This window comes from Micromys minutus (genome assembly GCF_963924665.1).
Source record: "Micromys minutus genome assembly, chromosome: 14".
Taxonomy (NCBI): domain Eukaryota; kingdom Metazoa; phylum Chordata; class Mammalia; order Rodentia; family Muridae; genus Micromys; species Micromys minutus.
Genome location: NC_137983.1, coordinates 24,199,003 through 24,343,181, shown reverse-complemented (window position 1 = coordinate 24,343,181; position 144,179 = coordinate 24,199,003). Strand labels below are relative to the sequence as shown.

The window sequence follows — 144,179 nt, the reverse complement described above, 5'->3', positions numbered from 1 at the left end:
GATCCTGGAATGTGAGCAGGCAGGTGTCCAAGTGGACTCCCAGTTTCACCTTAGAGCATAAGATTTGATACCTTCTTCTCTGTAGGACATGGTCTGACCTGGTGGAGGATGAGCACTTCTCTCTGTCCTGTGTAGTCTGTGGCTGTGATCTCCCACCCATTTTCCTGGGAATCACACAGTTGAGGCTGCACTTAAGTTGGGATTGGTTGCTGGTCATATGCACTAGTATTCAATACGTGCAAATGTTTCCCCTGGAGACAGCGAACAGAGCCACATCAAAGCAGAAAAACCAAAGCCACAGTCTCCATCTGAGCCGCAGAGCTCACCAGAGATGACAGCCTACTTCCTTCTAAACAAATCCTAGGATCTAAGAGAAGCTCCTTAACCTTGTCAGAACTAAACTTTCTCATTTGAACAATAAGAATCATAATCATTCCATGTGCATCTTGCAACTAGCAAGCCTGACAGAATTCATCCTTCGGATGAATGTCACACTATTTCAAGATACACGCCAGGACCTACCAAGAGCCCAAGCAGGGAATCCCACTCTCTCTATTCCCAGCCCCCTTCCCTTCTAGCACCACAACCAGCCTCCCTGGGAGAACATATACAGAACTTTTGGATTTGTTGATTTTTTTTTAAAGTAAACTTAGCTTTTGAAACCCAGAGAACAAAGACCGGATATGAGATGCCAGTTGAAGCACCTGACGTACACAGTTATGAGACAACCTACTTGCTTGGTTTTATATGCACTTGTGTGTGGTAAGGTAGGTACACGAATTCATGTAAGTGTGTATATGTGTGTACAAGAGGCCAGAGGTCAATATTCAGTGTTGTACTCATTACTTTTCTGTTGCTTGGGCCAAAAGAAAAATCATGGAAGAAATAGTTGATTTTGACTCAGACTTTCAGAGAGATAAGACCCCATCATGGCGGGTCACCATGACAGAAGCTGAAGGTATGAGGGCAGGAGCTCGAAGCCAAGGGATCACATCTCAGCCAAAGCATGGTGCAGAGGAGAATAAACTGGAATAAGGTTAGGCTATATAGACCCTGTAATGCAGCAAACTTTCTCCAGCGCGACTGTACCTCCCGAACTTCCCCACGTGGTGCCACCAATTAGGAATGACATATCCAAATACCCAATACAGGGGACATTTTTCATTCAGATAAAAGTGTCTTCTTCACTATCCCTGTCTTATTTTTTGAAATAGGGTCTCTCATCAAATCTGTAATCCATTAAATAGTCTGGCTAGGCTCGCTGGCCAGTGAGCTTCAGGGATCCTGCAGTCCCTGCCTCCCCGTTGCTGGGATTACAGGCACATGACATCATGCTGGGGCATTTTATGTGGGTGCTGGAGACCTGGGTTCAAGTCCTCATCCAAGTGCAGTGAGAACTTTACCAAATATATCAGAGCTCTAGCCCCTACTTTATTAGTTTTTATAGACAGAAAATTATGTCCTCTAATGTATGCAAACTAAAATATGTAAATTCCACATATAAGGAGGGAAGTCAGTTAAATAATTGATTCTGTATCCCACCCTGATGGGCAGCAGGAGCAGCAAATGAAGCCAGCCAGGCCTGCACTCACCCTCTGGGGGTGAGGGGACGGTACCCTGTTGATGTCTGTGGCCTGTGTTACCACAGAAGGCCATGTGGATGTTGTGGTCTGTGCTGTTCTGAGGCCATGTTGATGTCTATGGTCTAGGATACCTTCAAAGGCCTTGTCTGGGTCTGTGGTCTGCACCCAGAGGACATGTTTGTGGTCTGTGCTGAAACCAGAAAGCTGTGGAAGCTCATGATCCATACTTCTGCCAGCCATGAGGAACAAGGAGGCCACTTTCACTGTGCTACCGTGACTGCAGATGACAAGTCCTTTCCTCCCCACCCCCTCCTCAAAAAAGAGTAACAGCCTAGACAGGAAGTCACCATCGATAACTCTTAAAAATTGTGATAGGGATGCTGAACTCTAGCTCTCCACAACTGATGGCTTCTGGTGGGTTGTGGCAGGGGAAGTACCCGGTTCTATTTAAGGGATGGGGTGGGGGGTGAGGTCTCAAGGGTGAAGGGGCTGACATGGAAAGACTGGGAAGTCAGTGTGATCGGGGGCATGATGGGAAATTCTCAGATAATCAATAAAAATGTTATGTTGAAGAAAAAAAATTTATTCTGAACCCAGGCAATGGGGGCACACAAATTTAATTTCTGCACTCAGGAGGCAAAGGCAGACGTATCTCTGAGTTCGAGGCCAGCCTGGCCTAGAGAGTGAGTGAGTTCCAGTGCAGTCAGGGTTTCACATTAAAAGAGGAAGAAGAGGGAGAAGGAGAAGAAGAGGGAAGAGGAGAAGAGTAGCAACAAATGCTTGAAGTCACAGCACCTGGGAGAATGAGGCAGGAGGATTGTGAATTTGGCCAGCTGGTATACATAAGACTCAGAACAGACAAAATAGGCATATCCATAAAGAATCTCATTTTTTATACCAAAATATGCCTACAGCACAGTTTGCCAAACCAAAGGGGATTTCGCTTGGGGCTGGTTCTTATCCAGAACACAGTGTGTGTTCGTATAAATAAGGAACATGAGGTAGTTTGAATAAAAATGGCCCCGTAAGCTCATAGGGACTCCAAGTTTTGGGAGGTATGTCCTTGTTGGAGAAGGTGTGTGTCACTGGGGAATGGGCTTTGAGGTCTCAGAAACTCTAGCGGCTCACAGTCTCTTCCTGGTGCTTGCAGAGCTGGGTGTAGAACACACAGCTCCTGGCCAGCCCTATGTCTGCCTGTGCGCTGCCATGCTTCCCACCATGTTTTTATTGCACTAAATCTCTGAACTGTAAGCCAGCCCCAGTTAAACATTTTCCTTTCTAAGAGTTGCCATGGTCACGGTGTCTTCTCACAGCAATAGAAACCCTATTCAAGAAGACGTGCTCCTGTGAACATTCCATCCTGTAGAGCAGTACTGAATGGAAAGCAGGTTCCAGCGAGCATCTTAACCTTTGGTGGCAGTCTTACCCCCTTCTAAGCTGTTCTTGGGATGCATCTGGTTTCATGAGAGTTACTAGTAGTATGTCTTTGGGCAATAGTTACACAGTGGGATGTGCTCTGGGCAATGGATAGTTTTAAGTTGTGTCTCCTAATCCTTTGATTCTGACTGCCTGGGGTGTCATATTGAAAATTAGCCCCAATAAATACTAGCCTTATGGGAAGAAAGTTGTTTTTATTCTACATTCCTTTCTCTTGGATCTCTGGGGCCTTCTCCAATGGAAGCCTGTGGCCATCCATTGTTTTTTTATATGGGAACACTGTAATTATAGGTGAGGCAAAGGTACATAGTTTGTGTGCTGATAAAAAGGGCTTTCTATCTTACCATTTGTGGAAAATGTGGTATTTGCAGAATCCTCATAATGTAGGTGTAGTCATGGAGGTATAGATATATCCATCTTCAGCCCTCACTTAACACTTTAAAATGCTCACCCATTCTGAGGTTAAGATGCAGTAGTTCAGGGAGGTCATGGTAGAAGAGTCAGGACCAGAACCATATCTTCCATGGGTTAGACAACAGGGATCAAGCAAAGCTACGTGGATGGGACAAATATTTAGTGAAGACCCTTGGTGGGCTTTGACAAGGGAAAGACACCATCCAGAAAACAGAGGAAGGACTCCGACCATGGCTGTAGAAGGAAGTGGTAGCATTGGATATAGGAGGAAAGCCTGGGAATGTGTGATACTGAGGGCTCATACTAGCAGTCAGCATTTGGTACCTAGCCCTAGGTAGTAAGCCCTTTTATCAGCAGCACATCTCTTGTCCCTGGGAGAGTGATTCACACTACAAGGTAAGAAACTCCAAGTCACCAGGACCTATGTAGTTGGCAATGATAAACATGAGTGTTCAGGCTTAAGAGATGGAGTGGGAATGCAATGGCCCTTTTCAAGGTGGGCTCACTGTGTATATATGAGGGGTGCAGAATAGAACAAAGATCAGAAAGGATATCAGGATCATCTGGTTAGATCTGAAATGCTCCCAGAGGCCAGACTCTGTTGAGCCTGCAGATTTTGGGTACCGAAGAGGAGTGGAAGGGGAACAAAGGTGAAGGCTGCAGGCCAGGCAGGGTTCTGCACTGACTTTTAGCCCAGTGTTCTTTTCTATTAAATATTTATCTGGTGGGAGCTCTGCAAAGCTGGAGGCTTGTCACCCTTGTACCTTGTACGGAAGGGAGACTAAAGTGGTGTAAGGGTCCCATTTACTCTCGGTCTTTGGAAAGAGCAGATGTATTTACCCACATTAGGCAACAGTGCATCGGGGAACTGAAGCAAAGAAAAGCCAAAAAACTGGCTCTCAGAGACAGTTCTTCAATGGCTGAGCTTGACGCTTTCATAAGTCATGGAAAGTGAACATCTATAAAAAAATGTACTCAAAGAGTTGAGTAGGGACTGAGTGAAATGCACAATACAGTGAGGGTGACAGTTGCCTCCTCTTCTTAGTAGGCAGAAGAAGGAGGATAAGGGCCTGGCCCAGTGTGGAGTAAGGAGGGGCACCGTAATGGCAGAGTCAAGACGCTGGACTCAATACTGCCATTCCACTTAGATACACTGTTTTCCTATATACATTTTCCTCAATTACACATCACTATAAAGCTTCATTGTCAGCCTGACTGGGTGTCCCAGGAATGACCCAGGACACACACTATGTCTGCGGAGGTATTTCCAAAGAGCTCTAACTGAGGAGCAGCGTTTATTTCCCTTTTCCTCCTGACTGGAGATGCCAGGTTACCAGCTTCCCAACACTCCTGCCACCATGGTTTTCTTACCACAGTGGACTTCTCTCTTGATCAGTGAGCCCAGATTATACCTTTCTCGGCACAAGTCCTTACCAGGTATTCTATCAGAACACTAAGAAACCATAACTCTATAATCCCAGAGAAAGATAAGAATTCAGTGGAACCATGTGCTTGGCATGAACTCTGAAGAAACCGTAGAGAATCATTCTCATTCAATTTGAGTCTACCGTGTCTTCTTTTCTGCTCTGCTATTGAGACTTTCTTGGCTGAGCGTGTATGTCCTAGTTGATTTTCCACGTGTCTCTTCTGTCAATAATTCATTTTCATTGTTTAGCATTTAATGCTTTTCATAAGCTCATATATTAAAGGCTTATTACCCAAGATGATGTGGGGAAATCTTTTGGAGATGGGACATGGTGAGAGGCTTTAGGTTGTTGAAAGTATTGTGTAGTAGACCCTAGTCCTTCTCCCCTGCACCCTTCAACAGTCATGCCTCAAGAGCAATAAGGCCTGCAGACCACTGACCTCCAATACTATCAACCAAAATGAACCTTTGCTCTTTACAAGTTAGCTATCTTAGGTATTTTGTTACAGTAACTGAAAGCCAACTAACACATTCTTCTGACATCTAACACCACAGTTACTCACTTAGAACAGTAGCCAAACACAAAATTATTGGGACCAAGTCATGTCAAATGACATCCTTTTCTCCATAGAATGTAATGTATTTCAGAGCTGTTTGTGAAATCCTTGTAGAAGGAAACGAGCATGCTAACTAAGAATGATGTTGAAAATGTGGTACATTTCCACAATGGAGTATTGCTCCGCTGTTTTGGAAAAAAAAAAATGATATCATAAAGTTTGCAGGCAAATGGATGGAACTAGGAAAAAAATCATCCAGAGTGAGGAAACTCACACCGGGAAAGACAAATATAGTATGTGCTCAATTATAAGTGGATATTGACTGTAAAGCAAAGAATGATCACACTACAATCTACAGAGGCTAAGTAACAAGGAGGGCTTTAAGGGGGATTCATGGATCTCCCTAGGAAGGGGAAATATTTTTCAGATGGACTGGGGTAAGGGTTGGTGGAGATGGAAACAGGAGGGAGGGATCATGTATGAGGTGGGAGAAGAGAGATGACCAGAACTGAGGGATATTTGAGTGGTGATGTACAAACGTAATGAAGTAGGAACTCCCGGGGATCTATGAGGGTCATGGCAGTGAGGACTCCTAGTAATGGGTCACTTAGAGCCTGAACTAGCCATCTTCTATAACTAGAGTAGGAATGGGACCTCAACCCATCCACAAAACCTTCCACTTACAATTTGTCCTGACTGCAAAATGTGCTGGGGTAATGGTGGTGCAGAACTTATGGGCATGGCCAACAAATGCCTGGTCTAACTTGAGGCCTACATTATACCTGATACAGCCCAGATGATCAGGAACTGGAAACTAAATAACTCAGAGACCTAGGATAGAATCAAATACAACTGGAAAAAAGTCAATGAAATGATTCTGCTGTATTCCTACATCAGCCTAGCTCAGTTGTCATCAGAGAGGCATCCTCCTGCAGCTGATAGGAGCAGAGGCGGAGACCCACAGGCAATCCTTAGGTGGAGCTCTGGGAACCCTGCAGAAGAAGAGAGGAGGGACTATAGAAACAGGAGGGGTGGAGGACACTAGGAGAAAGTGGCTCACATAATCAGCTAAACATGGCTCACAGAGACTGAAGTAACTATCAGGGAGCCTACGTGGATCCATGCTAGGACCTCTGTATATGTGTTAGTGATTGTGTAGCTTGTTGTTCTTGTGGGACTCTTAACAGTGGGAGCTGGCATGTCTTTGATTCTTTTGCATACTCTTGGGACCCTTTTTCTCCTAATGAGCAGCCTCACCCAGCCTTGATGTGAGGGGTCATGACTAGTCTTATTATAACTTGTTATGTCAATTGATATCTCTGGGAGGCCTGGTCTTTTCTGAAGGGAAACAGGGGAGGGTTAGAGTGATGATAATAAAAGGTTTCAACATTTGTGTCCCAGATTTTGTGTAAGTGTTAAGATTTATTTCATTTGGCAAATAGCTATAAAGTTATAGATATAAGGTATGTGTGTGTTATAGATCAGTGGTTCTCTAGATGTGGGTTGTGACCTATTTGTTGGGAAGTGGGGTTTTTGACCATCAGAAAACACAGATATTTACATTATGATTCATTAACAGTAGCAAAATTACAGTTTTGAAGTAGCAACAAAAACAATTTTATAGTTGGGGTTCACCACAATATGAGGGACTGTATTAAAGGGTCACAGCATTAGGATGGGTAGAAACCCCTAAGTTAAACGGTCAGTACTGCACATTTTCTTTTGCTTTCTAAATAACACTTCACCAACATTTTATTTTTCTCCTTGAATAAAACAAGCACACATAGATGCAAGCACACACACACACACACACACACACTCAGTTGCTTGGAAGGTCAAAAGCATATGCTATTCAAGCAACAAGAATTTAAATAAGTATTGATCCCATGGTTAATAAGGCCATTAGAGCAAGATCAAGTCTTAAATGAGATTCACATGGGATCCCCAGAGCTTCTTTGTGACTCTCCCATAGGAACCCTTGGCCCTAATGAACCTTGGAATTACCAGTCATCCAACCCTTAGATCTTAAGCTTAACTGCTTTCTGAGCCCACAGGATAATGTCTTCAGGAATCAACCAAGGTCAATGAGCAAGAATCTCATGTTGGCACTAGTACAGTGCAGCACAGGAATCCCAGAATACCCTGGGAAGACAGTGTTTATTTTCGTCATGATAATTCAAGCCACAATGAACTTTGGAGCAAAGTGCTTACTACTGTTGGATAACTCAACTCACACCAGCCCCCCCCCCCGAGTTCAAATAATATATTGGCCTTAAGGGAACCCCATAGCTAATGAACTACAATCTAAATCGGTGTACAAGACATCCAGGCAGGTACAAAGAGTACCCTATGATATCTAAGTAAATAAGCCTCAGCCAGTCACAAGAGCTGACCCCCAGATAATCCCAGAATCAAGGTTACCAAATTGTGCTCAAATTAGACTAACACCAGACTGTACCTATCAGATAATACCTGTTTGTCCTTTCTTGTCTCTCCAGTTATTATAATAGATCATCACAGCACGTGTGTATGTGGCAAGAGAGGCTAGGTATGGTGAACCATACTTTTGTCTGAATACTACCTGCTTCTAGAATACACTTCTTGCTCAAATAAGCTTGTTTAATTGTACTGGGTTTATGGCACAATCCAGTCTTCTTCTCAGAAAGACACTAATAATTAACTGGACCCAAGAGGGTAGGGCTGAGAGCCAGACAAGAAAAAAAGGCCAACGGTCCATTAGATCAAAGTCAAGAGCTCAGCACTGACAGTTCCCACCTGGCCTTTCTTTTCTCTTCCCCTCCCCCTTCCTGCTCCTTTACCAGTCTAGGATAGATAAGACCCCAGAGGGCTGGAGGAGACTTGAACTAGGTCTGAAGACACACCCAGAGAACACATCTCTGTAGATGAAAGAAGGGAGCCAAAATCCCTCATTCACATCCAGTAGGAGTTATTATTGAATGGGAAGCAGGTGCACAGTACAAATGGCTTTCGCCTTCTCCAAGGAAGGGAATAGTCCAAACTGTTCAGCAATAGTCCCTGTTGCAGACAAGAGCACAACAGTAAAGCAGCAGATGCCTGGATGGAGCCCACAGTCAGAGGAGTGTCAGAGGAGGGGCTGAGAAAGGCATCCGAGAAGGCTCCCCTCAAACCTCTGCTTCTGCAGTGTCTGGCTCAGAGTCTGTGGAATGAAAACATGAAGCCAATGGCTGATCTGGGCTTCAGATTGGAAGAGGCAAAGTTGAGATAGCATTTCAGGGAAGAGGGACATGTCCGTGGAAAGCAAGAATCAGGAGAGAGTGGGAAGATGGAGGAAAAACACCACAGATTCTATTGGGAAATGGGAAGATAAGCCCGAGTGGCTGGGTAGCCCTGAGAAATACAAGAGTCTGGAGGCCTGGCACATACCACATGATATTTCCATGGAGCAGGGGACTCATGAGCCTTTCATCCTGTTCCACACTGAGAGCTTTGAATCCCAGTTTTCCATATCCTACTTGGTAATGATCTCTCTAGTTGCTCAGACTCAAAAAAAAATTTTAAATTAACCTTTATTTTTCCATAAACTATTATACCCAGTCTACTAGAAAGAATTACCTATAGATAACTGACAGGTATAGATTCTAGATTGAAAGCCCTTTCACCCACCCTACTTGTCTCCCTGGTTCAGGCCTTTATCACGTCCTACTTAGGTCGCCATTATGGTCCCTGAATGGCTGCCCTGTTCCTATTCTATGGCCATGCATGTATTTGAGTCAGATTGAATCATTCCCTGTTTTAAGACCTTCATTGGGGGGAGTCAGGTCTACCTAAGTGAAAAGGCAGCCTCCCTTCAACATCCTTCAATGCCAATGCTCTTGTGTATCTCTTCAAGGCCAGCATCCCTTCAGCATCCTTCAATGTCAGTGCTCTCATGTACCTCTTCAAAGCCAGCATCCTTCAATGCCAATGCTCTCGTGTATCTCTTCAAGGCCAGCATCCCTTCAGCATCCTTCAATGTTTTCATATACCAGTATCCCTTCAGCATTCTTCAGTATCCTTCAGCATCCTTCAACGCCAATGCTCTCACAGGCCTCTCCCACTGCCTGTTCTCAGCTTTATCTCCTCTAGACCTCGCCCCCTGCTTCTCCAAGTCTAGCATTATTCATCTCCTTGTTACTGTCAACCGCTCTGGCTGTGCTCTGACCATTTTATAGTACCACCACCCTTGAAATAGCTGCTCCTTCTGCCTGGAATGCATTTCCCCATTACTGTCTTAGTTTCCCTGCATCTAAATCTTTAATACCATCTATACAGCCTGAGTGTTGCTTTTCAAGTAACCAAAAATTCACCATTATTTCTCTTGGCATTTGCCTTTTCTTGCTTATTGATTTTAATCTAATGTGATTGCATATTTAATTTATATGTGTCTCCTGCAGCTACAATAAAGAACCCCATGAGTATATTTGTCCAGTGTCCATAGCTGTGATTGAATCATCGATACCATATGTCAGTTTAGTTTTTAGGTATGCACATTTAAGGACAGGTGTTGGCATCATTTGGCTCTGCTACAGAGCTCATGGGGTAATAGCACGATGGTGGAGCACACGTGAGAAGGAGCAATCACAAGATGAAAGCATGCTGCTGGAACAACCATGGGATGCTTCAAGGTACTTAGCAACCTATGTCCATGCCCCGCCTATCAAAGGTCTCGCCACATCCAAACCGATACCTCCACATTAGGCACTACACTTCTAACACATAGGCCTCCTGATGACACAATTAAATCATATGCAAACCAGAGCAGCAAAGATCAGAATTTGTGTGTTTTATTGATTACCTTTAGAACAGGGGCTACCATATTTAACAACAAATTTATGACAAATGATTAAATGAATGAACGAACGAACGAATGAATGAATGAGTAAATGACAAAACCTTGAACAAGGAGGATGTTGAGAACAGTAACAAGAGCAGCAGTAAGAATACATTTGGTTTTTATTTGTTTGTTTGTTTGTTTGTTTGTTTTTAAAGGGCCTCACTTTGTTGCTCTAGCTGGCCTAGAACTCACAGGAACATGTGTCTACCTTCTGCCTGCTTAGACTAAAGGTATGGGCTACAACACCTGGCTCAATAACACTTTAAGCTGTTTTTCTGCCTAAACACCATCGAGCTATGCAAAGACTCCCCTCAACCGTCTGTGAGCCTTTGTATGAATACCTTCGTTGTGGTGGTTTTGCACTTTAACTGATGAGGAACACACCTTTGATGGTGTCTTGGGTTGAGTTGTATACATCCCCAAAAGATAAGACGTCCTAGTCTCTAGTACTCCAGAATGTGGCCTTATTTGAATACAGAATATGTCTTCTCAGAGATAGTCAAGCTTAAGTTAGATCGCAAGGATAGCCCCCTGCTCCAAGGACCGATGCCCTTATTTAAAGGGAAAATTTAGAGACAGAGAGACACATTCAGAAGGAAGACAAGGCAAAGATACACAAAGATGGAGACAGAGATTGGAGTGATGATACCACAGCCAAAGAGTTCCTGGAGGTACTAGAAGCTGGAAGAGACAAAGAACACTTTCTCCCTCGTAGTTCGCAGAAAGCACCACCCCTTCCAGCAGAAGACCTATACGAGATAAGACACCTCCAGAACAGGGAGGCATTCTTTTGGCTGAGACCACAATTCACAGCTCTGTTTAGCAGCCCCAGAAGCCTGGCACAGATGGAAGAGTCCTCCTTACCAGGTGAGCACCCAGACTTGGGTAGAAAATACAAAGTTCAGACTTCATCTTGTCCAGGGGCAGACAGATTGGACGTGGAGACAAGTGGGCTGACTGTGGTAAGTTGTGAGCTTTGCAGGGAGGCACAGAACAGCAATGTGGTACCACAGTGATCAAACAGCAAGGTTTGGTCCTGGCCATTGTCTTGCCTTTGCCATAGGCAAGTCCTGCCTTACCATCACAGTGCTTACGTCACAGCCAACAAAATCGATTTTTTTCTTCTTCTGTTTTAAAACGTTGTGTGTCCGCCGAGGCCAGAAGAGTGTATCCGATCCCCTGGAGCTACAGTTACAAGCAGCCTCCAGAACAGGGAGACACGTGCTGCCTGACATGAGTGCTGGGAACTCAACCCTGGTCCTCTGCACGAGTGACAGATGCTCCTAATCACCGAGTCATTTCTCTAGCACCCCACATGAATTTCGAGAGCCTCTCTGGATCTGCAGCTGGCTCTCTGTGCTCCATGGTTCTTGGACATCTTCAGAGGTCTGCGCATGAGCCAAAGGCAGGAGGAAAACACGCTAATTATGAAGATGATCAGGAAAACATTTCTGAAATTGCTGTTCATCTGCTGAGCCCAATTCAACAATTAAAAAACTTAACATGTGCTCCTTCACTGTTGTTTTTTTTTCCCCTTGGCATTCATTCCTATCTTGGGTGACACTGTTGATAACCAGATGTGTTTGAGTGTGTGGCAGGTCCAAAGTGGTTACTGATAAATTCAGCCTTCTGAGATCTTTCAAATTCAATTCACAAGCAGACGTGGGGGTGGGGTGGGCTGTAGAATTTACAAAAAAGGGAGAGCCTAAATGAAGATTTTTTTTTTGTCTGCTAGAAAATAGGTTTGTAACAGAAAGACCCAAAAATAATGCATAATTGGCAAGCTTATTGTCAATTCCCCCACTTTCATCTCAGCAGAATTAATGTCAGTTAGATAAAGTGCTATAAATAATCATTGGCTGTGCAAAAATTAGATGCAGACAGAGAAGCGAGTGTCCTATGGGATCTGAAACTCGGGAACATGCAGACTTGGAAACCATTCGTTGTCTCCAAGTCTGCCCTCCAGTGAACCCAAGAGGTGCAGCCTCCCTGCCCCACAAAGTGATTGTGTGGTGGGGAGGGGCTAGGATAGTGCCAAAAGCTAAAGAAATCCAACCCTAGAAACAATGGTACCAAAGTCAGAAATAGGCCTTTGAGGTTATGCATGGAAAACCTGTTCCACACAAGAAGTTAGAATATAAACAAATAAAAGAGTTGTTTAAAAAAAAAATCCACTCAATATGAGAACCAACTATTTCACAGGAGACGCAGCAGCCTCAGCGACCCAAGAGCCCGTTGCTTTATTGGGCTTCTACAGTCAGCCCAAACCCTGAGAACTATGAAGGGAAAGAGAAAACCACAGGGACAGTTAACTCAGAGAGAAACCAGGGCTTAAGTAAAAGAACTCTTTGGAGCGGTGAAATTGAGGCCTGGGGCATGAGGTAGCAAGGCCAACCAAAGCAGCAGGAATAGCATACAGGAAAGTCCTTAGATGGTAAAGTTAAATGTCTGGAGGAAAACAGAGAGAAAAGGTCCATAAATAAGACAGAGCCAAGGATAAGAAGGACCACAGACAACATCTGTGAAACGCTCATTGCTTTCTCTAAGGTCTCACAGGCTCATAGACAATCAGTTCTGGGTGATCTTACATCACCAAGTTCTCTCTCTCTCTCTCTCTCTCTCTCTCTCTCTCTCTCTCTCTCTCTCTCTCTCTCCCCTCTCTCTCCTCTCTCCCCCCCTCTCTCTTCCCCCCCCTCTCTCTCTCCTCTCTCTCTCTCTCTCTCTCTCTCTCTCCTCTCTCTCCCCCTCTCTCTCTCTCTCCCCTCTCTCTCCTCTCTCTTCTCTCTCTCTCTCTCTCTCTCTCTCTCTCTCTCTCTCTCTCTCTCTCTCTCTCTTTCTCTCTCTCTCTCTTCTCTCTTAGCAAGAAGAATAACTCCTCTCCATCCCTCCTCCCCACTCCTCTTTTCCCCTTTCAGCAAGGTCTCAGGTAGCCCACGCTGGTCTTGGATTTACTATGAAGTCTGATGTGGTTCTGCACACCTGAGCCTCCTGTCTTAGCTTCTGAAGTTTGGGATCACAGATGTGAGTCACCAAAATACTTCTGTTTTCCTAAATATTATTTTTTAAAAGGGGTGTATCGTTAGTGCCAGCACTTGGGAGGCAGAGGCAGGTAAATCTTTATGAGTTTGAGGTTAGCCTGGTCTACAGATCAAGTTCCAAGACAGCCAAGGCCACACAGAGAAATCCTGTCTTGAAAAAATAAAACAAAAAGGTTGCATTTTTTAAAGTACTGCTAGATTTGTTTAAAATTATTTTATTGGATATTCTCTGTATTTACATTTCAAATGTTATCCCCTCCACCCCCAATTCCCATCCCTCCTTCTCCTCCACTTACTTCCATGAAGGTGCTTCCTCTCCCAATTATCCTCTCCACCTCAGTGCCTTGGCATTCCCGTACACTGAGAAAATGTACCTTCACTGGACGAAAGGCCTCTCCTCCCATTGATGACAGACACTGCTATCCTCTGCTACATATGCAACTGGAGTCATGAGTCTCTCCATGTGTGCTCATGGTTGGTATTTTAGTCCATGGAAATTCTAGAGAGTTTACTTGGCTGATAATGTTGTTCTTCCCATGAGGTTGCAAACCCATTTAGCTCCTTCAGTCCTTTCTCTAGCTCTTTCATTGGGGTCCCTGTGTTCAGTCTGATGGTTATCTGTAAGCATCCTCAACTGTATCTGTACAAGTCTGACAGAGCCTCTGAGGAGGCATCCATATCTGGTTTCTGCCAGTAAGCACTTCTTGGCAGGATCTTTTAAAGGGGGGACAAGAGGAGACGATTTTAGTACTTTACCTTTTTGTCCTTGACAACAGGACACACTGTTTGTAGAGATGGTCCCCATAATACCCACTATGCAAATGCCTTATGACACAGTCTGTTGTAAATGGCAAAGCAATTGGACTATTTCCAGTGTGGCCATGGGCACTGTGCCAATGCTGTTGCATGTGTAGAAGTTTGCCTATGGGAAAAGAGCAGACACTTAGAGGTAGAACTGCTGGGCCAAAAGACAGATGCTTTTGTGATTGGCACAGCCTTTGTCAAGTTTCTTTCCATGGAAGTTTCAACATGTGTAATTCTAAAATGAAATTTGAGGGATCCTGTTTTCCTATAGCTGTGTTCTTGAATGTCCCTCATACTACACGACTTCATCCAAAATTAGAAACTGTAACCCAGCAGGGAACATTCTTGACTTATCTGATTCCCAGAACCAGACCTGTTTCCCTAGCCTTGCCAGAGCAAGCTAGCATGGTTAACATTTATTTAATAGAGACACAACCCATCTGCTTAAGAAAAATTATACACATATATCAACAGTAAGAACTTCCTCCATTTTCTTGTTGGACTGATTAATCTTATGTCAACTTGACACATAACCTAGCATTATCAGAAAGGAGGGAACATTGAGGCAATGTCTCCATAAGACATGACTATAAAGTATTTTTCTTAATTAATGATCAGTGAGGGAGGGCACAGCCCACTGTGGGAGGTACCATTCCCCAGGCAGGCATGTAAGAAAGCAGGTTGAGCAAGCCATGAGGAGCAAGCCAGTAAGCAGCACCCCTCCATGACCTCTGAAACAGCTCTTGCCTCCAGGTTTCTTCCTTGCTTGAGTTCCTATCTTGACTTTTTTTTTTTTTTGGTGATGAACAGCAATATGGAAGTGTAAGCTGAATTCTCCCCTGGTTGTTTTTTGTTTGTTTGTTTGTTTGTTTGTTTTTGCTTTTGTTTTGTTTTGTTTTGTTTTTTGGTTATATTGTTTCTTTGCAGCAATAGAAACCCTGACTAAGATACCCATCTTTCTTTCCTCAGTGCTGACTAGTTCTTGATTGAATTTCCCAACACTCTAGTTTCTTTCCAGTAGGGATACTTTTTCTTTCATGTCATTATACTGGCGACTGCCTCTAGGACCTTATGCTTGAGGGGCAGACATTCTAGAACAGAGATGTTAATCCAGCTAGTAAGGTTTCAGTCGCCTGAGGTTTGCATAAGGCTGTTCACATATGAGACACCACTGTCAAAATGCACACTGGGATTGCAGTAAGTAGAGAGGAGGCACCTGGGAAGTGCGGTCTTAGCTGACATCACACTTTTCAAACCCTTCAGCATAATGAGTAGGATGAGTTGATTGTTCACATCCTAGAGTTCAAGTGGTCCTGCTGGAATAAAGGAAATGAGCCCAGTAGGATGCTAAAAGCTCTGCTTAGTGAATGAGTGAAGATTATCTCTAAATGGGGTGCTTGGCTACCCTGCATCTGAATGGTGGAAACAGGTGGATTCGTAGGATGCTCTTAATAACCGCTTACTTGATTTCTCCTCCAGTCTCTGTGTCACTGTTCTGACTATCAGCTTTGGCTCTATGAAAAAAAAAAGTGTCTTGGAGGTAGGATGGCCAAGCTGATGGACTGTCCTGGATGGTGTCATTCCTGTGAGGGTGGTACCTGTTAGCTTATTTTACCCTTTTACTGGGTTCTATTACCTGTGCCTCCCTTCCAACCCTCATTCCATCCTAATCCCTTCCAAGCCCCCAACACTAGATAGGAGAGAAAGGTTAAAGGGAAATGGGGACATGACCTCTTTAGGCTATGTCCTGCTGGTTAAGTGCAATGGCTTCCTTGGGGCAAGTCTAATCTTCATCACCAGAATATCCAGCAGTCCAGCAAAACAGCAATATCAAACACAACAGAAACGCAGCAGCAGGAACCAGCCGGGACAAGCAGCAGTCACTTTCCTCTTCAGACCCCTTCCTGCCCCTCTCAGTGCTCAGGCCTTTATTCCCTCTCTAAAGTCCCCAGAATTAAACTATCTGCAACTGGTAAAAATCACATCCCTCCCAGAACACAAGGCAACAAAGTTAATGGCTGTGGACAAACAGAAGAAGCCCATTATTCCATAACTGGGATTAAAACAAAAGCATATTCACACAACATAACGGTTGATTATTATTATTATTATTATTATTATTATTATTATTATTATTATTATTATTATTATTATTTACTTATTCACTTTGCATCCCGCTCACTGCCCCCTTCTCAGTCAACCCCTCCCACAATCCCGTCCCCATCCTCCATCCCCTTTTCTTCTCTTCTGAGAAAGTGGGGACCCCCGCCCCATATCCCCTCACCCTGGCACTTCAAGCTTTTGCGAGACTAGGCACATCCTCTCCCACTGAGGGCAGACAAGGCAGCCCAGTTAGAAGAACATATCTTGCATACAGGTAACTTCATTTGGGATAGCCCCCTGCCCCAGTTGTTTGAGAGGCATATGAAGACCAAGCTACATAACTGTTACATATGTGTGAGGAGGCCTAGGCCAACCAGTGTATGGTCTTTGGATACTGGTTCAATCTCTGAGAACCCCAATGTCCAGGTTAGTTAATTCTGTTGGTCTTCCTATGGAGTTTCTATCCCCTCAGGGGCTGAAGTTCTCTCTTCTATTCTTCCATAAGTCTCCCAGCTCCATCCTGTTTGGCTGTGGGTGTCAGCATCTTTCTGAGTCAGCAGAGGAGTGGAACCTCTTAGAGGCCAGCCATGCTAGATTTCATAAGTTAAACACCAACCACCCAAACAACCCAATTTAAAAAAATGGAGCACAGTGCTAAACAGAGTTCTCAACAGAATGGCCCAGAAGCACTTAAAGAAATGTTCAAAGTCCTTAGTCATCAGGGAAACACAAATCAAAATGACCCTGAGATTCCATTTTTACACCAGTCAAAATGTCTAAGATCAAAAAACTCAAGTGATAGCACATGCTGGTGAGGATGTGAAGCAAGGAAACACTCCTTCATTGCTGGTGGGAGGACAAACTTACACAGTTACTCTGGAAATCAATTTGGCAGTTTTTCAGAAAACTGGGAATAATTCTACCTCAAGATCCAGCTATACCACTTCTAAGCATATACCCAAAAGATGCTCTACCATGCTACAAAGACACATGCTCCACTATGTTCATAGTAGCCTTATTTATAATAGCCAGAAACTGGAAACAACCCAGATGTTTCTCAACTGAAGAATGGATAAAAAAAAATGTGGTACATCCATACAATGAAATACTATTCAGCTTTGAATAACAAAGACATCATGAATTTAAAGGCAAATGGATGGATCTTGAGAATAACATCCTGAGTAAGGTAACAACAGTTCCAAAAGGACATAACTGGGTTTTTTTAAGGAACCAAAATTCTCACTTACAGGTACCGTCTAAGGTCTTTGTGTGCTTAACTATAGAATCTGTCCTGTCTCTCTAAGGGGACATTCCTACTGAGTTGTGCAAAGGCCACACAGGAAGGTCCTTCACTGGGACCATGTACTGACTTTGGAAGAAGGTATCTTTAATGTGGACCACTTTGAGCAGATTTTTAGTACAAACAGATACTTTGTTACACCTTGGATATTGAACTGTATTTTTCTAGTCTTTCACAATTTGGCTTCTTAATGTCACCAGCCTTTTGTCCCAATTCCTCTGCCCTGTAGAACACATAAATTCCAAAGAACCCCATCCTTTGACAATCCTCATTGTCACCTCAATCCACCCGGAATTAGAAGATTATTTTTTTCTTCTTTTAAACTCACTTTTGTACAGTTTTAAATGCACTTTTGTGGTGTGTGTGGTGTGTGTGCATGTGGGTGTTGGTGTGTGTGTATGTATATATGTGTATGTATGGGGGTTGTAGGTGTGTGGATATTCATGTACACAGAGGAAGGAGTATGTGAGTATCTGTTGATGTGTGTGCTATGCAAGCTGCCAATGAGGAAAAGCAATGGAGACTCCTACTCGGCTGTGAAGCCTTCGAAACACAACATGGCCAGCAGGATAAGATTCCCCAAGGGTGCAATAGTGCCACTTGCATCTTGAGGGTAACAACTCTCTAAATGGATGTAGGGCCAACTCTCTAGGATGAAAACCACCCCTGGTACTGTAAACCTAGCCAACTACCCTTGCCTCATGAGATCATGGACCCTAGAGTAGGCCCTATTACTACAACTTTCCTAAAACCAGTGTGATTTCTATGTTCTAAACGTTTATACCCACAGATAAGGGAAGATCTCACCTCTGATCAAAGAAACATCTTTTTGCAATAGAAAAAGAGCCATTACAGAAAGCCATGACTGGTCAAAATGCAGGGGAAAATGCAGGTTGGACTATGGAATGTCCAGCCCTCGTATACTGACAACACAACCCCTACCTTAGGTGTAGACCTAAGATGCAGGAAATGTCTTGGAGTCAGGGGCATAAAGACTGTGAAAGCCAGAGTGTCAGGACATCTGCTGTGAGAAAATGTCTTCTGTATAAGACAAGGAAACTACATCCATGAAATCTCAAAATGATAGTTACCTAAGCAGGACCTGCTTGCACAGTTACAACCCAAGCTGACATTTCAATGTGATGCGGGAAACCTCCTAGGCTCCAACCCTAGATGAAGAGCTACAGACAACTAAAAACCATTAAAAGAGAGGGTCGGTCATCTCCAGACAAGAACTCCCTGATGGGTTAGTTAGTCCCTCCCAATGGTCAGCTCTAAGAACATACATATACAAAAAAATTATTAAGTGAACTCTGTGTGTTTATGTGTGTGTGTGTGTGTGTGTGTGTGTGTGTGTGTGAGAGAGAGAGAGAGAGAGAGAGAGAGAGAGAGAGAGAGAGAGACTAAAACATTAAAAAAATAGGTCATGAATTTGAGGGGGTATAGGATGCCAAGGGAAGGGTTGGGGGAAGAGAAGGGGAGGAAATTATGTCAATACAATACTTACATATAAAATTCTCAACATTTTAAAATAACTGTAAAAGAACTGTCCATATTCTTTATGACACCATCTCTCTCTGAACGCAGATCTCAGCGGTTTGTTTCCATTTCCCCTGGATTACAAGTCCACACCACTGTTCACAGAGCTGCTCTATGGTCCTCATTCAAACCCGGGTCCTCATGCTTGTGAGAGACCCACTCTAGGAGCCCCACCACCCACCTCCCTTTCTCTTACTTTTAAAAGACACAAATGGCTACATACAATGTAACAATATTGTTTTATGGAAAGAAACTTTATTGTTATAAAATGCTACATCATCATTTTAGAGCCCCCATTAAGTAGATATTTGGAATCTCTTAACATCCAAACATCATACACCCTGACTGCTATTGACCTATCAGAACACTGGGGCAAACCTGACAATACTGACAGCAACGCAGTTGCCTGAGTAGGTGCAAAGAGACCATGCAGAAACCTCCAGCCACAGAAGAAATCTATTAGGCATCACAGAGGGACACTGTTGTTCCAGATGAAGATTAAGCTCTTGAATGATCTTTGGCCCAGCAAGAGGGCCTCTTGGTGTTGGAACTGCTTTTCATGAAATTGGCAATTGCATAGCCCGATTTCTCCAGACTTGGTCTTTTGTCCAATATGTTTCTTTAGCAAAGCCTTTCATCACTAGATGAACTCTGCCTATAGGAGACTGATTTCCTCAGGCTTAAGACACAGTGCTGTCTTGTGAAAGATAGCAGTTTCAATGCAAGAAGGAAACTATTGGGCCACAGAGCTCCCATTTCTCAGCCTGGCCAGTGCCTTGCTTTCTATGCACTTGGGTCTCTGACACCCCTGCCGTGTTGGTTAGGTTTTTGTCAAGCTGACGAAAGCTAAGAGTTATGACTCTCAGTGAAGAAAAGGCCTCCATGACATTTGCCTGCAGGGAATCTTGAGTCACAACTCATATGGGTAGGTTCACCTTACTGTAGGTAATGAGCTTCAATCTCCATGGTTTCTACCTCAGCTCCTGCATCCTGCCTTGAGCTCTTGCCCTGAGCTCTCTCAGTGATGGAGTATTACCTAAAAGTTATTTGATGAGACAAATACTTTTTCTCTCCAAATTGCTTTTGGTCATAGTGTTTTATCACAGCAATAGAAACCCTACGACACCCACTGGAGAAAGTCAGACCTGGTACAAGTACAAAGTGCCACAGAAAACATAGACAAGGAGTTTATTTTATCTTATTCTGTTTGTTCGTTTCATATTTTTTGTGTGTGTTTGCAACAGGATCTTGTTACATACTGCAGGCTGACCTCAAACTTGAGAAGCTCCCGTCTAAGCCTTTCAACTGTCAGGATTACGGCTGTGCAGAGCCCTTCCCAGCTTCTTGCTAGCACATTTTTTAAAAGGTTTACAGATTGGATCTCAATACATACTAGAAAAATGCAAACAAAGAACTGGAACTTATAACAGTAACAAATTACTTTGCTACCTATACAGCTGATGGATCTTTCCTTTGGGAGGTTTTTCTTATTATTGTGACACACACACACACACACACACACACACACGGATGGCAAAAGCAACTTAAAGGAGGAAGTGTTTATTTCAGTCATAATTTGAGAATTTGGTTCATAATGGTGAGGCATCATAGTGGCAGGAGCTTCCGGTAACAGGTCATATTGCAACCACAGTCAGGATGCACAGAAGAATGAATGCTCTGGCATGCCAATTCACTGGCATCCACCTTTATTCATTTCAGGACGACAACAAGTGTGCTTTTTATTGTGGTTCAGGTAGGCGAGATCCTGTCTCATAACCTTCAATTGCTAACTCAACTCATTCTTTATCCCAATAAATTGATTAAAGTTATTCAACTATTTGGTTGATTCTGTACCACATAGGTAGAATGTGCCATCTAAATGTGACACATTGAGACCAAAAGTCAGACCAAAGTCAGAACAGCTGTAGTGGTTTGAATGCAATAGCCTCTGTAGGCTCCCAGATTTACATGCTTAATCCCCAGTGGAAGTGTTTGGGAAGGATTGGGAGGTGTGGCCTTGTTAGAGATGTGTCACTGGGGCTGGGTTTTGAGGTTTCAAAAGCCTACACCAGGCACAGTCTCCCTGTCTCTGTTTCTCTCTCTCTCTCTCTCTCTCTCTCTCTCTCTCTCTCTCTCTCGCTCTCTCTCTCTCTTTCTGCCTCTGTCTCTGTCTTTCTCCTTTGCTGTTTGAAAATCAGAATATAGCTCTCAGTTACTTTTCCTGCTTTATGTCTCCCTGTGTACTGCCATGCTTCCTATCATGGTGAAAATGGACTAAACCTCTGAAACTGTATGCAAGCTCACATTTAAATGATTTCTTTTGTAAGAGTTCCCTTGGTCCTGGTAATAGTGTCTCTTCACAGTAATAGAACAGTAATTAAGACAGCATCCAAACTATGGTCATTATTTTAACAGAAAGAATTGATGTAGAATACTAACCAGGTAACTGAAGTAAACTTCTATTACTGATGCAACAAATTATCACAGATTAATGACTTAGACAACACAAATTTATTGCTCATTTTAAAACTATATATGTAGCTGGGGGGTGGGGGGAGACTATATGCAGGTTGCAGAAACCAGAAGGTATCAGATCCTCTGGTGCTGTCCTTATAGACAGTTGTAAGATGCCTGACTTAGGTGTTGGGGACTAAACCCGGGTCCTCTGTAAGAGCAGTACCTGCATTTAACTTCTGAGCCATTCCTCCAGCTCCCAACACAAATTTGTTACCTTAAAGCTCTGAAGCCAGAAGTCCAAAATAGCTTCACTGGGTTAAATCAGTCCTGACAGAACTCTGTTCCTTTTGAAGCTAATCCCTAGGGACAAGCTGTTTCCTTGCCTTTCCAACTTCTAGAAGTCATCTATCTGTATGTCTTAGGTCAGCATCCCACCCCTCTGATTGCTCCAACCCATACTCTGTTCCTGCTTTTTTTTCTTGGACTCTGGACAACTTCCTTCCCCTCATGAGGACCTTGTGATTACTTGGGACCAGGCAGATGAACTAGGATAATCTTCCCATCTGGGATCAACTAATCATGTCTGCGAAACACCTTTTTCCATGTCAGGTAATGCAGTCACCAGTTTCGGAGATAAGAACATGGCATTCTTTGGGAAAAAGTTATCCTAGAGAAACCCACAAGGCAAAAATAAAGCATTAATGTCTTACACTTTATAAAGTGAATGAGCAACTTTGGGGAGCACCAAGCTCCCCTAGAGTAATCATTATTCTTAGAAGCTCTAGATGAAACCCATGGAACAAAAACTGCAACCCTCTGAGGATGGGGTACCAGTGGCAGTTGCCTCTGAAGATGTACAAAGAGACAGGTGCTTCAAATACTTCAAAGGGCAAAGAAGCTGCACTGGAATAATATCAGCTACAGAGGGACAAAGGGAGCTTTCTGATGCTGTCCAAAATAGACAGGAAGCCCTAGGGAAACCACACCAAAGGATAATTATCTTTCTCCTTCTCACCCAGCAGATCTCCTGTAGTGCTCCTCACGGGCACAACCTAAGAGGGAACCAGAAGGATCCTATGTTCTGCATCACCAGGCAAACGACAGAAGATCAGTTTCCACTGCATGGAATACATAATTTCAAGCTTTCTGTAGGGAAAACTCCGTATTCAGATCAATTTGCTGATAAATTTCACCAGGTGTTTAAGAATGAAATAATATTACTTACACCTAAACTTTCCCAAAGAATAGAAAAGGTGGGATTACCTCTCATCTCTTTTCTGAGTCCTCAATTTACATTCTCAGCAAAAGCTAACAAGACCATTACAGGAAAGGAAAGTTACAGGCCAGTATAGAATAGTGTTCGATTGCTTACTTTTATTATTGTAACAAAAATGCCTGGCAAAAATGGCCGAAGGGAATAAAGGGTTATTTTGGCTCACAGTTTGAAAGAGCATCATGCAGCTGCCCACAGAGGACCCAAACATGGTATCTCTTGGAGCTGGAGGTAAAGGCAGCCACCTGACATTGGTGTTAGGACACGAACATGGGGCTTCCAAAATGAGCTCTTAACATCTGAGACATCTCTCCAGCTTCTGTTCTTGCATTTTCTATTTAATAAAGCCACCATTTCAGAATTTAGCATGCTCCTTTCTATGGAGGTATATAATTACCTATGACACCACCAATCATTTCAAAAGTAAAATGTCAGAACTCATGTTTTGTTGTTTATTTTAATGAATCTTCCGATTGAAATTCCCATTCTCTCTCTCTCTCTCTCTCTCTCTCTCTCTCTCTCTCTCTCTTGCTCTCTTTTCCCTCTGTGTGTGTGTGTGTGTGTGTGTGTGTGTATTTATATGTGTGTTTAGTACAATAATAAAATACCATTAATGTTTTTAAACCAAAGAGTTTTTCCTTAATAATAAAACTAGTAAGCCTATATTTAAGTTTTGTTAAAATACAGCAATATGTAAACAATAAAAAAGAAAGAGCATTGTGTTAGTAAGGCATGACTGCAGACTTCTGTGGCAGGAGAGGGGGTGAGGGGTCACAGCGATATCTGATGGAGGCCTGTTCTCCAGCTAGGGACCAAGTATTCAAATACATGAGCCCATGGGGGCCATTCACAGTCTAAGTATGGCCATAGTTTACTTTGAAGTAGCAACACAAAGACCCTTAAATCCACTTTACTGCCAATGTCATTAATGAAACAAATACAGCAATAACTGCAGAAAGAGAATATGCTGCGTCAAAATGGACCTACTTTGATAAGCAAGAATGGTTTAAGATTTGAACAATCATAAAACCCTTCTCAGTAATACTATGTAGGGAGAAACATGCTACAACCTAGGTAAATGTTAAAAAGGTAATTTGGCAGTGTTCAACACATATTAGTGACTGGAATTTCTACAAACAACTAAAACAATTTGAGTTTTACAAATATATTTACAAGCCACATCCACCTTATGACTAAATGCAAAAATGTCCCTAGAAATTTCTTCTAGGGAAAAGGAACAAAAAGGAACAACGAGGAGGTAAGAAAGACAAAACTGAACACACATGGACTGGAAAGATGGCTCCGCTCATTGCTCTTGCGCAGGACCTAGGTTTAGTTTCCAGCACCCAAATGGCGGCTCACAGCTATCCTTAAGTCTGTTCCAGTAGATCCAAGGCCCTCTTCTGACCTCTGAGGACAGTAGGTGTTCACATCGTGAGCATACATACATGCAAGAAAATCACTCATACTTATAAGATAAAAAATAAATAAGAGACACATGTTGCATATTCTGTCACATAAATGTTGCATATCTCTCTGGATAGATAGATAGATAGATAGATAGATAGATAGATAGATAGATAGATAGATAGATAGATAGATAGATATTTAGATAGATGATAGATAAAAAGATAGAGATGGTAGGAAGAAAGATGATAGATACATGATAGATGATAAATATGTACGTACACATGTGATAGATATATGCATACATGATAGACAGACAGACAAACAGACACAGAGAGAGACAGAGGTTTTATAGGATCAGAAGTTTATAGATCCTTACGTATATAGTGAGTTTGAGAGCAGCCTGGGCTACCAGAGTCTTGTCTTTAAAAACAAAAGCAACAAAAACAGAACAATAAACCAACAGAAAAGCACCAGGGGCTGGAGAGATGGCTTGGTGTATAAGAATTCATGCTGTGGAGACAAGAGGACCTGAGCTTAGATCCCAAACCTATGCAAAAAGCTGGGTGCCACTGCATGTACCTGAAATCCTAGTGCATGGAGGGCAGAGATGTGACGATCACCGGTAGCCCCGATGCGTGCAGGGCAGAGACATGGCGATTTCTGGCAGCCCCAATGTGTCTACTGTGTCTGTCACGCTTTCAACATGAATTCTAAAATGTTTAAGAAGAAAATATTCTAACACAACAGCTCACTTAGCTCTGCTGGCCTATTTAAAAACAGTCTGAAAATGAGGGCTGGAGAGATGGCACAGTGGTTAAGAGAGGTTGCTGCTTTTGCAGAGGACCCAAGTTCAGTTCAGTTCAGTTCCCAGCATCCACATGGCAACCCACAACCATCCGCAACTCTAGTCTTCTGGTCTCCAACACCTTCTGGTCTCCATGGGCATCAGACATGCATGTGATGCTCATACACACATGCAGGCAAAACATACAAATAAAAACTTTAAAAATGCTATAAAAATGATGTGCCCCATGAAATGGCAGAAATCAGTATTAATTTCTGGGTACCTGACACTCATTAACAGCAGTTTTCATGTGTGGATGCAGTGGGGAGAGGTATGTAGCCAGATAGACTTGATTCATAGCTTAGTCGTTTGACTATTTGAGCTTTAATCTTCTTCTTTATGAAAAAGTAAGTAATTATATAGCCAAAGGAATTATATAGACCTATTAGAATTATATAACCAGTTATATTATAATTATATATATACTATATCTACTTTATAGCTATATAATTAGAATTATACAACCAGTCACAATTCCAGATGAGTTACAGCGAACCTGTAAATCCTAAAGACAAAGATTCTGTCTGTAATGAGGCAGCAGCAGAGGGAGGAGCTTATGCACTTTCCAAATGGGCTGTGGTTACTATCCCCAGCCTAACCTAATCATTCTTACAATGGGATGCTCCCCATTTCACAGTGAGTCCTCTCCTCCCCCTCCTCCCAGGTGCCTGTCACTCTACCTTCCCCACTGTAAGTTCCTCTTCTGTTAGAATCAGGCTGTGAAGACACCAGAGGATAAGTATGAGGGAAATGGGATAACCAACCTACTGCAAGTCAAACCAACAAGAGACCATTTTGCTCATCAATGGAACTAGCGAGTGTTTCACCTGGCTGGCTCTGTCCTAATATGTTGATAATTTATACAGATGGTCAATGATTAGGAACTCTCCCTTTGCAATGCCAGCACTGGGTTCCTTATAATTGCCTTGCAATAAGTCATGATTTCTGTAGGTCTCTGTGTGTCTCTGTGTATATTGTATGTGGTGTGTATATTATATGTCTATGTGTAGTATATGTATGTAATGTGTATATATGTGTTTGTGTCTGCGTATATGTTGTATGTGATGTGTCTGTGTATAGTATGTGTGTGTGCGATATGTGTATGTGTTTACGTGTCTGCGTTTATGTTGTATGTGTGTAATAACATGTGTGTGTATATATGTGATGTGTGTGCATATGTTGTGTCCTTGTATGTTTTAAGTGTGTGGTAACATGTTCATGTGTAGTGTGGGTATATATGTTATATGTGGATATGTATTTGAGAATGTAGGTGCATGTACACCGTGTAGCACATGCTGAGATCAGAGGACAACCTTCATATGTTGGTCCTTGCCTTTACCTTCTTGCTTCTGCTGTATATGCTTAGCTATCTGGGCTGGAAACTTCTGGAGATTGTCTTGTCTCTGCCTCCTGTCTCTCCATGGGAGTGCTGGGGTTCTAGCTGTACACACTGCATCCAGCTTTGGTGGGTTCTGGATCCTTGAACCCATGTCTTCATGCCTGCACAGCAAGTCTTTTACCCACCAGGCCGTCTTTCTAGCCACGCACTAAATGTTTGAAGACTTCCAAAATTTAACTAAAAATACCAGGCAGAGCTTAATGAAGACACCGGATTCTGCACCTTCATTCTAAGAAACTGCTAATGTTGGGATCCTCTTGCAACATAGGAAAACTGAAAATAATTTGAGGATTTTGTAATGTAGGAAGTCCCCAGAGGCTCAATTTCTACATACCCTCTCTAGCCCCAAATATTTGACACTATGGGTTTGTTCACTTGTGTCTGATCTTGCCTAAGATTGTGAGTGGTGGGTAGTCTGAGCTACTTGAACTAACAGTGCTTTCTCTCTGTCTGTCTCTGTCTGTTTCTGTCTCTGTCTGTCTCTGTCTCTCTCTCTTATTTATTATTGTCTGTCTGTCTGTTTGTTTGTTTTTTTTTTTTTTCAAACAGGCTTTCTCTGTCTAGCCCTGGCAGTTCTGGAAATCCTCCTGTAGACCAGCCTACCCTCAAATTCACAGAGATCTGTCTGCCTCTGTCTCCCAAGCTAAGACTTAATGCATGTGCCACTAACACTCAACTAACTCTTCTTTCTTGGTAACAGTGTTAAAGAGATCTCACAACATCTCTGTGCCAAGACACACACACACACACACACACACACACATGCAAAACCGGTTAAACACTGAAGTCCTGTCTGGTCTCTGTCAGTGTCGAATTTCCTGCCACAAAGCTTTGTGCACTGAGATCCCAGCATCTGGGGTTGAAAATCTCCTATGATTCCCCAGCCAATGGCTTGGGGTCTTCTTGAGGCTTCACTGTGAGAAGCCTCATTCATTATTGAACCAGATTCTGGAGGTGTAAGAACATCTGAAGTTTAGCCTGAGCTAAAATTAAACTAAACATGATAGCATGTTTAATTCAAACTTTCCAATGAATTTTTCATTGACTAGAGTATGATGAATGAGGAAAACCAGTTGGATGCCTTCGTTTTCATCACAGTCTCAAGACAAGTTTTCCTCTTTGAAATTCACCATAAAAATGGATGGTGTGTGTGTGTGTGTGTGTGTGTGTCCATTTCAGTTCATTTTAAGTGTCTTCTTTCCCAGGTTTCCACCTGTCAGCTCTTTCCTAAGCAGTTTCTATTTCTTTCTAATTTCTTTGTTCATGGCTTACTGTCTTCCCCTAAGGGACATCTGTGCACTTGGTGCTTTAAAAATGTCGCTGCAGAGCTTAGATTTCAGTTCCAGTTCTTGATGGCTGAAACTTCGCTGTGCTTCAATGGTACCATCTGTCAAATGGGCTCATAATTATTGGGGGGAAGAGGGACACGTTCATGGAGGTTCAACATCCGTGCTCACCAGTTCCTCTGCTACTCTGTCTGTCTCCTGTCTGTCTATCATTTATCTATTATCTATCTACCTACCCACCTACCTACATTTATCATCTATCTATCTATATTATCTATCTATCTATCTATCTATCTATCATCTATCATCTATCATCTATCTATTTCAATAACACTGGAGATAGAGCCTAGGCGCTTGCATTTTCCAGCCAAGTACTGTATCACTGACCTACACATTTGGCCCCCATTTTAAAGAGGCTGTAACTTCCTTTGTTCCTCCTTATACTTTGAAGGTATAGACAATTCAAGCTTAGACAACCAGTGACAAAGTTGTGCTGGGATTCTAGATGGTCAGAGGATAGTCTGGCATGTGTGGTAGCCACAGTGCTTTTATTTCTTCCAGTTAAGCCACTTCTCAGGACCTGATCAATACCTAACCATCACATGCCTGGAGAACAAGCCACTAGCCAAGTCCAGACCAAGGGCCTAGGGTCTAACCATGATGGCTTGGCTGGGGTCTTCACATCTGGGGATTTGGCAACCAAAGTGTCCCTAGCCTGTGAATATGAACCAACCTACAGTGTCAGCTCCTGGAATGGAAAGACAATCCTCTTGGACCCTGCTGCTGAACCTGTGAAGGCTGCCTGAACCCCTGTTCTCAGACCTTGCCAATTGGGTGCCAAGGTCCTTTCATTACCTGCTCATGAATCTCTAAGTCTTTGTAGGGGCCCCACAACCCCTCCTTTCTTTTTACCCCATCACCTCCCTTGTAGAAATTCATATTTTGTATCTCTGCAGTCTCTCTCTACAGTGTTTCAGCTGTGACACTGGGTAAATCTTTTCTGCAATCTGACTTAACATGGGCATTAAATTATATTATGTTGTCATGCTCTAACATAATGTGAAGTAGGGTCAAGGTGTCTTTTCTGAAACATGAGCATCCTGAGAGGTAAAAACAGAAATATTTGGCCATCATCATTTAGTGTTTAGGTTAAGTCTGACTGTTCTCAAGGTAACTATACTGAAAATTTTCTTCCCCATAGGTAAATGCCCTAGTCCTTATTTCTAACTCACATCCCTTGTGCTATTGAGAATCACCGTTCTACTTGCATAAGATAGAGGATATTAGTCATTTTCTCTTTTACTTTAAAATACACCCTTGCAGGAGAGATGGCTGAGTGGGGAAAGTGCTGGCCATATAAACATGTTATATAAATACACATATAAATATAAACCATGTTTGGATCCCCAGCACCCACTTAAATACCTACCAGGCAAGTTTGATGGCTCACCTATAATCCAGTACTTGTAAAGCAGGACTGGGCATCCCTGGGGCAAGCTGGCTATCTGAGCTAACTGAATCAGTGAGCTGTGGGTTCTATGAGAGCCTGCTTCAACACGGAAGGTGAAGCGGGAAGACCACACCCAAGGTCAACCTCTGGCCTTCAGCTGCTCGCTCACACACGTGCACGAACCACACGGAAACATGCACAAAGGCACTCACACCACATATCCATATGCAAAAAATAAGCACACAAACAAAATCAGCCAGGCATGGCAGTGCACACCTGTAGTCCCAGCAGGAGCATCTCTGTGAATCTGAGGACAGCCTGGTTCATGTAGTGAGTTTAAAGTCAGTTGGAATCACAAAATGAGAGCCTGTCTCTCACTAACTAAATGAATAATAAATTAATTCCACCTCTGTGAAGCCCCTCTTTGCCCTTGAATAGTATGTCACCAGCTTGAAAGGCGGGATGATTTTCTTCAGTATAAAATGACTTGGAGACCAGAAAATAAAAATAGTTTTAAAAGAGAAATGTCACCCTGCTGCTGTTATGGAACTTTGAAGTCAGTGAATTTCAACAGTGTCAAGGTTCTGTCTTCTTTGTTTTTCTGTAGATGCTGTGCTTGTCTAAGTGATTGGTTTCACAGCCCTTTCTCATGCTTGCTTCTTGCAGTTTAGAGGGAAAAAATGTTTCTTTGGCGGCAGAATTAGTTGCCACCGCTGACTATGATCTCTGACTCTGAGCACAAAGGAAAACCTCATAACCTCGGGGATACAGTCATCTATCCAGCAATGAACTCCTCTGTGCCTCATCTTTTCATACGCTTTCATGAAGTGGGGAGGGGAGAGAAGTAAAGGAAGGGAGAGAAATTATATTTGGAGGGTCTTCACAACATAAAACATCTATATGAAAATGAAGTAATTTCATATAGGTGGGCAAATCGGCCAGTAGAAAAATATGAGTCATTCCTGGGACATTTTTATCCAGCTGACTCATCGTACACTCTCCTTTTCCTGGAAACAGTCAAGTGAATTTTTCAGTCACTGCTGTCTCTGGCTGGGGCCGTATGACTCATTCTCAACAGTACAGTGCAGGGGAAATGAAACCTCCACTTGGGGGCTAAGGATGCCTTTGTCCCTCTGCCTCCTTCTGCTCTCTGGATGACAGAAATGATCTGCAAGCAGTGCCAGAAGTGCATTAAGGAGAGCTCCACCCAGTGTCATGCAGAAGGCCAGTACTCACACCTGTTCCAAGCCTCTAAGTAGAATCCTTGCATTGACTGATGGAGCGCTTAACAGGCCTTGGTGCTTTTCCTTTTTAATTGAGCAAATCCAAGACTATGGTACCTGCCAGGTCTTTACCTGGCTGGACTTTAACCAAGTCTTGCTGTGTGACTTGGTCAAACCTAATGCTTTAGAGATGACTCGCTAAGCTCTTACTTGGTGACCTTCCCTTATGAGTGATGTAATACAACCAGCATCTTCTCAGCTGGGTGAGAAAGGCAACAGCATTATCTTTTCAACTTATTTCTGCAGGCAACAACATTTCCTCCTTTCAATCTATTGTTCCTTATTCATGGTCATCAGATCTCTCTCTCTCTCTCTCTCTCTCTCTCTCTCTCTCTCTCTCTCTCTCTCTCTCTCTCCCTCTCCTTCTTTCTCTCTCTCTCTCTCTCTCTCTCTCTCTCTCTCTCTCTCTCTCTCTCTCTCTCTCTCTCTCTCTCCCCCTCCCTCCCTCCCTCCCTCCCTCCCTCTCTCTCCCCCCTCCCTTAAATAATTATATTTTTAAAAACAGGCTCTCTCATATGATTCTTTCTAATCATTTAACAATCATGTTTCTTTCTAAACAACATGGTTATCTAATTTCCTTTATTTGAAGTTTAGCAATGCTTTATGTAACCTAATTCCCACTGGGCTCCTGAACTCAAGGCTTCCTTCTTCCACTTCAGAGCACCCACAATTCCACCTTTTTTCTTGTAACCTGTGCCTCCTCTGTTTCAGCATGCTCCCTATTTCTTTTTTAATGTGGGTTTGTTCTTATAGATTTCCTTTACTTTCTGTATACGCATGTTTCTGCCTGCTCCTGTATCTGTGCTCCACATGCACATCTGATACCCACAGGCAGAAAGAGGGGTGTGAGATCCCTTGAGACTATGAACGGTTCTGTGTGTCCTGAGAACCAGACCCAGGTCCTCTGATTTGAGTCCACAGCTTCATTTTCACCAGCCCACAGTACCTTTGCATTCATTTGTATTTCTTACTGTGATCTGTCTCTTACACTGATGGTCCCTGAAAGAATTCTAAGGTACTATCTTCCAGTAAAGTGAGATAATAATATCTCAATAATACAGAGGTCTGTCTCTTCTTTCCCATAAGGAACTGATACCATCTCTTTTCCCGCTTTCCTCTCTTGATTCAGTTCTCTCCCTGGATAATTTTAACACACGTCAGCAATTGTCAGCCGAAGTAAAATGAATTAATTTTCAATTTGCTCCTTGTCTCTATCTCTCTAAGTTGGCCTAATATTTAATATCCCCAACAATGACTAAGCAGGTCACTCTTGGATCCTTTGTTGGGAGCTGTGAGGTTAAAACAGAAAGATAATAACAGGAAATGTAACTGAGTTTGTCACTTGGGGGACCTGTCTACCTGGAACCATCAAGAACAGACTATGTAATGTGACTTGTCTACTGTTTGTAAAAATGGACTCAGAATTGCAGAGGGGAATGAGCCAATATGCATTGCAATGTGGGAAGGGCTTTGATAGAAGAGGTGTTTTATACTTAAAAGCTGTTATACTGGAGAATTGCAGAATTCAAACATATCCTGTGTGGAAAACACTATGAACAACGACACAGAAGTGAGGCTATGAGAGTAATCCCTGTGGCTCCTGTTTGTCAGACATGCTTTATAGGCCCGCACTATGCCGCTCAAGTGCCCCTTGAAGCCTATGCTTCTCAGACTCACCGGATGCTGTGGGGCAGTTGAGAAGGTACCAGCCTGGAAAGCTGAGATGTAAGATAACAGACGTGAATCTAGAGGATGTTGACCTGGGCTATAACCGTGTGTCATAAATAGCATGACAAACTTGGCAGTTGGACAAGATCTGTCTTTGTGGTCTTGCTTCATTGTGTCTGTGTGAGTCTAGAAACTATACCTAAACTTGCTGGAATTTGGGTTTTTTTTCTTGGTAATACGTGCTTGGCAGTGGCACCAACCTGAAAGGTTTAAATGAGATACACAGTAATCTTCTACTGTAATGTGTGAGATTCTACTGTAACAGTACCAGCCTGAAGAAAATCTCTTTCTTGAAGAATGTTAATGAGATGTCTTGGGGCTCTTGGGCCAAGGAAAGAGGAATCATGATGGATCTATAGATAGGCAAAAAGGAAACTTCAAGACAAGGTGACTGATTTAAGAGTCAAAATAGGAAAAGTTCAGAGATTACACATTTGGGGGAATTTGAGAATAATAACATATAGTAGAAATCAAGAATGAGGAAGAGAGCTACCTTGGGGGGGGTGATGGAGTGAGTTAGGATATTTTGGGGTTTGATTGATAACAATATATAAAGAAGTATACATACTAGTATACATGACCATTTTCTATATTTGGACACTTTTTTCCACCAAAACTATTCCCAGTTCCTTAAAAGGAATGTGGCCTAGGTATCACCTCAACTATGACAGTGACTCACGGAGAGGAGGGACCAGCTGGTGTGAAGGAAAGAAATATACAGGAAACCTCTGCTATATAAAAGTTTAGGTTCTGAAAATTTCTAAGGAGGGGCTGGTTCATGAATTTCTTGGAGGAAGACAGGGAGTCACTGTGTAACTTTGGCTGGCCTGAAGCTCACTACATAAATTAAGCTTGCCTCAAACTCACTGAAATCCCCCTGCCTCTGCTTCCTGAGTGTGGGAATTAAAGGTGTGTGCCAGTGTGTTCATCCTCATGAGTTTTTAAAGGCAGATATTGATTGAGCAAAAAATATTAACCTGTAAATGTCTGAAAAATGCAAGAGGAAAGAAAATAGCATAACATTTAACAGGATGAGTCTTGGATTCAGATTTACACAAATTCTACAGCTAACGGCTGGCAACAGTACTTGACTGTAATCAAGTTGGAAATAAAAATGGCTACATAAAACTATCAAAAACTTGTGCATGTTTATTATTAATAATAATAATAATATTAAGAAGAAGAAGAAGAAGTTGAAGTGTGTTTCAGTTAAAAATGTGTTCTGAACAGAAAAGTGATTTACATAGCTTTAATGGTCAGTGGCGGGGAGCAGAGACAGGGGCATGTTTGCCTTCATTCAGTAGCTCAACAGCATCTCAAAGAATTTCTGGGCTACTTCCTCCTTCTTAGTCTAGGTCATGAGGTGGCTATTGTCACTTGGGTTAGTTTAAAAACTCAAGGCACAAGAGAGTGGCACCAGTCATGTTTGTTTCCTATGTAAGCACCCTCAGCAGACATTTCATTGTTAGAACTGTATCATATGGCCACTCGCGGTTGCATAGGGAGTCAGCATATGGGCTTTACTCTGCTCTCATTGGACACCAGCAAAAAATGGGTTAAGTTTAGTGTCATAGAATTTCCTCATCTCAAAACCCTGACGGGTAGGCATCTCTCATAGACACAGCTGTCAGAGTATGGAACAGAGAGTCTTTAGAAGATAAGTATATTTGAGAATAGCATTGTAATAAGAATATGTATGACATAATCAGGTGTGTGTATGGCTGAGAGGCTGAGGCAAAGTGATAAATATTACATAAATTGTCTTGAACCGTGTTTGATACAAGGATCAAGTTATAAGGGCCATGTTAGACCAAGGTTGACTACACAACCGATGAACACGTGTTTTATAGAAGTATCTTCTATGTTAGGTCTCAGTGATCATTGTGTGATATTATAACCCTGACAAAGCCTTTTAGGATAGTTTTGGACATCAGATATATCTGCATGAACTCACCATCCTTATTCATTATGACTCCATATTCACTCGGACTACTTCCATAGCTCCAGCACTTCTTTTATTTGATCTATATCCCTTAAAATAACCTGGCATTACACAGCCACTAACGACATAGTTGAGTTATACCTGTTTTCATTCTCATTCATTTAAATGGAATTGTGTGAGTTATTGTAGAGAGCTGCGAGGTGCCTGCCGTGCCCCAAAGATGGTGCTGGTTTCCGCCTTCCACCTCCTGGATGGTGAGTGCTCTCAGTAGTAAACAAGACCTTATTTGGCTGTGCCTGTTAAGCTTGCCTGCTTCCCAATTGAAGCAGCCTATCTGCAGGGCCTACGTGGCTTACAGGGGTTGGTAGGTGCAAGGGGATTTAAGCCTGTGCAGGCCTTCCCCCGGGGGCGGAGTCAGAAGCAGAAGCTGAAGAAGAAGCTTGTACAAGGTTCCTGAATAAACTGCTTGAAGAAGATTTTCCCCGGGTCGTGTCTTCATTGCTGGTCGAGGTTGGGCGCGACAAGTTATACAATGCACAGTCCCTTGGCTTGGCTTCTCATAGGATCCAGATTGGAAGTGTATGTTTAAGAATGAGATAGAGGTTTTTGTTATAAGAACTGAGTTAAAGGCCTAATCCAGATTGGGAGGTGACTTGCTGCCAAGACTTGAAATTATAGCTTCACACTCCCAGTCTCTTCTCGAGGGCTAAGATCGTCTCAGACCATGAACAATGAATGGCTCATTTTTAAAACCTCTAGGATTGTCTTCCTATAGAAAAGCATGTAGGCACAAACTAACAAAATCTGGCTTGTTCATTGCTCACACACTCTGTAAGGTGAGTCTTAGCATCCCATAGGGACTTCAGGACAACCAAGTACAAGACTCTGTCCTAAGAGTATAGATCAAAGTCACACCGTTCCAGTCATTGAAAGAGACACATCAACTATGCTACTCATCTCTTTTTCTTCTTCTTAGAATTAGTTTATGATGGGGAGGAGCAAGAGGACAGAGAGGAGAAAGAGAAGAAGAAACATATATAAAGAAGTAACCAATAATGTAAGCTATATTCCTATTATGGTTTAAATCTAGAAGATGTCCCTTGAAGGCTCATATATTAAAGTCTGGGTTGCCAGCTGAAGGGCGTTTGAGAGGAAATTGGATCATGAAGGCTCCAGATGAACCCACTGATTCCTCTGTTGATGACTTCACAACCAAATGAACTGGAGTCCGATCAAAGGGCCTAAGTGGGATTCTTCAGGTGTACAATGTCCGCAGACTCTCTGTAGCCCTCTCTCCCATTGCTTCTGAGAAGCAAGCAGATTCCTGGCTCTGCCTTTTCCCATGATGCTCTAAGTTACCGCAGTTCTGGATGCACAAAGTCAGGTGACCATAAATTGAAATGGTGAATTAAAATAAATCCTGCTGCTTTTAAGTTGGCATTCCCAGGTGTTTTGATGCAGTCATGGGAAAGTAACCAAAATAATTCCTTTTGAGGTCCTGTCTTCTTAGTAACCTTACCAGGTCCACACTCACTCATCACAAAGACCAGTTATTCTTTTCTTGTTTATACACACCTATAGGTGTTTTTGGACATAGAGTTGACCTAATTATTTTATGGGTTTCTATTTCCTCCAAGTTGGGCCAGAGTTGTTTTCCTAAAATTATGATCTACTCATAATCATTTGATGGTTCCTTGTTACCAACACTATAAAGTACATGCTCTATAATTTGGCAATGTTCTTCATCACAGAAACTTCTGAAATTCCTCCTCAGTGTTGTAACACAAAACATAAGAAAGAACTTATGCCATCAGACCCCGTGACTCCCACAGGACTCTGTAATTTCCTGTTGAGATGGCTCTCACAACCCTTTCTTTCAGATCTTACTGGATCTCCCTTTCCCCACAGCCTCTGACCTGAGCCTACTCCCTTCCGTCTGGGGCAGGGCGACCACAGTTCACGTAACCATGGCTCATGTAACCTTCTGGAACCACTCGAGGTCATTGCCTTTCCTTCACAAGCACCTCCAGCAAATCTCATTCAAAGTCTGTTCTCTAAATAGCTGTGGCAGAGAACCAAGAGGTCATACTAGAAATCAACGGGCAGCAGACAGAATGCTCTCTACCAAGGACAGAACCGTATCTGTGGGGTGACACTTATAATTGGAAGACTTTCCTTAAGAAAATAAAAGAGTGTATTGGAGCTAGAGAGAAGGCTCAGCAGTATTGACTGCTCTTCTAAAGGACTCGGGTTCAATTCCCAGCACCCACATGGCAGATCACAACTTTCCATAACTCCAGTTCTAGGGGATCTGACACCCTCATACATGCAGACAGAATACCAATGCATGTGAAATAAAATAATGAATAAATTTTAAAAAAGAATATACCCATGAATACATAATTAACAATCATTTACAAATGAGTTAAAAGCTAGCAATTTGACAAACATAATGCATAAAAATTAACAATGTTTGAAAATAAGCATCCATCTAAGACTCTTTAATTTTATTCTGACTACATGACAATTATTTTATGGCTTGTCAGGAGTGTGTAGAATGAGTCAGCCTTGTTTCTAGCAGGTTGTCTAGTCTTATTGATACCAACTTATTGATTATTAATAGTTGCTTATTTCAGGTTTACAATATCTTGTGGCTGCTTCTAGGGTATTGTTAGACTCCAGTAAGTGTCTCTCAAGTCTCCATAAGACTGAGGCTCCCTTTTTGTACTGATGAATCTTAAATATTCGGAGCTCAATTCCCTCATGAGCCAGCTTGTCATCAGCACCCTCATTGTGCTTAGTTTTCTGTTACATTTGTTGGAGCCTCTGTTCATGGCAAATCAAGAAAGCCCTGAGATTATTTTTCCAACATATTTTTAAGATTTTTTTTTTCTCTTTCACTAATGGGATCATGGACGAAGCCAAAGACTTTCTCGTTATTTTTACTTAATGTATAATGTAAAATGAATTTCTAATTTTTGTATAATCTCATTGTATGTGTGTGGTGTGTGTCCAGTGTGTATTTGAGGAGTATATGTATATATGTATGTATGTATGTATGTATGTATGTATGTATGTATGTGTATTTACATGTGTACAGGTGTGAATTCATGTGCAATGTGTGCATGTACATAAGATGTTAACAACAGCTGTCTTTCTCAATCACTTTCTACATGACTTTTTGAGATAAGGTCATTCACTGAACCTGGAGTTCGCCTATCCAGATAGACTGCTCACCAACAAGCCTGAGAATTCTTCTATCTCTCTCTCTGCCTTCTGAGTGCTGGAATTATAGGCATGTAATGATATCATATCAGGTTTTTTTTTTCTGTGAATGTTAAGAATCAAATCCATGTATGAGAAGCAAGATTTATCTACTGAGCTGACTCTCCAGCCTTTGACAATATTTTTTTCTTGTAATATCTGCTATCTGGAAACAATGAAAAGTATTTTTGTTGCAGACTTCACTTATAATTATGTGTGCTGTATAATTAACTATATTCCTAGCAAGAGACAAATTCTCCCTTGATTAGGTACTTTCCTATGCTCACAAAAACCATCACTTGGAAGTACTTTTGAACACACAGAAAAATTATAAGCATTATATAGCACATGAACATATACCCCTTGCCCCAAGTTGACAATTTAAGAAAATTTGCTTAATTTGCTTAATTTTGTTATGTTTTGTGTGGTGTGTGTGTGTGCTTGTATCATTTGAGAGTATATTGTGTGTGCCACTTTAGCTAAACATTAATTTGCATTTTTAAGAAGGGAGTCATAACAGCATAGCCAGAAAAAATTTATGCTGATATAATATTGTCTAATCTAGAGTTTGTAGTCCCTTTCACCAATTGCACCAGTAATGTCTGCCGTAGCATTTCTTTTTATTTACTCTCTGTATTATTTGTGAATCTGTGATCATCCTGCCTGATAAAAATAAATTAAGCAGGGGAATTTTTACTTTGGTTCATGGTTGCAGGGGTTTTTGGTTCATTGTGGTAAGGAAGACATGCAGGCCAACTCAGTTCTAAGTGGCCGATATATAGGACAAAAGCGTTTCTAGCACAGTGGGTGTCTTGGTTAGGGTTTTACTGCTGTGATGAGACACCATGACCAAGTCAACTCTTATAAAGGAAACATTTAATTGGGGCTGGCTTAAAGTTTCAGAGGTTTAGTCCATTATCATCATGGAGGGTAATATGGTAAGTAGTGTCCAGGCAGACATGGTACTGGAGGAGCCGAGAGTTTTACATCTTGATTCAGCAGGAGGAGACTGTATACCATATTGTGTGCAGTTTGAGCATATGAACCCCCAAAGCCTACCTACTCAATGACACACTTCTCCTATCAAGGCCACACTCCCAATAATGCCATTTCCCATAATCAAGCATTCAAACACACGAGTCAAAGGGACCATACCTATTTGAACCATCTAAGTGGGTCAGGTATCAGAGAGGTCAAAGAATAAGAGTCAAGAATAAGACCTTCAAAGGCCTGCCCTTAGAGTCTACTTCTTCCAGCTAGTCCAACGTGCTGATGACTCCACAGACTCCTAAGACCACACTGTCAGGTGGAAAACAAGAATCCAGAACTTGACCTGTGGGGAACAGTTCAGATCCAAACCAGAACAGAGCGAAGTGCAGAACCATGGGTGCCGTTTCACGTCTCTTTAGTCTCCTGTAATCCAGAGACACCCTTGACTTTGTGTTTTCTCCTGTGAGGCTATTTCTGTAGTGCACTGGCTCGTTACCATCCAGGATGACCTTCAGTATTGGTTTATGTGACATTTCCTTATGAATCTTTGGGTAATAAATTTGAACAGGAGTGCTATAGAAGTCATGCTGTGTGTTTGCGTGTGCATGAGAGTGTATGTGCACGGGTGTATGTGTGTATGAGTGTGTGCATGACTCTGTGTGTGTGTGTGTGTGTGTGTGTGCATGAGTGTATATGCATGCATGCACACACGTGGAAGGCAGATGCTAACTTTCACGAATTTGTTCTTTCCACTGGGGCCCAGGAGTCAAACTCACATTATCAGGTTTGGCATCAAGTTCATTTGATGCCTGCTGAACCATCTTACCACCTCTACCACATTTAGTTTTTACTTTTAATTTACTCAAAGTGAACTGTGCATTCCTGAGTCATCGTTCTTCAAGTCCCCCATCTTCCCAGGCCCAAGCCACCCCCATGGCCTTCCTGTCTCAACATTTGTCATTCATGCAGATGGAATTGTTAAATACTCTTTTGTGCCTGGCCTTTGTTTTTTAATCTTTTTTTTATTTTCTTCCTTCCTTTTTTTTTCCCCTCCTTCCTTCCTTCCTCCTTTATTTTTTGTTGTTGTTGCTGCTTGTCTTCAAGTTTCATGGATCTGGACCTGTGAATAACACCACTTTCTTTCCTTTTCACTCACAAATAACATTCCATTGCATAGCTGTGCCACATTTTCTTAGTCAGCACTATTCTGACATTTGAATTTCCCCTTATATTTTGTCTTAATGGACAATGCTGCCTTGAACATTTATGGACAGGTTTTGGCATGAACATGTGTTTTCATTTCCCTAGTGTAGACTAGCCATGGAATTGTTGAACTGAATGGTGCTTCGTGTAAAATCAAGAACCACCAGGCTGTTTTCCAGAGCTTCTCAGCATCTTCATCAGCAATATGGCAGTTGTTATGACCACCTAGGAGCATTTCATTGTGTCCTTAATTTGCATTTCTCTAAAGGCTAATGATTAAAGCATCTGTTCATATACCAGCTGGTCACACACACACACACACACACACACACACACACACACATATTGCTTTATGGAATTACCTGTTCAAGTTTGTCTAGTCTTGTTTTTAACTTAGAATGGTTTTGGTTGTGTCTTAATTACTTTTGTATTGCTGTAATAAAACACCATGACCAAGCTGACATACAGAAGGAAGGGTTTTGATGGGGGTCTTTCATTTCTGGGGTAATAAGAGTCCATCACCATCATGGTGAGAAAGGTTGGTGGTAGATTAGGCAGGCATGATGCCTGGGGGCAGCACCTGACACCTCACAACACAAAGCACAAACAGGAAGCAGAGAGTACAAACTGAAATGCCACACGTCTTTATGCTCCCAAAACTGGTCCCCAGTGAGCCTACTTCCTCCATAACCTCTAAGTTTATTTATTAAATGTCTGGAAATATGAAGGACAACTTAGTCAAACCACTATAGGCCATCCTTAGTCAGTTGAATTTACATATGAATTTTAGGATAGACTTGTTAATTCTGGCTGAGATTTTGGTAGCAAGTGAATGGATTCTTGTACATATGGAGTTATATGGAGAATAACTGTTATATTATCTAGTCCTTCTGGTCCATGAACATGGGATGTTAGGTTTTCCTTAAGTCTCTAGCCAAAACGGCCCATAGTCTTTGGGGTGTAACTTTTATATTCTGACAATCTATTCCCAAGTGTTTTGATTTTTTTTTATTATAAATTAAATTGAACTCTTACTTTAATTCTTGGCTAGTGTATTATTGTATAGACATAAAGCTGATTTTTTAAAAGGAATTGTTCCTTCAATTTTACTAACCCTCTTTCATTTTAACTTCTGTTTTTGAGTTGAATATGTGATAAATTCTGTTTTTTTTTTTTTTTTTTTAATGAAAAGCTAGCTGGGTGGTGGTGACACACACCTTTAATCCCAGCACTCAGGAAACAGAGGCTGTGGATCTCTGAGTTCAAGGTCAGCTTGGTCTGAAGAATGAGTTTCAGGACAGCCAGCGCTGTACAAAAAGAATCTGTCCTGGAAAACCATAAAAATTTCAAAAAATAAAAATTATATTTAAAAGTATTATTCTTATAATTTTGTTTACTGAGTAGTAAAATTCTGCAAACTAGCCTCTAGATATATACTTACTTTACTTTTCTACCTATCTTAGTCAGGGTTTCTACTGCTGTGATAAAACACTATGACCAAAAGCAAGTTGGGGAGGAAAGATTTATTTGGGTTTTATGTCCATATCATAATCCATCCTGGAAGAAAGTCAGGGCAGAAACAGAGAGGCGAGAGCTGATGCAGAGGCCATGGAGGAGTGCTGCTTACTGGCTTGCTCATCAGGATTTGCTCATCAGAACTGCTTTCTTATAGACCTCCAGGACCACCAGCCTAGGGCTGACACCACCCACAATGGGCTGGGCCCTCCCCATTGATCATTAATTAAGAAGATGTTCTACAGGTTTGGGTACATCTTATTGTGTATCTCATTGTGTATCACGGTAAAGTATTGTGTGCTGGTCTTGGCCACAGGAAGATTTGGGGAAATTACTTCTATTCTAAAAACTATACATCAAAGTTCTTGAAAGCCATCAAAGCCAGATATATCTATAAGTCAGTTTTCCCTTAAGTGTACTTCCAGAGTTCCCACAACCACTGCAGTGACACCCAGTGAAGGAGAGTTGTGATGGATAAAGATGTTTGAAGTAAAAGGGGACATCGGGTTTAACCAATTGTCATTAAAAATAGCTCACTCCAGAAAAATTTACCAAACATATGACCACTGTTATAGGAAGAAGGGGTCAGTGCTAGTACAAAGATTCAAGGTTTAAACTTCACTAAAGCCATTGAAAATCCACCCTCAGATGAGCCATGCTCCATTGAATGGTCTCACATCCACAAGACTGGATTTGGTGAGTTATTTTAAAAAAGCAAGCAAGCAAGCAAGCAAACTAAGTAGCTAACTAATTAACTAACTAAATAAATAAAATCTTATATTTTTGGTTGTGAACCTAGCCTTTAATGTCTGAGCCATCTTTCCAGCCCACAGAATAAAATCTTAAGACTTGTTCAACAGGAGAAAATCATGCCTAGTACTGAAAATCTACCCAGGGCCAGTGATATCAAAGCTCCTGGAGGAGAACTTACATTTACCATTTTAGTAAGCAAGCACAACCCCTAAGTACAACAAATATTTGTTCTTATACCCACAGATAAATGTAGTCATCCCCAGGGATCATTGTGGATGGAGTTTGCCATGAGATTGTGTGTTCAAGGAATGTGAGACCATCAACCCTACACAAAGAACACTAGCAACTAAAAGATGTTGAGATTGGGAGAGTCTTTGCCAGGAAATCACCAAACGCTTATGCAATACCACATGGTCAGCCCTGAGAACATACACACGAGGAGCATGGTCCAGACTGAGCAGGTTGTATTTATTGCTTAGATGCACTTCTACACATGCACACATGTACACACAAATGTGCACTCGCACACACACACTCCTATGTAACGATACTTAATGAAATGGAGTCCAGGATTTGAAAGAATTCAAGGTGAGACAAATGGAAATATTTGGGGGGAAAAAAGGAAAGGAAAAGTGATTAATTTGTTTTGCTTTTCGAGACAGGATTTCTCTACATGGACTCCCATTGTAGACCAGGCTGGCTTTAAACTCACAGAGATCCACCTGCCTCTGCCTCCCACGTGCCAGGATTAAAAAGCAAATGCCATCACGCCTGACTTGATTTAATTATTTTATAATCTCAACAACAGCAGCAACAACAACAAATCCCAAGAAGAAGTGGGTTGTTTTTTTTTTCTTTAGTTTTGTTTTGTTTTTCTAATTACAAAAGCAAAACAATGAGGCCTGAAGATGAAAGGTGATGTGAGGTGGATGTGGGAAGAGTTAGGGTGCAGACTGGGGTGAAGGTGGCAAAAATACATTGCATGCATATATGGAATTCTTGCAGATTTAATAGGACAACTTATTCTTTAAATTTTTCTTAAGAGTTAAGAGCACAGGCTGTTCTGGCAGAGAATACCCAGGTTCAGTCCACAGCATCCACACGGCAGCTCACAACCATCCAAAACTCCACTGTCAGGGATCCAACCCCCTCTTCTGATCTCTGAAGGCACCAGCCAGCACCCATGGTATACAGACATACATAAAAGCAAAACACTCCTATACATAAAATTAGCAAATATAAATTCAACTTCTTAAAAAGTCAAGAAAACCCTTTTTACTTTACATCTTGACTTTGTTTTCTTAGTTGCAAAATAAGAATAGTATTTGGCATTTGCTTTGTCAAGTCCGACAACATTTTGACAGATAAAGAAGCTCTATGAGGATCTTTGATTGCTCACTGATTTTGTTATTCGAAGGATTGAACCCAGGGCTTTGCATCTGCTTGGTGAGCACTCTTCACTGAGCTACACTCCCCCATCCAAATGCTACGAGTGTTTAAAAACTGTTATTATTTAATGAGCCATTACAGTTTATTCTTGTTTTCCATTTGGGGGGATGGGTGGTTTTTTACTTTCCTGTGCTTTGATGGGTTTTACTGTGTAGCCCGAACTAACCTTGATATTGCGATCATTACAGATTATTGCTAACATTACAGAGGTGTACCACCACACCTGGCCCCATGTGTACTTTTAGTAGTTCCCTGAAGTGTCTCCCTTCCCAATTCTCCTTATAGTTATGGCTTCAACATTCAACCTCTACAAGTTAGACCAACTCTCCTTAAATTCATAGACTCATGATCACGGTGACTCTCAAAACCAAGTCACAATACTGATATAACTGAGACATGGGTCTCTTGAAACACATTGCTATGAGGAAGCACATACTGTAGACAAACCACATAAGAACAAATGGCAGCTTCCAACTTCCAGCCATATTAAGAAAGCTACCTTGAGTGCAGGTCTGTGCTGAAGGGAAACAAAGACAAGCTGTAGATCCACAAGCAAAACAAAGAACAGTTGTTAAAAGCCTTTTGATGGACTGGAGAGATGGCTCAGTAGTTAACATCACTGATTGCTCTTCCAGAGGTTCTGAGTTCAATTGCCAGCAACCATGTGGTGGCTCACAACCATCTGTAATGAGATCTGATGCCCCTTTTCTGGTGTGTCTGACGACAGCTACAACGTACTCATATATAATAAATACATCTAAAAAAAGGAAAAAAATTAAAGCTTTTCAACTTTAGTTTGTTACACAGTGGGAAAGAACAGATACATTATCCCTCTTTGCAATGAAGCCTGTCTCTGCTCAATCCAAACTGAACTTCTCACTCGTGAACACACCTGTCAAAAATTCTACACAGCTGTATTTTTGCTTGTGTCATTTCTTCCACCAGAATGTCCTCTGACACTGAAATCTTATCCATCTTTAAGGGCTCACTCGATGCCATTTTTGCGATGCTCTCCTAATTGTCTTAATTAGTTTTGGTGTCTTCATCCTCTGAAATGTTAGATTTTATTCTTAGTACTTATAGTACTTACTGCAAAGGCTGACATTCAATATATTTATCAATTGGCAACAGCCAAATACTGACTGCCTAAAGAGAAGTTTCCTGGGTGATCACACCCACCCTCTGCCCTGAAGCAGACATTCTCAGCTGCTCCCCTAAATCAGAAGCACCTTTGTGCCAGGTTCCTCCGATTTTTTAGTGGCCCCTTCTTTGGTGGAAATCAGGTTGTTGTTGCTGCTGCTACTGCTGCTGTTGTTGTTTTTCTGGACACAAACTCAATATATTATTTACAAATAGTTTGTTGGTCAGATAAGACAGGAAGATCCTGAGTTCACCACTAGCCTGGTTTACATGGTAAATTTGAAGCCGATATGAGCTACACAATAAAACCCTGCCTTAAAGAAACAGGAGCAAAGAAGACCACTCAAGAAATAAAGACAAGGAGCTTTAGCTTTCAAAATTGCAGTAACTGAGAAAGATTTCCCACGGTAGGATCACTAAGTCAGAAGACTTTATCTGGCAGGGTGATCTAGCTGTCTCTTACTGTTGTCTGCAAAGGAGTCAGAGAAGACTGGAAAGAAAGAAATACAGACTCTGGATCCTACATCTGTACATTCTGAGTGAGTGGGTCTGGATGGGTTAATGAAATCTTAAAAGGAAGGAAGGAAGGAAGGAAGGAAGGAAGGAAGGAAGGAAGGAAGGAAGAACAAAAAACATCCACATAAAAATTTTTTGAGGTTTTGTTTTGTGTTTTAGCCCCTCATTACAGCCCATAAACTCGTTCGAACCTCCTGCTTCTGCCTCCCAACTGCTGGGCTTGCACCTGGGAATATACAAAGAGGATAGTTTTGTGTTTTTAATTGACAATATTTGCACATATTTAGGAGGTACCACATGACCTTTCAGTACACGTGTATTTTGTATAAAGATCAAATAGGTTAGACAGTTCTCTCTGAAAACATTTTTTTTTGTCATTTCCTTGTGGTGAAAATATTTAAAACCACCTTTTTCTGGTTGTTTTGAAATAAACCATGTCCCACTGAGACCCCCAGCCCACCCTACTGTGCTACAGAAAGAATGAATCTCCTTCCATTTTGCTTGGTTTTTCAGTAGCTGGGAGTAAGACCCAGGGTGTCTTGTACACCAGGTGAGCTTTCTACCACTGGGCCACACCCATAACCCAGGGCACTTCCTTCTCACAAGGCCCTCTAAGTAACACCACACTTTGAGAAACCCCGGGGCGGGGCGCTGGTCAATCAGTGTCTCCTTTGTTCCTTCAGGAAGTAGACTGTGCCTTTGAACTGGCTTGTGGACTGCGGTGGGGTGGTCAAAGTAACAACGCCAAAAGTCAAGAACAAAAGGGAAAGCCCACAAATCTGGGGCTGGTAGTGAAGAAGAAATCCCTGTCATTTCTTAAGATCAACAAGAGGGTGGTGTATCCCGGCTGGGGTGGCTTCTATCTGGGGGTGTGTACTCTCTCAGATGGGGTGATGTATTTCCTCACCGGCATGTCGTTAAAGGTGTGACTCACTTCTCTCTTTGGAGCCTCCGCCCTTGTCTCCCTGTTTTTTTTTTTTTTTTTTTTTTTTTCTGCCAGTGTGACATCTAATTTCTGTTTGCATCCTCAGGGCTGCGCTGAGTTTCTAATGAACGCTTGCTCATCTACTCGCATCTCCTTTGTTTCTCAGCACTGAATCAAGCTAGTTCTAACCCTTAGAACTAGAGATAACCCACAGAGCCACAGGTGCTTTGCTCTCCCAATCTTTTGGCATCCGTCCAGAGTGAGTGAGTCTGTCTGGGAGCTGGGTCTCCTAGAGGCAGCACAGCCTGTTCCTCACCTCTTACCCCTTGGATGTGCTGCGGTCGCTTGGCACTCTGTAGTTCCTTGAATAAACACCAAGGGATGTCTCTGAGCTGAAGCTACCAGTGGCTCCCTTATCTTAGAAGCAGGAAAGTGAAGGAACAGGGGGGAAACAGCTGACTGGCCACGCTGATTACCAGCTGTGTCTTCTGCGAGATCTGCAGAATATGCCTCTTGCAAGAATTTTAAGCCTTTCCGAAATAATCTTCATCTTCCCCGATCTTCGTGAATTTTAAAAGCTTTATAAATATCTGCCAAGAACGGAGTGGATACCGCAGGCAGCAGCTGGGTCACTGAGACCCCTGTACAGTTAGGACACTGGACAAGCATGCTGGGTTGATTGATGATTGATTGCTGAGAAGACTGATTGAAATAGGGTGTCACTAGGTAGCCCTGACTGACCCAGAACCTGCTATATAAATGAGGCTGTCCTCAAACTCACTGAGATCTACCTGTCTCCGCAGTCCAAGCACAGTGCAGTTAAATGTGTGCGCCATCATGCTGGTAGCATTCACTACTATATAAAAATATAAGGACCAGGAGATGGGCACCTCTGTCACTGTCATGGAGGCTCTGTCCTAGTTTGGTTTCAGTTGCTTCAATAAACACCATGACCAAAACTATAAGAAGGGATTGATTTTGGCTTATAGGTTGTACTCTATCACTAAAGGAAACTGGGGTAGGAACTCACAGCAGGAACTTAAGCTGGAACCACAGAGGGATGCTGCTTACTGGCTTGCTTCCCAGGGCTTGCTCAGCTTGCTTTCTTTTACAAGCCAGCACCACCTGCCTGGGGACGATTCTGCCCACAGTGGACTATGGACCATCCCCAGTCAATTATTAATCAAGGAAATAAGTCACAAACTGGCCAATTTGATGAAGGCAATTCCTCCACTGAGGTTCTCTCTTCCCAGGTGACTCTATTTTGTATTAAGTTGACAAAATTGCAACCAGTACAGTCTCCTTACAGCAAAAACACCAGAGTTGTTGTCCTTTAATAATTTAATTCTGTCTTTAATAATGGTGCTGGCTTATAGCTCACTCACTAATGGAATGCTTGCCTAACATGTTCAAGGTCCTGGGGTTGAAGCCTAGCATTGTGGGTAAGAGAAGTTTACTTTGTATAAAACATTATTATATGAGGTCATTTCACTCTCCAGAACACTGTAAGACAATTACTGTCTTAAAATGAAGAAACGTAGGCTAAGAGATTTGGTGCTATGCATTGAATACGCCCACCAAAACACATGCCGAAATTCAATTCCCATCATAAGCTACTAAGAGATGATGGAGAGTTTGTAGATCGACCCACCAGCCCAACAGGCCTGTTGGAAACGCCAGGTGTTGACCTCTGGGGTGCACCTGCTAACCCTGTCCTAGAAACCTGTGACCCCCGTGTGCCCTCACACTTACTGCTGTGTCCACACTGAACTGCAGCCCACAGCAACAGCTTCTTGACATACATGTGATACCTTGTGTTACTCTGCATAGTTCCCACCAGTAAAAAGGTCCTCACTATAATCAGCCCTCTTTCCTCCCAGCCTCCAGAAGCATGGGCAGAATACATTTTTGGAATTTTTTTTTTAATATAAATTTGCCTAGTCTGTGACACTCAGTTACAGCAATAGAAACAGACATTCATGGAATCATGTAAGATCATGTGACTATAAACCATTATAGATCAGGACTGGAAGCCAATTCCAGGGCATCTTCCATGATGGTGGGGAATGCTTGCTCTATGCATGTGTGAAGGGGGGAAGGGCCATGCAACTTATCTCTGAGACAACTTGAGCATGGGCTTGGAAATGGTCACCACTAAGGTGCTTTTTGAGAGAACGCCAACCCCTCCTGGCAAACAGGTCACAGCCACTTTAAGTATCAGATCCTCCCTACATAGCAGCAGTCTGAGGGAATCCCAACTTCCTCTAGTTCCCTAACACAGTTCTCAACTTCGACTCCTCAGAGACTCCAGATAAACTCATCCTGTCTCAGGCTGAGCTGTGGAGGTCCCTGCAGGGCATTATCGGCAGCCTTGGGGACAGAAGTGTTCGGACGGATGCTCCAGTGAAGCAGGAAGTGGATGAAGAAAACGAAGAGCAGAAAGGCCAGGCCGACTTCCACAAAGCATGTGTCAGTGCTGCCCTGAATCTAGCTTTGAAGACTCTGCCAGGCAGGGGAAACAGGGCAGGGAAAATGACTGTGCTGTAGACATATGTGTGAGCAGTCTCTCGGTATGGGCAAAGAGGTCACTTGTCTTTAATGGTGGTTCCCCTAAACCCCACAAAGCATATCTCAGTGTAGAAAACAACATGTTCTTGCCAGATCTTCTGTATCCACTTTAGACTCCAAGAGCCAAAGTCTCAAGGTTTGCTTTTGTTAAGTGGTCTTCTCTTACCTTTGACCTTATTTTCTGAGACATACAACCTGGAGCTTGCCGATTGGCTAGGCCAGCTGCCAGCAAACTTCTAGGATCTGGCTGTCTCTGCCCGTTCCAGCACTGTGCTTATAGATGAGTTCTGCTTGCTTGAGGCTTCTGCCTGGTTTCCGGGAATAACAAACTCAGATCTTTATGCCCACTGAGCCATCTCCCCAACCCTGTTATGACCTGTTTTTGTTGACCTTTGAACTGTACATTATGAGGAAGAGACAGCCTGCCGTGTGGCACTCTTGTTAAACACAAAAACATGCTTGCAGATTCCCCTTGATAGGAAGAGATCAGAGACAGCATTCGTGTGATTATGTGTCACTGAAGAAAGAGACAATGCCAGAACATAAACCTGTTCTTTCCTCTCCTGAGTCATGGTTCAAACCTACCATTTCTCCGTTTGTTAATCCACCAAACGCATTCTGAACCGTACTACACCCAGACAGAGTGACTCTGAGAAATGCTGTCTAATGGAGTGACCACCAAGTGTCAAGAAAATATGACAAAAAGTATTGCGGAAAGAGTACAGTACTGAAACAGCTTGTATCACAACACAATTTGTTTTCCCATTGCCAACTAAATACATTTAGTTAAGTGGTGTCCTCCCAGAGTATCCCCTAGTGGGTCACTCATTGGTTCAAGTGCAGCTAGGGACAGAAGATAACAGTCTGTGTAATAGTGCCTGAGGATACCCAGACTGCCACCGTCATCCAGTGAGGAAGTGTGAACTTGTGACTTTGATCTGGGCTATTATCCTTGGGGTTCCTCCTCAGTGTTTGACAGCCTTCTGTGGATGGTGGATAATGACAGTGCCCTGCAGCTTCAGCCTCCCAGTATTGGAGAAGAAAGCAACTTAGGCATGAAAAACCAAAGCTGCAAAGTCTTCCAGATCTGTGCTGTGACAGGGTCGTGTGCATTACTGGGAGTTCATGTGGCTAATCCAAATGGAGATATGTTACATGTTACATATCCACAAAGAATTCTGAAAGTAGTGTGAGCCAAAAGAATACAAAGTATCCCAGCAATACTATTAATGCTGATTAAATGATCATACTAATTTGGGGACATGTTAAGGGAGCAAAATATGTATCATTTTAACATTGTGATTTGGTTACTGAAAAGATTGCAATTTGCAGAGGCTGGGAGATAGTTCTGTTCGCAGAGTGCTCACACAAGCAGGAGGCCCTAGGTTTGATCCCAGACATATGTGAAAACAGCCAAGCATGGTAGCACATGATCTTATATAATCCTAATGTTGAGAAGACTGTCATAGGTCTCTGATGGATGAGGGGAAACATGGTGAGCATCAGGCAGATGCCTAGTACTTGTAGAGCATCCAGCCCAGAGGACTTGGCAAATTCCAGGTGCATTTCAGGCCAGCGAGGGACTCTGTCTAGAAATTTGTAAAAGATGACTTAAAAATGATGGCCAAGGTTTTCTCCCACTTAGACACACACGGGGGGGGGGGGGGAGGCATGTAATGCACCTGCGTACATACCAAAATAAATAAAAATTATATTAAGTATTGCAGCTTGCAAATATAGCGTCTATTCCATTGTACCAGTGTCTGAATGTCAGTGAGGCAGTGACTCTCTCTGGTTCTGCTGACCTAGTGCCCGGAATCTGGTCCCCAGGCCTGAGAGTCGCTCCGTTGTAGGTCTCTGGTGGATGAGGGGAAACATGGATGAGCAGATGAAGTGGAGTTCTTCATTTCTCTTCTGCTCCATCATATTGCCCTGAGGTCTGAGAGGGAAGCAGGAGGTGTGAGGCAACCTAGTCAGTCTCCACCCCTGCCCTCCCTGGACACATCTGTCCACTTGCCTTGCCCACTTCAGCATGCAGAAGGAACCTTATGGTTTCTAACCCAGAATGCTTTTTCTTCCCGGGTTTTGGTCATCTCACCTTTTTACACAAAACACCTGGAAGTTTTTTTTTTTTTTTTCCAAGCCACCTGACCCCTTGGTTCCTACTGGTCCAGCTGCTGCTGACATCACCATCGGATGTTCTGTGGGCTGTTGTTATCCTAATGAAGAAAAACCGGGTGCCTGATTCAGTTTACTGTAAGAGGTAAGCAATGATTTTTATCTGTGTCTCACAAATGCCTCAGTGCAGGGCAAGTAGACTACAAGACAGAGCTGACCGGAGAGATGGCTCAGCAGGTGGAAAGCAGTGGCTGCCCTTCCAAAGGACTTGGATTCAATTCCCACCCACCCACATAGTGAATCATTACTGTCTGAAGCTCCAGTCCCAGGGAATTTAATGGACAGCAGACATGCACATACGTGCAGGCAAAACACTCCTCCTGAGGAAATAATGATGAAATAAAAATGTAAAAAGCCATGAAACGGCAAACAGCTAGAGCACACCTCTAAACCGGCCTTTAAATAGAAGGTTCTCAACCTGTGGGTCGAAACCCCTTTAGCAAATTTCAGTATTCAAAAATAGTTACATTATGACTCGAAACTAGCAAAACTATAGTTATGAAATGGTAACAAAAATATTTTATGCTTAGGAGCTACCACAACATGAGAAACTGTATTAAAGAGTTGAAGTATTAGGGAGGTCGGGGAGCACTGCTCTAAATACTTACCAGCCTCCAAGCAGATCTTCAGTAGATGGGCTAGACAAAAGTCCAGATGGGCAAGACCAGGCTTTGCTCCCTTCATTCCTGGGAGAGTGGGAATTACACCTGTAGAAGGCATTGCCTCAGTCCACCAGAGGCTCTTTCAGTTGGGTGTATTTTTGGGACTTCATCTAGGGTGTTCCCCATTTCAGAAGTAAAACACAGCCCTTGTCTCTTACTTGAAACCTGCAGAACATGAAAACCAGCCTTCATCTGCAGGATCACAGGAGAAAACAGAGCTGAGATCACATATGGAAGCAAAGTGCATGCATGCTTTGCTGGTGTGAGTACATAAAGACCTGTAGAGGTGCAGGGAACAGAGACTTGGCTTATCATCCAAGCCTGAGCCTTTCCCCTGGCACCTCGGCTAGTTACTGTGCACAATGCACTTTCTCCAATGTTCATCTTGCAATTGGGCATGTAAACTTACAACTTCATACCCTCCTTCTTTCTGCTCCTAAACTTTACCTTCTCCTAAAAGATCCTCCTCTTTTTTCTAAGTCCTCGATGCCATCTTTGACTACATCTATTTGGTTACCAGCTCTTGTACAACCCTTCAAATGTTTCATAGACCATTAGGCCTCATGGAAGCAGACTCATGTCCTATGTGACTGTGACTTTCCAGATCACTGTCCCCTCTTCACGCCTTCCCCTTTCCTACACATTCCTTTTAAATGCTCTAAAACAAGCAGCCAAAGTCGTTTCCTAAGGGCTTACCCATACAATGCTTTAAACTCCAGTTACCCAACACTGCTGAAGGCATTAGGCTGTAGAAGAGGGGCTGAGGATGATGCTAAAACACAAGGAACTCTAGGAGTCTGTGTGGATGCTGCTCTTCTATCTGATTTGTAATGTCACTGGCTTCAAACAAACCAACAGACCTTTGCTCCGATGTCCCCTTGGCTTGGGGATTTGTTCTCTTATTCACATCTCAACTTTGCTCATCACAAAAAGATCAGTTCAAGACCTGCCCAATCAATATCCCTCCAAATTCATTGTGCTGATATTCTACACATCATTCCAAAAAGAGAGTTGCCTTCTTGATTGGAGAAACAGTATCCTCAGAATTAGATATGAGCATTAAAGAAAGAACCCTGAGGAGTAGTTGTCCTTAGTATCTCGATGGGATTATCATTTTTGATCAATAGATAAACCAATATAGAAATCGGATTTTGACTGGGGCTATAGTCCCATTAGTAGAGTGTTTGCTTAGCATGCAGGAAGCCTTAGGTTCCATCTTCATCAACCAGGGTGGGACATACCTCTAATCCTAGCATGTGGGAGGTAGAATCATGGGAATCAGCATACACACATTTATGTGTATGGGCCAATACACACACTCCTGAATATGGCACATCACACATAGCATGTGTCTATTTTTTTTTTTAGTGATTAAAGTATTTTCTAATACTTTTGTGGTTGATTTTCTTGCCTGACTTCATTATTTCATACTTAAAAGTGGAATTCTGCTCTTAATGCACTGCATCAGCAGTACACAGACACACTTGCTGCCTGGGGGTGGGGATTGGGGTGTCAGGATCAATGAATGTGGTCCATAAATGGAAGCATTAGCTAGGGAGGGAAAAACAGATGGATGAGTAACATTTTGCAGGAAGTATTAGAAATTGCCTGCTGAGTGTAGTATTTGATCAGGATCGTGACAGACAAGGAATGATACAGGAACAAAGCCAGAGCAAGCAAACATCCTGAGTCCAAAGCTTAGAGGGCTGGAAGAGTGGGCTGAAAGATGGCAAGATACGGAGCAATAGGAATACCATTGCTGGCTGAAAATACGTTTGACATTCTCCTGTGTCTAATAGAAGAATGATTAGCTTCCTGGAGATGTGGCCAGCTCATGGTTGCATTTCTAGAGGCTCCAATAGTGCCTGCAACTCTGAGGTAATGGGAAAACAGTCCACACAGGAGGGCTAGCCCTGGGCAGCATCTTCTCCCACCCTTTCCTTAGGTACTCTATCACGTTCTATTGGTGATCTTGGTGTTTCTTAACCATTAATCTACTGATGATCTTGGTGTGACTTGGCTTTGCTGTTTGCTCTCCCGTTTACCCAAACCTTCTCTTCCTGTGCTCTAGCTTCATAAACTGTCCCTCTCTGCTTTAAACATACCAACCTGTGACCTCGAATGCCACCCAGCTTAAGAAGATGGCTGCTGATCGTCATGGAGCTCCAACCCTCCCTTCACATAAACCTCTTAAATGGTGGCTCAAGATCGCATTCTTTCCCTGAGAAGCTATCCCTGCTGGTGGGTGTTGAAGGTCACTCTCCTCCTGTCACTCTTAGTCCCTCTAAGCTTCTTTTTTGCTCTGCACACCCCTGCCCACATCTAGTGATCATGTAGCCAGAGTGATGTAAGTATCAACAATGCCATGTCTTGTTAGTGAGCTAATTAGGAAGAATCTTTTGTGTTAAAAAATTTTAGGAGAGCTGGCACTGTAATGATAAATGGGCACTAGGCTATCACACTGTGAACCTATGAATTTTTTCTATTGTGTTCAGGACACTTTTCATGGCAAGGGCCAGGTGCTTATAAATACATGCACATACCTTTATATGACAGCATCTGCCACTGTGGCTGCCACATAGTAAATGCTTGATAAATATTTTTAAGGGAAGACATGCCATCTAAAATTTAAAATGTAGCTTTTAAGTCATTACTGATTACAAGAAACTATGGGTGATTGTAGCATATCTGGACCCTAGGATGGAGAGGATCCACCCAAGCATTTTATGTGGCAGACACTTGACAGCCCACAGTGGCAGCTGTCATTATACATCATTGCCAGATGTGAAAAACGAAAGCTCAGAAAGATTGGTCAGAGGATGCAGAAGAGGAAGAACCCCACCTTGAACTTAGATCTTTATTGATATAGTAGCTCCCTGGCCTATTCTAATTTACCAAGGGCCTAAATTAGGAACCCCAAAACCCTAAAGGTTTCATATTGTAAATGCTTATTTAGGAGAGGTTCTGTGTTGAGGTTTGGTCTTTTGTTCTGTAATGTAATGCTAAAAACCTGGCTGCCCTCAGGGATGAGAGAATCTGCGCATACACAGGTGATGCTATGTAACCTGCCCCCCCCCCCCAAGTTATTCCTGCTTGGTGAATAAAGATGCCTACTGCCTATAGCTGGGCAGAGGAGAGATAGGAAGAATTTGAGTTCCTAGGCTTGGGGTCTGAGGAGAGACCACAAGGAGGAAGGAAAGGAAAGAGAAAGGAAGGTACCTGGGGTAAGGGATCATAAGAACTGGCCATATGGGCTGGCCAATTAGAGTAAGAACGACCCACGAGAAACATGGCAAGTCATAACTTAGGTTATTATAGGGAAGTAAAACCTACTAGCTTACAGAGTGGACATCTGTCCAGCTGCAGTGCTACTTAAGGCTTACTATAAATATTAAAGTTGTGTGTCTTTATCTGGGAACTGACCAAAGGTGTGGGTCGAAACCCCTGACTGAGATTAACTATTTTCTACAGCAGTTCTGAGTTTTTCTTCAGATTCTCATGGGGGTCCACAACTTCCAGAAGATGAGGGTGTGGGCTGTGCCTAGTCCTAGTCACCTGTGTCCTAGTACAATGAGAAGGGGGAGGAGGAAGTAAAGAAGAAAAGAAAAACAGAAGAGAAGAAAATAAGGAAGAGGAGGAGGAGAAGGGGAGGAAGAGAAGGAGGAGGAGGAGAAGAGGAAGAAGAAGAAGGAGAAGAAGGAGAAGGAGAAGAAGGAAAAGAAGAAGAAGAAGAAGAAGAAGAAGAAGAAGAAGAAGAAGAAGAAGAAGAAGAAGAAGAAGAAGAAGAAGAAGAAGAAGAAGAAGAAGAAGAAGAAGAAGAAGAAGAAGGAGAAGAAGGAAAAGAAGAAGAAGAAGGAAGAAGAAGAAGAAGAAGAAGAAGAAGAAGAAGAAGAAGAAGAAGAAGAAGAAGAAGAAGAAGAAGAAGAAGAAGAAGAAGAAAAGAAGGTACATGTGATGGTGAAGGAAGACAGCATGTAGCTCTGCTTGCCTACACTGCTGCATTTCTTTAAGCTGATATGGCAACTCCAGGGTGCTCTAGTAACCTACCCACTCTTAAAAAAAAAGTCATGTCCCAAGTCCTATTCACTCTTCACTGTATTCAGAGCCATATTCAACTCTAAGAAGCTTGAAATATTAGTGTGTTTTGTATATGTGTTTTGGGGCATGTGGTATTAGGTAGGCCATAGGAACAAAACTGGGCCTGATTGTAATCTCTATAGCTTGACAATGAGCTGTGTTGTAATATGGGGAGTGAAACCCATGGATCAGAGACTCCCGTGTCAGAAGCATCACTGATGAATTAAGGACTATATCCAACTTTGATCTAGATTTCTAGGTCACCAGCCTTCCTGCATAGAAGATAGAGGTCGAGAATTCTGGTTTTATTCATTTATACATTCGCAGTACTACTTGAATGTTTGCGGCAACCAACTAGGCATGAGCTTAGGTAGCTCTGTGTAACAGGAAATCAGGTGGATTCTATATGTGTGTATGTTATACACACATGTGATCACAACTCAACATGACAAGTTCTACACTAGTCCCATATTAAAGTGCTGCAAACACACTTATAGTCAAGAAAGCTTGGATCTGGGGGATGGGGTGAGAAACAGTTTAATTGGAGTTGACTTGGCAGTTCGATTACATAAATACCAGATGAAGCATCAGGCCCTGCAAGGGCTTGGGGGCAGAAAGTGTCTACACTCAGACTATCATCAAAATATTCTGTGAACAAGCCCCAAAATGAGCCCACAGGCTACAGGTAGCAAGATGACAATGTGCCACATGCAAGTAAAGCAATGAGTCTGGAGTGCTGAGCAGCAAAACCCTGGAAACAAACATATTGTGGGGAGAGTGACGCATGATGCAGGGTGGGAGGGAGCATAAGGAAGATGCACAGAGTCTAAGTCCTCCCCGAAAGGAGCAATAGAGTTTGGTATTTATAGAGCATCCTCTGGGAAGCAAGCACTGTGCTGGGTGCTTCGGAAACAGTGTCACTGAGCAAGCCCTTAAGGAAAGCACTATGGTGTGTATACTCTTGGATATGGACTTTTCTGAGTTTAATGCCCATGAAATCAGGATGTGTGGTTTGCAAAATGCCACTCTAATGCCTCTTCCGGGCAGCTGTGCTTGCTTAATCCTTTGCTATACAGATTTTTAATTGATCGTGTCATTTGATTTCACCAATAGGGACATAGCAAAGGTTCGAAGATTGTATAATGACCTTTGCCCTCTGTGCTCTGTTTGGAGCTCTGAAATCATCATTTGAGCCTGCTTCAACCAGACGGTTGGAATGACCATGTGGAGAACAGAAGGACTTCAGCAAATGGTTTGCTAACCATCAAACAAGTAGAGACCATTCCAGAACATGCACTCCAGATAAGCCTATGTCTGAAAGCATCTGCTCCAGTAAGCCCAGGAGAGACCGATAAGGAGCCATTTAACCTGAGTATTGCCCAATAATAACTCACAGAATGATAAAGTAATAAATGTCTGTTGTTTTAAACTAAGTTTTAGTGTGATTTGTTATACAGCCAAGGCTAACTGGTACAGTGTGAGTTGTCTGGCAGATAATGTGTGGCAATTAATAGTTAATAGGCAACACCTATTTTCTTTGTCAGAGTTGTACATACAAAATAATAGTGCCTCTAATAATTCTGATTTAGATTTGATGTAATGCAGTTTTAGACTCACTTAGCTGATTTTTTTTAAAAAAGCCTAGGGATTTGGATTTCTTAAGCCCATAAATAAGCCATAGATTTTTTTATATAAGCAGCCCAACACTAAACTCTTGGCTCCTAAGCCCACATCTAATTACATCTAGCTGAGGAGAGGAACAGCAAACAAATCAGTAGCTAAGAAATTAAGGGTCGATAAAGATGTGCCCTTTAAATGACCTTGCAAGGGGTTGGAAAGATTTACAGTGTCACTTTTTACCTTGACTAATTAAAATCTTCATGTCACCTCAAGATAAGGAAGTGGAGTTCTGTGGGGTACAGAGTGAGAGGTAGGAAGCCTGGCCCAATGGACAGCTTTGTGTTGGGGCAGAAATGCAGTTCCTGAACATTGCTGGAGGTTTGGAGACTCAGTGAACTGTGACTGAAGTGAGGAAGAGAATTATCCATGAAGGTTATTGCCTAAGCAGCTGCAGCCTAGCTGTCTCACCTAAAGTGCATGAAGATGGTTGGTCAAGCACATTTAAAGAACAAAAGGCTTGTGGAGGAAGGCAGGATGATAGCTTGATTAGAGCCACGGAGGCCTAATTGACAGATATCAGTAGCTATGAGACAAATGCAGGAGCCTTACATGAGCATATCTGAGCAGTGGCACAAGAATGGTACAATAGGATTTGCCAGCTAGAGGGGCCATCACTCAGTGGGTAAAGGCGTTTGCTGCTAAGCCTCACGATCTGAGTTCGATCCCCAGAGCCCATACATTAGAAGGGTAGAACCCACTTTCCCAAATTGTCTGCTTACCCCCATACACATGCTGTGGCCTGTGTGTGTGCATGCTCGGGGAGCAGAGATCGGTTTTGGAACCTAGCTTAGGAGAACCTCCATTGCACACAGACTTCTTTAGGTGTGAGGAGCTTTATTTATGAGATTTGCATTAACAGGAATGCCTTCAGGACTACTATGCCCACTCTGTCGACTCATTTAATGTCCTGGAAGGAGGTTAAAGGTCAAGAGCCATTCATCCAAATTAACCTGTCATCTGAAAGTGTGGTGAAGAGAAACGGAATGAAACGTACATAGCCAGTAAGTATGGCTGGGATAGGTCTCCCAATCGGCACACATTTAAGAAGGAAAAGAAATGATTTGGTTCTTACCCAAATCTAATCAAAATTCCCCAAGGAAAAATCCTAACCCAATACAAATGGCTTATCTAATAATGGCACACACCTCCAAGCCTAACAACCTGAATTTACTCCTGAAACTATTGTGGTTGAAGTAGAGAAATGATTCTTAGAGCTTGTCTCCTGCCTTCCAAACATGTGCCATGTCATTTTCCCCTCTCCCACACAAAATAAAATTCAAGCAAGACAAAACAACAAAACAAAACCTTTCATCAAGAGTTGGAAAGATAACTTGGGGGTAAGCGCTTAAAGTCATGAGTTTGTCCCTGTCACTATGAATTTGATTCCCAGACACACGCACATGAGTGCATGCACGCACACACGCACATGAATTCATGCTGAATGTAGGGAGGCAAGGGAGGAAATTATTGGCTTTCCTCTCAACATGTTAGCAGTCTACCATCCTGATCTAATCATGAGCAAAGCATTCGGCAAATGTCCACATAATGTTCTCTAAAATACCTAAGGAGTGTCCTTCAAAGCTGAAGATTATAAACAAGAAAATCTCAACATGAATAGTGGCACACGTCATTTTTAGTCTCAGTACTAGAGAGGCAGAGGCAGGTGGGCCTGCCTCTGGTCTATAGAGGAAATAATACATTCCAGAATGGCCGAGGCTACATAGAAAGACCGTCTCAAAAGCAAAACAAAAACAAAGAATAAAAACCCAAGAGTTTGTCACAGGCTGAAAGAGGCTAACGGGACATAAGAACTAGATATGATACAGTGTCATGGTTGATGTCCCAAGAAGGATAAAGACTGTGGAAATCTGAGCACTGGATAAAATTCATATTTTGAAAGTAGTTCCCTGATAGTGATAACTGTTATATTAGTGTACAGTCTCAGTCAGAATGGAGACTGGGTAAGGAAATGTCAACAGAATGTTCTACACAACACCTGACTGCAATTTTTCTGTAAACTGAAAACTGTTCTGAGTAAAACTCATTAAAAACCTCCTAAAAAAGAAATTGATGACCATAAAAAGGGGAAACTTAATATTCAGGTAGGGAAAGTTGTTTTTATTTAATTTAGGTTATTTTTCTAACTTTGTGAAATTTTTGGCACAATTACATGAAATTTTCTTTCTTTGCCTCCCTCTCCACTGCTGTAGCCTAAAAGAACACAAATGTTCTAAATTTGTACCACACCATGATTTGTTCTCTCATTCATAAGAATATTCACCTTTTATTGATTTTTTAAAAAAAATTTTGTTTTGGTGTTGAGACAGGGGTCACATTGTGTAGCTTTGGCTGACCCAGAACTCGCTGTATAGACTAGACCTCAGCTTGTGTTCACTTGCGGTGCCTCTTTAAGGGCACAATCACCATTCGAACACTCACTTTTATATCCAGCTTTATATTTGCAATTTTCCTAAAGGGGTCTCTGGAACTGTATAAGCTTCGAATTCTCAAAACCCCCATGCACCATCGATTGCACCCACCACATGGATGACCAGAAAAAGTCCAATTAAGCAACTGACTACCACCAAGTACAAATACTACGCCATGTCTTACAGAGGAGTGAGAAGAGCTGGGACAGCTTCTGAGGATTTATGGGTGTGCTGCATAGTTTTACGTCAACTTGACACAAGCTAGAGTTATACAAAAAGAGGGAACATCAGCTGAGAAAAATTCTTCCATAACACCCAGCTGTTTTTTAATTAGTGATTGACGGGTGAGGGCCCAGCCCATTGTGGGTGGTGCTAGATCTGGACTGTTAGTCCACATAGAGCACAGCTTTGCAGTGGATGATCATAATACAACTTTAGACATGAGGCCACTGTCAGTCGGCCAATCAGCCTTTTTCCCCAGAGAACTTCATCTCTGCTTAGTTGCTCTAGAAGATCGATGTTGTATGTAGATATCAATATCAGTTGGTTGTAGACAGGTATAGATTTGAATATAGCTGGAATTAGCCACATTAAAAAAAAATCAGGTCAAAATGTAACAGAAGCTAAGCAACTGAAAGACTCCAACTTCCCTAGAGAAATCTCTCAGTTGAGTCCTCAATGCTTGGCTCTACAAAGTGGTCTGAATGGGAAGGCCCCCACACCTCCATAAACTCATAGTTTTTAAATGAGTGGTCATTAGGGAGTGGAGCTAATTGACAGGGATTAAAAGGTGTGACCTTGTTGGTGTAGGTATAGCCTTATTGGAGGAAGTGTGTCACTGGGGTTGAGCTTTAGGACTTCAGATGCTCAAGCCAGGCCCTGTGTTTCTCTCTCTTCCTGCTGCCCACTGATCTGGGTGTAGAACTCTCAGCTACCTCTCCAGCACCACATCTGTGTGCCTCTGTTTCCTGCCAGGATGACAATGAACTAAACCTCTGAACCCATAAGCTAGGTCCTGTTAAATGATTTCCTTTATAAAGGTTGCCATGGTGGTGGTGGTTATTCACAGCAATAGAACACTGACCACAATACAGGGCTTGGATCCCGAATGAGATACCCAATTCGGGGATGAATGTCTTACTGTGGGAACTGATGAGGCAAGAAACTGTCCCCCACACCCCGTTCCCTCATCAACTGCTGACTCATAATCCTGCTTCCCCTTCATGTGTTGGGGAATCTTTGAATGTGATCTTATTTTTAAAATAGCCTCTTAATGGAGACTATCAAGTTAAAAGTTAGCGCCTGAGGTCGGGCACTAATGCATGTGGTATGCCTGGTGCTCCTCAAAGACCACACACTGGAAAGGATGGGGGAGGGGGACTCTAGGAGGATGGGATAAAAAGACAATGGGCCAAGACAGATGTTTGCAAGCCCGAGAGACCCAGAGGAGGCCCTTTCTTTACAGACCTCAGGAACAAATCTTGTTGACACCTTACTCTTGTAAGCCACAACCATGGAACTACATATTTCTATTCTTGAAATTGCCTAATTTCTGGTATGCAGTTGCACAGCTCTGGAAAAGGACTGAACTGTAGAACCTAGAAAATGCCTGGGGCAGCCCTGGGCTTAGCTTCTAGCAACATGGCTAAACGCACAGAGATAACATAGGACCCACTATGGCGCCTCCCTCTGGAAAATACTGAAGCATGCCAAACACACTTGCTCCTTCTGTGGCAAGACCAAGATGAAGAGATAAGCCATTGGCATCTGGCACCGTGGTTCCTGCATGTAAACAGGGGCTGGCAGGGGGCCTGGATGTACAATACCACTTCTGCAGTCACAGGTCTGCCATCTGAAGACTGAAGGAACTAAAAGACCAGTAGAAGCGTTACTGTTTGGTATTTACCTAGCCTGCAATAAGTGAATTTAACAAATTTATGTTAAGAAAAAAACAAAAAGGAGAGAAGAAGAATGGGTAATATTGCAGGTGAAGAGACAGACTCGAAGAAGCCAAGAGGTAGTCAACTGAAAATGGAATCTCTTTCTCCTTATTGACAGGAAAGATACAAATCTCAAGGACCTAGAAGACCCAGTTGCTATAGAGCAATGGTTTTCAACCTTCCTAATGCTGCAACCCTTTAATACAGTTCCTCATGTTGTGGTGTCTGCCAGCCATAGAATTATCTTTGTTGCTATGTCATAACTGCAATTTTGATACTGCTATAAATGACATATGTGTTTTCCGATGGTCTTAGTCGACCCATGAAAGAGTCATTCAACCCCTCCCCCCCAAAAAAGGTCATGACCCATAGGTTAAGAAGTGTTGTTATGGAAGCTGTTGGTGTGACGGTTTCCTCTCACCAGCATTGGACAAGGAGCCTCCGACTCCCCAGGAGGAAGGCCAGAGACACCCAGAAAAAGTACTTATTACTTGCTGAGTCAACTTGAGTTTGTGACTAGAGGGGATGAATCATCACAGTGTAGGCCTCTGTGGCTGTAAAGCTCGTGGTCTGGAAGCAGATGATCTTCAATTCCAAGAACGCTCTTGCCCTTTCTCACACCTCTGTCCTTCAGTTTTCTGTTCTACAAAAGAGGACCAGTGGTGGTATCACCTCATAGGGCTATGAGTGTTACAGTTTATTATAGCGTCGCCTAGTAATATGTTATGTTGTTAGGTGTTCTGGCAATAATTGTCCCCCAAATTTAAGGGAACATTAGAAAGCCTTCCACCTAATGCTGGGAGCAAACCCCGCTGTGCCTGGAAGGCTAGCCTCAAGCCATAGAGAAGTATCGCACAGCTGGTAAACAATTATGTTCGCTTGTTTTTTTTCATTTAAAATGTTAGCATGATCTACATCTCTACTTAGCCACACTGACCAGTTCTTGATACTGGGCAGCAGTGAACATTCTAGCGTTTGATCTTTTAAAGTATTATCTTAAAGCTTTAGAGTATATTTAAGATTTTTTTATGACATCTGGAGGAGGGCACATGGCGCACGTGTAGAAATGGTACGAGCCTGAGGGTTGACGATTGCACATCAGGCTTTGAGACATGCATGAGCCTTTTACCCAGTGAGCCATCTTATTGGCCTTGCACTGGCCTTTGGAAGCCCCCAAAAGGTCATCTCAAGGGATCTGTCAAGTCTGCAGAGCCAAGGCTAAGCAGGGCAGACAAGCCTTTAAAACTTGGCAGGGGGACACCCTCCTTGAGCAACGTCTAGTGTGCTTTTCACTCTAACCACACCGGGGCCTGGGTTGTCCAGAGATGTCTCATAGCCAGGACATTGCGGAAGTCCAATATTCCTAGCCAAAGACTGTGGGGAAACTTGGTGTGGGGACTGTGGTGAAACTGGATTAAAGGGGTTTGTGTATATCTGTGCTAAAGAAAGATGGGAAGTCTTCCGCTACCATGGTCCCTCCAAACAGAGAGGCCATGCCAAGAATTCAGCTGGGTAGAATGTTGAAGATGGAAGAGCTAAAGGGCACCTGCAACATCCCAAGGCACCACATTATCAGGGGTCAAGAGACTTTCAGATTTACCCTTTGCCCTACCTCAGATTTGTTGTGAAACTAGAGGGCAATTTAGGTGACCTTAGTAGCTTTTGCTTGCGGGCAGTGGTCATGCTGTTGGACCTGAGGGAGGCCACGCCCACCTTGCGGCTTTACAGGGAGAGGCGGAGTCAGCAGGACTGGGCGGGACCTGAAGAAGGACTGGGCCTTGAGGGGTGGGGCGGGGCTAAGGACCAAGGAGGCGTGGCCTCAGGGGAAGGACTGAAGTTGGTGGGCGTGGCCTGATTGGGTTGAATCAGACCAGACAAGGCGGGGCTTGAGAGGCGGGAATGGCGACGGTGAGGCGGGGCCTGGGAGGAGCGGCGGGTGTGATGGGGCGGGACAGGCTCGACCTGTGCGATAGGATGGGCGGAGCTGGCGAGGGGGAGTGGGCGCGCTAAGAGATGGAGCGGGGAGGAGCCTGCGGACGGGGCGGGGCAGCGCGGCACGGCACGCGCCCTACCAGCCGCCCGGCCCTGCTGCTGCAACGCCGGTGGCGCAGCCAAGAGAACAGCTGCGGCCACGACTCCTTAAATAGCATCGCAACCCAGCGCAGGGCAGTTCGTGGATTGCAGTGACAGCCGCCTGCGGAGCGTCCGGGGCAGCGGAGGAGGTGAGTACGCCAGCCGCGAGGGGCCTCGTGTCGGCCAAGGCGACCCTAGCCGGGCCGAGACTGGAGAGCCGCCCCGTGGCTCTGCGGGACGTTCCGCTTTTCCGGCCTGGGCTCCACAGCCTCGTTTCCCTCGGCTTCGGGAGGCTCCGGGGCCGCTCCGGCGGCCGCCGCTTCCGGTGCCGGAGCCCGGGTTCCCCCGCGGGCCGTGCGCGCGCGGGGCTGGTGCACCACGGAGTCCGGACGTTCCTCGCTGCACCGGTCCTTGACTGGTGTGGCGGCTGGGACCTTCCCTGCCAGGCTCAGGTGCCCAGAGGTGGTCCTGCTTGCTGGGGACCCTGGCGTCTCCACCACCGCATCCCTCCTGCCCCTGAGGCGGGGATTGTGAGGCGCGCACTCACCGTGCGTGGACACGGACTGTCCCGGTGCCGCTCTGTGACGTGCCCCTGCGCCGAGCGTTCGAGGAGGGTCAGAGGCAGCGCTCAGAACCCGATGTCATAAGTAGAAATTCTCGCGGTGTCTCCAAGAGGAGCTCCCACAGCCACTACACACAGCGGTGATGGAGTCATTGATTTAAGGCAATTTGGCTTTTAATTTTTTTTTTAAATTAGGGAGCAAAAATGATATTTCTCACCTTGAAGCGTAGACCCCGAATGTTGATACAGGACTTAAAAGAACACGTGGATTAGAATCTAGAGAAAGAACCTAATCAGTGCATTATGCCAGAGCTTGCAGACCATCTTTCCACTCCTTTCAAGCTGATGCTTATGGAGCCTAGTTAAGAATGGCCATTATGAAAATGCTTCATTGGAACTGTGAGTATCCATCTGTATTCTCCCCTTTAAGGACTTAGCCTTTGATTATGTTTCAGGTATACACGTTTCAAAACGTAATCTGTGGTTATCCCAGTGAAAACTATTAGCATAACTCAGAAATCACCCAAACCTTCCTAGTTCACCAAAGTTAAGAACTGATGGGCTGCGGTGGGCCGGGTTAAGAATGTGGAGCAGCTAAGAGGAACCATTGGTTTGGAGCAACACGGTGAGGTGAGATAAGAACAGAAAACAGATAGGGCCAGATCCTGGGAGATGTTCTTTCTTGTAGTTCAGCTGAAGGAAAAAAAAAAATCCCTGTGTTGGGGGCTGGTTCTTTGTGAAAGATCTGCATTGAGATCTTGAAGTAAAATTGTATGACAGGGGAAGGGGAAAAAAGCAACACACCTTCTTCACTCACCCCTTCTAAATATACGGTAAACAAACAAAACTTAAAACAAAACCAAACAAACAAAAACCCCTCCCATCCATGATTCTAAGCATTTTTATTACGGCCTGACTGAAAATCACCAGGCAGGCATTGGAAGTTTTGACATTTAACACGTGGCATCTAACAAATGCAGGTAGGAACGGGTTCTCTATACCATACAGGTTCTTTCAGCTACTCAGTTCCTGGATGTGGCTATCTAGAGCTGTGGGATTCTGGGTTTGGAGTGAGGGCCCCAGGAAAGATCAGGTGATTTAGTCATTTACCAGTAGAGATTTTGTCTTTCTCCCTTTGGCTTTGTTGTTGTTGTTAGACTGTGGGTTGCCTACTGTAACTTCTAGACCTTTATCCTCAATCGTTTTTTAGGTTTTTTGTTTGTTTTGTTTTTAGAATCAGTTTCTTGAACTCTCTTTAAGCCTGGCTGTTCCACCCAGGTAGGTTAAAGTGCCAGAGGCCTCAGTGAAGGTCTTCAGTTCAAGTTAGTGGTTAAACAAGCTCTTGAGGATCATGATGTACCTTTGGCTCTGTTGCCTGGAAGGTGGTTCACAGTGCACAGAGGTGTTCTGAAACGGCTGTGCTTGAGTTTAGGTTTCAACATCTGTGTACTCTGAGGGGCTTCTGAGAGCTTAAAAGAAATGCAAGGCCTAAAATAGTAGCTGAACTTGAGGAACAAGAAAGTAGAGGCGGTTTGGTCAATGTTTGTGATGGAACGCTGAGATTCTTCTCTTCACAAAACGCTGAATGTCAAGTCCTGAGGAATTTTAGTTTTCGTAATCCCAGGGTAATAGATAGTGTGACCAAGGGAAAGAAAATTACCACCTGAATAAGTTAAGTTTTCTACTTTGTCCATCCTAATTTCTTAGCTTTTGGAGTTGTAGACTTTGAGGAGTCAAGGATAGAGATTACCATAGCTCAGTTTTGTTTCTTGAAAGGCTAGGAGGGGCGCCACTTACCTGGAGGTTTGTGAGGGCTGTACTCCCTTAGGATAGTAAGGACTTGCTGGAGAACAGCATATGTCCTATCTCTTAAATCTGAGATTTCAAAACCAGTGGTTTAGTGCACATAGGAACCTGGCTGAGTTAGTTCTCTTTATGAATTACTTGCTAGTCTTCAAATTTTAAGTAAAAAAATCCCAGAGCTGTCTAAATATCTAAATTGAAGTACCGTTTTACTTTTTCATATTATGAAAGTAATATATACTCATTATAAAAAGCCAGGACATATAGAAATGAAAAGTCTTCAAGAAATTACATTTTGGGTTTATTTTCTTCCAGTTGTTTTATAAGCAAATTGAAAGTTTTAAGGCCAATATTGTCATTTGAAGTTGAACATTTTGACAATTCATTTTCTTAAATTAACCTTTATTTTTTTTTTTTATGTGTCTGGATATTCTGTCTCCATATATGTCTGCATACCACATGCATGCAGTGCCTACAGAGTCTAGAAGAGGGCTTTGGATCCTTTGGGACTGGAATTACTGATGGTTGGGGGCTGCCTTGTGGATGCTGGGAAGTGGACTCAGGTCCTCTGGAGGAGCAGCTGATGTTCTTACCTGCTGAGCATCTCTCCAGGCGGGCAGTTCATTTCTAGTCACCTCAGCTATGTAGTGATCTCAGATTTAACATGTTTTGAAGATTACTTTTTATTTACTCATTATTCTTTTTGTTGTTTATTTCAGAACAGTTTACCATACTCTTTTTTCTAGTTAAAAACATACAGGTTTAAATTAAGCATGTATTTATTATTATTTTTTAAAACTCTCATGAGTTTTTGTAACTTACTTGAAAATTATTGGGTTGGTTTTAATGGACTTTGGGGTTTGCGTATTTTAGTGAAAAGCTGTTGAAATAAGGATTTCATGGCTTGGTAAGATAAGTGGAAAGAAGTTAGGGCATCAGAAAAGTGGTTTGCCTTTTAGAACATCTCTACACTGTGGGTGTGACTTCTGATAAATGTATTATCTACCCATTTGCAGGGTTTTGGCTGTTGTAGAAATTGGCACTCTCTACTGTTTGTTGTAGAGGAACATTGTTACCACATCTGCCCCTCATCTCACAGATGCCATAGAGGTCATGCTTCGGTGCTTCAGGTGGTCCCCAGGAGCCCTGTGAGGCAGGCACAGTGGGTCTCAACCTTCCTGATGCTGCGACCCTTTAATACAGTTCCTCTTGTTGTGGGGACCCCCAGCCATAAAAGTATTTGCATTGCTACTTCATAACTATAATTTTCTACTGTTATAAATCATAATGTAAACATCCATGTTTCCTATGGTCTTAGGTGACCCCTATGAAAGGGTCATTTGACCCTAAAAGGGGGGGGTCCTGACCCACAGGTTGAGAAGCACTTCTCTGTGAGATTTGGAGATTAAGTCCCAGGAGGCAGGGTCTAGGACGCCTGGCTTGGAGGCCTGATCTTCTTCAAGTGCTCCCTCTTATGTCCCTCTGGTGGTAGATTTCTGGGGCCTGGAAAGTTCCTTGACTTTCTTTGAATCATTTATACTCAACCATGCATCTTCTCTTCATAACACCTGAGTTCCTGAGAGATAAGAGTTGGATTCAGCATAGTGTGGGGATTAAAAAGTAAAAGGCCTCATCTGCCTTTGAAGTCAGTCTCAAAGCCTGGAGCACAGTTGGGGTGAATGATCAATGCATCAAGTGCTGGGACGACCACAGGTGGGAACAGGGCCCTAACATAGCACAGACTGGAGTCAAAGCACATTAGTAGGAGATGCAACTCACTGTGACACATGGGTTTGCTCTCTGCTGTGGATTTGGGAAGCACTTTTACCTCCTTCCTGGTGTGGTCTAGTGATACTTTTGAGAAAGAGGACGGGCTCCTCTGTCTTCAGAGTTTACAGGCACAATGGTCTTGCCCAGTGATTCTGAATTGTTTTCCTGGTAAAAGTGCAGAACTAGAAGCTATGGGCTAAATGTAACAGGGCTGCAGTGGGTGAAGTAAGGTGGATTGAGTGTGGGTGGGATCCGCACACAGTCACTTCTGTCTCTTGGTACCTCAGAGTCCCTTCAGACAAACTCTGACCTGTGAAATAGCCTAGCTTCCTCATCTTGCTGATGCAGTAGCTGTGGTACAGGGAGAGAGTATGGCTAGTCCCTCTCTCTCTCACACACACACACACACACACACACAGACACACATAGTCACACGCACACAGTCACACACACATACACACACAGAGTCACACACACAAACAGAGTCACACACACACAGTCACACATAGTCACACGCAGTCACACACACATACACACACAGAGTCACACACACACAGAGTCACACACACACAGTCACACACACACAGTCACACATAGTCACACGCACACAGTCACACACACATACACACAGAGAGTCACACACACACACAGAGTCACACACACAGTCACACACACACAGTCACACACACAGAGTCACACAGACACACACACACACACACAGTCACACACACACACACACACACACACACACACACACACACACATTTACACAAACACTCAGAGTTTGTTCTTGGGCCCTGGGCTTGTTCAAGGAATGGCTGACCCCGAGTGTTGTCCTTGACTAAATGTCCTAAGACTTAGGTAGTCAGCAGGTTTCTGCTTACTGTAATCTACTCCCTGTCCAGCATTTCCCAGCATGCACCTGTTTCTTCCTTGCATTCTTAGTATTTAAGTTCACTGTCTGTATCTCCAGCTTAGGTAGCAGAAGCCCTTGTTAAGCAATGGAAACTGAAAACAAAAGAAACAAATCCAGACATGGTAGCATCTGTAATCCCAGCACTTGAGAAGCTGAGGGAGGAAAGTCACTTTGAGTGTGGGGTTAGGCTGGGCTACATACTATGTTTCAGGCTAGCACTTACTAGAGATGAGACTACCCTCTCTCAAAAATGAGAAGTAAATGTGGAGGAGTGATGCTGTTGGCTAAGAGAGAAAGAGGGTAACTTTTTTTCTGAAGCAGAGCTTCAGGGCAGAAACCATCAGAATCCCGAGTCTTTAGCCTTTCAAGGGCTTCTGTAGCTTACGTCCAATTGCTATTTCCCCTGCCCATCTCAAAGCTTCATGAATTAGACCATCAGGACATGCGGCCATGGGCCTAAAGGATCTATGCACCCTAAGACTCAGCTGTCCAGGCACCTGAGTTGCTGACGTGTGTCCTGGAAGGGGACGCAGGCTTCCATGGCCTGTGTTGACACGGGTCTTGCACTAATGCTGGTCATTTTCCCAGCCTCCCTCCTCAGTGTTGCTGCTCAGAGGTACTTGTCCCAGTGTGACTCTCTCCCTTTTTGGTGCCTGTCATACGCTGGGAACTTGGTTTCTCTGACACTCAGTTAGGATGCACCAGCAACCCAACTAGCCACTAAAATTTTGAAGTACGCCTCTACCAGTTTAAAAAGAAATGGTTGCAGTTCCAGATGTCCTAACTGCTGATTCTGATACTAGAATCTTTTCTACCGGTCACTTAGTATTTTGGCTAGCATCCTTAGCTCTGACTTGTTTGTGTCTTTGTATGTGTGTATATCCATTTCCTCCTCATAGGAGCACTTTAACCATACTGTAAGCTCCAGGTAAGAAAGACAGTCATTGTCACTGCCATATTTTCAGAAATGCCCCCCGGGTCCTGGACTGGTCCAAAGATGACTGAAATTAGGTATTGACCTTGACTTGTGTCCCCAGAGGCAATCGGTGGGCCAAGTCTATTTATTCTCATGTGCTCACTGAACACTATCACCAGTGGACACCTGTTCCTTGCTTTAATTCTCAGTACCACCAACCAAGCCTAGAGTTTGCCATCTTCACATGGACAGTGATGGCAAAGGGTGTGGGTGCTGGGAGGGAGGGGTAATGGCTCTTCTGGAAATGAAGCTCTGATAAGATCTTTCCTGAGCAGAAATGGATCTGCCACTGTCAGGCCCCAGGCTCAAGCTTGTCTGTTGGGGGCTTCTTTCCTTGTATAGTGTGGCCTCAGCCCATAGTCCCCGACATTTCATACTGTGCCTTACCCTTAGTAGGCCCTTCATGGTGTCTGGATGACTGGCTGAAGCTGGAGACACTAAGGTAATGTCCCCTGACAGTAATACATAGTATCTGCTCTGCTAGGTTAGATCTTAGGAATTAGGATCAAGAGGTTGAAAATCTTCTGACCAAAACACGTACCTCCTCAAAGTGAACTTTGGGCTTAAGAGTATATCTCAGGGTTTTTGATGTTGTTATTTTTATTTTCTTTCCTGCAGTTCAGTGTGGATGAGACACAGCTGGTTCTGGGTTTCTCAGGATGTGGGAGGGAGATTAGTGTCGAATTCTAGCTAATCTTATATAACTGTACTAGAGTCGACTTACCTGGTATTCCTTCTTTAAAGGTGTGCCTTGATTCTGTGCCAGGAATACACGGGTCAAATAGGTCTCTTCCGTAACATAGTCACTTACCCACCTTACTCAGACAAGCCGTGAGGCATCCTAGCATGTAGAGCCCACAGGGACCTTATGTGTCACCAGTCCAACCAGGCACCCCACAGAGGACAGATCCAAAACCCAGAGCCCTCCAGAGCCTCTGGGAACAACGGCAGTCTGTGGTTTCCTGACATGACTTGGAGATGAATTTGGGGTTGCAGAGTTTAAGTAAGGTAAGAACACTTGACCGTTGGAGGTAGGGGCTAAAGCTAGAGGATCCTGGACCCAGGATAGTCTCCCGTCTGTGGCCAGCCTCTGAGGCAACTCTGGAAGAAACAGATGAGCCTCACCAGGCAGGTTCTCTAGAGACAGAGGGTGGTTTCTGATAGTGGTTACATTCACCCTTGGTTGGTGTTGGGGGGGGGGGGGAGTAGACAGTGCAGCTAGACCACGAATTAGGATTCACAGTGTAAATATTAGAATGACTAGAGATATATTCTTGTATTTCTTTAAATATATATTTGCTTTATGGCCATAGAACATTTTAAAGAAAGTGGGTATTGTGTATGAATCAAAGCATGCACATATTACAGGTGCATTTATTTGTCACCCGTTGGGGTGTGTTAGAAGTATAGAGAACCATGTTGTCCCCTTCTCCACTGTCAGCAATGGTAGTAGATCTCTGGGGACTACTTTTTTAAAAAGGTGACCCAGTTTGTCAGAGGGGGATATAAACTAAAACTTCTCTGAAAATAGGTTCTGGTCAGAAATAATGTGTCTGACTTGAGGCGAGAGTGTGTTTGGGTTTTGTTCTGCAGATTTTTCAACGTGGAAACCTTAATTAGACTGGTCCTTTATTTTCTCTCTGGTTCACCGCCATGTCTCCCGAAGCGTGGGCTGGCTTGGGGCATAGTGGGAGCTCAGTGACTATTTGCCAACCGCATACATGGACTTGTATCTTGCATGGAAGTAAATGTTGTGCTGGACTGGCTGCTCCGAGTCAACATTTAACTTGGCTCCCTTTGTTTAGATCTTTGGGCTGTTGGCAGGACACACCATGTGTGCCAGTTAGGCTCACTGCTGCCTACAAATAGTTTCCTAATGTATTGAGTCAGAGAACTATTGGCAACTCGGAGTATCTCCTGAATGGCGGAATGTGTGGGATTTGCTTTAAAATTTATTAAAAAGAGGGAGAACGTGCTAAAACAATGTGAGCAAAATGTTAGCTGCAGCTGAAGCCGACAGAAGGGTCCGTGGTAATTTTATTGTACTACATGGACTATTGAATATATCTGGGGACCTCTGTGGCAAGACTTTAAACTAAATACAGTGGGAATGTCAAGATCCCCAAAGTAATGTAACTTGGTTATCTCAAGCATCTAACAATCAGAGCTGGCGTTTGTGTTATTGTTTCCCTGTCCTGTTCTGTGGCCTTCCATAACTAAGATTTGGTTTGTTTTTAACTTCCCTAAGCGTGCCACCTCTTCTATGGTTACCTGAACTCGGTGTAATTTTAGCTGGTGTCCTGTGGTGTCACGGACACCTCTCCTTGCCTCCTCAGACAATGAGCAGAGTCTTGCTTAAACTGCCCTCTAATTCACCTGTTGATCTCGCTCACTTCACCATCTTCCGCTAAGGGACAGGAGCCCATGCTCTTCAAAGGTTCCTTTCCTTTCTGAAGAGCCCTACAACTTCAAAACATTTAAAAAAGTAAATTGTTTCTGCCTTTTGCTTACCTGTTAAGGTCTGTCAAAATTAAAGGGTGACTTCTCTAACCTTGTGCGTGCGTGTGTGTGTGTGTGTGTGTGTGTGTGTGTGTGTGTGTGTGTGTATGTGTGTGTGTGTGTGTGTGTGTGTTTGTGTTTTGTATTCAGTCTGGGACTCACACTTTGTAGGGCTAAGCCATTTTTCTAGTTGACAGTTACTCTGAAGCCTTATTCTATTTTAAGAGGTGTAAGTAACCCTACCCAACCTGTGCCCTCTTGAGCCTTCTTATCCAGGTCATTGCTATTTGATAGCTGCGACCTCTGAGTCACTGGGCCCTGTGTGCTCCTTGAGGACAAGGCTAGAGTCTGTTCTCTCTTCCACACTGACCTAGGCCCCCAGCAAGGACATGGCTGAATCTTAACTAAGTATTCTGGAGTGAAGAAGTGAAGTTTTCCATAACCTGCTGAAAGGAATAATGTCCTAAGAGAAAGACCCTGCCTCCTGCAAGGGTCCTGCCCATTTCCCCTGCACCCTACATGGTCTGGTTTTCATGGGTACACTGCCCCCTCCCCCATCTTTGACTGTTCAGATTTGGACTCTGCACAGCCCTCTGGTGGCCTCTAGCTCACACACAGAATGTTCTCTGCCCTCCAGATGTTTCCAGATGCTTGCAGCAGCATGGCCCTACCACTTTTCTGCTAGAGGCCATCCCCAGGTATCTTGTGATGCTGGGTTAGGTCGTGTTGTTCCCCTGAACTTGTGGAAGGTGGAGAGAGCATTGCTAGGGCTTCATCCTCCTGGCAGTGACCGTCTGTTTGCAAAGGTCCAATGAAAAGTTTTATTTCCCTACAGTGTGCAGGGTACTGTTTGGTTTGCAGCGAGGCCCTCTCTGAAAGAACCAATATGTGGAAGTTCTTCCCAGGGCTGCTGAGGCCTGCACCAGGGCCCAGCTCAGTACAGGCAATGAAGGCTTAACTGTGTTTTCTGGGAGAGGTTTACAGCCCATCTGTCATTCCTTAATAAGGGCAGGTTACCACCTAAATCCTCTGGGTGGCAGGTGGGAAATACATAAATACAAAAGAACATTAACCAGTCTGAATCCGGTCATATCTTGTTTATTGAAAATATAGTTAGTGGTTGGTGTGACAGATTGTGTTATGCATTTACCACAATTAAAAGGCTGGGAAGGAGAGCCCAATAAAGCATAATAAAATAAAAATAAACACAGGCCTACTGCCATAGAACTGATGGGTTTTATGATTTATTTTTATTCTTAAGTTGCATGGTATGTATGTGTCTGTGTGTCTGTGTAGGTGAGTGTCTATCTGTTTGTATCTCTGTGTGAGTATGTACAGGTGACTGCCAATGTCCAGAGAGGTTAGTGTGTGTGTGTATGTGTCTGTCTGTCTGTCTGTCTGTCTGTCTCACTGTGTGTCTGTGTGAGTATGTGTAGGTGGCTGTTGATGTCCGCAGAGGTCAGAAGCCTTGGTTTCTCCTAGTGTTGGAGTTATAGGCAGTTGTAAGCTGCCCAACATAGGTGCTGCAAACAAAACTCAGGTTTTTCTGTAGGAAAGGTATATGATCTTAGCCACAGAGCCATCTCTCCAGCTCAGAATTGGTGGTCTTCAATGATTTCCTCCTGGCCCTTCCCCAGGGTTTCGAGGTGTGGGTGGAATCCTGTTGACTTGGTTTGATGACGGGCTGACCCCACCATCCTGGAGGCACCAGCATGGCTTTCTTGACACAAAGCGAAGTGGTTTTCCACTGGTCTCACTTTGTACCTCTGAGGCTCATGACTGTGTGGTTCATCTGGATACAGCCAGTTCCTAGAATGGAACCTTTTCCATTTGAGTCCAGGATTCTTGACATGTTTCTGTTCTGTGCAATTTCCATAGTCATTGCTCTAAGATGGGGGCTTTGGACAAAACACCCGAGGGGATTTCAATAATTGGACTCCCTCTCAAACACAGAAACCTTGGTTCTTCCTGCCTAGCTGGGTTCTAGCCCTAGCTGTGGTACCTAGACACGAGTCCTTTTGCTTACTAAGCTGTTCGTCCTTCTTGTGGTGAGGTGTTTCACCTCTGGCTTTCTTTGTAAAGTGGAGGGTCTATTCTTGTGGGTTATTCTAGTAGCAAGAAGAATTTTATTTCCTTCTTACCTCCTACAGTAACAAGCTCTACTTGTGTTGCCCAACACCCCGAGACCGTGGTGTCATCCTCTAGTCTTGGGTCAGGTATCATCTGATGTAACCTGCCCTATCAGATGCTTCCTTAGGAAGAGTTGACTGAAGCAGCCCCGTCCATCCAAGTCCTCATCCTTTCCTAGCCTTTCTCAGTAAGCGCTCCTGCTTTGTTATAGAATGTGTATAGAAATGGAACAATTTATATAGAAATTAAATCAACTAATAGTTTAATGTCTTATTAGACTGTGTTAATTATATATGAGGGTTTCATTCGAAATGGAATGTCAGTTCAGTATTTTAATATGTTGCTAGCCTGTGTATATAATTATGTGTAATGGGTTTCATTATAATATTCTCATACATGTATATATGTTGCAGTCATAGTCACCCCTCTTACCCTCTTTCATCTCCTCATCACTCCGCTAATCCCCTTCCTCTTCCCACCTAACCCCTCCTCTACTTGTCTGCCTTTTCCTGCCTCAGTGAATTCCATTAGTATCATTTGCATGAGTGTGTGTGTGTGTGTGTGTGTGTGTGTGTGTTCACAGGAGCATGAACACCTTATCAATAGTCACACCACTGACAAATGTTTCTCCCCACCATGTCAGGTGTTATTCATCTACACAGTAAATAAATATTTGAGGACACATGGAGTAATCTTGCTTCCCTCGGTGCTGTTCTTTGGATAGGAAGTTTCTTAAATACATCTGACTCAAGTTTAACCTTGGTGTCCTACATAAAGGCCTTCACGTGACCTTAGGAATCTCCAGACACACAGATCCTCTTTGTGACTGTGTGGAAAGGGAGAGGGTAGAGAGCTTTATGCTGCGTTGACTTTGTGCCTATCATGTGTTCTGGGGAATGTTGATCAGGTCCTATAGGCAGCTTCCTTTACATCTCAGAGGGCAACCCACCCAGCTCTCCGAGTCTGGGGAATGCTGTCCTCACCAGAGTCCTCCGCGGCTCCAGCTCCAGGCCCAGGAGCCTGACATATCTCTCCAGTTTGCAGGACTTCATTTTGAAATAGAAAACTCATCTAGAGTGTCACAGTGGGACCCTCCCTCCTGTCATTTGCTCATGGAAGCTGGTCTCCTGTACGCAGCCTCAAACTGATGGGGTGTGGTCACCTTCCTCAATACCCAAAGACTGTGTTCTTCAGAGTTGACAAACTTCTCAGGAAGTGAAATCCTTGAAGAAACATAAGGCCATGGGGACTGGGCAGGAGGATACCTTTCTATACAGACTGTCATAGTCCTCTAGACTCTCCATCCGGTCCACATCACTGACCGTGGAGCTCACCTCTTCCCCCGGATGTGAGACTGCAGGTGGGGGTGCTGAGTACTGAGAACACCTTGGCCATCACTGTCTTCTTTGGAGTCACCCTTGTGTAAATGTCCCTTCCAGTGGATGGCAGTAAACCAACAGTGTGAGTCTCCGAGAGCCCCTCTCTCCTTAGTAAACACTGAGTACCTGTTTCAGTCTGGGCACTATATTAAGCACCAAAGTAGGAGAGTCAGAAGGAGCTACATAGATACTGTACTTCCAGAGTGCCACAGACCTCATTCTAGTAAGACCACCAAATCAGTATCCTTGGAGTCAGCTGGAGAATGAGCTTGTCAGTGAGGAGGTCCTGTAAGAATTTGTTAGAGAGTGGCCTCTGGCCTGTTTGGTGGGATTTGCACATCATAAAGTAGGTCTCAGGAGATCCAGTGAGAGAGGGAGATGCAGAACTGCAGACTAGAGGGAAGGTTTTTTTGAGGAAAGGCTGGGAGGGAGGGAATGGGGGAAAGGACTGGTGCACATGATTAGGTGGGGGAAGCGAGGCAGCATTATACTGTGAAACCTGTTCCTGTGGCTGTTCTGGGTCAGAGACGAAACAGGGGACCCTCTCCAGGGAAGTGTGGCTAGCTCAAAAATCTTAATCTTGCCCATTGGAGGAAGGCTTTAGGGACCTGGAGCGGTAGCTAGATCACAGATTACCTGTTCAAACCCCACATTTATTATCACCGCTCTTGACATTCATTTTCCCAGGCCCCAGAACTCAGCTCTCCATTGCCTTGTCTGTTATGGCCAGGTATTTACCAAGCCTCTGCCTTTGGTAGATTGTTTGGCATTTTCTTTCTGTGGTAAAGCTCATCTAAATGTGAAAGTCACCATTTGAACTGTTTTGAAGCATCCAGTTGCCCAATGGCACTGAGTTGTGTAAGCATCACCACTGTCCAGCCCCACAGTTTTCATCACCCCAAACAAAACCTTTGCAGCTGTTGGGCAATGTCTCCCATGTCTCCCTCCCCTGCCCCCAGCCCCTAGTAACCTCTGCTCTACTTTTTCTCCATGAATTTGCTGATTCCACAAACCTCATGCAGTAGATAGGATCATATTTGTCCTTCCCTTTGGCTTATTTCACTTAGCTTGGTGTGTTCTGTGTTTATTCATCTTACCTACATTGTGGTATTTTCCTGATTTCCCTTGAAAGGTTGAATATTGATCTGGTGTGGGTGATTTTGTGTATGAGGTGGTTATTATTGCCATCAATCCAAATATATTCTGTTCCGGTTTCATTCAAGAAAGATTATACATATATATCCTGTTCTTTGGATTAATGGCGGTAGCCACCTCATGCAGTAAAGGAAGGCTATGATGATGACACACTTAGGCACGTGTAACTCTATAGTATAGGGCCTGATGTGCTGTAAGTACTCACCTGACACCCACTCTTAAGAACACTTGGAACTGAGGCATGGAGAGATGGTTCAGTGCTGAAGAACACTGGCTGCTCTTCCAGAGGACCCAGGTTTGGTTGCCAGCACCCACATGATGGCTCGAAACTGTTATTATAGCTCTAGGGGATCTAATACCCTCTTATGGCCTCCAGTTCCAGGACATCCAAGCTATATAGAGAAATCCTATCTTGATAAACAAAAACAGGGCTAGAGAGATGGATCAGAGGTTAAGAGCACTGACTACACTTACAGAGGTCCTGAGTTTAATTCCCAGCAACCATCTGTAAGGGGATTCACTGCCCTTTTCTGGTGTGTCTGAAGACAGCTACAGTGTACAAATATAAATAAAATAAATCTTAAAAAAATAAAAACAAAAACAAACAAAAATTCATGACTTGGGGCAGGGGAGATGGCTCAGTGGTTAAGAGCACTGATTGGTCTGCCAGAGGTCCTGAGTTCAATTCCCAGTGACCACATGGTGGCTCACAACCATCTGTAATGGGATCTGATGCCCTCTTCTGGTGTGTCTGAAGATAGCAACAGTGTACTCACATACATAAAAATAAATAAGTAAATCTTAAAGAAAAAAAAAACCCATAACTCAACTGATTTCCCTGAATATCATCCTTTTTTCTTCTCTTCTCTTTAACTTTGTTAGTTCGTTCCCTGTTTATTTATTGATAATGTTAGACTTAAGTGGGGAGTTGCTTCTTCTTATCTTGTCTCTGTTCCCACCTTTTGACGGCCAGCTTAGACTTTTACCATGCAGTTCCCCTTAAGGTCCTTGTCACTGTCCCTGGTACCACTCCCTTGCTATGCCTTCTTTCTTGTGTTTGTGTTTCAAGACTCAAGACCAGCTGTAAGTTTTTCTTAGTTTGTCCTTCCTCTAGGCAGGAAATAATTCTTGTGCTTCACTATAAGGACAGGGCTTTCTCCAGTCCCTTACCCAGTCTTCATATTACAAGTCTCAGCAGTGTTCTGCTGTGTCCTGTCAGCCACTTTGAGCATCATCAGGTAGAGCAAGCACCTGATCCTGGAGCATCAATCTCAGGTCCCAGATGGACATTTTATAATGCAAAGAGAAATAGGTCATTACTTCTTGGTGTTGGACCTTCCAAAGGCAAATGTTGAATATTGTCCTAAGAAAATCGCTTTAAGAAGCAATCAAGGATAGAAATATATATATTCATAATTAAATGTGTTCCTGCAATGGAGGGGATGTTGCTTTTAGTGATAGATGTATATTTTTTTTTTAAAAAAATTATCCAACTTAAATAAGTTAAATGAAAGAGAAAAATGTCGAGATACTTCACAGAAAACTGTAGAACCTGAAAATGTGGTCTAGAAGATACCCCAGAGCCATGCATGATGCCTCAGAACTCTTCTAGGGGGACAAGGCAGGAGGATTGAGGCCAGCCTGGGCTATGTAGCAAGATCCTCTTTAATAGATCAGCAGGTAGGTGTGTAGATAGATAGGCAAGCCTAAGCAATATCTCTTAAGTAATTTGGTTTGTCATTTGACTTATCTATATATGAATTTAATGAATATGGAGATTATCATGAACAGATATTTGAACCAATCCCACGTGTGTGTCTAAAAATTCATCTTTTCAAGTTGATGTACTAAGTTTGGGATATTCTTTTGGGGTGTGATATATGATGGGTATGATCTATAACCACTGTATGGCCTTACTCTTACTGGGAAAGAGTAGCGCATTATATTTGATTTTAAGTGTGTTGTGTTTAGTTCTTCCCCTGAGACTTGTAGGAGGGATCAGCAAAAAGCCTGAGTACAAGAGTACTCAACTTGACTCCAGTATTTCACAAAATAAGTCATGGTTTTAAAAAGATATCTCTCCCTCGCATTCTATGGGTTAGAACACCCTGGTTCTTTCTCCCAGACCCATGTTCCCAGAAATAAGTCTCAGACTCAAAATATATTGACAAATGCCTTAGCCATATAGCTAGGCTTTACCCTAGCCAGATCATAACTAAAATAACCAAATTATTTTAACCTACATTTTGCCCTGTGGCTGGCTGGTGGGTTACCTGTTCTCAGGTACCATGCAGCCAGCTCCTCACATCTTTCCGGGAGGCACTCCCATCTCTGGCTCTTCCCAAATTTTTTCTCCTCCCAGAAGTCTCATCTCTATGTCTTGCCTAAGCCATAGGCCATAGGCTTTTTAATTGACAGGTGATGCATCCGTACAATACACAAGATACATTAACTTGGTAATCCACAGGCTCATTCACTTTAATAAGAAATGAAAACCCCATTGGTCTAAGGTATTTTTGTAGTTGGCTGGCCAGAAAAGCCCTAAAGTGGTGGGTGATGGTAATGAATTCTCTGTGGAGACGATTTGTCTTTGTGCAGAGGATCCCAGAATCACCTAAGTAGTCCCCTGGGTTAATAAGATGGGCCACAGGTATGGGAGAGTCCCATGTCATGGAGTTTGGTCAGCAGCCCCTGCCTCCCTTCAACCTAGCAAGTCCCATCTGCATGATAGTCAGTACTTCTTTCTAGAGGATAGCCCCCGTGTTCTTTGATTCCTAGGCTATGGCTTAAACAAATCTAGCTTTAGGTGGCTTGCCAGCCCGGGTTAAGGAGCACGGCTCCAATGACTCTGGAGTGGCAAACTGAAAGAGCAGCAAATGGCCTAGCTGCCCCTCTCTTGTTCCTCCTGGGGCCTGAGCTCTGCCCAGCTAGTACAGGACAAAAGGGGCACTTTCAGCCTTGTAAATAGCTTCTTGTGTCAGGGAAGGAGGTGGGGCGGGGAATGGCAGCACCGCGCCAGCTTGGCTTGCTGCATTAAGGACTTCTCAATTTGCTGCTGTCGGGCAGGCAAGCGTGCAATTTGTGTGGGTTTGTTTGAGGTCTGCATTCCTAGTGGGACATTCCATCAAACGGCTGTTACTCGGCTTAATGGAAGCTCGAGGAACATCAGAAAGAGAAAAACATCTAGATCACAAAGAAAGAATAAAATGCTACTGTAAGTAAAAGAACAGTAAGTAAGTCCTGCTCTGCAGGACTAGAGGAGTCACATGGGCGTGTGAGCGTGCGTGCGTGCGTGTGTCCATCTTCCTGTGTCCTTAGGGAGAGCAGTGTCCTTTTGGATCACCTCTGGCTCTAAGCTACTTTTTTGTTCTGTAATGCAAACATAGTGGTAAGAGGTGAACCTTTGTGTACAGTAGGCACTGAATCCATATGTGCAGAGGCCTGGGAAATGGGGATCCGTGGTAGCATGTATGTAAGCCATTGAGAGTTCAAATGGTTTCAGATTTGGGTCTCCTGACACCTAGCAGTATTTCTGGTGGAAGGAAGGGGATTTGGGGTTCTCGTATGGGTATCCATGTATATGTTCTCAGTGAGCAGGTCAGGCGATAGCCAAGAGGAGGAGCGTTCCATGTAAGTTGGGTTTAGGGTCAGGTTAGTTAGTGTCTTGCTCTGATTTGTTTCTGGCTCTAGTTTGTCTCGTGGTCATTTCCTCTGGTGATGCTCCAGGGAGATGCAGGATGTGAAAACTCCCTGGAGCATGAAGTCAATCTAGTTAGATGGTGATTCCGTTCTAGCTTGCAGAGGGTCCCAGCATTCCTGGGTTCTGACAGTCGTTGTCTCTTGTTCGGATTCTGCGCATGCGTACCCAGAGGCGCCCTCTCTCTGTGTTTGTTCGTTGCTGAGCTTGGGGCACTCTCCTTCACTGTTGTTACTTTCCATTATCCTGTGGTTTCTGACGCTAGCGTTAGAGGATTTTCAGACCGGCCAGCTGAGAAACACTTTTTAAAAACGTCCGGGTTTGTCCGCATTGCATGCTGCATGGATGTGGGTGCCCACAGGCCAGAGGAAGGTGAGATCCTCTGGAGCTGGAGATACAGGTCCTGAGCCGCCCGGTGTGGGTGCTGGGAACTGAACTTCAGTCCTCTAGAAGAGCAGCAAGTGCTGAGCCATCTCTCCAGCCCCCTAGGCACATTCTGTTAGCAGGGAGGAAGGGTGCCCCGGCTGCCAGCAAGGCTGTGTGCTCCACACTGACTGACACGGCTTCCTAAGACTTTAAGCCAACTGAATCGTGCTATTAGCTGATAACAGCGTGCTCTATGTGCCTGAGCTACAAGCTCTGCTGGATATACATATGGAAGTTTGCTTTTGAAAAAAAAAAAAATCCCAGAAAATTCCCAGCAGAACACCATTGACTAAAGACCACACATGTCTCTTCGTTTTAGCAATTTATTAGCTCAAAGACCTTTCAGGACGGAGTCTTAAGGATGGTGTCTTTCTTCACACAGAGCACAAAATGGCTGTTTACAGGGTCTCATTTTGATTGACTGTAAGCCCACCTCTATGTTTGGATATCTGAATAGCTTTTCCTTAACAGCATTCAAGTAGAAGAGGAAAAGGGTTACAATGTGATCACCGCTAATGTTCTAGACATGACTAAATGATGAGTTCTCTTCTTGTTCTCATGCTTTCGTTCCAGTGTAGGCCTCACCAATTCACACAGTAGAGTTGTTCTGCAGATTGGTACCTGGCTCTAGCATGGATTAAATGGCTATGGATTAAATGTCCTTATCACCCACCAACTGTAAGGATTTCGCTGGATTTAAATGCTTAGCATTACAGATTAGCATCTAATAACACGTTTTTTTTGTATGCATGCTATAAATGATTCTTAAATGATTTTTAAAACATTTTTCTTCCTAGCCTTTATTAAATGTTCTTTGCATAATACACTCTGTATCTTAGCTGCCACTGCGTAAAATAGATAAATTAATCCCTGTGTGTGACCGTTTGTCTAGGTGGTTTGATAGTCTTACCCAAGGATGTAATTCTGCTGTGGTCAGTTCCTATAAATCCACACAGTCTATCTGGACACAGAGAAAAGACAGGGCCATAGTGTGTGTGCAAAGGTGGGTAAAGCCTCTCCATCGGATGATGGACAGCGAAGACAAGTGGAACAGAATGATTGGAGGCCGAGGCAAATTTTCATGTTGCATCTTGAAACTGGTGCACATGCCAAGTTGTAATACTATTTGCAAAGTCTCAGTGGCTGGTGCCAATGGGACCTGAGCCTGATTTTATTTGCTTATCCTTGAAGTCTTAGTGTAGGCTTCTGTTTCTCAGAAGTGCCTTCCTGATGCTTAGTGGGCTAGTTTCATCTTATTCCTCATTAGGTGGTTAACCCATTGAGAAGATGGCCTGATCGTTAGTACAGGGCTTGGTACACCCTAGGCACTCAGATATGCAGACTGATAGGAAGAGCTCAGTGCCTATGACTACACCTAGAACAAATATGCTCTCAGTGTATTTTGGTATCTTTCTCTCTAAGTTGTCTCATGGCGGTTAGATATCCCACCTGATAATATCCTATCCTTCATTTCAATGGTTGAAAGAAACAAAACACACACACACACACACACACACACACACACACACACACACACCCTACCCATTGTTTCTTCTTATTGGGAAGCTGAGCAAGATGAAAACAGTGTCTGTTTGAAGAACTGCCTTGGCAGCAACACTCACTGATGCTGCTCCCTGCCCATGGGTGGAGCGGTGGGGTGACTTCTCTCAGCTGCTCATTGGCCCATCCTCCACCCTCTGTTCCCCTAAGAAGTCAAGTATGGATTTTGTCTGCTAGTTACCTTTAGCCCAGTGGGCAGCAGTGTAGGACTCTGCATGTGACTAATGCCCTGAAAGACCTTGGCAGGCCTGGTAAGCACCGGCTGCGCTGCCCTGTCCCCCACCCCACCCCCATCTTCGCTGCACTTTTCCGATTCTGCTGTGGTGTGTCACCTAGCAGTCAGCTGTCGGTGGCACAGATGGTGAGTGCTTTTGTAGGCACTTTCTTTCTAGAATTAAAATCTGGAGTGACTTGTTTATCTGTTCTTTATCTGTTAGCATTGTTAAGTTTGTGGTTCTCTGTGTGTGTGCACACACCTACATACACTCGTGTGTGTGTGTGTGTGTGTGTGTGTGTGTGTGCGCGAGTGGTCGAGTTTACTCTTAATTTGAGCCATAGCACAAGCTTGAACAAGTTGAGTAAATCTGTCATTATGCTGGGTCCTGTCATATTGTTGATTAGGAAAAGCTTGCTTGCTATTCTGATACTCTGTGGGGGAAAATTGTATAATAGTATAAATTTGATATAAATATGGTTTCTATATTTTAAAGAAATACTTTCAGTCTTGTGACCTAGCATCCAAAGGAATGTGTGCTGAGCTTAGAGTAGCCGAGTGAGCGTTCATTGCATTGCTGTGGAGTTCAGCGCAGCCTCTGGACTCTCTCCTGTTTCTTTCTTTGCTGTGAGCCTGCCTTGCGGGCAATTATTCATCAATAAGCTGGTAAATTAGAGCTGATCTTACTCTCTAGTGCATGCTTAATTATTTTAGACTAGTCTCTATATAAATTGCTTATAAGGTGCAATTAGGGCTTTGATATATATTAATGTTTACCTAATTTTCTTCTGTGTATCTTGTTTTCTCATTTTGGATCTGTAAACTATAGACAGGCATTTTTATTATCATGGTAACCCAGTGTTCTGAGCTCTAAGACTAATCAGAGAGCTGTGGTAGGGGATATGATCACAATGTGTCACATTTATTGAACAATTGTGTGTGTGCGGCACCATCCTCAGCAGTTCTGAGAGCTCACTGGAATGGGTGCTGTCTCCATTTCCATGTTCAGAGACACAGACTAGTGTTCAGCAAGGCAAAGTAAGCTGTTCCCACTGCCAGTAGGGAACAAAGCAGACCCTTGTTCCCGAGTGCAGTCTTCAGTACTGTCTTCTCACAAATGCAATCCCATAACCCTCTCTACACTTCTGCCGTTTGTTTTAAATTCTCACTGAATGCACACCAATTTATTCTTTTCATTTTAGTTATAATATCTTGGGGAAATATAAAAGAAAGTAATCTAATTAGAACAGCCAAACGTGGCATCTCCTGACATAAAGCCACTCCTGTTGGGAAGCCGAGAGGCATGTTGAAATTTAGGCTGGTCTCTTTTACCACTTGGGAAACTTGTTCTGGAGCCTTGGCAGACGCGGCGCCCAATGGCCCTTAGGTGGTTTGGGCTTGTTCATCTGCGCTCTTGTTATCCCTGTCCACCGTGATGAGGATGGAGTGTGTTTGACTAGGCGGGAGAGGACAAAGGCACAATTTCTTTTTCTGAACATAGTATCTTATGGCTAGAGTTTTTTTGAGTAAAGTCTTCTTAATGTAATTAATAAAAACTTTTTACACAATAAAATAGAGAAATGGAACAAAACTAAACGATTAAAATGTTACCAGAAAAGTGAAAGTTTTCTGTGGAGGAAAAACCTGGACCATATGATGGTCGGGGTGTGTGTGTGTGTGTGTGTGTGAATGTCATGATTGGTTAGTGAGCCATAGTAGCAGTGAGTGACCTGGGAGAATTCTAGAGAAGTGTCCTACCCCTGAATGAACATGGTACCTTTCTCTTCTAACAGAATTCTGCCTAGAGAACCGCCAACGCAGAACCATGGAAGTCCACGAATTGTTCCGGTATTTTCGAATGCCAGAGCTGATTGACATTCGGCAGTATGTGCGTACCCTTCCAACCAACACCCTCATGGGGTTCGGGGCATTTGCTGCGCTCACCACCTTCTGGTATGCCACCAGGCCTAAGGCCCTGAAGCCACCGTGTGACCTCTCCATGCAGTCTGTGGAAATATCAGTGAGTCTCCCCACCCCATTCTCTCCCCCACCCTGTCCCCTCCCCCACACCTGCCTGGTGGGCTTTCTCTTCATGTTCCCCGATTAGTTTAACTTCATTGATTGGTTTGGGAGGACAGTTTAGAAAGAGGAGTTGGTGGTGGTGGGCAGTAAACACACATAGAAGCCAAATTACAGGGGACAAGGACAGATAAGGCGTCTCTCCACAGTTACACTGAGGATAGCTCCTGAAATCACACTGAGCTTCCCCTGTGCCAGGCTTCCTGTGGGAATAAAAGATTCCACCAGGAGAGAGAGAGCCTAGTCCAGCAGGGAAGAGTCACCAGATGTTGTAGGGAATAATTTTTGTGGCACATGTAGAACTCTTTCATACGCTGTTAAAGGGACTCTGGTTTCACCCAGGCTAAGGCTATAGCTGGCATTTAACAGATCCTCATGGCCACAGCGTCTTGGATAGGGCACAAGGAAACAGCAGTTAAGGTATCTGTGATTGGTCGTGAGTGGCCTGGACCAACTGAAGGCCACCGTATGTGATTAGGGATAGTGGGTGGGATGGCAAGAGAAGCCTCTAGAACCTTCCATGCTTATTCTTCCTCAGCACTCCTGTCTCCTCTTCCTTTCCTTCCTGGTCTCTTTACAAAGTTCACAAGCAAGCAAACAGTGGGCTGGAGAGATGGCTCAGCGGTTAAGAGGACTGGTTGCTCTTCCTGAGGTCCCTGAGTTCAGTTCCCAGCAACTACAGTGTAGCTTACAAATGTCTATAATGGGATCTACTTCCCTCTTAGACTCATATACACTAAATAAATGAATCTTTAAAAAACAAAACAAAACCCTTCACCTGCCCCTGCTTCTTGGCTGCTCTTCTTGGCTCTGGTCAGAATTAGCCTTCAGTATTTATTACTTTCCACCCAGAAGAAGGTTGTGAAACACAGACCTGTTTTATTTGCTACAGGTCTCCCAGCTTTTCCCCAGATGGGCTGCTAAGCAGGCGCGTGTAGGCATCCACAGAAAGCCCTAGCTAGAGTAATAGCTTTGGGCTGCTACTGGGGATTTAGTTCTTAAACAAGTTCTTGGATTTGCTAATATAAAATTCTTAAAATATACCAAATGTGTGAGTAATCTGTGGCAGATTTAGGCAGGGACTGTCTGCTGAGAAAGCTGGGCACTCAGCTTCATTCCCACTGGGAATGTGGTGGCCTTCTGCCTAGCTTACCACACCCCACCGAGAAGGTTTTCAGTTTTTCTTGAGTTGGCATGACTTTGTGGAATTCCCTTTCTTCTGCATAGCACCTGGTGCTCCAAGTAGCATCGTTGTCACTATTAAAGGGCAGGTGAGAAGCACAGAGTTTAGACACTATTAATTCAGTAGCAGCTGTTGGAAATGCCCAGTTTCTCTCATTAGATGAGATGTTGTGGGGACATGTGCCAATGTGGGGACATTTATTTATGCTTCTGTTTGGGTATGAGTGTCTGTATGTGTATATGTATGTGTACAGTGTTGCATGCAGATGTTCTCAAAGGACAAAAGGTGATGTCATCCTATCTGGGACTGGAGTTACAGATGGTTGTGAGGTGCCATGTGGGTGTGGGAACTGAATGTGAGTCCTGTAAAAGAACAGGAAATGTTCTGAAACACTGATCTGCCTCAGTCCAGTGTGTGTGTTTCTTAAATTCCATCTTAGCATGGAGAGATTGCTTCTTAGTAACGTAATTATGTAAGTTGCCTGAAGAACAGTTTAAAATTACAGATTAAACAGAACACTGAAATAATTTTACTGTTCAGTGTATACTGATTTTTCTCTTTGTTTATAATAGATTCACAGCTGAGTTTCAGAACTCAGAGATCTTATGAATAGATCTATGAAAGAATTTGCTTTGCTTTTTAAATACTGAAATGGGAAATTTAAAGTTTAAACATACTCGGAGTCTGGGAACCCAGGAGTTATAGGCACAATGTTACACTGAGCATTGTTCTGCGGGCCTCTGTTGGGGAGAAAGTTGTCAGCAACTTCCTAAGGTTGCTGACACCTGGCAACAGCCTGGGGCGGACCGTTCTGCTGTTCCTGTTTAGAAAGGAAGTGGGTACCACTTGCTGGTGACCTGCCATTCGGTCCTGCTCCTCCCCACTCTGCAGCTTTCTTCACTTCCTCCATCCATTCCATCAGCTCTATGCAGACGCTAAGATGGAGAAGTCTACACTCTGGTTCAGGTGCTGCTCAATCCCGTCCACTCTGTCTCCAAGCTCTGGTTTGTACAGCAAGCAGGGCTTAAGTTACATCTTAAAGTTTTCTGTGACCACGCAGGGTGGTAGAGAGGATGTGCGTGTACCTACTGTGTATGGACCAGTCAGGAAAGGAGTGCAGCTCCTGCAAGTGGCTGTACTGAGGATGGCTTAAACAGGCTCTATTTCTAGAGCCCTGTCCCTGAATGTGTGGTTGCAGCTCACCTGTGAGCCTTAATGACCTAAAGGCCAACCTCTCCCTTGGGGCCAGAGGAGCACCCACCTGTTGCAGATTGCTGCTTCTGCAGCTCAGTTGCTGTGAACAGACATTTTAAAGAGGGGGGGTGTGAGGGTGAGTTGCTCTAAACTACTCTTATACTTGATATTCAAAGTCTCTCCTTTTCTTCACCTGTCCTTGCTAAATTTGAGTTCCCATCTATCAGTGATGCAGGAAATGGCTTTAGAGAGAACCAGCTTCCATAAGTTCCTGAGGAATGCTGGCTTTTGTCTGACCATCAGTTTGACAAAATGGAGTTTCCTCTGGACTAGACAAGAAGGACCTGGAAGATAGACACGTGACAGGCCTATATCTCTCCTAACCTCCACCGAAAAACATAAATAACATTCCCATCTATCTGCCTAGCCTGTGATGTGTTCTGTGTTAGTTGGTTGTATTAAAACAAGGGTTCTGGGGAGGAGAGTGGATCGCTATATGAAGGAAGATTAAGTGGCTCCAGGTAAATCTGAAGGACCAGGGCCTGAAGCCTTGGGACTCGGGTGGAGGCTCTTGTGAAAATGAATATGTTAGGCCTGTTTAGCACACAAGAGGCCAAGATATTGAGAATCACAAGCCTGAGGGCAGCCTGGGCTACAAAGCGAGATCCTGTCAAAACAGAAGAAGCAAAGAATCAGTGGTGGCTGGGTTCTGAGGATGCAGACGGAAGAACCTAAGGATCTGATGGTGGCTGGGTGTGGAGGAGAAGGGAGCAAGGCACAGAGAGAGCTGTGAGACACCACTGCTTCTGTCTGTCTGTCCTGAATCGACCCTTGACCCCGATTGACACAGATATGATGCAGGGAAAGTTGACCCACCTGTGAGGTTCAAAGGCTCCGGGACGTAGCCCGCTGCAGAGTGCAGGTGAGATCGGAGGGAATCACTGGATTACTGCAGTAGGCCGAGAGGTTAGAGAGGCATGAAGCTCCTCAGTGGAAACTCAGCTTTCTTTTCTCTCCAGCTATTGAAATGAATAAATTGGAACAAATAAATATTTATGCTTATAGGTCTGTAGCCTTTCTAAAACGGTTTTTAGGCTATCAGAACTTACAGTGGAATTTGCATCTGGTGAGTGAACCACAGACAATAGCAGATTCAGTATCTAAGCCTGTTACTAGATGTGGGTTCAAGTTTAGACTCAAAACTGCTATGACTTAGCTCTATAGCAAATGAAACCATATTTGGGATGCATGCTATCCAGTCACCTTCGTACATGAGGAGTCAAATGTATACATTCATATGTCGGGCTGTGTGTGGCTAATGACTCTACTTAGCATGTTAATTATATGTTCCAGAAAATCTAATGCAGAGGGTGTCGCTTTTCCTGCAGTCCTCCGCCACCCACTGAATCCAGTTGTCATTCAGCGTGTACTTAATTAAGCTTCTACCACATGATGTCCATAATATGAGGGCAGGGCAGGTTTCTATCCATGTGAAGCCTCTCCAGTGAGAGGAAATGCTCAGGGTCCTTCTGTCTGTGGCAGAGGTCAAGAACCATTATTAAAGTAAGAGCTCCTGTACACACTGCAACAAGGAACAGCCGACCTGGCCCACATTTAGACATATCTATGGAACATGTTACACAGTGAGATTTTTCCATGGGGTTGGGGGGAAGTTCTTCCACATACTCAGTCTTTACCCATGTTTATGTGTAAAGGCCCACTTACAAACTGGCATGAGCAATTCCTTCAGCACATGGACTTATACATTTCTATGAAAGCATGCTTGCACTGTACTTGTGGCAATAAAACAAGTCCAGAACTGTGAAGGCAATGATGGCAAAATTCCAAAGACTGGCCATGCCCTTTCGAACTGGTAAGCCTGTGACAAGCCAGAGCTACGGAGCTCTGGTTGTGGCGAACAGCATCAAATACTGCCGGGGAGCAGACAGCAGGTCCAAACTTGAGTGGAAGATGATATGGAATGAGATGGGGGTTGGATTGTGGTATCTCTGGCCATCTCTAACACAAGCCTGAAGGTCTGCAGAAATGTCAAAGCCACTTAGTTGTAAGATGAGGACAAGTGATTTTTAACTGAAGGGGAAGTAACAGTTTTGTGCTGAGCGAAATGGAGCGATATTGGGAACCGTGGTAGCATGTGGTTATTTCTGCAGCTATTTATAAATATGACATAGTAAATGCTGCTGTGCAGTCATTTGTAGATGCAAACTAATTCTCACCCCTGTGGAGTGTTGGGACAGAGAGCAGTTAGTGGACATGTGCAGGACTGGAGGCTTCAGAAGAACCCCTCGGTATGATGAAACTCTGGCTTTCTGTCTCTCGTTGTCTGTGAGCCCTGCTCTCAGGCAGCCACTTCGATTGACTTACCATTTGTTGCTGTTCTGTGCTTCCTGACAAAAATTCCTAGCGTACACCAACATTCGAGTAGTGGAGTCACATGGGTAGGACTTGGAGCTGTGGCCCTGTTTGGCCAGGCAGAGGTGAAACCGAGTGCCTTATGTGCTCTGTATGGCTAGACCGAGTTCTTCTTTTGCCAGAGCAATGTGTGCTGAGTTTTCTTCTGGTGATACTTGTTCATGTGCTGTCTCCACCCCAATTTCTCCTAAACTGATCCTCTGCCTGGGATAGTGGGCCACACAGGAAATTAGCAAGTAGAGAATTAACTAGGTTTGAAAAGCACCTAGGGCTTTGAGGATTAGGGGTGGTGTTTGTCTGGACCCTGTCTGCTCAAGCATAAAAGGAATGGTATGGCCAAGTCTGGAGCCTGCTTGCAGAGCCTACACCAAGCTAGCCGGGTCTGATGCTCTGCCTCACTACCTTGGAAGACACCAGCAAGCCTGTCTTTACTGAGAAGTGGCAGAATGTGAGAGGCTCCATAAGTACTCCCTCAGTTAGTGGAAACCCAGCACTGACTGTGGGGTGACACTTCTGACCCATATTTGCCTCTAGGAGTAAAGATCAAGGGCTGTCTTCTAGTTAATTAGTAAGCATGACCGTGGCCCTGCAGCCTCTGTCCTAAACCTGGTGAGATGTTGTTTAGATACTTTGTGGACACCATTATCGGTCAGAGGTCACTGGAGTGTGGGGTTCCTCCCACAGGCCAGCCTTTAAGAGACTTCACAAATGTCAAGAGCTAGTGTTGCTGAAAAGCAGTTTGAATCCTGAAAAGAAATACGTGTTGGTGGGCTGGGCAGGGAAGCCACATGTCAAGTGGCAAATATCAGGTGTAATGCTGGGCAGAGAGGACCCTGGGGGGGGCAGTAGGGGTGCAGCCCTAGGGGAGGGAGCAGGGGGCCAGCCCTACACCGGCAGGACTGCGCTTCCATTCAGTGCCATTCTCATGGGATGGACTGAGCATTAAAATCCAAGCCTTTGGTTGTCTTCTGAGAAGTTACTTGGCTCCCCCATCCTTCTTCTTTTCTCTCTTCCCTCTGGTTTCCTTCTCTCCCTAGGTTGCTCTTTATTTATGGTCCTGTAGATACATACCCATTTTATAGATTGAGATGAGTGAGGCCACAATGCAAAGCTGGGGCATTTCCACAGTAAGAAATCCTCAGGGACATAACTAGCTATACATTACATATCAGGGTAGGTTAAAATAACTACCTTGGGGTGAGTTTGTCAACTTTGTCAAGCACTGGCAAGAGCTCTAGTCTCCAGAACCCCCTGAGACATAGATGTTCCCTGATTTCTTGACCCTGCCTTCCCTCATTCCTGCCCTCAGGGGGCATTTGAGCTTTTACTTTCTGATTTAGCCTGATTCAACCACAACTGCATTTACTAATTCAGTGTGTGGGAAGAATGATCTCAAAGGGACCTTATCTCTGTATAGCTGCTGGAGAATTTCCTCGTAACAAAGGCCTTGGCTGTTCTGCTTTAGATTTACCGTCTTGTTTTTCAACTTGGAAAGCCCTATCCACGTAGAAGCAGACCCATAATTCCCCTGCTTTCCGGTCTTGATTGATTAGGCTCTGCACAATGACCCCGTTCTTGAGCATAGCCCGGTTTCTACCTTCGTTCTGCAGGTTCTGTTAGAAGGGCCACACTTAAGAGACATTTTCTATTTTAGTAGCAGCTCTTCCTAGAAATATTCTAGAAATAAGAACTTGGATGATCCTGTAACCAAAGGCTCTGTGTTCTAACACACGTGGGCTCCGGCTGTTAGCCTCAGCAGGGTGCCATCCTTGCTGTGGGTTTGTATAACTGAGGTGCCACAGGTCAAGTGCTTACGTGTAGCATTCTTTATTCAGTAAGAAAGGGAACACTTCTGCCTGTCAAAGATGATGATCTCTTTAGAGGGGTCTGTGATCATCCATAGAATGAATTTTGAATCTCAGTGCTTCTTGTTTGTCCCCCCCAGCCCCAGTTCGCCGTCTTCAGGGTGGTGGGGCCTTCTGCACAGTCTCGTGGGCATTATTATACTCTTCTTGGGCATATCCTTACTGCTTCATTAATAAGCCTTTGCTAATTAGTTTAATTGCTAATAATTAGAATAATGTACCACCTTATCCTTGGGTTATGTTGTCAAGATAATGGCTTTTACTGGGAGCACAACCAACCTCTTCTGCTTTGATGCTTTTACCTCCACCTTTCCTCAAGTCCTGAAATTAAGTTTAGTGTTATTTAGCTAAAGGTTTGCTATTTGGTGACCCTCTAAAACAATGGCTTTCAACCTTCCAAATGCTGCAACCCTCTAAGGCAGTTCCTTATGTGGTGGTGATCCCCAAACGTAAAATTATTTCATTGCTACTTTATAACTGTCATTCTGAATTGTATGTAAATATCTGACATGCCACCCCTGTTAAAAGGTTGTTTTACCACCAAAGGCATCAAACCTGCAGGTTGGGAGCCACTACTCCCAGTTTTGGAGATTTGGGAAGTGTAGACAGTGTTCTCCTGACCAGATGGGCATGCTGGTCACTAGCTAACTAAATGCCCTGTTTCTCAGACTTCCCCTGGACTCGGATCTAAGATTCATGATGTTCAAGGCTCTTGTCTCCTCCTCACATAAATCCTTCTCATCTCTCTCTCTCTCTCTCTCTCTCTCTCTCTCTCTCTCTCTCTCTCTCTCTCTCTCTCTCTTTCTCTCTCTCTCTCTCTCTTTCCCTCCCTCCCTCCCTCCCCTTCCCACAGTTTTCTAACTGTTTATACTTGTGGTGGTTTGCTCTCTGTAGTGCTAGCCTGGCCTTCACCAATCCTCTGCTGAGGACTTCTCTCTAGGATCCTGCGGTCCCCTGCCAGCCTGCTTGATGCCCAATCACACCCACAAGTTTCGGGTTCAGCCTTCATTATCTCTTTCCCAGCAAATGTCAGTTGCTCCCCAAGTCTACATTTTGTAGACTTAGGCTCTAAGATGTAAGAAATATTAAATATGAGTCTTTTTATTAAATACTATAATTTATTTGTCTTCTCCATCTTTTAAGATTCTTATGCAGATCTCTTAATCACCTCCCTAACTTGATAAAAACCTTTGTTTACACAAAGGCCTCTTGCAACATTCCAGGAATTTTATGACCATAATACAGACTAGCTAATCAAATAAGGCTATGAGGTTGTTTCACAGCAATAGGGTAAGGATAGGTCACCACTACCAAGTGCATGTCCTATCTCTGTGTTCCCCCTTAGGAGTATGACCACTTGACTAAGAGTGTATTTGCCTGTCTAGGTACTTCACTTAGAATGGCAGTTTCTTTCTTTGACATCCAGAACATATTTCTAACAAAGACAAACCTGTTAAACCCGCCTCAGGTGTAACCTATTCTAAGTGTCCTTCTTGTCTTTCCTTGTGTTGTTTTGATTTGATAGTATTCCTTGGAGGCTCGCTGGTCACTCAGGAACAAGATATATTATTTATTTCAGCACTGTAGTGGCTGTAACATCTGACAAAATAAAAATGGCTTCAGTCTCAAAAACTGTCCTTTGCCACAGCAGGGAAGGCAGTGGAGTGCATTCAACTCACTGTGGCTGCAGAAGCTGTTCATGTTCCTACGGACAGGAAACAGAGCCAGCCAGAAACCGGGAACCAGAAAGACCTTAAAACACATCTGGTCATCCACATCTGTCTACTAGGCCCCACCTTTCAAAGGTTGGACAGCCTCTCTTAGAGGGACTATCTAGAGAACCCATCGATAAAGCATGAGTCTGTGGGCTAACAGTTCAGATTCAAAACATTGCGTTCTACCCCTGGGCCTCTGAGGACTAATGCCCATCTCACAACAGAGTGTACATTTAGTCCAACTTAGAGTCCCATGGCCCACAGTTTGGTCACTTTTGTCCAAAAGTCCACATTCAGAGTCTTCACTGAGATCCAAAGCAGTCTTTTAGCTATGAGCTCCTAGAAAATACAGAAACAGTAAAATTCCGGTGTACATGACACAGAGTCAACACCCCAACTCTGAAAGAGAGGAATGGTGATATACTAGGGGTGGGGGAAGGGCAGGCCCAAAGCCAGCAGGGCAGACTCCAAGTCCCGTAGCTCCATGTCCAGCAGGAGAGGCACATGGTGCTGTGATGTGTACTGCAGTGGGCTTGGGAAGCCCTTCTCTTCCACATGTGGCTTACACAGCCTCCATCCTGGGATGGCTCTATTCTGTGCTTCAAGAACAGCCTACATTTTTATCTCCAACATCCTGGAACTCTGTTGGAACTTAATCTTTACCTTCATAGCTTCATCTACAAACCTTAGGGGCTCCTGGCAGCAGTTCTGACCCTTGTGAACCTTGTAAGCCTTGTGAATCTTGTGAACCTTGCCTGGTTCACAAAAGCTACAACAATTCTTCCATTGTGCATGTTCACACTAGTACCACGTGAACACCACCACGTGTCTGCTGTCAACTCGAGCAGCCGCTGTGCCCCCTGGCACCATGGCTGCTGTGGCCTCTTGGTTCCAAGGTGGGAGAACCTGGGAAAACGCTTTCGTTTGGAGCTCTGTGCAGGCAAAGCACCCGAGGAAAACTCTCTTTCATTGTTCTCCACAGCAGTCCAAAATGGCAGCACCAGCTAGGGAACAGGCATTGAAAACACGAGGCTTCGGGAACATTTCCAACTCAAACCACGGCATGAGTCTCGGGCTCCCGTGCCTTACTTTGGTCCTCCCAGGTGCTCCGTGGAATTCAGATCTCATCGCTGCCTTTAAAGAGAGGATGTTGTGTTGAGAGATGCTATGAATGGTTCCATGTCACCATGATACACTTGAACAGAGTGACACAAGGGCCCCCTGTGGGCAGCATGGACAGCCAGACTGCTTGTTCTTCACTTGTGGAGAAAGTGGGTTGGCCCAGGGCCAAGAGGTTGTACTTTCTGGCAACTTGGCCCTTTCTGCTTCCCTGTCCTCTAAAGCCTCGCCTCTTCTTCTCTCCTTCCTGTTTCCCTATTTCTCTGACACTCTGTCTTCCCTTCCTCTGCCTTACGTAGACTTCCCACTAGAACGCCTCAGTGCTGTCTTCCCTGAACCCTGACCCTGTCAACTCTGACTGCTCTTTGGCCCCGCTTGCTAGGGGCAGTTTCCTGGTTTTTTTATTTTCTTTCATCAAACCTCAAGCCAGACTGATTGCTTCCACTTTTTGGACCATCCTTTCTAGTGGTTCTGGAAGTTCTCATCTCATGGTCTAATTTCCCTCAAGGGTTTCCCTGGTGCAGTAATGTGAAGGGCTCTCTTTGAAACTTGAAATAAGAAGTAGGCTCTTACTAGCAGCTGAGCCCTTTACCTACCAGTGTAGAAAGAATGTTTGAGGGGGTCCTGTGGCTGTCTGCACCTCCGTATATCTGTGTGGTCTTAGAGAGCTCACCTCCTGCTGCAGCAGGAGACCAAGAATGACTTCTGCCCATGCTCAGAACTCCCTGTACAACGGAGGCAGTTGTGCTTAGGCTCCAGCAGGTGGAGACAACTTATCGGAAGGTGCTCAGCAGCAGATCCATACACCGGTCCAAGCTGCACACAAGCACCTGGAAGGACCTGCATCTGCTCACACTTACATTCGGCAGTTGATGACTTTTCACCCTGAGATGCCACTTAAGGAACCGAAGGTCCTGATGGATTGCATTGCAGTTGGTAATGAGAGAACTGTAGCAGGGACCTCGAGTGCAGGCCATGGAAGTAAAATTGAGCGCTCTCTTGTTTCCTCCCAAGCTGAGTAGCATCGGCTTATGTTCTTTTGGTTGATGCGGTTTGAGGACTATAAAGTGTGTGTGGTGGGGGCATTTTCTGTTGTCCTCACTCTCTCTTTGGCTTCGTCTGGCAAGACAGGTACTTAGAAATTTGTGGGCAGCAGCAACAGGCTCCCCTCCCCCTTCCTCTTCCTCCCTCTTCTCCTCTCTCCTCCTCTCTCCTCCCCTTCTTTTCTTTCCTGTTTTCTTTCCCTAAGAGTCCGTTCTTAGCCTCACTTCTCCAGAGTCGCCGAGGTTCTTCAGGGCAAGGCTGACTTCCATCCTTAGCACACCAGCGCTCCCTCTTTCAGCTCCCAGTCACTACCCAGCAGTCTGTATTTATTGTACGTCTGACTGACAAATAGAGATGGCATGCATTGACGGTGTCACCGTAAGCGAAATGGACACACACAGGGGGGATCAGTTTGACAGCATCACGACCCTCGTTCATTACCGCGTATTTATTATCTACCTGAAAATTGCTAGGATGGAAAATTCTCGGTGTTTGTATGACAAATAAGTGACAAGCCTCAGGAAATACTGACATGTTGATTGCATCATTTGGCCACAACATGCACCTCTCTAACGGCATCACACTGGGGCTTCTTGTTAATATCCTGCCCACCCTTGTCCTTCCCAACAGGGTACTACAGATGGTGTTCGGAGGTCAGCAATCCTTGAAGATGACAAGCTCTTGGTGTACTACTACGATGATGTCAGGACGATGTACGATGGCTTCCAGAGGGGCATTCAGGTGTCAAGTAAGCGCCTAGCTGCATCCCGAGACTGACGTGGTGCTGTTGCTTCTCATGATGACTGAGCAGCCTTCCTTTCAGCAGGGCACGTCTGCCAGCGTTCCACACACCCAGTACTGTTTGTGTTCTGTCTCCTGTAACGTGTCCAGAAGCAACCTCAGAGTTTATAGGACTCTAAAGATGTTCTGTCACCAAAAGTGACATGGGGCAATGCATCCTATATTTAGTGGAGAGCCAGGCGTGCCGGGCTACAGTGTTTCCTGTAGTTGAAAGCAAAATGTTTCATTGGCCCTGACCCATCATTTCCTTTCTGGGCCATTAACATCGTTACCGTCCATGTTGTGAGAGAGACGCTGACCTCCAGGGAAGCTATGCCTACCAGAGACTCCCTAGAGAGCCCTCCTGTCGTCCATCACCTGCCTCCTTTCTAGCCTCTCTCTAGCCCCCACCTCGAATCATCCCTCAAGCGACTACATTGCTGGTTCCCCTTCACATCTTTATACAACCCTCACCCCTGCCCTGGCCACCCTCACTCAGTGGTCTTTGAACTCTGTTGGTTTCATGTCTTTATAAGCAAATGTCACCCTAGTCTGTCATTTCACTCCTGGCTCCAGTGGGGTACCATCTCCCTTTTCCTCTCAGCATCAAACCTCTGCCACTGCAGTAACCTCTTCACATCCAGAGGTGTTGGCCTAGCATGGCCTGCTTTTGCCCTCGAGCCTGCACTCCTTGAGAACATGGCCTGCCCCCTCGCCCTCCTTGCAGCACTGACACAGGACCTGGCCACACTGGGTGCTCAATATATTGTCCATGAAGGACACACATTCTTTTTAAGGATCATTTTTGCTTTTTCTACGATCATCTATAGAAATAGATCTTTTGCCGGGGGTTGGGGGGGAGGATTAGCCCTGGCTGTCCTGGAACTCATTCATAGTAGACCAGGCTGAACTCAAGAGATCCACCTGCCTCTGTCCCCCAACTGCTGGGATTAAAGGTGTTCACCACCACTGCCTAGCGTAGAAATAGATCTTGAGATTTGTACTTTAGCTTCTCCTTTTGCCACTGGTAGTGCGATTGTGATTTTACAGTTAAGAACCAGGGAGATTGTTTTCTCTCTGCCCCACAATGCACTGCAAGCAGTATGTGTGCGCTGGAAGTACCTGCTTGCTTGACAGCGGGATAGTCCAATTACTCAGCCCATTGTGTTCAGACAAATATTCCCATAAAAGGCTCATTAGCCCACTGTAAAGACAAGACTTCCCTGTCTATCAGTTTATACATGAGCTTTTTAAGTTAGTATCAAAGTCTGAGTTGATGTATGACAGTAAGTCACCCTGAGGAAGGCAAGTCAGCCAGCATTAAGCTACGTGAAAGTATGTGTGGTAAATTACACACAGCCTTCCCTCTGGAAGCAGAGAATGGGCTTATTTAGGAGTTTGTGGCTTACGCTGTACTTGTGACAGTTAGACAACTTCCTGTTCTGTTGTCACTTGCCCAATTGGAAACTGAGTGACCCTCAATAAATCACAGAAGGAAGCCGAAACTTTCTTAACACACGGTGACTAAAGGCAGCTGCTTTTAAGTGTTTCCTTTTTTTTCTTTTTTTCTTCATGAAGCATTTAATCCTAGACTTTATTGTTCATAGGATATCTCAGGATTAGGCTGTTATAGGAGAGCAAAGCCCAACATATTGAGTGGATGGTCAGAAGTTTGTTCAGTATCAGGAAAAGCTCGCCAAGAGCTTTTTAGATCTAACTTAAATTTTTTAAAATTAATTTTATGAGCCTGTTTTGCCTGTGTTCTGTTTACATGGGGTACCCACAGAAGCCAGAAGAGGGAGGGTGTCAGAGCCACTTGAACTGGAGATACATGGGAGTCACCATGTGGTTGCTGGGAATTAAACCCAGGTCCTCTGGAAGAGCAGCCAGTGCTTTTAACCACTGAGCCACCTCTCCGGTCTCCTTAAACCTACTATTTCTAAGATGCTCCTAGCTGTACATCAGTGCCACCTGGAAGTACTTTTTAAAGCATACTGAAACTCTCGCTCACATTCATCTGGTTATAGCAAAAGATTTTAGCAGAGGGGCCTGGGAATGGATGCTTTTCAAGTTCTCAGGTGAGCTGGTGCTGAAGGATGATCATAGTGGAGCTGGGCCCAGTGTGCGGGGCCTGTAACGAGCCAGCAGTAAATCCATTAGGTTCAGACCTTCTGGGCCACAGTCTGCCTCTGCACACATAGGCAGGTGAGTTAGTAAGGCTGTGTTCTACTAACCCTACGTGCAACAACAGCTATTGGCTCGTGGCCTTGGGTTACAGTTTGCTGTTCCTAGATCATAAGGAATAAAATGGCATTGGTTCCTAAGGCTGAGGGGTCTCCCATCTGAGGAACAGTGCTGATGTCCCTGTGTATACTCCTGGCTTTGGTTATGGTACTTTAAGCTGGAGCAGGTCTTGGAAGAAAGACCTGTTTTTGTCAGGTCTGTTTATTAGGGTTAACAGAGAAGTCAGTGAGCCCAGCTTGTATCCCATCTTCCCGGCTGCTGACTGACACTTGAATCCACTTGTGTGCCAAGTGGATTTCTCTAAGCATAAATCTAGGTAATATGACCAGGCTTGCCTAGGCCCTGGTGAAGCCACTCTCTTATCCTCCTTGCCAGTTCTCCCATGTCCCCATCTCAAATCAGAACTAGACTGGTGAACCTAGACGCTGTGACCTCCTCATGTTCCTTCCCTTCCTCCCTCTGGGGGATAGAGGATAGGAAGTCATCGGGGATGGGGTGGGATGCGGGAAGTAGCCAGGGCAAGGTATTCTCAAGGATAGTTCCCAATGCTGCCATCACATCATAAGCACATCAAGGGATTAACCCGGTGATGGGCTCACAGTCCTCAGGACCGGACTTCATTACTTCTCAAAAGTCCATCTGCTGGCACCTACCCCTCCCCAGTATATGACCTATAGGTGAATATTTCACTCTGAGTTGGAATGCTTGAAGCTTCCTTAGAAATTCTGCTGGCTGCCTCCTCTAAAACCCCACAGTAGTATCTCTGCACTCAGCCACTGGCATGAAGAGAAAAGTCACAGGTTAAACATTCTTAAAAATCATGTTAACTGGATGTGGTGGCGCATACCTTTAGTCCCAAGTACTTAGGAGGCAGAGGTAGGTAGGTCTCTGTGAGTTCGAGGGCAGCCTGGTCTACAGAGAAAGTTCAGGGACAGCCAGAGCCACATAATAGAGAGACCTTGTCTCAACCCAAAAACCACTGACAAAATGTTAGTAGTGTATACTTGCCTTTCTCTTGTGTTTATCTCACCCCCTTCTGTTTAAGAAACAGAACAAAGGGACTGGAGAGATGGTTCAGCAGTCAAGAGCACTGACTGCTCTTCCAGAGGTCCTGAGTTCAATTCCCAGCAACCACGTCCTGGCTCACAACCATCTGTAATGGGATCCAATGCCCTCTTCTGGTGTGTCTGAAGACAGCTACAGTGTGCTTATATAAATAAATAAACAAACAAACAAACAAACAAACAAATAAATAAATAAAATCTTTAAAAAGAAAGAAAGAAAAGAAAAAGGAACAGAACAAATAAACAGACAAACATAAAAATCACTTCAAACTCTGGGGGAGAAAAACATTTTTAATCTGAACTCAGCATTTCTAGCTGATGAGTAGAATCTTCCTGATATTGTGAGATACGGAGAACAAATAAAGTGATGCCGCAGGAGTGGGTTAAAGGTCAAGGCCATCTTTTGCCTCATCTCTGTTTTTTTCTTTTTGTAGACAATGGCCCTTGTCTAGGTTCTAGAAAGCCAAACCAGCCCTATGAGTGGATTTCCTACAAGCAGGTGAGTTCCCCGGATTCCATAGCTTTCATATCTTCAACCGAAATCTCAATGTAAGCTATTAATTGGAGGAGAGGTTGATTTGGACTCAGGTTTGTGGGTGTTCAGTTCAGCATGCTGGAGAAGGCATGGTTCCTAAGTGTGCAAGTCCATAGTCCTGAAAGCCAAGCTGCATCAGACGCAGGACCAGTCAAAATTCTCAAGGCAGGTTCCTGTGACCCTGCTGCCAGCATGGCCCCATGTCTTCCTTTTCCCAAAGTTCCACCACTAGTTAGGGGCTGAGGGTTTAAACTCATGAGCCCACAGGAAGCCTTTCAGACTCAAACCTTGAGACTGGCATTGTAGGTTGGCCCAGCACACTAGGGAGTGATTGCTGGCTGGGTGGGAAATGTGCTGGGCTTTGGAAACTCCACTGAGCAACTGAGGAAAAACTGAGCATAGAAAATCTAGGGAAACTCTGGCTAATTTATAGATTAAAGCACTGTGCTGGCAACCTATATGGATTTATTGTGAAGTGTGGTGTTCAGACAATTTCATTTTAGAAATCTCCAGAAGCAGATGCTCCTCTCCCCATCATAAGATGACTCCTCTTTGCTGCTAGGAAACTTAGAAACCCCAATGTGGAGTGTTCCCTATTTTATAGACGAGAGAAACACATATCCTGCAAAAGGTATAGCTTGCCCATGCTCACATAGTGTGAGTGTTGGAAGAGGACCAGAGCCTCTTCTGTGGGCGTCTACATCTGCTCATTGATCCTGTCCTTGGCCCACTCTCTGTGATGTAGCAGGTAGCCCCTCAGCTAGGGAAGAGCACAGACGTTCTGAGGAGACTCCTGTCCACCTGCATGAAGCTTTAGGTTCTGGATATTCTCACACTTGGCGCTAACTCCCTTCACTGCTCATCGGTGATTGTGAGGCAGTCAGTTTGTGAGTAGTGGGTCGCAGAGCAGAAAGGTGTCCCCCTCTCTTTATGAGCACACAGAATCAAAGCTGGTGTTGTTTTTCCGGTCTGGCCTCAGGATGGGCAGGCACAGCTGCAAGTGCAGTTTAACTTCCTTCCTTTTCCTACACAGCTGGCCGGGAAATGGCTTTCTGTCCCTAGGCTCCAGCGAAGCTTGTTCTGGGGCCATGTAATCCTGTGACACCCATGAAAACAAACTGAGTTCTTCGTCTGTGTTCTCAGTAGCTGGCTCGTGGGCTGGTGAATTTAGAGGGAGATGTCCTTTGGAACCACAAACGGAGCCTGGCAGTGGCACCTGTCAGAGCTCCTTGGGCTGAGGCACTGTATTTTTCTTTTCCCTCCTCAGAGAGTAGACAATAATACCAGTGCTTTGCCTGGGTAGGAGTTGTCTGTCTCTCAAGAGAGACAAGGGAGATGGGCTTTGTAATACCTTGCCTGTGGAAGGAGCCAGGAGCTTACATGATCAGAGAGGGATTTCCCTTTCTGTTTGGCTTTACTAGAGCCCAAACCAGTTTCTATCCTGTTTTCCCTATCAGTCAGTGCTAGCTCACACCTGTGCTTCTAGCACTGAGGAAACTGGGTCAGGAGGATCCTCCTGAGCTGCTGCTGTTTGGATATAGAGTGAGGCAGAGTCCTGTTCTGGGCTACAGAATGACATCACCTCAAAACACCAAAGCAGCTGCTTCCAGAGTCACTGTAGCAAGACTATGTGTTGGACACAGGGCAGTGTGTGACTGGACCCCACAGACTCCCCTGGAGCTGTCTGCATTATTTCTGATAGATTTGTTGGGCCAGAAAATAAGAAGGTATCTGTTGTGGATTGGTGGTCAAGGAACACTGAGAATCCCTGAGGTTTTCTAAAGGTGTTGCCGAGTGATTTGCGCAGTTCAGCCAGAGGGTTCTTGGAGGCTTGGCAGAGGACGGAGAGCTGGGTTTAACTGAAGCCAGCTTTGGCTTTGTAGAGATCTTTATCTTGTTTTACGTTTTGCTTACCTAATAAGCCTTTTAGGAATGTAAGAATCTCTTTGCCGTTTTTTTTTTTTTTTTTCTTAAAGAACAAAATAGACCATCTTTCTAGAAACATAAATGTATGTGTATTGCCCCAGCAAGCCCTGCAAACAATTTCAGACATTTCTCAGTTCCCAGACTTGTGAATCAGGAATAGAAAGAAGGTGCTTTGCTGTCACCTGGCCTGTGGGTGACAACGCTGCTTGCCTTAGGTAGGGCTGGGATAGCATCATGTACCAGAACCAACAGAATTCCTGGGAAGAATAGGTGTAGCTGGTTTTCCTGTTGGCATAGATATGCCTCATAAGTAGTTTGAGAGTAACGAACTCCACGTTTTGAGATTTACATTTTAAAGAAATTAATGAGGAGGAGTGGCAAGATGGTGGCTATGGGTGTGCATTCCTAAGCTCTGTGACTATGTTTTCTAGTTTTATAGTTTTCATCTACACTTTTCCTGCTTACCATGATGACTAGCACTGCCCTAAGCCTGGTGCATTTCTCATAGTGGTAATATTTGTCCTTTTCGGGTGTTCTTGTCATTTACTTAGCCACCCAGATATGATTTAAAATTTTTGTTTTTGCAAATGAGACCTTTAAAAAAGATTGTATTATTTACAAAAAAAATTCTCAAGAATGGGATTGTAGAGTCCAATAATAAAAGCTTAGCCTTAGCTGGGCATGGTGGCACACCTTTAGTCCTAGCACTTGGGAAGCAGAGGCAGGTGGATCTCTGTGTGTTCGAGGCCAGCCTGGCCTACAGAGCGAGTTCCAGGACAGCCAAGGCTACAGAAAGAAACCCTATCCCAGATAGAGGCAACCAAACAGGAAAAAACAAACAAAAACCCTTAGTCTTTGTCTTTTTTTTTTTTAAAGCTGTTTCTACATTTATACAAATGACAGGTTTTGAGGTGTTTGGTCACTCTTCTAGTCTTTTATAAATGATGAAAGAAAAATCTAGCCAGGCCTGGTGATACCTGTCATGATCCCAGCAGCTGGATCAGTAGGAGTAAATTTGCGGCTAGTCTGAACCAGTTGGAGAATTCAGGAACTGGGGATGAGGTCTGTGTTAGAATGCTTGTCTAGGGTTGGTAAAGCCCTGCATTCTTCCCCAGCACTGCAAACAAGCAATAATCCCCACCCCCAAAGAAAACAGTATCTCTATCATCTCTGTCATTTTATAACAGTAAAACAGAAACACACATATAGGAAACCCTGCGTACTCATCTGTGACCTGCAAGCCTAGAATAATTTACTTTGCAGAAGGAATCCTAGAGTCAGGTCCTTAACAAACACCGAGTTGTGTTGAGTAAAACCTTGTGTTGTACAAGCATTTTTTTAAGGAGGCGCAGCTGTCCTCTGTATAGCTCTGCTGGCGGCAGAGACACCAGAATGTCACCTGTTTGCTTTTAAGGTTCTTGCAGTGAGGATGTTGCTTTTTTCCTAATTTCTGCCTCCCTCTATTGAAGGTTGCTGAACTGGCTGAGTGCATAGGTTCTGCGCTGATCCAGAAGGGTTACAAAGCTTGCTCAGAGCAGTTCATCGGCATCTTTTCTCAAAACAGACCTGAGGTATTAACCATGAGTGGCTTCCTGTGCTGGGTTCCCGGGTTCTCCCTGTTTCCCATCTGCAGCTGATGGGGACTACGCTTTGTTCTCTGATCTTTGCTGGGTTTTGTGGTTTGTCTTAGAAAGTTACAGGTATGAAAACATGAACTGAGAATTTCTCTTAAACTTTCAAGGGACAGAAAAATCATCATCTGCCCTTAGTTTTTTGTTTTGTTTTATTTTGATTTTGATTTTTTTAAAATTCAAGTCCTGAAATAAAATCTTAGAAAAAAATGTCAAATCAGAAGCTTCTTCCCTTCAAGGGCTACCTCTGAGACTGGATAAACAGTATTAATAAATTATTAATAATAAATTATAGCAGAGAAGCTTGGATACATTTTTGTTAGTAGCAAACTCTGCTTCCTGAGAGGTCTGAGCCTTTCTTCTGATCAAATTTCCAAGCCTAAAATACTGTGAAATACTTACTATGAGCTGTTCTACTTACAGATAGACAGCCGTTGTTTGGCTATGGAGACTCACAAGTAGTATTTAAGAAGACTTGAGAGGCTAGAGAGAAGATTCAGTGGTTAAGAGCTTACTGTTTTTCCAGAGACCAGAGTTTCTTCCCAGCACCAATATCAGGTGGCTCATAACTACTCGTAGCTCCAACTCCTCTGGTCTTATGGACACCTACACACAGACCCTTAAAAATAATTTTAAAAAATAGACTTGAAATGGGGCATTTATTTTAGGGTTCCGCTAACTAGTTGTATCAGCAGTAGCTGCCGTAGAAAAAAAGTCAAGCATCAATCTCTTTTCATATCTGCATCTTGGTTTTCCTATCCCCATGTTGTGTCCTGTGTTATAAGTCCTTCTATCCCTGGGTCGTAGATCTGAGAAGAAGCTTCACTGTCCACAGCTGGCCTGTGCTTACCTCATGGGATGCCTTGGTTTTCTTTTGTATCTCAGAAACACATCCAAACTGTTTCTAAATGATCATTTCCTCGCACGCTTGTATCATTAAGCTTCAGTTCAAGGAAGGGCAGATTTTTGTACTCGAACTTAAAGATTAACTTTTAAAGGGATAGAAGAAGACAATTTCAAGGATGGAAAAACGTTTAGAAGGGGGAGCAAGTCTTTCTGTTTGCTTTGAACTCTCCTGGAAGCTGGTGCACAGCGGTAGACAGATGTTGGTTTTGCTACAGCAGTTGCTTCTAATTTGACTCTCTGAGCATTGCCCTTTGCAGTGAGTCCAGGGAGACATCTCATTTTTTTTCCCCTGTGGCTTTTACCATTCAGTGGGTCATCATCGAGCAGGGATGCTTCACTTACTCGATGGTGATTGTTCCACTCTATGACACCCTTGGAGCCGATGCCATCACCTACATAGTGAACAAAGGTACGTCTTTGGTCCTTTGTGACCTTAGCCCCAGGTATAGGTTTATATTTGTTGAGTTTACATTTATATATCTGCTTGGAAAGGGGGTATTATGTTTAAATATGCATCACTCTGTCACGCTGGTGTCTGTGTTTTATGGTACAGTCAAGCTTTTAGCATCCTAGGACTCATTCCTTCTCACCTCTTCATTTTCAGCTGAGCTCTCTGTGATTTTTGTTGACAAGCCAGAAAAAGCCAAACTCTTATTAGAAGGTGTAGAAAATAAGTTAACACCATGCCTCAAAATCATAGTCATCATGGACTCCTACGGCAATGATCTGGTGGAACGAGGCAAGAAGTGTGGGGTGGAAATCATCAGCCTGAAATCTCTGGAGGTGAGTCCTTCCACATGGCCCACTTCCCTGAAGGGCTGAATGTGGTACCCAATGACTGTCAATCCAGAGCTGCTCAGCCACTTGAAAGATGCAGGACAAAATTCCTATCTTCCTACGGGACCAAGATTAGGCTTGAATGCCAAGAGTTGCTTGTGGGTTTTGTTTTGCCCGGCCTCATTTTTAAAGATGGTCTAACGCTGTAGCCAAGGCTACTCTAATACACACCGTGGAGCTCAGAGTAGCCTTGAACTTGTAGCAATCTTTTCTTACCTTGATCTCTCAGACCACACTGGGGCCACAGGAATGAGTCACTTGTCCTACTTAAGTTTCTGTTGCTATGTTAAAATATCATGGCCAAAAGCAATTTTTCCAGGGGAGGAAAGGGTTTATGTGCCCTACATGTCCCTATCACAGTTCTTCATGAAAGGATATCAGAGAAGGAGGGTCACCAGGGGTGCTACCACCACAGTGAACCAGGCTCTTGTCCCTCTCTAATCAAGAGAATGCCCCAGAGACTCACCCATAGACAGTCTCATAGAGGCTTTTTCTCAACTGAAGTTCCCTTTTCCCAGAAGACCCCAGCTAGTATCAAGCTGGCTTGTATTAAGTTCACCACCATACCATACCCAGTTCTCAATATTAGTTTAATATATCACCCACAGAAGTCTCACAAAAGGAACAGTAGTACTCATATTTTCCCTTGGTGCCAGTGAACCATGCCAGTAGACACTGGAACCTTAAACATCATACAGGTGCATGTTTCTAGTTTGTATGCTCTCTGAAACCAAGCCAGACATAGAAACTGTCTTGTCATTCACCCGTCCCTCTGTTGACTTCTGTCCATCTCTCTCTCTCTCTCTCTCTCTCTCTTTCTCTCTCTCTCTCTCTCTCTCTCTCTCTCTCTCTCTCTCTCTGTGTGTGTGTGTGTGTATGTGTGTGTGATGGTACAGAAGACAGGTTGGTGGAGTTAGCTCTCTCCTTCCTCCACGCTGGTGCTGGTGGTCAGTCTTGACCAGCACAGCGCGTACCTTCACTGAGTCATTACACTTCCCCCGTCATTTGTTTCCTCGGGTCTCTTCTATAGATCTTAGGGAATTTCAATCATGGATTCTTGATTAGTTTCTGTCCTCGTCAGGACTATTATTGCTGTCATGAAACATTATAACCAAGATCAAGTTAGGGAGGAAAGAGTCTACTTGGCTAATATCACTTTTCATCATTGAAGGAAGTCAGGACAAGAACCTGGAGGCAGGTGCTTATGTAGAGGCTGTACAGGGGTGTGGCTTATTGGCTTTCTTCTCGTGACTTGTTCAGTCTGTTTTCTGACAGCCCAGGACCACCAGCCCAGGGATGGCACCACCCATCATGGGCTGGACTCTCCCCCATTCATCACTGATTTAAAATATTCCTAGAGGCTTGCCCGCAGGCAGATTTTATGGAGGTGTTTTTTTTTTTTTTTTTTTTAATTGAGGTTCTCCCCTCTCAGGTGACTTTAGTTGTGTCGTATTGACATAAAACTATCTGGCACAACTTATTTATTTATCCCTTTGTTTTTAGGTTTGATAATGGTTTATTTTCAGTTTAGGCACAACTTACCCATTCTAGAATCGGTTGGAGTATATATGATCTGACCCCAGCACTGACTGGCCTTGGGTTAGGAAGCAAGGAAGCCAGTGGATGGTCCTTTCCCATGTGCCTCATATGTAGTGGATTCCACAGAAGAAGCTGTGCTGTCACTCAAGGTGTAAATCTTTTTGTGAACCTATCATAATTACGGTTTTCATTTTTAATTAAATTATTTTAATTAAATTATTAGCTCTCTGCCTTCTACAGGGTCTGTGGAACTTGTGCTGAGGAACCAGTAGTCAGAGGGAAAGTCATCCTTCCAACACCCACATGCAAGGGTTTGTAACATGTGCACACACAGAGTGCAGAATACAACAGAATCCAGATGTATTTTTGCCTAGGCTTCACTTTTAAATTAGTGTAGCTAGTGTTTGACCTAGAATTTTATACTGGAGTGGGTTTGGTTTTTGTTTTTGCTTTTGTTTTTTTACTTGTAGTCTTTCATCCTACTGGGATCTTTTCCCCAACTGCCTTTCGGTCCCCTTTTCTGAGATACACACATAACATGTTTTTTCCTCTTACCTTTTTTAACCACTGCTGAAAATTAGAACATTACTTGATGAATGAATGAATGATTTGTAGTGCGGAGTTTATATTGAAATGCTGTTTTACACTTACCTGCTTAATGTAATCTATGCATTTAAGACATTTTTATAAACCAAAAGTGAGGAAAAAAGAATGTAGAGTTCACATTATAATTGACCCTGGGGCTTATTTATATTAATCTATATTTACATTAATACCTACATTTGTAGAATTAAGATAGAACATGGGCATTTTGGAATATTTGTACCTTTATAATTATGAACATTTCCAACATAAAGACTGTTGAGTAATACAGCATACAGTCATGTTCCCCCTTCCCACTGAGGTCTGTGGTTAAAGCTTTAACACGTCTGCTTCGGCTGACTTTACTCCTGTATTCATCTACCCAGCCTTTATTTTTATTTTATGCATTTTTCATTAGGCTACAAACTTTATTACTCACAGATACTTCAGTATGCTTCTCACTCACTAGAAATCAACTTTATTCATGTTTAACCTAAAAGGATCACTTTTAAAAGTATTCATTTTTTTTTTCCTAATTAATGACAAGACAAACTTAAGGCTCTGAAGCACTCGCTGCAAAATACAAGTGGAGGCCATGTTTGTTTCCCTACATTGAAAGCAAATTGCAGTGATTATGGCTTTATATCCTATTGTGTACCAACTGAAGAATCTAAAAGTCACTTAGGAGTTTTGACAGATCAGCTGGGCATGGTGGTGCCTGGCTGTAGCTCCAGCCCTTGGGACTTGGAAGGCGGGAATCACTTTGAAGCCATCATTAGCTACCTAGCTAATTTGAGATCCTCATTGGCCTTCGAGAGTGAGCTCCTACCTCAACAGCATCAAAGTGGGAAAACCTTGAATAGCCGAGTAGAAACCTGAAGTCAGTAGAGAGTCTATAGGAAATACTTTGCAGAACTCCCCTGCTGTTGAGTCCCTTGTTGACTGTGGTCTTTGTTGTTTTGCTTTGTTTTGAGCTGGTGGCTTTGAATGTTGCCCAGGCTGATCTGGGACTCCTGGCTTCCCTTGCCCCAGATTATAGGTGTGTGCATGAGTGCCCAACCCTAGTTGACTTTTAATTAGACATCAGTGTAAGGAAAAGATGACGGGGCACCAATGAAAGGAAAAGTCACAGGGCACCAATGTTGTGAAAGGATAACGATCCGAGTCACAGCACCAATGTTAGGGGAAGGATGAAGAGAGTGGGGGGAATATGGCCCATGGAGGTGCGGCGAGGCCTGAGGGCAAGGGAGATGCCTCTGAGGGGTCCATGTTGGGAATCCCTTCCCTGAGGGACCAGCCACACAACAGTATAGTACGGAATAGAGTTTATTCAGGTCATGGGAGAGTTAAGAGGGTGGTAGAGGCAGAGAGAGAGAAGTAGAGGAGTAGAGGCCGGCCATGAGCACGTGAGAGAGAGGGGGGGGAAGGGAAATGGGAGAGCAAGGCTGCAAGAGCACAAGGGCAGGAGAGGCCAAGAGAGAGAGGAGGGGTCAAGCAGCCCTTTTATAGTGTCAGGTCACTGGGGCGGAGCATACCTGGCCACTGCTGGGTCATTGAGGGGTGGGGCATACCTGGTTGTTGCTAAGCAACTGAGGGGTGGGGTTTACAGAATCCCAACAATCAGTATTTTGAATTTGTGGCATATAATGTATGTAATTTAAATTGATTAAAACTGTGCTATGTGGAGCTTAGCGAGCCCTGAACACGCTCATCTAATTTGCATTTTGTGGTAGGTGCCAGTGTATTCTCCAGCTGTCCACCTTTGCTAGGATAAGAATATAAAGTTTTTCCTCTTTCTTTTCTTTCTTTCGTTTTTTTCCTGAATGGATATGAAGACCACTTAATGCAGTAATCCTCAGTGCATGCCGCATGCAGAAGTCTGCACGGGAACATCTGTCTCTAGAGACAAAGCTTAGTTCCTCTTTCATGCCCACTCTAGAGCACCCTCACAGAGCACCCTCACAGCCTCCTTGCAGCCTCAGTTGAGAGCGCCCAAATCCTTCTTCCCTGTGTTTGCCGCATGGATAGCTGAGCCTCACTAGCATTTAAATCAGGAGGAGGATTAGTCTTCCTAGTGAGGGGAGAGCTCCTTTGAGGCTGAACCAGGCAGTCAGGGGGTACATTCTTTGGTGGCAGAGGGTGCTGAGGACCAGCAGGTTTAAGTTCAAAAGCAGGGTTTTGTTAAGGGTTATCGGAGAGGAAAAGGGAGGGGGCTGGAGCACAGTGCAAAGGACTTTGCTGTCTTTGGAACTGATTCTGTTTCCAAGGCCACTTCTGTGGTTTTATGTAAGAGACAGACAACAGGAAAATGGCTTCCCATAACAATAGATACTGTGGCTTCTGTTACTTAACGTTGCTCACATCCATTTCATTTGAAAACGGTGTTTTGGCCAGCTGTGAGAGTGATCTGCAGTAAAGGCAGTAACTTTTATTTCTGTGTGTGGATGGGCATCTGCCAGCAAGTGTGTGAAGCACAGGTGGGCACCCACAGAGTTCAAAAGAAGGGCACCAGATCCACTGGAACTGGAATTACCGATGTTTTTTGCCATGTGGGTGCTAAGAATGAAACCTAGGCCCCCTGGAAGAACAGCCTGTGCTCTTACCTGCCGAGGCATCTCCACGACCCTGACTTTATACACTTCATAGTTAGAAAATCTTAATACTGAAGTTTTTTCTCTGTCTTCTAATTAAGGACCTTGGAAGAGTGAACCGAACGAAACCCAAGGTAAGCAGTGCTTTACAGCCTTCCCCATCTCTGTTCTTTGTAACATCCAACATACTGGAGACTGTTGGGAATGCAGATGATACCTTCCGGACCTATTCTATTCTAATCCATACCCTCTCTGAAACATTTTCTTCAGCCTCCAGAACCCGAAGATCTTGCGATAATTTGTTTCACAAGTGGAACTACAGGTATATTTGAAATGTCCTTGCTTCAAAGCAGTATGGAGGTCTGTGATCTGCACCCCTTTTAGATAGAGTATTAACTGATTATAGGTGGGAACAAGAAAACAAGAGATAGACATGGACCGAGAAAAGTCATCCTGTTGCTAGGTTGGACAGTCTCCAGGTCTGAGGGTGCCATCTAGTTAACTCAGACTACTGAAAGTGACCTCTGGTGTACTTTGTCAGAGGACAGTCTTGGGGTTTAAGGGTGCCACCTAGTTAACTCAGACTACTGAAAGTGACCTCTGGTGTACTCTGTCCGTGTCAGCAGAATAAGATCCAGGGTTTCTTCCCTGCTGATGCCCATGCAGGTTTTAATGAATGTTTGAGGGAATTCCGTGGCAGTGAGTTTCTTTTAGAGTGGCAGGCTGCTCAGGAATGTAGTTATTACTCAGTAGAGCCGTCCCAGGCCCTGACGACAGAGCATTTCTGCCATTCTTGGCTGGAAGATCTAACCTTGTTCTCCTTCCTGTGTGCTCTGCAGGCTACCCCAAAGGAGCAATGGTCACTCACCAAAACATTATGAATGATTGCTCAGGTTTTATAAAAGCAACAGAGGTAATTCTTGACAATATGATCATGGTTCTTCACATTTACTGATTGGTTTCAGGCACCGAGAGAAAGAGGGGGTGGGGGAGGAGAAGAGGGGAGGAGAAGCCCTCCTGTTCCCCATCACCCATCAGGTCCACATTGTGTATAAGTGCACTGGACTGCAGTAAGACCAGAAGCCCCTTCTCTCAGAAGCTTGACCTGTGACCTTAAGATGAATCACCAGATGGAACTCTTGGTGGCTTTCATGGGGGGAGGGGGGAGATATTTAAATGTTACCTTATCTATACTTTTAGGAAAAGACAAAGGAAGTGACTTTACTATACCATTAGGAACCTAATTTCTTCAAGTTACCAGTAAACGTTAGAGACAGCAAGCAGAAGGCTTTAAATCACTGTTCCGTCCTATGGCCACTTTGACTCCCATTGTCTGAGAAAGATTAAAGTCTGAAACTCTAGTTAATTGCCTGTCCTCTTAAGGTTTTCTGTCCTCAGGTTGTAGCATGGGTTGCCTTTAACAAAACACTACAGCCCTTGTGGCTTAAACAACAGATGTTCATTTCCCTCAGTTCAGGAGGCTGAAAGTTCAGGACCAGCTGCCAGCAGATTTGGTTCCTGGTGAGGGCTCTCTTTAGGGCTTGCAGATGACTGCCTCTTTCTGGGTACTCCGGTGTCCCTTTCTCTTCTAGAGAGACACCAGGATGCTGGGTCAGAGCCTACTTACTCCCAAATCTAAGCATATCAGCACCCAATTCCCGATATGTGGGGCTTAGGACTGTCCTGTGTGAACTTGAGAGGGGGACTAAGTTCAGTCCCTAACTCCAAAGATAGCTTGCATGCCTATCTTTGCAAGGATGCCATCTTTTAAAAGCATACATTTAACAGTATGCTTTTGCAGGCTCTTGGGAGTATTCCGTAGCCCTGCTTGTGGTAGAAGACTGTGCACCTAATGGTTTAGAGAATCGACATCTTTCTGTGGCAGATGCTGGGCTGAGTTTTGAGGATGCTTCCACTTGGTTTTACTCCACTGCACAGTTCTTATCTCACCCCTTACCTTGGGGGTGGGGCACATGTGCTGTATTGTTAAAGCTCAACACTTAAAGTGAAATTCAAGTCTCCCAGTAGACCTTCAGGGTCTTTGAGATGACAGGACTTCACATCTAGCCATGACACCAGCATGATTATATGGTTTATCAGAAAATTTAAAAATATGGGTGTTGGAGATGTACCCCAGGTATAGGAAGCATGCCTTTCATGTTTGAGGCTCTGGCTTCAGTCCACATTAACACACACACACACACACACACACACACACACACACACACACACACACACACACACACACACCAGTGTACATATACTCACACTCTCCTCCCATCTGATCAGTGTGACAGCAAGCATGTAGCGATCCTTCTCTGTTAATAACATGCACTTACACGCAATCCCCAACCGTCCACCTATCCCTAAAAAGTCCTGCTCTTGACGGCAACCAGGCATCTACACTTAATCTGCCTGTGGGCTCATCTTAGTCAGGATCCTATAGGAGAGCAAATCTCTTCAAGCCAGAGTTGAGGTTGCATTAAGCATCTTTGAGTGTTTTTCTGAGATGAAGGGAGGCTCGAACATAAAAATGTCTCGGCTCACCCCCTAGAGCCATTTATACCATCAATCCAAGGTCCTGGGAACCTCTTCCTGCTTCCCTTTGCAATATAACAGTGCTGTCCTGTCAGGGAGTGGACCTTATTGCTTAAGGGGCAGTGGAACCTACCTGTACTGTGGTGTTGTAACTGAAAGAGGAAGGTGGAGCACACAGTCTCTCAACACTCCAGTTTGGGCAAGATTTTCTTTCCCAGGAGGTGGGTAATGGTTCCGAAGTGGCTTAGGTTGTTATCTGGAGCGATTTCCAGTCTCCTTGACTGAGTGCTGCTGTGGGCCTGGGGATGTAGCCCTGTGGTAGCACACTTGCTAACATGTGCACGGCCCTAGTGCCATCCCCAATAGCACTAAAAAAAATTAATTTTTATTCCTTGGTGCAAAACCATGCAGAAGAAATGGCTGTGTTGAGGGGCTGTGTGCCCTGCTCTAAGGAAAACTGGAGGCTCCTGGAAGTCTTAACTGTTCTCTTCTTGCTGGTGTCCTTGCTTTCAGAATGCATTCATCGCTTCCCCAGATGATGTTCTGATATCTTTCTTGCCTCTCGCCCATATGTTTGAGACCGTTGTAGAGGTAGGCGGCTGCTGTGTCTCCCTCCTTGTCTGTGTGTGCCCCGATAAGTGCTTTTGTCTTCCAGAGTGCACTGACCTTGAATGCCAGTGACACACAGATTTCGTACTTACCACTGGCACACATGTATGAGCAGCAACTACAGGTGAGTGTGGTGCACAGCCGTCAACATATGCACATGTAAACACACACACTCGAACACACACACACACACACTTCTTCACTCAGCCCCATTGCAGCACAGCGAAGGTTATTGGAAAGAATATGAATAATTATTCTAGGTCCAAAATGGGTATTTGAACTTTAATCCTGCGGCGTAAAGTCAAGAGTTTGAACATTCAAAGAACGTCCATAAGGACACAGTTGCTGGTAAACAATTAGAGGAAGATTTTATTTTTTCTTTTTAAAATTGAAAGTAACATTTTTTCATACAGTGTGTTCTAAACTCTTCCCCTTCCTTGTCTCCCAAATACTCCCTCCCTCCCCGACCAGCTAACTCCTTGCCTTCTTTCTCCCTCTCTTTAGAAAACAAACAAGCCAGTAAAAAACAAAAAAGAACAAAACAAATCCAAGCAAGCCAAAATAAAACAACGCAAACAGACAGAAACAGAGAGAGCACAAAAACATATACAGGCACACAAAACTCATAAAAATACACAACCAGAAATTATAATAGATAAACAAAAGACTAGTAAAGTGTGTTTTTTGTTTTGTTTTGTTTTGTTTTTTGTTTTTTTTTTTAAGCATTATGAGAAAAAACAGCTACAAAAATGCCTTTGGTTTTATTGTGTGTTGGTCACCTACTAGGCATGGGCTGTCCCTTTTGTGTGATTTGTATATCTAGTTAAACTTCTTTGGAGAAAACTAATTTTCCCTTGGGAATGGTTGTCAATTGAAAATAGCTTCCAAGTTAGGGATGGGGTCTTGTGTTCAATGCCATGCAGTCCTGGGCCTTCCTCTGACTTCCTCGAATGCTGCCAGTTTCTTGTGTGTCCTGTCTGTTGTGTCTAGAGGCCTTATTGTGTCCCCATTGGCTCTTACAGTGTCTTGGCACATTTGTCTACCTGCAGGACTCTATATTAGTCCCCATCTCTAAAGACATTTTTGGTATCCGTAGACTTTGATAAGTCTCTGAGGCACCTGTTGTGGAAGAAGCCTCTCTTTTGTGTTTGTTCTTCTTGCTGATACACAAATTAGTGAATCTTTTCACTAATATTCTGCATGGCCTAGGGGAAGGGTGGTGTTTGCTGACCCTTGTTTTGCCTGGGTCCCTGTACACACCCATGCACCTACTTTAAAACTTGACCTAGGGCAGGGTGATAACTGAGTTGGTAAAGTGGTTGTCCTACAGTGTAAAGACCCACATTGTCTGTGTGTCTGTCCCCAAAATCCATGGGAAAGGCCAGTTGTGGTGACAACTTGTAAGGCTAGCAGTGGTGAGATGGAAGATCTCTAGAGCTTGATAGTTGGCCAGCTTAGCCTGTCAGTGAGTCCCAGGTCTCAGAGAGAGACCTTGCCTCACACAAGGCAGATTGTCTCCTGAGGAACACCACTGAGGGTGTCCTCTGACCTACACATGTGTAAACACACACACACATACACAAGAACATAGGGGATCTTTTCTTTTCTTAGACAATTTTAGTTTTTTACTAGAGGAAAAACAGTGGGCAACATGTATTTTTTATTGACATTTATTGAGAACCAGCTGTGTGTGGGGACCATGGTAGACGTGGCACACAGTTGTCTAAGAGAAAGAGGACACTTTGATTGACGGCTGCCCTGTAGGATCCTGTCTCAAAAGATCGAGGTGCATCAGGTTCCATCCTCTTATCTTTTCCTCCTTGCACATTGCAGGATCTTAAAAGTTTATGAAGTGCACACACAATTACCATGTGGTCCAGCAGTTCCCCTTCCAGGTACACATGGAAGTGTTGACAGCAAGGGCAACAGCAGATCGCAGTAGGAGCATCTCAAGTGACAGTCAGTAGTCTCACAGGCCAAATCTTCTACAAGCAGTGGAATTCTGGGAGAAGTTGAGGGGTTGGCACAGGCTTTTAATCCCAGCACCCAGGAGGCAGAGGTGGGCAGATCTCTCTGAATGCAAGGCCTCAGCCTCACTAATCTGCACAGTTCAGTCAGGGTGACATTGTGAGACATTGTCTCAAAAGAGAAAAGTATGGCATGGTCTCAAGTGAGTTGTTCGTGGGCCACAGGTTCTGCTTGTGGCTTTAGAGGTGCAGCTGGGAACGCAAGCCTGTGGCCCTCAGTGCTCAACTGGGGACCACTGTGCTTTTCTGTCTTTTGTTTATTCACCTTCTGAGAGGGAGAGAGAGAAGGGGAAGGCAGACAGACAGACAGACAGACAGACAGAGAGGAGGGGGTGTTCGTGTGTAGAGGCTCAGTCTTGCACATCCCACTGTATACACGTGGAGGTCAGAGGACAACCTTTAGATGATGGTCCTTGCCGTTCCCCTTTGTGTGTGAACTTGACAAACTGGCCCCCGAGCTTCTAGAGTCTCCTGCCTCTGCATTCCCCTGTCCACGAGTACAAGCTGCATGTGGCTTCTTCCTATTTGTTTGTTTTGTGAGTACATAGATGGGTAAACATGGAGGTCAAAGGATCCTTTGTAGGAGTGGGCTCTGTTCTCTCACCAGGCCGAGCCCGGGGATTGAACTCAGGCCCTCAGGTGTGGCTAGCCAGCGTCTTTACCCACTGAGCCATCTCATCATCCCTCACTGTGCACTCTTTAGTTTCTACCTTAAAACTGTTGCCTTTCTGTCACCTTCTGAAATTTAAAAAATTTTTAATACAGGTGATGTATCTAGTCTGTTCAGGTGGCCATTAGTTTGCAGGAGACAGGGAAAGTATCGCGTGGTATAATCTCGTGATGCCCGCTTAGACTCCTGACTTCAGCCAGTTCAGTGTGTTTGCAGAAATATTTACTTAGGTTCAAAAAAGGAAATGAGATTTTTTAATAAGCCTGGTTTGGAGGCAGTGGGTATTTATTTTGAGAATAAAGTTCTCAAGTTCCCGGGAGGCTAAAAGTATTTGGGGTGTATAACACATAACCCATCCAACAGATGTTAGCCCCAGATAGCCCTTCTTGTTACCATTAGAAAGAGCTCCCCTGGTTTTACACTAACTCTTGTATGTTGGAATGGTGGAAGTACTGAATTTCTGTCTTTGTGCAGAGCCGGGTAAATGCAAACACATTTAAAAAGGAAGGAGAGAAAGAACCGCCCGTATTTAGGGAGGTTTAAGATTTCTGGAAGCTGGCGTGAAACCCTAACCTGCAGGCTTCCCTGCCGTGTGTCAGCGTGCTGTGGCGCGCTCCTTGTGATGCTAGCAGGCGTGTTGTCTGTTTTCACTCTTAGTGTGTAATGCTGTGTCATGGAGCTAAGATAGGATTTTTCCAAGGAGATATCAGGCTGCTCATGGATGACCTCAAGGTACTTCAGCCCACCATCTTTCCCGTGGTTCCGAGACTGCTGAACCGGATGTTTGACAGAGTGAGTCCCATGCAACACAGGGGAGGGGACAGAGGTGGGGCTGTGAGTCCTGGTACCACCCTGGCTAGGGGTCAGCCGTGTACCCTCCCACAGAATGTCGAGTCCACCTCCACAGAAGTGGAACCGAGTTCCTGCACAACTGAGAGCTGTTGGTGAGAGGAGACACAGCACACTGTGGGTTCTTAGCTGTGAGGCTGGTAGAGCTCCCGTTGGAGCACACAGATAATTATGAGATGGTTTTAGTAACTGGCCCCCCAAGCCCTTGCACGCCTGAACTGTGAATTCACGGCACAGGGAGAAGTGTCAAGGCCACAGCGAGAACTGGAGAGTGGCTTCTGCCTCCTCTGCCTAGACTGTTCAGCAGAGCAGGACTGGCCCATGGTGTGTTCAGTCTTCAAGCGGGTGCTGTTTGTACGTTTCTATTTTTTTAGCTTTTAAATCCGTTCTTTTGAAAAGCCCTTTGAAAGGGTTCCACTGAGGTAGGATTTCACGTGGTGTTTGTCCCCTTGCAGTGTGTGATTCAGGCCCTGGGGGCGGAGCTCCACAGTGAGTCAGAGCATGGCCAGTGAGTTCAGTGGTCTTTAAGGATGTCGGTGCTGGTGCCGCACCCCAGAAAAGAACCCGTTATCACCGCCACCCTCCTGACTACTGGACCCCTGAGTAACCAATAAACATTTCAGTGTCATAACTTTTTATACCAAATACTGTTCCAGGGTATGGTTAGAACATATTGCATCTGTTCTGGCCATTTCTTTAGTAATGGCCGTTTGGGTGGTTCGGTTTTTGGCTGTTGTAAATATCCCTGCTTGTTCGCACTTGTCTGCAGGTTTCTGTGGTCTTGGTTTCATTGGACCACATGGCACGTTTATCTGGAATAGCTAGAGGGGTCCGGTCAGTAGCTTTCCAGAGCAGTGTCCACCCCTCTGGGCCCCTGCAGGGCTCCTGTGTGCTGGATCCAGCACGCTGTGATCCGCCCCTTTGGTTTTGGATGCTGTGGAAGATGTGAAAACCTTACCTCTTGCTTCATTAGATTTTTGGACAAGCAAACACTTCAGTGAAGCGGTGGCTGTTGGACTTCGCCTCCAAAAGGAAAGAGGCGGAGCTTCGCAGTGGCATTGTCAGAAACAACAGCCTGTGGGATAAACTCATCTTTCACAAGATACAGGTAGCAAATACACTCCCCTCTCATATTCCTCATGGAAAGTGTGTGTGTGTGTGTGTGTGTGTGTGTGAGAGAGAGAGAGAGAGAGAGAGAGAGAGAGAGAGAGAGAGAAACCCTCTTGCAAAACTTGGTGAAACTTACTTGTAAAGTAAAAAATCAAAGGACGGGTAGAGACACAGAGCTAGCTCAGCAGTAGGATGCTTGCTTAGCATGCCCACAGCCTTGAGCGATCAGTCAGTCAGCCACACACTCAGGCACACACGGATTTGGGGTGGTATGAAGCCAAGAGAAAAGAATACATTTCTATACTTTCTGGCACCTGTCTCAAAGTTGGAGATAGGGCTACTAGGTGAACCCTGTTCTCCAACTATGGCTGAACAATGTGTTCCCTGATCTAGGTGAAGGGATTTGGGATATTTTAGCCTTTCTTCAGCTTTTCTGGAACAAGTATGCCTCTCCCGAGGTAACAGTCTGAGAATAGGAATGAGTAATAGCAGGTGCTGTCCCAAATGCAGCAAATCAGGTCCCTACGATACCCATGTCTGCTAGGAGGAAATACGCAGCACTGGGGGGGGGGGTTGGGGTGTGAACTATCAGTTCCTATCAGGTCCTGACAGGAACTCTGTCCCAAACTGCGCATGCCAGCTGCAGGGAGGCTGTCTGGCTGTGACACAGGGTCCTAAGCATGTGTCTGACAGAGGAGCTCTGACTTCTGCGTGTGTAACCCTGACTTCTCTCTGTCTTTCCAGTCAAGCCTGGGTGGGAAAGTACGGCTGATGGTCACAGGAGCAGCCCCAGTGTCTGCCACAGTGCTGACGTTTCTGAGGACGGCTCTCGGCTGTCAGGTGAGGCTGATCAACCACCGATTATCCCAGGCTTTTAATGCTATGAGCTGATTCAGCGATTGACAAACAATTTGTGTGTGTGATTTCATTTTACAACATGGTGTATGAATACATGAAGTAATGACCACATTACTTCACATACCTGTCAATTCTGTGTGTGGTGAGAGCACTTAGAAATGACGTGGCCATTTGCAAGTAGAGGATATGGTGATTTTACTCTTTGGTCCACGAGTTTGCCCATGAGCTCACTCACCGTCTGTACAGTAGAGCACTTGAGCTCAGTTCTCCTCCATGAACTTGTGTGTTCATCCAGCATTTGCCCAGACCTCCCAGCCCCTCATCGGGACAAGTCTTAGTTTGCTTAGAAGGTAGGTTAGCTCCAGGTTTCCTTGGGGAAGAAAGCTGTCTGTTTGACCCTAATAAACACGGATAGAATAATTGTATCTGTGGGGGGGCATGAGCCATGCCTCTAGAGCGTGGTGTCGGGGATGGGATGGGTCATCAGAGATAAGCACACCACACGTTGGACTGAGAGGCCCTTCGAAAGAGGCTGGGGCTTGTGGCGACACTCAGACAGGTGTGAGATATCCTGGATGAGCAGAGCAGGGGCTCCTATCCAGATGAATAGTGATCCATGCAATGGAGGGTCCCCCTTCGCTGGCACAGGAAGAGTAGGAAGGTAAACATGGAAGATGTTCGGGGGGGTTATTATGCTATTGAGTGTACTTACTAAACTGAAAAGACTTCCAAGGCTAGGATTCCTCAGGAGTTATAGAACTTGATTTCTGGGCACCTCCTGCAAAGACATGGTTGTCCCGCACTAATAATGTCTTGTTTCTTGCTGACTAAGTTCTATGAAGGCTACGGACAGACCGAGTGCACTGCTGGTTGCTGCCTGAGCTTGCCTGGAGACTGGACGGCAGGTATGGTTGGCAGGAGAGCTATGTCTAGACTCTTCCTTTGAGTTGGAGGTTGGGATGACTGGAAATGGATTCTTTGACGATTGGGGTCATTAGCCTCCTTGCACAGCAATGCATAATCGGTCTCAAGAAATTAGGCCTTGGGCAAATAGTCCTGAGCTGGTAGGAAATGGTTGCAGTACCCAGGGTGCTTAGGCTGTGATACTCCCTAGCAGAGGTGTGGAGAGAAGGGGCCCCTCCAGCAGATTTGCTGGTGATTGAGCAGGGTCTCATCATTTGCTGGTGGCTTTAACCCCAAAGTAGCTTTTACAGTTATACGTACATACATACATACACACACACACACACACACACACACACACACACACACACACACACACACACATATGCCAGGCCAGTTGTTGATCTTCTGATAGAAATGAACAGAAGCCCTTGGTCTCTAAGAAAACATAGGAGACAATATTCACAAAGGTTGTTGGGCCTCCACAGTGGATAAAGTCTGTAGGAAGGGCACATGATGGACACTGTGTGAATGTTAACCGGAGTCACTTTGAGAATGCTAGAAGTTATACATGTGGCTTAAATAGCATTGTGCTGTGGGGTCATAAATCATACTGCAAAGCTTTGTGCTTCTCTCTGTAGCCCTTTCATAGGCTCTTCTGCATAGCAGTTAATAAGCATCTGTGACCATTTGGTACATTTTAAATCTAGTAACTATCTAGTAACATAGACCCTAGCATCTATGCCTCATGACATAATTCTCATGAATCAATGCAGACACTCTGGAAGCATCTTTATACCTTCAGGTTTTAGCATCAGGTTCCTTAACAGCCAGAGAATTTAGAATAGCAATCTTCATATTTTAAGATTATTAAAACATAAGCATTATTAATGTATCTGTTATTTTTATATTAGGAAAAGACACTCACTCTGTCCTGGTTTGCTTAGCTGCCCTGATAAATCACCATGATCAAAAGCAACTTGGGAAGGAAGGGATTTATTTCATCGTACCACTCTCAGGTCATACTCTATCACTAGGCAGAGTCAGGACAGAAGCCCACGGCAGGAGTGGAAGCGGAGGCCACAGAGGAATACTGCTGGCTTCCTATCCTTGTTCAGCTGGGCCTTCCCCACGCCACTCATGAATCAGATGCCCCACAGAGTTGCCTACAGGGTCCCCCATTCCAGGTGACCTAGTCTGTATCTACTTGTCAAAACTAACCAGCACACACCATTCCCTCCTACTCTCAGACAACAGTGTTAATAACAGACTTCAGTGTAAAAACATGCTCATCTAAAAGCAGTGGCTCTGTCAGCCAGAGTCAAGGGATGTGTCAGAGAATAACCAGGGCGGACAGGACTACCTGTAATTTACTTAGAGAGTGGGGACATTAATTAGTTTGACACTGGGTGTGGTAGTGCAAGCCTGTCCCAGCACTGGCGAGGTAGAGGCAGGAGGATCAGAACACCAAGGCCATCCTGAGCCATATATGGGAGTGGGTGGAGCTAATCCAATCATGAAATTGAGGTAACAGTTTTATTTAGAAGGCATGGCTCCAGGTGTCTGTAACCAACCTTCAGATCAGTAGCTGAAGTTAAATGTTGAAAATGTAGTCAAAGTCTCAGAAATAGGAAAGGTCCAGTTATTTTACCAGTGGCCAGTAGGTGTGTGTGTGCGGGGGCTGTAATTATAAAGCCAGAAATCTGTAGTGGCTGTTACCATGAGGAAGCATGTCCGTTGTAAACGTTCTTCAGTCTCAGACCCCTGTAGTGTGCTTTCAATGAGTCTCCCACTTTATTTGTAGGCCATGTTGGTGCCCCCATGCCTTGCAATTATATAAAGCTTGTAGATGTGGAAGACATGAATTACCTGGCTGCCAAGGGCGAGGGTGAGGTGAGTGAAGGCCTGTCTGTAGCTGGTGAGTAGCATCTCCTGAGTAGCTGCTGATAGCACTCAGTACAGCTATTAAGCCTGATTCTATTGGAGAGCTTGGGGTCAATTCAAAGGCACATTTATGCACGACTCCCTGGGGCTGGAGACAGGATGCTTTAGTCCTTCCTTGGGACCAAGAACATGACACACAAGCCCCAGTGAGGCTTGTCTCCAGTCTGCTAATGGCCCTGCCTGTGCTGGTTAGAAAGCCTAATTATGCCAGTGAGGTCATCTGATCTGATGCTTGCTTTGCCCCTATTCCTGAGGTCAGTAGGAAAGGAAGTGGGGGCACTGGAAATGTCGCTCAAGATCCTAATGGGACTTTGGTAACTCCCCATAGAGCAGGGACTGAAGGCTTCCAGATAAAGCACACAGTTTTCTTGGGAATCCCTGGCAAATGTAGTAAACTGACCATCTCTTCTTAGGTGTGTGTGAAAGGAGCAAATGTGTTCAAAGGCTACTTGAAAGACCCAGCAAAGACAGCCGAAGCCTTGGATAAAGACGGCTGGTTACACACCGGGGACATTGGAAAATGGCTGCCAGTAAGTCCGCACCTCTCCTCTGCGCAGATGGCTTTGTCTGGATGCAGGAAGGAAAACACATCCCTCCTACTTCACAGCCTGTGACCTTTGCACCCCACCCCTCTCCTTTGTGTCCTGTAGGAGACGAGCTTACATTCTTGGCACACTTGGTTAAAAGGTTGACTTTTACTATAGCACAATGCTTTTGTTTTGCTGCCTAAAATTAGTTGCTTCCTCTTTAGCATCTTATTAAAAAAAAAAAAAAAAACCTATGGATTTTTATATCAAGATCAGGGTGCTAGCAAGCATTCTCAGATTCATATGTATTGCAAGGCTGACTCTTCCTAACTGAAATCTTTCCCTAAAAGGCAGAGATTTGGTCTTTGTTGACCAAGCTAGTTCAGTACAGGGTCTCCAGGCAGAGAGCGAGGATTGAAAAGATAGACATAATTAGACAACACTATAACCCAACTCCAGACAGTGCTGAGGCTGAAGAGGCTTTATTTTTTCCCAGTCTGCTTTTCTCAGTCCAGGTACATTCAAATGCCGGTCAGTCCTCAGATCAAAGACAAAGTGAGCAAGTGAGGTAAAGATCAGAGCTCACACCAGGTAGAAATCAAACAAAGCGATAAACAAAGTCCCCAGAGTCTCTGGGTCTGAGGGCTTATCAGGATTATCAAGGCAAAAGGGAAGTCACACATTCCTTGGCTGTCTACCTTGCTCCTTGCATTAGCCTAAATGTGGATGTTCTTATCTGAGTCTACTTCCTGAGATCAGTGACAAGTACTTGCCAGCGTTCTATAAGCTGGGCCCCAACGCTCTTCATAGTCTGTGGAGTGCTATGAAAAGGTAAGACTATGTCCTGGCTGTCAGGGGACACACGTCATTTGGTGAGCAGGCTATGTGTGTCCCCACTTGAGACAGGCTAAATGAGATATAAGTCTGATGCTGAGTGGGGAAGTGGTCATCACATGGGCTCTGGAATCTCTCTCTGTATGGCCTAGTGGCCCTAGGCAACTTTACATTCCTTGTACTGTGACCAGTGGTGGGAAACCAGCCTGAAGTTCACCCATCACCCCTCCCTCTCTAATACACAGAATGGCACCTTGAAGATTATCGACAGGAAAAAGCACATATTTAAACTAGCTCAAGGAGAGTACATAGCACCAGAAAAGATTGAAAATATCTACCTGCGGAGTGAAGCCGTGGCCCAGGTGTTTGTGTATGGAGAAAGCTTACAGGTGAGCTCTTCCAGGTTAGCACTGTTGCTGGGCACTGCAAAGTGCCATGAGTCACAGGGACTTTTAAGGTGATGGACAGCTAGGCATGGTGGCACACACCCACAATGCCAGTACTTGGGAGGGTGATGGGTCATGAGTTCAAGGCCAACCTGGCTACTTGTCTCAAGAGTTAAAGCAAAAAGGTGATTGACAGTTTGAGTCAGTGTCATTGACCTTCATATATGTGGTCTAGACTAGTACTGACCCACTCTTGGGTTTTACTGCATTGGCCTTTACTATCCTCCTAAGTGCTTTTCTCTTCAGTTTCTGGATTTTAATTATGACTCTAGTTAATTGATTTGGAGTACCAATTGGTGTATATATAAAAAAGAAAAGATGATGTCCCAGGTTTTGGCACCAATGTTAGGAAAGAGATGAAGAGAGTGAGGGGTGGGTATAGCTCATGGAGGTGGGGCGAGGCCTGAGGGCAAGGGGAATGCCTTTGGGGGGGACCCATGTTGGGAATCCCTTCCCCCTTAGGGACCAGCCACATAATGGTATAGTACAGAATAGAGTTTATTCAGGACATGAGGAGGGGAGTTAAGAGGGTAGTAGAGGCAGAGAGAGAGAAGAATAGAGAAGTAGAGGCCGGCCACGAGCACATGTGGGGGGGGATGGGAAAGGAGGGGCAAGGGTGGGGGAGAACAAGAGACCAAGAGGCCAAGAGAGCAAGAGAGAGAAGAGGGGGCAGAGCATACCTGGCTCTTGCAGGGAAATGAGAGGTGGGGTTTACAGGATCCCAACACGGAGTCCTCTCTCCGCCCCCAAGTTTGACATCTTTGTTTTGAGACAGGATTTCTCTTAGTCATCCTGACTGCCTGCAACTCATTCTGTAGGCTAGACTCCAACTCACAGAGATCCTTCTGTCTCAGCCTCCCACGTGCTGGGATTAAAGGCATACACATTTTACATTTTTTCCTATTTTCCTTTACTTAAAATAGATGAAGGAAAGAAGGGAGAAAGGAAAGGGGAAAGTTAAGAAAAAACCCTGGGCGTGGTGGTGCGCAACTTTAACCCCAGCACTTGAGCAGCAGAAGCAGGCCGATCTCTTGAGTCCCAAGCTAGCCTGGTCTGGAGAGTGAGTTCCAGGACAGCCAGGATACACAGATTACAGCTTCCTCTCCCCCAGCTTCCCCTAGATCCCTCACACCTCTCTTCCCATCTAAATCCACACCTCTTCTGTCTCTTGTTAGAAAATACACAGGCATCTAAAGACTACTAGTAAGAAAAGACCAGCAAACTCGCAACAGGACTAGCACAAAACAAGCAAACAAAGGGGAAAGGAGTGTTTCACAAACACCATGAAATAAAGAACTTCGAAGATGCCACTGAGTTTGTTCTCTGTTGAGCACATATATATGTGTTGCTGGGTGTGCAGCGGGCCCTTAAGTGTGGTTTGTGTACCCTGTGAAAAATTATTCCTTTGGAAAAAAGCTAAGTTTTCCTTTGTGAGTGGTTATCAGTTGGAGCTAGCTTCAGAGTTAGGGACAGGGGCTTGTGCCCTCTTCCCCTCTCAGGGCCAGGGCCCCACCTGCTTTAGACCCATGCAGACCCTGTGCCTGCTGCGTCAGTCTGAGTTCATACGTGTGATGCATGCAGATACCTTGTTCGCTTGGTGCCTTCCATCCATCCCCTCTGCCTCTTACAGAATCTCTGCCTCCTTCCGAAGGATTCTCTGAGTCCTGAGGGGAGGGATTTGATTGAGACATTCTATTTAGGACCGAGTGTCCCTCAGTCTCTTATTCCCTGAACATTGTCTGTCTGTGTCCCGTCTGCCGCAGGAGGAAGCTTCTCCGATGATGACTGAGTGAGGCGCTGAGCTATGAGTGTAGCAGAGCGTTGCTAAAAGTCATTTTATTGCCGTGTTCCTATATCAGACATTTGAGTCTAAACCAGATAGGCCAAGGATTTAGGAGAAAGTTTCATAGTTCTAAACTTACTAAGCCTAAGCTTATTTATGACATTCATCTTAAGTCTTTTTTTTTTTTTTGAGAAAATTAAATTGTAAGTCAAGCATATTCAGTGTTGAAAATCAAAATCAGTATTCTAATTAAAACTAAAATTTCCAGAAGTATACACAGCCTCACATGGTGGTACACACTTGTAATCCTACTTGGGAGGCAAAAATGAGAATCAGGAGTATAAGGCCAGTCTCAGCCATGCAGCTAGCTCAGGGCTAGCCTGGGCTACAGGAGAGCCTGGTCTCAAAAACAACCAAGTAAAGTGGTACATATTGAAGTAAACAGAAGTTAGATTTTGATTTACAGTGACTGGTTATGTTTGAACTTCAGGGCTGATCTGGGCTTATCTGAGCTCAGGCAGCTCTGGAAAGGGGCGTGGCAGGAATAACATTCTGAGAGACGACCTCTAAGGTTGCCAGATAATCCCATAGGCCTGTGGTGCAGGAAAACCAAACTGTACTGAGTTACTTGTCTGTGTTATAGGCCTTTCTCATAGCAATTGTGGTGCCCGACGCTGAGACCTTACCTTCCTGGGCAAAGAAGAGAGGATTTCAAGGGTCCTTTGAAGAACTGTGCAGGAACAAGGTAAGGTTTGGAAGTGTCCCAGCCATCTTCCAACTCTTCACTCGGTCCTCAGTACCTATAAATATGAAAGGAAATAATCTAATTTTTCCTACACTATTAGGATCTCAATAAAGTTATCCTGGAAGACATGGTGAGGCTCGGGAAGGAGGCTGGTTTGAAGCCGTTTGAACAGGTATGGCTTTGATCAAGTGCATGAATTCAGTAGAGAACAGAGTCTGACTTGAAGATTTTTTAAATATTTCTTTGCTTATGTGCTTTCTTCATTTGCATGTATGCATGCATGATATAAGAGGGCATCAGATCCCATTATAGATGGTGTGAGCCACCATGTAGTTGCTGGGAATTGAACTCAGAACTTAGAACTCAGAAAGAGCAGCCAGTGATCTTAACCCCTGAACTATCCCTACAGCCCTGACTTGCAGATTTTTAATGAGTAAATTTTAGAGGTTGAAGAGTGGACCTGAAAAAACAGTAGAAACAGTCTGATGTAAAAAGAGTTTTTTAAAGCTTTGTGTGTATCTGTGTGTGCGTGTGAGAGAGAGAGAGAGTGTGTGTGTGTACATATTTGTACATGAATACAGATACCAAACTGTCCAAAGGTATCAGATCTGGAGCTGGGGTCGCTGACAGTTGTGAGCTACCCACCTTGTGTGCTGGGAGTTGAACCCAAGCCTTCTGGAAGAGCAGGAAGTGCTCTTAACTGTTGAGCCACCTCTCCAGTGCCGGGGGTTCTTACTCAGTGCTACTTCTCTTTCCCTGAGGTTACCACACCGTCCTGAATTCTGTCCTAATGGGACCTACATCCACTGAGAAAGCACCATAAAGTGTGAGGGTGGGTTGGTTCCTTAGTGGTCTTCATCTCCTTTGAGAACTTCTTTTCTATTTAGACTCTTAGGCAACGTCCGTGTGTCTGTCCTTGTGTCCTTTCCACTTTAACAGCCATGTTTATTCACAGGTCAAAGGCATTGCTGTGCATCCGGAATTATTTTCTACTGACAATGGCCTTCTGACTCCAACAATGAAGGCAAAAAGGCCAGAGCTACGGAACTATTTCAGGTCACAGATAGATGAACTGTACTCCACCATTAAGATTTAACGAGAGGAAGAACACTTAGAAGAAATGGCGCACCTCCACAATCCTCCTCGTACCAATGGCCTTCGCATTGGTAACTTTGCCTGCAGCAAGTGTGGGAAAGGCGATGCCATGCTGGACTTGTCCACAGGGTCTCACCATAGGGATAGTAGAGGGCACGGAACACTGCCTTACAGTCACCTGTGTTGTAGCCCATGATCCTGGGGATACACAGTTTCCAAAACGAGCCTTAAACATTGTAAAGGGGAACCCATAAAAGTGCTAAGTTATTTAAGACTTCTTCAACCAATAAGGTGGGTGTTAAAACTTCTGTCTCCTGTTTTTCTAACCGAGGGGTTAGGACTTACTCTTTCTGATATGTCTGCTATTTGCTGCACACGGCTGCGGCTGTCTGCTGCTCTGAAGAGTACAGTACACTGGAGGAGAGCTGTTCCTTTAGAACAACTGTTCAGGCTGAAGAAAGTCACAGTGGACCAGAGATTTTTCTTTTTAACCCCCCATCCCCATTACCCCTTTCCCTCGTCACCTCACATTCAGTACACTTATGTGACCCTTCTGGCTTGTAAAGGTTCCAAATGGTCCCTGTCATGCCTGCTGAAAATCTTGTGTTTCCAGTAAAGAACAGATCCTCTCCAGAACAATGTGGGTGCCCAGTCTCAGAAAAAAAAAAAAAGAAGAAGAAGAAGAAGAAAATGGTGGCTCCTGACTTGAACCAGCAGCTTGCAGCTCACACAGATGTTCTCAGACTCCTCTCCAAAGCTGGTCCCTGCCTCCCTTCCCTCCTTCCCAGGGGTTATAAGAAATCCTGCCTTAGAGTCTGCAATGAAGACAGTATTTAAAGAGCAACCTGGATCGGCCATGCTCAACTGTGATGCCTCCACCGCTGTCCACTTGCTCCTCTCGGAACCAGTTCATGTCTGTAATGGCCACTGGACTGCAAACGTCGTTTTCCCAGCAAATGATAATGTGGTCAACTTGCTTTTTTTCCCTCCCAATTAAACTCAGGCAAAGCATGTCTTCAAAACTATTTAGGGAGTTGATATACATGGGTACTTATTAAAACGAACAGTAATAAGTAAATATCCTTATTATAAAACTACCTGATTTATGTGAAATGCATTTGACAAGCCAAAAATCTGGGATGAAGAAATCTGGGGAAAACAAAATCATATCCTGGGATTCACTTCCCAAGGTGTATTTTTTAAGTTAACTTGGGAAATTAACAGCCTCTCTCTTTGCTGAGAGTCTTTGCCACATTTGACCTATTCGAGCTGTTGTTTATACATTGAAGCCACTGATGTTGGCTGTGTGACAGTGTGTGTATTATTGAAGCACAACCGGGTTTGCACTAAAGAATCGTCGTTGTAATAACACTATTTGGTAGCCTAACTTCATATTCGTAGTCTTAATTGCACAGGAAGTCAATAATTTGTCACAACGGGGTTTTGAATGTTTGCTTTCAGTGTTGGCTATTTCTATGTTTTATAAACCAAAACAATTTCCAAAAACAATGAAGGAAACCAAAATAAATATTTCTGCATTTGGAGTGAGTGGAGAATGTCTTTGGAGTGCATTATGACGTTTGGGTCAGCTAAAGTGTGCACCTCGACAAAGGACGGCCTCCTGGGAAACCTGCCATTGCTTCCTTCCCATCCCTGGTCTCTCTCCAATCCAGTCTTTCTGTGACTTCAAACACTGCATATCACCTCTACCAGCTGGTCTGGCCACACCCTCCCATGCCTCCAGGAAGAGCATCATGGTCTAGAATCTACAGTGTAGATAAGGGTCTCTTCTCCTTTATCACAGAGTCAGCGGACATTAGCTGCTGTTGGTCTGCAGGGATGCTGCTTTAATCTCACTGTTTGTAGTGATTCTCTTGTTTACAGCAGCCTCTGTCCCTTACCTGGCCTGCTCCTTGTTACCAGGGGTTTATTAGCACCCAGTTTCTTTCAAGCATGTTGTGTTTAATTCCACCACTGATTGTTACCACACCAACCTCCTCACATTTCTGTTTGTGAGGATGGGGGGGTATTATTTTTCTTTTAGAATGGGGGGGGGGTGAGGGAGAGAGGGGGAGGTGCTGTCTTTATGAGGTTTGAGTTCTCACTAACCCCAGGTTGGTCTCACTCTGTAGCCAAAGGATTGCTTGACTCTTCCTGCTTCAGCCTCCTGAATAGCCAGCTGGAAGTGTAGGCCAGTGACGTCAGTCTGTCCATCAGATCTGTGGTTAATCTGTGTTCGTCCTCTAAAGCCCAGGTTTATATATCTGACACAGCCTGTTCCTCTTTCTGCTACTGTAACACGGTGTCAGAGACAGGGTAGTTGTAAAGAATTAAGGTTATTTAGCTCACAATTCCCGAGTTTGGGAAGCCTAAGGACAAGCAGCACCATCTTAACTTATTTAAGTGTGCAGTTGTGGGTTCAAAGACATCCCCACTTGTGTACCAGCACCCGATTAGACAATATCTGGCTGATAGGCACACTCTGCTGAGTCCCAAGGTGAGTACAGGTAACCTGTACCATACGACAAAGGGGCCTATGAAGGACAGAAAAGCTTGTTTTTTTTTCTGGACTTGTTATTCATTTTATTAAAAGATCTATTTATATGAGTACACGGTCACTGTCTTCAGACAGACCAGAAGAGGGCATCGGATCCACTGCAGATGGTTGTGCGCCTTCATGTGGTTGCTGGGAATTGAACTCAGGACCTCTGGAAGAGCAGTCAGTGCTCTTAACCGCAGAGCCATCTCTCCAGCCTTTATTCATTTTTTTTTTTTTTTTGTTAATTTCACATCATGAACCCCCGAATCCCACTCATTTCCCCATCCCTCCATACCATTCTTGCAACTCCTGGCAAAAGAAAGCAGTAAAAAGGGGTGGAAGGAAGGAAGAAACAAGGAAAGGAAGGAAGGAAAGAGAGATAGAAGAAAGAAAGGAAAGAAAGAAAGAAAACATCTGGCCATGGAAGCTGTGGTTGTAAATGTTCGTTGCAGTCAGTCGTTGGTCTGGTTCAAGGCCTCTTGGCTTCTGCTCTACCGTCAATACTGGATTCTCACTAGGACGCCTCAGCTATCCTGTTGTTGCCCTGTGTCATGGAGAGTCTGCAGCTTTGGCTCTTCACACAGTCCAGCCATTCACAGATGGGGTAGATGCTGGAGTGAGCCAACTCAAAGCCCAGGACCTGGGCCTGGGTGAAAGCTGAGTTGATCAGCCTCCCCAGCCTATGCTGCCAGGGCCAGCTCTCAGGCTTTGCCCCAATGAGGGCCAAGGCCCGTTCTGCTGCTGGCACAGCTGGCAAGTCCTGGGAAAGGCTCTCCCTGCACTCAGCATTATCAGGGCGAGCTCTACAGTGCAGTCTGGCTGAGGTGCAGAACTATTCTGAGAGCTGCAGGCTTGGCTTGCTTTTATTAAAATATTTGATGTAGATGGGTGTTTTTGCCTCCATTTATCACCATACGCATGCAGTGCCCAAGGAGGTCAGAAGGGATGTTAGATCCCCCAAAACTGAAGTTACACACCTGTTAGCCCCCATGTAGCCACAGGGAATTAAACTCAGGTCCCCTTAACCACTGAACCATCTCTCCAGCTCCCAAGCTTTTTGAACAGACCTACTTGTAGAACCAAAGTATTCCTGAATGAATTAACCCATTCATGACAACAGAGCTGATCACCTCTCCAAATACATAGGATACATTTCTAATGCACTTGTGGCAGAAGTCCAGACTGCCTTTGTTTTACAAATCCTATTTTGCCTTCCTCTCTTCCTCTGAGTGGAGCGTAAGGACTTGAGAACACATTACTTCTAGCCCCAAATCAGGGACTTAGAATAGTGAATAGTCAATATATCTCGAAGTTTGGAGCAAAGTTGTGGCAGTAGCGGTGACAAACAGGTGGTTTGGTTCATTCTGGTGACATGCTCATCCGAGTATCTTAACCCAGTTTAAGCATCTGGCTCCGAGAGGTTCTGTGTTTGCATTCATGAGGTGCCACTGGCTTCCTACAAGCAGAACCTCATCTTGCAAACTTTGTGTCTGTTAGAAACTCCTACACTTCCTTTCACCTCAGCCCCTAGCCGGCCACCACTGGGCTTCCTCCCTATGAGTTTGAATGTATCCTTATAAGTGAAGTCAGGTCACAAGTGTTCCTTTCTTGGCTGACTGGTCTTCTCAGCATGTTACAAGGTTCAACTGTGTTTTCCCATGTGTTGCAATCCCCCACAGGTGTTCCTCCTCTTTTTTTTTTTTTTAGATTTGGGGACTTTTTTTTTGCTGTGGAGACTCTGCACCCCCTCGCACAGTTCTCCCTTTTAGGCAGAACAGTATTCCACTGTTTGTAGATTTGGCCCATTTGGCTATTGATGCTCACTTGAGATGCTCCTACTCGCCATCTGCTGTGAATAACTGTGTGAAGCCTTGCGGACGACTTGTTTTGAGTCCCCGCTTTTAATACCTCTGTGTGTACCCAGACGTGGATCTGCTGGACCATATGACAATCCTGTGTGTATACATTTTTTTATGGACTGCAGTGATGTTTTCCTTAGTGACTGTGCCATGTCCTTTTTGTACAGCTGTGTCCTTTGATTTTATAAGTCACTGGGTGGCTGTGGTCTCCATTTGTTATTCCCAAGCTACCACTGATACCCGGCATCTCTGCTCCACCGCCATTTACACATCTGCAGAGAGGTTCTCTGAGCATCCTTTATGCCCTTTAAAAACTGAGTTCCTGAAGCAGGAGACAGTGCTGCAGTTAGAGGCTCTTGCTGTGCTTGCAGAGGGCACAAGCTCAGTCCCCAGCACTCCCATGGTAAGCTCACAACTGTAACTCCACGTGGAGGGATCTCATTCTGACCTCCATCCTCTGTGGGTACCAGCAAACGTGCTACTCGTACATTTAATGACCTCATATGCATAGAATAAAAAAGTCTCGAACAGTTGGGTTCTTTGGGGTTTGTGTTATTGCACTGAGGGCGTTCTTCGGTCAGGCTGTCGGTCCCTGAGCACCACTTTTGATTCTTTTACGGTGATCAATCTCTTGGAGGTGTGCACTGGCAAGGCAGCAAGCGCTGGTCCTACAACTAAATCGACTTTCTTCCCACAAACTATGGCTGCATCTCGGAAGCCCATTGGACACTGTCTCTTGCCTCTCCCTAAAGACAAGTGACTTCAGGGTGTCTCTGCCCAACCATAAGACACTTGCCTCCAGGCTCCCAGCATATTAAGCATCTTAGCAGCTGCCAGAACAGCTGGTCTTCTAATAGACACTGAGCCAGAGGCCGGGAGCCAGGAACTGAAGAGCTTTTCTCTGCAGGGACCGCAAGTCCGGCAGTGTGCAACCCTGCTGCCCTGGAAGCCCGTCAGCCCCTCCCTCCAGGCCAGCCGGGACACAGGTCACTTAATATCCAATGTCCAGAAGGCTTTAAGAACAGCTAGCATTTAGTAAAATATTTTTGGCTTGCCCTACCTTTTGATCTGCATATACTAACTAACGACTAGAACCTGTGGAGTTCTGCCACGAGGCAGATTAACTCATTCATCTTTTTAGCCAGTTTCTGCTTTTATCCCCCGGTTACAGATGCGACGAAAGCAAACATGATTAGAACAGTGTCCCATGCTGGACAAAACCGGCAGTCTGGCCCCATAGGCTGAAGCCAGCAGAACAGATTGCTGGGTTTTGTGGGCTCCAGCAATGAGCTTCAGGACGAGTGGGCTGCTGATGGCAGTAGTTCGGTGGCCTTGGGTTCTAGAGGGTGGACTTTTACATTATACTCAAGCTAATGCCACTTGGTCTTGTTCTATTTTTATGACATCAAAAGTGACACATGATTTTGCAACCCCAAATCCACTGGGAACCGACAGCTTGATGGAAGCAGTTACTGTAGGCTTCATATATACAGTGAGGTAAAAAGCAACAACAACAATAAAAAATCCACATAAAGCTGGGTTAGCGATATGCTGTGATTCATGACTCATCTCAGTGAGACTCAAACCACAGGGATGGCAGCAACCGCACCTATTGGGAACCTGCTGTGGGCCGAGTTTACACAGTGCTCTTTATATTCTGACGTCATCTCCTTAGCGTGCTGTTTGGTGCATGATAACCTGCACGTGCATATTTGCCATCACTCCATGCCAAACTTGGTACGTTCTGTAGGGATAGAGCTGTCTTTCCTGCCGGCCAGATTCTTGCCACAAGGTGCTTCAGAGAGGCGGGCAACAGGCAAGAAAGCAAAGGAGATAATTCACATTGCGAAAGGCTTTAAGCAAAAACTAAACCAAACAACAAAAAACTGTTGTACTGATCTGACCTCTTAAGTATTATCACAGTATCTCAACCTTGCCTGACCCTTTAACGCAGTTCCTCAAATGGTGACCTCCAACCATAGAATTCGTTTTGTTTCTACTTCATAACTGTAATTTTACAACGGTTACGAATTGAAATGTTAATATCGGAACCTTCATGAAAGGGGCTTTGGCCTGGGGGGGTCTTGACCCACAGGTTGAGAACCACTGATCTTGTGAGCGGTAACTTTGGGCTTTGATTTGAAGCTGTCTCAATTGAAGAAGTCTATTGAACAATTGAGGATATAGATGAGTTGTAGCCAGATGTAGACAAGTTGTAGCCACAGCTAGTGCAGGGAATTAGAGCTATGGGTAGTCCCAGAGAACCTGGGGATGATGGTGGAATAAAGGTCTCCAACTGATGGGGAGCCCCAGATTTTTCCAAGGGAACTAAGGGAGGAAACAGGAAGGGAGAGAATCGCCTATGGGGGAGAAAGGTAGAAGATGTGCATCTGGAAGCCAAGAAAGTAAACCCTTCAGGGAGATGAAGGATCAGTTCTGACACTGTTGAAAGGCAGAACAAGGTAGGGATGCAGAAAAAAATAGCAAGTGGCTTTGGCCATAACTTGCTGATAATAGGGAGGTGATGTGTGTGTTGTTTTGTTTTGTTTCTGTGAAGGACATCAGAGAAACAAATGGTGGCTGAACAGAGTTATGGAGGCTAGAGAAAGATCAGAGTTCACATGCAAGTGGTAGCTAGGCTTTGAGTGGAAGCTGCTAGATCAATGGTTCTCAACCTGTGGGTCTTGACCTCTCTGGGAGTTGAGTGACCCTTTCACGGGGTTTACAGATTGAATATCCTGCATGTCAGATATTTACATTATGACTCATCATAACTAGCAAAATGACAATTATGAAGTTGCAAGGAAGTACATTTATGGTGGGGGGGGAAGGTTTCAGCACAACACGAGGAACTGTATTAAAGGGCCGCAGCGTGAGGGAGGGTGAGAAGCACAGTACTAGAAGATCACGGTGTGCGTGGGAGTGACTCAAGAAAGAGAAGAAAGGGGTGCTTTTAGGAAGATGTATTTCCTTACCAGTTAAGGATAAATTCCAATTCTGTATGAGGATGTAAGTCTGGGAGAGATTGGCTCATTAGTTTAGGGTGGAGATGCCCAGCGAGAAGAAGGCTTTTCTGGGTCCCTCTCACCTGCCTGCTGTCCCTCTCTAGGGTGTGAGTCCTGGAGCCTTGAACATCTGGGACCTAGACACGGCTCTTCTGAATTAGTGGGTCTTTGGGAACCTAGCACTCACGGCGGCACACCTGTTTTCAGTTTTATTAGTGTCAACTGTCACCCGAAGGAGCATAAATGCTATGGATTCTGGTTCCTTGCACAGTGGAACGAATTATCAAGCCCATCAGCCTGTCCCCTGGCCGAGCGGAGGGGGAGGAAAGACAGTCGTCCTTTAGCCTTTTGGCTGGTGACAGCTACAGGTCTAAACTGCCCAGACCTGGAGGGTGCCTCCTGTTCTTCAGTCAGCAGCCCCTCCTCATCTTCGGTGGAGGGGCCCACAGCTGTGAGTCTGCCCGCAGGAGAGTGCTCTGTCTGCCTCAGTTCACAGCTTTTCCAGTGTGGGCTCCAGGCTGTCATGGGCTGGAAACCTGGGCTTTAAGTCAGCCTGGACTGCAGAGTGTGAGAGTCTAGTGCCATCTTTCTCACTGGCGTGGGTATCAGTCCACCACTGTTTCCCAGACTAATGCTGAAACACATACTGGTTCCCATCATACTTCTGATTAGCAGGAGTACTTGGGAAATTCGCTTGCCATATTAATTATACATGTATTTGGTCTAAAAGCAATCTAAATATTTTTCTTTTGGATTCTTAACCCCTTTACACTTTGACTTGTTCAAAAGAAGTGTGTATGTGTGTGTATGTATGTTTATATGTGTGTATGTGTGTGTATATGTATTCGTGTATGTATATCTGTATGCAGTATGTATGTATGTGTGTGTTTGTGTGTATGTATATTTGTATGTGTGTATGTGTGTATATGTATATGTGTATATGTGTGTGTGTGTACATGTGTGTCACTTGTATACCTATGCATATAGAGGCCAGAGGTCAAACTCGGGGTCTCAGTCTCTCACTGGGACTTGGGGTTCACTGGGAAGATTAGAATGACTGGCCAATAAGTTGGGGTGATCTATTAAGCTCTACCAGCCCAGATCTATAGGATTACAAACAGATTGTAAGCACCGCATCATAACACACGCCACATGCTTTTGATGTGGGTGCTGGCAATTGAACTCATGCTTATGTGGAGATCATCATATCAACTGAGCCGGCTCCCAGCCCCTCTGAGAAACCCTGGCAGATGGATTTTGTTTCTGTATTATATTCTTGAGTTGTGAAATGTTCTGGTTTTGGCTTAAAGTGGAGCCCATGCCCCCAAGTATATTTTGTGTAGGAGTCCTTAGCAGCTCTTTTGTGTTGATATTTTTAACAGGAGAAGGGAAACACTTCTGAACGCCAAATTTTACAGATCAGAATCATCCTTACTCAATACCACCAGGCTGCTGGGGTCCCAGATGACTCTGGCAGGCTTCCTGTCTTACATGTTGGCTATGTAAAGTGGGGGTGGGGTTGGGTGTGTGATAGGAGTAACCCTGACATCGGTGCCCTGCCAGGGGGGTGGGTGGGCAGGATGCACCATGACAGGTGTGAAGTGGAGATAGAAACCAGTTTGCTTACTTTCTGTTCAACGTGTGCCAACCAGAGGGCTTTCACTTCTGATTCTCTTCCCATGGTCTCTGATACTGCTCCCCGATAGCTCTTTGGCCCTAGGAAGTTTCCCTCCTGTCATGCCCACTGCCCGAGAAGAGCAGAAGCCATGTTTTGCCAAGACAATTACACCAGCCCTAGCTACCCACCTTGTCCCCTCTCTGTGGATCTTTGCTGACCCACTCTGTAGCAAGAATGCTTCGTTTTCTGTGACTTCCTTGTTTAATCACTCTGAACTGGCTCATGTCCTCAGATTATACAGTAGATCGCACCACCTAACGGCCTTGGAGTGAAGACCCTGGTGTGTGAAGTCTGGGATGATAAGTTATTCTTCATGGGTGAAATCAGTCAACCCAAGGCAAATTAGAGTACATAAAGACGGGTCTATTGGAAAGTCACCATGAGGAGGGAGACAGGAGTGGGAAGAAAAGAGTGCTTGTAGAAAGAAGAGAGAGAAGAGAGAGCCAAATGTTTACATTTTATAGGAAAGAGCTTCTCAGGGAAGGGAAGCTCCACCCCTTGGATAGAGGGCTGGGTATGCCCTGCAGCTCTTAGGGACTGAGGGATCCTGGGAGAATCTGGAGTTCAGGTCCACGCTGGTAGTTAAAATATGTGCCTCACCCATTTGTCCCAGGTCAGAATCCCAACACAGCTGAGCTGACAGCTCTGTGCTTCTGGGGGAGTTTGGGTGATAAAGTTGCTAGTCTCTGCTCAGTACTGTGGGAGTAAAGAAATGGAGGACACTTGTCTCCAGCCTCATCTTTTCCCACCTAATGAGCTCTGCTCAGGCCATGCTGAACTTCAGTTCCCAAAATGCATTGCACTGTTGTTTCCAGCACAGCCTTTGCTTTACCGGAGCCTAGCAGATACCTACTGCTAGTTAAAGAGGATTGCATTAAATTTCAACCCCCCCACACCCCCCACAAAGGGCTCGGGTACCTATTTAACATATCAAAGCAGACCTGGCTTCCAAGTTCTCCTAGCATCCCTCAGTCCCTACAAGTTACAGGGCTTGGCTGGCTGGTGAACCTCACCCCTTACCCAGAATTTCTAGCCCACTAGCTGGGCTGCCATTTCCCCAGAGTCTCTTTCCTATCTAATCCAGACATTTAGTCACCTGCCCTTCTTGTACCTTCGACTCTTGACTGCTGTACCAGGTTCCCCTCTCCCCACCTGACCCAGTCCGTCTGCTCATGTTCGCTTTGGACTTTCCCAAATGTGTCTTGGGATGCTCTCCCTTTTATTTCTGTTTTCTATCTACAATAAGTTTTCTCCTCCACCATACCTAAGAGCAGTCGTGTCCTACGGATTCATTCATTCATTCACTCATTCATTCATTCACTTGTTTTATCATTCAGAGCATACATGGGTGTCACTTCCTCCAGGAAAGCCCAGAGAAAGGACTGCTTGTGTCACACACCGCAGTGCAGAGAATGTGAAGGGCATTGCTGTTTTCTTTCACACTAAGTCACAAGGTTAAAGGATTGTGAGGTGCTGGCCATGAGGGGCCTAACACAGCCTGGGGAAGATGCCACATCCTCCCACTGAAAAAAAGAGGGTGTCATGTGTCAACCAGGAAGCCATTTGCTGGATGCTTTACTGATGGTTTCTAGGGCCATTATATTCCCGGGTCTTCACATCCCCGGCTCTTCACATTCTGGGTTGAACAGAGTTGGGTTGGATGTTTCTCTGGTTTGTTTGAGACGGTGTACCTCACTGTTAGAACAGGCCAGCCTGGAGCTCACCTCGGTCTACCTGCCACTGCCTTCCCAGTGTTGGAAGTGCAGGAGCACCAGCTGGTCTGTCTGCAGAGAGCTTTACGGAGGAAAATCACCAGGAAGCATTTGATCAGGGCCAGCATTGCAGCTGTGCCCAGCCTCAGGCTAACCAAAAGCCATGCCACAATGAGCAAGGTTATTGAAAATGTGAAATATTTAGTTTCCTGTTAAGTTGAAGTGCTGGGGATTGAGCCCAGGGCCTTGCACATGCCAAGCAAGTGCCTTCTTGGTGAGTTACATCTCCCAACCCAGAAGGTCCTGACCATAGCCATAGCACTGCTGAGACCTATGTAGAGATTTTTTTTAAATCCTTATTTTTCTTTGCTTTTCTCTCCTTTATTTCCCAGGAAAGTCTTGTCCTTTCCTTTTCCTCTCCCGGTCTTTTGTACTTCCTTCTTTTATATCAGTTTAGATCATAATCCAATGGTCCGAAACCAGAGAGTAGGCTATTCTCAGGCTAGTGGATTTGGGTGGAGATTCTCCCACCAGGGTTCCATCCGCAGTCCCTCCCAACCCTCCTGGGCGCTGGGAATGGAATCTGAAACACGTGAGATTGCAAACTGCTGGTCTGATTAATTTATTTAGCCATGTTGGCTGGCATGGTGCCAGTTAGGTCTGGAAAAAGTTGGCTAATATTAGTTACACAACAACTAAGGTTAATGCTTTGGGGGGAAGCGGTGGCTATTCGTAAGCACGTGATACAAGAATGTGTCTAGGCTCCCGGCTGATGGGGGTAATGAAGACATCTTTCTGCCCTCTAGTTTTAAGACACTGAATGCTACCTCTTCCTTGCCTCTTAAAGGGAACAACCATGGGCAAGTGCCCTCCCTGGCTCTCCTGAGGGCTGCATTTTGTTTTGCAATGTCATAGCTGCAGACTGTCAGCGGTTGGTCTGTGTGAAACAGATAAGGACTTTTATTTGTGAGACTGGAAGTTTGGTGCCTACTCAATGTTGAGGAAGCCGTGTAGGAAGGTAAATAACAGGCCAGGAAAATTGGCGCTCTTCTCTTCCTTTCTGTGGTGTAAAACCGGACTCCGCACACGGCATGGTCCAGGCCAGAAGCTCAGTCATCTGCTATGGCAGTGAGGTCAAGGCTGACACGAGCTAAATTACACACTATAAATAAAGTTGTGTGTGTGTGTGTGTGTGTGTTTGTGTGGTGTGTGTATGAGTGTGTGTGTGAGTGTGTGTGTGTTTGTGTTTGTGTGGTGTGTGTATGAGTGTGTGTGAGTGTGTGTGTGTGTGTGTGTGTGTATGTGTGTGTGTGCTGAAAGAAAGAAGATCAGACTTTTAAAGGAACAGTAACAGGAAGGCCTTTCCTAAGCTATGGAAGGACACAATTCCTGTAGAGGAAGAAGGAGTTAACATCAGTCCTTAATCTTAACTGCAAGTCCTGGATGAAGCAGCTCAGGCCTCCAGTTACACTTGGAAGTCTCCAGTTCCTTTCTCTTTCTGCCCTCTAGTGGACACTGCTGTTTTCTGCCCTTCAGTGTCCTGCCTAGAGTCCCCATGTTCTTATCTTCATAGTTCTATAGGGGAAATAACAACCCGAATTTAAACATCTGCTGAAAATTCAGGACATGGACCAATGTATATATCAAACCACAGGGAACACAAGTTTTGATGGGGAAGTACCCCCTTACCCCATTCAGTTTATCCCAAGCATTCAAGGGGCTTATGGTGTTTGTTGTTTCGCTTTTAAATATTTTTAAGTCTTCCTTCCTTCCTTCCTTCCTTCCTTCCTTCCTTCCTTCCTTCCTTCCTTCCTTCCTTCCTCCTTATTGATAGGATCTTAATACATCTCCTCTGGTGACCTGGAACTTACTAAATAGATCAGGTTGGCCTTGAACTCACAGAGATCCCTGCCTCTGCCTCCAGAGTGCTGGGATTAAAGGTGTGCCTCTCCTTGCCTGACTGGCTTTGTTTTTTGGGACAGCCTTGCTATGTAGCTCAGGCTGGCATAAGGCTTGAGATTCTCTTGTGCCAGTCTCTCAAGGGTTAGAATTAATAAGCACACACTAAGAGACTCGACTTATTCTCCTTTGTATTATAATAGCAATAGCCTTGCCTTCATTTTTCTAACCATGAATATATATGATTTAAACTTCCACATCTGTCCTATAGTAACTTATTCTCAGATGTCATTAAAGCCTGCTTCCATTGTTCCAGGTCACCCTGGACAGAGGCAATACCACTGTCTCCACCTCTGGGTCCTCAGCCCCCTTTCGACTCTTATCCTCTCCGGCCCCCTAGTGAACATGAACTTTCATTCATTACCAAGGAGCTACTGTGCATTAAGGCTGGTGAATTTAGCCAACCTTTACAAAAGGCAGACAGTGGTGGGAAAGGCACAGCCCAACACAGCTGCCATCTTGAACTAGAAAACACTGACTATGGCCTCCCTACAATACAGCCTACTATTTCCTTCATAGGATGCTTCTCATGGTCAAAAATCCTTTCTCATGGTTGGACCCTCTTTGGCTGTAGCTCCTCCTCTTCTCTCCTGACCCTTATGCTAATGGACCACCTTATAGCACTCACATTTTTGCTAATGCCTTAGGACGAGGAGTGATCTCTTCTGTCCTTCCCTTCCTACCCTAAGCTTCCTGTCCTGCCTTTACCTCTTGGGAAGCTCAGGCAGGTACTCTGGTTTCCATCAGCAGCACAGACAGCCACAGAAACTTTTAAATCATGTTCCCAGGTTGAACCGCTATGCCTGCTCTCCCATACAATCGGCTATGGCTAACCAGAAGTCTGTTATACACTGACCTGCTTTAACCATGCCACGGGCACTAAGATGTCGCCTCAGAGCTCCTGCCCTCTGACCTCCTTTCCCTCAATCCAAGATGCACTGCACTCTGTGGATGTTGAAGAAAATTTGCATCACAGAGTGGAGCAAAACTGAGGCTAGGTGTTCAGCTATGTAGATGGGAATTTTAGTTTTCCTGTGACCAGCTTGAATTGCCTGTCTCAGATTTGGAAGCAGTGGGATTGAATTGTCTGTCTCAAAGCATCTATTCTCCTGTTTTATACCTAGCACCCAGTTTCTGTGGGAATCTATGATTCTAGAAGGTTAAGGAGTAGATTGTCTATCTCCAGCCACAAGAATTGGCTTTGAGTGGTGTGATTGTTAATGTTTACATGTCTGTGTGCCCATAAATGCTGTTTATTCACAGCTAACATTTCAATTAATATTCTGAGTTGGCCTAGTGGTTCCCAGCTAGTCAGGAGGCAGAGGCAGGAGGATCACAAGCTCAAAGTCAGCCTGAGGAACTTAAGTGAGAATACTTAATGCTTCAAATTAAAAGAACCTGGGAGGTAACACCATTGTACAGTGCTTGCCTAGCATGTACTAGGACAGGCCCTATGCAAAAGCTTGACTAACATAGATGGGCACATGTGTGTCACGCATGTTGGGCTTTTCCCCAAGGATTCTGGGCTTTCACACTGAACGAATGAATGGTGGAATTCAAACCTGAGACACAGCATAGCTTCCAGTTACAGACCTGATCCAGACCCCTGGGTCAAGCAAAGGCAGGCAGGCCCATTAGTTATTGATAGGGATGTTCCTTAGTGTTGACGGATGTAAAATGTGGTTATAGTGCCCACCACAGAGGGTTATTTAGAGCATTCAATGAGCTGATAGAAATTAAACACTTAGAACAATGCCTGGGTCATAGTAAGTCCAGGTGGAGGTGCTAATGGTGCTGATAGTGGTGGTGATGGTGGTAATGGTGGTGATGGTGGTGATGGTGGTGGTGGTGGTGATGGTGGTGGTGGTAGTTGTGGTGATGGTGGTGATGGTGGTGGTGGTGGTGGTGGTGGTGGTGGTAGTGGTGGTGATGGTGGTAGTGGTGATGGTGGTAATGGTGCTGATGGTGGTGATGGTGGTAGTGGTGATGGTGGTAATGGTGCTGATGGTGGTGATGGTGGTATAGAACCCAGCCTGAGGTTAAGGTTGACAAGTCAAGAAAACATCCTCTGAGCTCCAGTGACCTCTCAAACCTTGGGATCAAACTGAGAAAACCTTGGGTTTTTGGTGACACAAACTCAGAACTTTAATGATCTAAACCTATTTGGATAAGCACTGCTTGTTTCCACTGAGGGAGGAATCCCTTCCTGCTGTGGCACCTGAGTGGTTTCTTTCTTCCATAACTACAAAGCATCAAAAGATTACTATCCACATCCCCCTTCCCAGAAAATGGAGTTGCCTCGGCTCTCCAAAGTGTGCCAGTTTTCTGTGCTTCCAGGAAGCCCATTTCTACCCATCCACGAGGAACTTCCTTCAATGCCCTCAAGGTGATTTCTCCTTCTATGGCAGTCACCCAAAGGATTTCTGAGTAATTGTGGACACACATTTCACTGAAGAGGAAACAGGAATGACCTGGAGGGAAACACAAGTCATGAACACAAGCACTTCATCTTCGAGATAGGTAAAAGAAAACTCTTTAAAACGTATCCAGTTTGCAGAGCCAAGGCAGGGGGGAGTTAAGACAGTGTAAAGAACTAACATGCAAAGCTGACTGTACCTACATCTTAGACGGTGGTATCTCTACTGACTGTCCCTAACCACTCACAGACATGTGCCCTGGAAGATGTACACAGCAGCTTGGAGTGATGTGCTGCGGGAATAGTAACTGGAAATAATGATGTATCCATAGGACAGGAGTATAAAAATGATACAAAGTTACTTGATGAATTCCAAAGGCAAGGAGAATGAACCACAGCATCATGCAGATGTGTATACTTTAAAATCATGGCTTTGGTTAGGGTACTTGCAGAAAACCTGCCAAATGTTATTTATAGAGATGGAAATATACAATGATTATGCATAGGGGCATCTCAAGGCTGAAAAGCATAAAAATGCTAAAAACAAATTTAAAGGATAGAGTTAAAGTTGGGAAAAGGACCATTCGTGTAAGAGTCTAAGAACTATAATATTTTATGTCCCAATTCAGTAATATAGGTGTTTGTGTTTTACAGTCTTAAATATCCTTTGTTTGAGACAGGGTTTTTTTGTGTAGCCCTGGTGGTACCAGAACTCACCTTGTAGATCCAGCCACCACCTGCTTCTGCCTCTGCTGGAACTAAAGGCATGCCACCACTGCCTAGCTCGTATGCATACTTTTATTGTGACAAAATATTTAACATAAAATTGGACATTTTAGCTTTGCATTCTAATCATTTTGAAGTGTTTAAATACATCCACCATTTTGCACAACCATCTATCTCTCCCACCGCCCCCATCTCGAGCATTTCCTAGCACCACTGTGCTTTAAGTTAACCAAGAAATCATTGTGGGGGCTGGAGAGATGATTCAGTCATTTGGAGCCTCTAGCTAAAGACCCAGAGTTCGTTTCCTAGGCTGACAACCATCTGTAACTCCAGTTTCAGGGTATCTGATGCCATTGTCTGACCTACAAAGGGACCAGGCACGCATGTGATGTGTGTGTATATATATATGTGCGTGTATGTGCATGTCTATAATATATAAATATATAACATATTTTTGCATATATATGCAAAACATTCATACACATAAACCTTAAAAAATAATCATTGCCAAGTCTAACATTTTGACTCAGCTTTCTTTTGAGTTTCGCCGTTTTACCTCTTACGTCTTTGATCCCTTTAAATCAATTTTTCATTCTTTTTGTATCACAAGAAGTTAAAACAAACAAACAAACAAACAAAAAAAGAACCCCCAAAATCATGTGTATGTATCCAGAAGGGACCTTCCCACTTTACAAAGAACCTGGAAGGGAGGACAAACAACGTGTCACGGTCAACAGCCGCCGCAGGGAGCTAAAAGCAGCATCTGCATTCAGCTATGCAAAAGATTTGACAGTTGTCCATCAGCTAACAAGCCGCCCAGAAGCCCAGGATCCACCGGTATCCACACGAGCTCCGGGTCATTTCCCCGCCCACGAGGCCCGGTAGTTCTAAATTTCCGGAACGATGACGAGGAGGTTGGCGGGAGGGACAGCCCGGAGCACCTAAGGACTTTGGACTCCGCTCCGCTGCAGGGTGTCATCCAGGCCTAGATTCCATCGTGCTCTCGCCCACTCTCTGGGCCCTCCCCGGAAGAGGCGGAGCATAACAAGGACTAGGCTCTGATTGGCTGTTCTGTGCAAGGCAAGCTAGGCGCGAGTTTTGGTGTCGGGGTTTGGGGAGTGGTAGGATGGCGGCACGGAGAGGTTTGAGAAACTCGGGGGGCCCAGGGTAAGTGCTGCCGCCCCGAAATACTCCCGGGATGGGCCCAACCTGTCCCAGAGGCCCTGCTTCGATTCCCGCAGCCCCGGGTCCTAGAGCCGTGGGGAGGAGATAAAAATTCCAGGAGCCAAGATGTGTGGTAGAGGAACTCAGACACCAGCGTCGCTTCATGTGACAAGCAAATATTTAATATTAATCATTTCTAGTCTGTCGTCATTGCTTTTTATTTCCAAGACGCAGCTGTTTTCTAATAGAAAACACGGTCTCTAAAGTCAAAACAAATATATCGAGTGACCAAGCAGCCCCTTGTTTAGGGCTTGGGCTGGCCTTGCCTAAATGCCTAAA

The 144,179-nt window shown here is 44.4% G+C and overlaps 2 protein-coding genes across 4 annotated transcripts in view; both read left to right on the top strand.

The window, feature by feature from the left end:
• Window positions 1-63,499: 63,499 nt before the first annotated feature.
• On the top strand, window positions 63,500-128,326 carry ACSL1 (acyl-CoA synthetase long chain family member 1). 3 transcript variants are annotated; one of them, XM_080928734.1, is made up of 21 exons: window positions 63,500-63,639; window positions 84,371-84,597; window positions 95,840-95,957; window positions 99,732-99,796; window positions 103,228-103,329; window positions 104,605-104,704; window positions 104,900-105,078; window positions 109,946-109,978; window positions 110,115-110,166; window positions 110,684-110,757; window positions 112,896-112,973; window positions 116,346-116,480; window positions 117,511-117,645; window positions 118,392-118,487; window positions 119,338-119,410; window positions 121,213-121,301; window positions 121,766-121,882; window positions 122,959-123,102; window positions 125,586-125,687; window positions 125,788-125,859; window positions 126,643-128,326. In XM_080928734.1, exons 2-21 carry the CDS (start codon window positions 84,403-84,405, stop codon window positions 126,781-126,783), a joined length of 2,100 nt encoding a protein of 699 aa, XP_080784860.1. In that variant the 5' UTR covers window positions 63,500-63,639; window positions 84,371-84,402; the 3' UTR covers window positions 126,784-128,326. The 3 variants fall into 3 exon arrangements, with proteins under 3 accessions (XP_080784860.1, XP_080784862.1, XP_080784861.1); XM_080928736.1 differs by lacking the exon at window positions 63,500-63,639 and adding an exon at window positions 79,761-79,894; XM_080928735.1 differs by lacking the exon at window positions 63,500-63,639 and adding an exon at window positions 82,593-82,724.
• Window positions 128,327-143,802: 15,476 nt separating this feature from the next.
• The window catches only part of CENPU (centromere protein U), a gene marked incomplete at both ends in the record, with an annotated part of 24,082 nt that continues 23,705 nt past the window's right edge, over window positions 143,803-144,179 (top strand). The window contains one exon of the mRNA XM_080928301.1: window positions 143,803-143,843. Coding sequence (XP_080784427.1) covers window positions 143,803-143,843 — 41 coding nt within the window. The remainder of the gene's footprint in view (window positions 143,844-144,179) is intronic.

What these genes read in the sequence shown, in the direction of transcription:
- ACSL1 (XM_080928734.1), top strand. Translation starts at nt 84,403, where the DNA reads ATGGAAGTCCACGAATTGTTCCGGTATTTTCGAATGCCAGAGCTGATT. An exon ending in CTGCCAAGGGCGAGGGTGAG is followed by an intron (nt 121,302 to 121,765) that starts GTGAGTGAAGGC and finishes ATCTCTTCTTAG; the next exon opens with GTGTGTGTGAAAGGAGCAAA. An exon ending in ACATTGGAAAATGGCTGCCA is followed by an intron (nt 121,883 to 122,958) that starts GTAAGTCCGCAC and finishes TCTAATACACAG; the next exon opens with AATGGCACCTTGAAGATTAT.